Raw genomic sequence first — 137515 nt, forward strand, 5'->3', positions numbered from 1 at the left:
TAACTAAGTTAACGTGAACTCTAACGTGGAAGAAAGGAAATGGAGCCAACGTTAGTGACACTTAACATTATTACTAACGTTGGACCAAGCTCATAAGTGGCCACGTTAACTTAGTTAACGTGGCCTCTAACGTTAAGAAGTAAAGGAGAAGCCAACGTTAGTGACATTCAACTTTATCACTAACGTTGGCCAAGTCACAAAAAGCCACGTTAACTCCCACGTTAACCTAGTTAACGTGGAAGCTAACCTGAAGAAACAAGGTGGTCGACAACGTTAGTGACACCAAACATTGTCACTAACGTTGGAAGGAACCCACACAAGCCCCAATAAGCCACGTTAATTCCCACGTTAACCTAGTTAACGTGAAGAAGGGAGGTGATCGCCAACGTTAGTGACACCCAACATTGTCGCTAACGTTGGAATAAGCCCACACAAGCCACTATGAGCCACGTTAACTCCCACGTTAACTTAGTTAACATGGAAGCTAACGTGGATAAGGGAATGATGAGCCAACATTAGTGACACTCAACTTTGTCACTAACGTTGGAGATGGCTAGCATGGCCACGTTAGAAGCCACGTTAACCTAGTTAACGTGGACTCTAACGTGAGAAATAGGGGTACATTGGAACGTTAGTGACAATGGTAAGTGTCACTAACGTTCTCGAAGGTTGGCAAGCCTACGTTAAAAGAGCCACGTTAACTAAGTTAACGTGGACTCTAACGTAGGGAAGGGGGAGACTTCTCAACGTTATTGGGAAAGGCAAGTCCCAATAACGTGTGCGAAGGACAAAGAGGCAACGTTAGTGGCAACGTTTGTGCCACTAACGTTGAAGTTAACGTGGCTCTTACTTTGGTAAGGAACGTTAGTGAAAAAGGTGATTGTCACTAACGTTCTCGAACCCATATTTTCACTGTACGTTAACACCACTAACGTCCTGAGCTAAAGTCTCTGCCCACTTCAAACTTTCTCTCTGCAAGTAAAGCCAAGCCCAATGAAGAAGAGAACTGCTTCAAACTCAAGATCCAAAGGCCCATACCCAAGACTTGAAGAACCAACTAGAAGAACAGAAGATTAGTATATATAGGAGGAGCTTTGAATTAAATTGGGAGTTGGAAATTATAGGGAGCCTCTGGGCATAGAATTACTCTCTGTATTTACTTTCTCTGCACTTCTAGTTTCATCATTTATTCTCCATCTTTGTTTTCATTTTCCAGAGCTATGAACAACTAAACCCCTTTCATTGGGTTAGGGAGCTCTGTTGTAATTTGTTGGATCAATACTAGTTTTCATTATTCTTCTTCTATCTTTTCTCTTGATTTTACTTGAAAGCTTTCGATCTTCATCCAATTGGGTAGTTATCTTGGAAAAGAAGCTATTCATACTTGGATCTCTTCTGAACCTTGAAAGAGGAATGAAGAGATCATGCTAGAAATACTTTCTCATGCTGGACCAAATTGGGTTTGGATGGATATGTGACTATAATCCTCTCAACACTTGATTTGGGAAATGCATGTGGTATAATCAGTGACCATACTTCATCTCTTCTCATGAGCAATTGACCAAGGAATTGGCTATTGATCAAGATTTGAGAGATTGAATTACAAGAAATTGTGATTCGATCACTTAAGATTGCCAAGGAGATCAATGAGTGCATTGATTGAGGAAGAGATGAAAATGAAATTGATCCAGAGAATGCAACATCTCCTGAGCCCAATGAACTCCCCATTTCTGATCTTACCCATTCTCTTTAATTTCTGCCATTTACATTTATGAGCAATACCCCATTCCCATTTACAATTCAGCAATTTACTTTCAGTCATTTATTTTCAGTTCTTTAATTCTATCATTTTACTTTTTCTGTCATTTACCTTCCCGCCATTTTATTTTCTGCAATTCTCAACTCAAATTTTGGATTCGCTCAACTAGAACATTCCTCTAATTAAAGTTGCTTGATCAATCAATCCCTGTGGGATTCGACCTCACTCTATTGTGAGTTTTTACTTGACGACAAATTCGGTACACTTGTCGAAGGGAGATTTGTTATGAGACAAGTTTTCCGTGCATCACCTTGTTAGACCTGATTTTTGGTTCTTTGCCTGTTTGATCGTATTGTGCACGACTGTTATTGTTCTGCCGTTCATTTCCATTTTTTTTAAATTACAACACAGTTAGTAATATCACATGGTGCATGGATGCTTGGATTAGAGTGAATAGTATGAAATTTGTTGGAGTTTGGTGATTGATATTTTAAAATTCTTTTCTTTATCTATATTAGGTTCATGTGATTGACTTCAAAATTCTATGCATTAGGAATGTTCAATTTTGTAAGAAACCATCTAACCAAAAGGAGAAGGCTTTTTGCGCTGGCTTAACTAGATATGAATTAATTTGGGTGTAAATACTACGGTAGCATAATTGTTGATGGCAATATATTTATGACTATATTATTCTGGATCATGAATGTTTTAAAGACACATTTTAAAATTTTAAAAATTATACATATTTAAATAGAAATAATATTTTTTAAATGTGTGATATTTTTAATACATGCGAAGGGACAATTATACTAGATGAATGTTAAAAATTTAGGGTTGTGAAATGATCTAAATCATTTATGAAGAAATTTTTATTTTTACTAATTTCTAGTGGCTATTAAGTAATTTTTATTATGACTTGTTTTGGTTCCTTTTATTATGCAATCGTGTTCTTCCGTGTGGGTGCTTTGACATGAGACTCGCGGAAACCCTCCCAATTGAAATTAATAGACTGGTTGATCGGTTGCTTTGTCATCTTGTCAAAATTTGTGGCCCGTATCTTACATATGAAGCCAACTTTCTTTGCCTAGCTCGCATAAAAATTCTGGGCCAGCTTCAAATGCTCAAACCGCATCCCAACTCTTAGTATTTCGTCTTGAGCAAGGCAACTATGATCCGGTAACTGCGAATTAGTACCAAATAGACATCATTCGATGAACACGACGATTAATGGTCAATTTAAACATGCGGTTAACGAAAAACAACAACAAACTAGAGTCCAAACCTCATCAACAATATTCGTGTCATGACATTCCAACTTAGTAATATCTGTACATTCTATGACCTACAATCAAACATACACAAAGTAAATAGATACTATAATAAAATATCAACTAAATAGATTTTATTAATTCTCTAACTAAAAATATGATAATAAAATTTATTCCTATACATGAATTAAAAGAAATCATAACAATGAGACGTATACTCATACAAGGTGCCACCTAACTAGTTAGTTTTATATTAATTATTTATATGGGGAATGCATAAGTCCATGGTGCACGAATTCCCACACTCCGTACAGCTGTACCAGCAAGTCCATTAGGTCGTCCAAGTAATACCTGAGCGAGTCAGAGTCGACCCCACGAGGATTGTTGGTTTGAAGCAAGCTATGGTTATCTTGCAGGTCTTAGTCAGGCGAAATCAGAAGGTTGTTGGATAAGGAATTGTATTAGAATTATTGGAATCAGTAATAGGAATATAGTTGAGGATTGGAGTTACTTTGTCTTTCTGAATTAACTCTGGCATTACTGTCTTCTTTGCTTGTGAGTGATCTCTTCAATGGCAGGCTGTATGTGATTGACACTGGTTTGAGCAGCCGCTAATACTCCTCCGGATCTGAATCCCAGTGTTAGTGCGGATCCATCTCTGCTTGAGGGTGAAGCTCATACAGTCCATTCTCCTTAATGATCCTACTCAAAGCGCTACAGACAAGGTCGAATCTTCCGGATCGGAGGAATGCTGCACCTTTGGTTCTAGTCTCTACCACAGAGACTTTAATCTCCCCGTAAATCGGCTGAACTGGTGTCTCGAGAAGTCTCCAACGAAGTCATGGATTAGCCGTCTGAGAGATGTATAATCAAGCTGGTGGTTCATCATTGTCCGATGAAAGACGCACCCTGAACCCATGTAGAATGTGATAACCTTATGCCAGTTCAACGTATTCATATTGATGAAGAACGAATATACATCTTAGAATTAATCAAATACAGATCGAAGAAAAAACAGTAATACTTTTATTAATTCATAGGACTCACAGGGCTCCTCCCCTCATCCTAGGAGGTTTAGAAACTCATACTAAAAGAAAAATACAATGTAAAACTTGAAATAATGGTAAATGATAGGCTTCTCCCTTTAGAGATATGTAAAATAAGTCTTAAATACTAAACAGATGACTAGTAAGGGTAAAACAGTCTATCTAGTGCTAAAATTCACTTCTCGGGCCCACTTGGTGAGTGTTTGGGATGAGCTTTGATGAGATCCACGTGCTAGGAGGTTCCTAGGGCATTGAACGCTGGCTAGGGGGTCCTCTTTGGGCATTTGGACAATGGGCTCTGCTCTTTGGGCGCTGGACGCCTAGAAGAACGCAGGAAGGTGGCGTTGGACGCCAGTTTTGGACCTTCTAATCTGAAGCAAAGTATAAACTATTATAGATTGCTGGAAAGCTATGGAAGTCAGATTTCCATAGCCATTGAGAACGCTCCATTTGGACTTCTGTATCTTCAGAAAAACTCTTCCGAGTGCAAGGAAGTCAGATCCGGATAGCATCTGCAGTGCTTTCTCTATCTCTGAAATAGACTTTTGCTCTAGCTCCTCAATTTCAGCCAGAAATTACCTGAAATTGTACAAAAACAAAAAAAATTATAGTAGAATCCAAAAATGTGTATTTAATACTAAAATCTATAAAAACTTAATAAAAACTAAACAAAACACACTAAAAACTATATGAAAATGATGGCAAAAAGCGTATAAAATATCCGCTCATCACAACACCAAACTTAAACTGTTGCTTATCCCCAAGCAACTAAAAACATAGTAGGATAAAAAGAAAATTAAGATACAATAAATTTCTAAGTTTTCAATGAAGCTCAGTTACAATCAGATGAGCGGGGCTTAGTAGCTTTTTGCTTCTGAATAGTTTTGGCATCTCACTATCCATTGAAACTTAGAATGGTGGGCATCTTTAGGAACTTAGAATCCAGATGATATTATTGACTCTCCTAGTTCTGTTCTTTTTAATTCTTGAACACTTCTTTTAGAGTCTTGGCCGTGACCCTAAGCACCTTATTTTCCAGTATTACCACCGGATACAATAATACCACAGACACTTTAACTGGGTGAACCCTTTCGGATTGTGATTCAGCTTTGCTAGAATCCTCAGATAGAGGTGTCCAGAGTTCTTAAGCACACTCTTTTTGCTTTGGACCACGACTTTAACCGCTTAGTCTCAAGCTTTTCACTTGACACCTTCACGCCACAAGCACATGGTTAGGGACAGCTTGGTTGAGCCGCTTAGGCCAGGATTTTATTCCTTTAGGCCCTCCTATCCACTGATACTCAAAACCTTGGATCCTTTTACCCTTGCCTTTTGGTTTAAAGGGTTATTGGCTTTTTGCTCTTGCCTTTTGGTTTAAAGAGCTATTGGCTTTTTCTATTTTTTTTCTATTTATTTATTTTCGCTACTTTTTTTTTCACATGCAAGCTTTTTCTTTTTATTTTTGCTGCTTTTTCTTGCTTCAAGAATCAATTTATTTAGATTTTTCAGATTACCAATAATACTTTTCCTTTTTTCTTATTCTTTCAAGAGCCAACATTCTAAAATTTCAATTTTAAATATGCACTGTTTATTCATACATTCAGAAAACAAAAGCAATGCCACCACATCAACATAATTAAACTATTCTTATTTTAAACTTGAAATTCATGTATCTCTTAATTCTTTTCAAATAAAATTTTTTCTTTTAAGCAAGGTGAGAGATATATGGAACATTTTACAACTTTAAGACATCAATGCAAATGATCATACAACAAGAACAAGAGAACAGACAACATAACATAATAGAAAATAGACAAATGATAAAAGGAAAGGAAGTAAAAGAGAACGAATCCACCTTTAATGGTGGCGGCTAGTTCTCCTCCTTGAGGATCTAATGTGATACTTGATCTCTTCAATATCACACCTTTGCCTTTGTTGTTCTTCCCTCATAGCCCTTTGTTCTTCCCTTATGGCTCTTTGATCTTCTCTTATTTCATTGAGGGTGATGGAGTGCTCTTGATGCTCCACCCTCAATTGCTCCATGTTAGTGCTTAGTTCTCCAAGAGAAGTTTGTCATTGATTCCAATAGCTTTGAGGAGGAAAATACATCCCTTGAGGCATCTCAGGGATCTCATACTGAGGTGGCTGCACATGCTCTTGTGCATGCTCTCTAGTTTGCTTCATCCTCTTCTTGGTGATGGGCTTGTCCTCCCCAATGGAGATATCTCTTTCTATGACAATTCCTGCTGAATTGCATAGATGACAGATGAGGTATGGGAATGCCAACCTTGCATTGGTAGAAGGCTTCTCAACTATTGACGAATGGATTTTTGATGGTTTAGAATTTCACTAATAAAATCTCGTTGTAAAGTATAGTTTCTAAACCAAGCAATAATCCTTTCATACAAAAAGTTGTTTGTCACTAGTACAAACCCCTAAAATTTATAAACCGAAGTATTGGACCTCGGGTCGTTCTCCCTAGGAATTACAATAAAGTGTCTTGTTATCGGTTGTGAGTTATATTTGGGGTTTTGATATGAAGCATGAAAGATAAATGGTAAGAAAGTAAACTAAGGCCTAAAAAGGTCTTGGCAAGGTTGGTGGTCAAGGATCTCTATCCTAATCACTAACCACAATATGAGAATTGGCAAGGATTAATCTCATTAAATCATCCTCTAACTAGTGGTAAAGGAAAGTCAAATGAGCTATATCAATCCTAGTCCATAAGTCCTAACTCTCCACTAATTGAATCTCCTAGTCCATAAGTCCTAACTCTCCATTCTATGATGCATACCAACCCAATGGCTATGGTGAATCTCCTTGTGACTTTCAAGAACCACCACCATATGCCTATGATCCATACCCTCAACATAACTCCCAACCATACTCACAAGCCCCTTCTTACCAACCATCTTCATATGACCCTAAACCATATCCATCCTACCAACAACCATATGAGCAATATGAACCACACATAGAGCCACCACCATTCCAACATCAATATTTTCAAGAGCCACCTCCTCCACATTATTACCAAGATGAACCACCTCCAATATATGAAAATTTCCAACCACAAGATGAATACTACTTTCCACCACAACCTCCCATGGAAGAATACTCATATCCATTGATCCAAGAGCCACATGATCCTAATCTTACTATCCAAGAGAAACAAGAGTCAAGGAATCATCTCAAGGAAGCATTGGATCAATTTCAAGCAACCATGGAGTGTGTTGTGCAACAAGTGGAAAGAATGGAAAACATAGAACCACCACAACTCTACCAAGAAGAACCACCTTCCTACTATGAACCTTCCCCCCAATTTAATGAACCCTTCCACCCACCCCAATCTCTAATGGATAACACCCTTGGTGTTCTTGTTCAAGGGCAAGAAGAGATGAAAAGGAATGTGCAAAATTTCATGGCCACCTTGGATGCGGTAACAAATCAATTAGCCTCCCAATGCTTGAACACTCAAGGAACTCCCATGGCTACATGTGGAGAATCAAATGAAGAACATAGCATGAAGGAGAGATTGGAAACTCCGGTGGGAAATGAAGGAAGTTACTTTGTATTGGAACAATTGGAGGAAGCTATGATTATTGAAGAAAAGGAAGAATTGGTTGAAGACTTAGGAGATGCGGAGCCTCCATGGGAATCTAGAATTGAAGAAAACCCCTCCAAGATGATTGAAATTGATGCTAGGGAGGAAAGTGCACACCTTCCAAGACATATTCCATATGAAGATTTGGATGGGATAGAGCAAGAAGCGAGTTCCCTTGGTGATGAAGATCAAGCATCAAACCTTAGTGGTGAAGAATCCTTTGAGTATGAAGAACCTTCTCCCAACAAGATGGAAAGCAATGTGGAGGTAAATTTTTCTTACCCTCCCATTTATGACTTGAGTAGGAGAAAAGGTTTATATAAAATTGTTGAACAAAGGAGTATAATTGAGAAGTCTTGTGAAGAGGTGGAAATCCTTAGAAAAAGGAGGATGGGAATTGAATACGCTTTATCAAAACTCTTGGAGTTGTCTTTGCCTAGGTTGCCATCTACTCCTTCATTTGAGTGGGTGAAATTTATTTCTATTAGCTTTATTATCCCACTTGAATATGGTTTGCTTGAAACGGATGGCCAACTTAGAGAGCTTTGTGGGATGAAGCGTAAACGAAAAAGGTTTTGTGGTTGGCGTTGCAAATCAAGGCTCATTATGGTTGATGCATCAAACATGAGATATAAAGGTTGGAGTAGTGCTCAAATAGATGGGTCCAGGAGGATTGTTGGCCACTATATAGAGAATTCACCTCACTCACCACCCGGTTGGACTAATAATGATGATCAACCTCAAGACGGGTGTGAAAACAAAGTGTGGGATCCTGGATTACAAGAAGAGGATCAACTTTGGGAGCCCCAAGCTTGTGAAGAACTCCATCAAGACTTGGCTCAATCCATGAAGAATCTTGGGGCACAATGGAGAACCAAGCATTGGTGGGAGTTCCAAGATGAATACAAGCACAAGCCACCTTGATGAGGAGCTCCCCATAAGTCCAACTTAAGGACAATAAACAAAAGTGCTAGGTGGGAGACAACCCACCATGGTAAAATCATTTCATTTTCTCTTTTGTATATATTGGTAGAATTAGCTTAATTTCATATTTTGTTTAGTTAGTTGAGTATGTTTGGTAGTTTAAGTATGTTAAATAAGGTTTTATGGTGTTTTGGTAGCTGTTTGGAGGTTTGGAATGCTTGGATTGGTGCAAAAACATAGAAAAAAAAATTTTGAAAAACAGAGCACCATCCACGCGTACGCGTACATGGCGCGTATGCGCACTTACAGCATTTTCGACCATCCACGCGCGCGCGCCATGCGTGCGTACGCGTGGATTGAGAAGTTCCAACCTCCATACATTTCCCAGAGAATTGTGCCTGCACCGCGCCAACGTTGTGCCTTTGGCACAAACCTATTTGCGCGCTCGCGCACATGACGCGTACGCGCCACTCTCGAAATAAGCCAACAACGCGCGCGCGCCATGTGTGCGTACGCGCGGGTTTCTTTCTCCCAACCACATTTCTTTTCTTCTCCTCTTTCTATTTCTTTCCTTCTCCTTTCTCCTACCCCTCATCCAACACTTCCAAACACCATTGACAACCATTTATTTTAGTTAACAAATTAGTTAGTTAGTTAGTTGATTAGTTAGTTTTAGTTTAGTTTTCATTTTATTTTCTCTCTTTTCATCATAAGTGTTGGAGTATTGACTTTGTTTACTATACATTGCTATATCCCTTATTGCCTAAATGCTATTTTAGCATGAATGTTTTTAGATAATCTTTGTTGGATTCTATGATTGAGGTTATATTTTGTTACTTGGTTTTGAGTTCTTCATGCTTACCTTTTCAAAAATACCAAGTGATGAGAATTGTCTTCGAGCTTATAACTCTTTTGAATTGCATGTTGTAGCTAGCCACCATGTGATTTGGATCCTTTTCCCTCGATTAGGCAACCTCTTGATGGATGATGTTGTGCATTTACCTTAATGCATTGTGTTCATGATTATATCCATCCATATGTTTGACTTGAATGCTTTCATGCTTCTCTAATGCTTGTCTTACCTTACAAGCTTACTTAAAGCATCTCAAGCACACTAGGATAAGTGAAGTGCATGCTTCTTTTGTGACATAGCTTTTATGCTAATGTGTATTCTAAACCGCGCAATTTAGAATTCACACACCTAATATTTCTTAATGTCACACTAATTCACTCACCTCATTCTAGTGATTTACCTCATTCCAACAATGTATGCTTCCTTGCTTTTATATCTTCTCATCTTATGGTGTTATATTTTTGTTTTTCATAATGAATGCACCACAAGCAACCATGGAAGCGGAAGAAAGAACACATAGCAATCCGGAGAGTCGCCGTACCCCCTTGCTCATCTTTGAGTGCACCGAGGACGGTGCAAACTTTTAAGTGTGGGGAGGTCGTCCGACCGATCGGCAATCTTGGGTGACAAATTTCTAACTCCAATACTTTTGCATTTCATTCTAGGATTTTAGGATTTTTACTTGCATTTTCTTATTTTTGCATATGCATACACAATAAGCTTAGTCAAAATAATGAGAATTTTTCAAGGATTTCTATCTATAGGGTACCTCAATTGATTTGAGTGAAAATTTTTCATAGAACTTGCTTGAATTATATATATTGTGGATCACGTTTTTGAGCTAAGAACATAAGCAAGTGAGATTTGTGCCTAATTGCGTGGTTACATCTTATAACCACTTATTTTTCCTTCTTGTGTGCATTATTCTCTTTCTATGATTGTAATCTTTGATTTGTTTGATTCTTTATGTCCATTATTTTGTGTATTTATGCATTTATGTGATTGAGGCCATCATTTCATTTAGCTCACTTACCCAAATAGCCTACCTTTTATCTTCCATTGTTAGCCAAATTTGAGCCTACGATTAACCCACTTGTTCTTAATTTAGCACATTACAAGCCTTAAAGCGAAAAACAATAAATGTCCTTATTTGGATCTTTGATTAGCTTAGGCTAGAGTGTGTATATCATTCAAGTGTGGGAACCTTGGGACATTGGGTGAATAAAAGGGTAGTTTTGTATTATTATTGTAAATATTGGGAATTGGGTACATGCTCATGTATTGATTAAATGTATAGACCTTATGCATTGGTACTCTTGTATATAGTTTGAAGGAAAGAAAAAAATGAGAAAAACAAAAAAAAATATATATGAAAAGTATAGAAAAAAAATGGAAAAAGAAAGAAAACGAAAAAGAAAGAAATAAAAAGGGGACAAAATGCCCCAAGGTGAAGCTCAATAAGATCAATGCATATGAGTTGTGAAATGAAAAGAAAATGCATGAGTATGTGAAAAGGTGAAAAATGGGTAGCTAGATTAGAACTTAATTGTATAGGATGTCATAGGTTAGGTGGGAAGTTTAAGCTTATCAAAGATTCAAATTTCAAGCTCACTTGACCAAATATGCATCCTACCTTGACCCTAGCCCCATTACAACCAATGAAAAGACCTCATGATACTTGTATGCATGCATGAAATAAATGTTGATTGTTAGAAGAAAAACAAATCTTGGAAAGCATGAATAGAGGAGAATTGAGTGAATCAACCCTAAACACTTGAGCGAATAGAGTGCAAACACATCCGGTGAGGGTTTGATGCTCAATTACATGCTTTCACCTATGATCATCATTCTTCATGCAAGTTTGTAAAAAATATTTAATAACTCAATTCAATTGTGGATTAGACTTGCTAGTCCTTAGCCCTTGTGCATATATGTTTCTTGGGAATTGATTTATTTTGACCAAGCACTTGCATTCATTTAGATAGCTGCATATAGGTAGATTGCATTTAGTTAGTTACCATTAGTCATAGTTTAGCTTAGTTTAGTAGTGAGAGTTAGTTTCTAGAGAGAGAAGCTCTCACTTCTCTCTAGAATTAGGATTAGGTTTAGTTCTTAGATCTAGGTTTTAATCTTTGCTTTCTTCTACTTCTACCTTTCAATTCCTTGTTGTTACATTCATTCTTCTTCTATTCTTTTGTTGTAATTTCCTTTATGTTGTTCTTGCATTTTGTTGTAGATCTACTTTTGTTCCTTCCTTTCTCTTTCAATTCAATTCAAGGTAAATAATAATAATTGTGTTCACTTGATTTGTTGTTGTTTAATTCCTTGCAAATTGAGTAGTGTAGATTTACTTTTCTTGCAATTTTACTATGCTTTCCTTTTATGCCTTCCAAGTGTTTGATGAAATGCTTGGTTGGATTTTAGAGTAGAATTTTATGTTCTTGGCTTGGAAAGGTAACTTAGGAACTCTTGAGTTACTAATGTCCAAGTAATTGATGATTGGGATCCATTGACTCTAGTTCTCACTAATTGAATTAGTGGAGAGTTAGGACTTATGGACTAGGATTGATATAGCTCATTTGACTTTCCTTTACCACTAGTTAGAGGATGATTTAATGAGATTAATCCTTGCCAATTCTCATATTGTGGTTAGTGATTAGGATAGAGATCCTTGACCACCAACCCTTGCCAAGACCTTTTTAGGCCTTAGTTTACTTTCTTACCATTTATCTTTCATGCTTCATATCAAAACCCCAAATATAACTCACAACCGATAACAAGACACTTTATTGTAATTCCTAGGGAGAACGACCCGAGGTCCAATACTTCGGTTTATAAATTTTAGGGGTTTGTACTAGTGACAAACAACTTTTTGTATGAAAGGATTATTGCTTGGTTTAGAAACTATACTTTACAACGAGATTTTATTAGTGAAATTCTAAACCATCAAAAATCCATTCGTCAACTATCTTGTACAATTCTTGAAGAATCACCTCATGTATTCTCACCTCACTTCTAATCATGATGCAATGAATCATGATGGCTCTACCAATGGTCACTTCTGACCAATTGCTAGTAGGGATGATGGAACGTTGGATAAATTCCAACCATCCTCTAGCTATGGGCTTTAGGTCAAGCCTTCTTAGTTGAATGAGCTTGCCTTGGGAATCCCTTTTTCACTTTGTTCCTTCCACACAGATGTCTGAGAGCACTTGATCCAATCTCTGATCAAAGTTGACTCTCCTAGTGTAAGGATGTGGGTTGGTGCACGAATTGTGAATCACACTTCTCACAACTCGTACCACTGACCAGCAAGTGCACTGGGTCGTCCAAGTAATACCTCACGTGAGTAAGGGTCGAATCCCACGGAGATTGTTGGTTTGAAGCAATCTATGGTTATCTTGTAAATCTTAGTCAGGAAGTCAATTATGTTTATCAGTTGAATTGCAAATAAACAATAGAGCATGGATTGAAGGTTACTTGTTATGCAGTAATGGAGAATATGTTGGAGTTTTGGAGATGCTTTGTCTTCTGAATCTCTGCTTTCCTCTGTCTTCTTGTTCACGCACGCACGTCCTCCTATGGCAAGCTGTGTGTTGGTGGATCACCGTTGTCAATGGCTACCTTCCATCCTTCCAGTGAAGACTACGCTCACGCGCTCTGTCACAGCACGGCTAATCACCGGTTGGTTCTCGATCCGGTTGGAATAGGATTTACTATCCTTTTGCGTCTGTCACTAACGCCCAGCCTTCAGGAGTTTGAAGCTCGTCACAGTCATTCAATCCTTGAATCCTACTCGGAATACCACAGACAAGGTTTAGACTTTCCGGATTCTCATGAATGCCGCCATCAGTTCTAGCCTATACCACGGAGATTCTGATTAAGGAATCTGAGAGATACTCATTCAATCGTGTATAGAACGGAGGTGGTTGTCAGGCACACATTCATGATTTGAGGAAGGTGATGAGTGTCACAGATCATCACCTCCATCACAGTTAAGCGCGAATGAACATCTTAGATAGGAACAAGCGTGTTTGAATGGAAAACAGAAATACTTGCATTAATTCATCGAGACACAGCAGAGCTCCTCACCCCCAACAATGGGGTTTAGAGACTCATGCCGTCAGAGAATACAAAGTTTAGATCTAAAATGTCATGAGGTACAAAATAAGTCTCTAAAAGTTGTTTAAATATTAAACTAGTAGCCTAGGTTTACAAAAATTGGATAAAGTATGATGGATGATGCAGAGATCCACTTCTGGGGCCCACTTGGTGTGTGCTGGGGCCCACTTGGTGTGTGCTGGGGCTGAGACTTAAGCAATTCACGTGCAGAGGCCATTTGTGGAGTTGAACGCCAGTTTTTATGCCAGTTTGGGCGTTGAACTCCAGCTTTTGATCCTTTTCTGGTGCTGGACGCCAGAATTGGGCAGAGGACTGGCGTTGAACGCCAGTTTACGTCGTCTATCCTTGTGCAAAGTATGGACTATTATATATTGCTGGAAAGCCCTGGATGTCTACTTTCCAACGCAATTAGAAGCACGCTATTTCAAGTTCTGTAGCTCCAAAAAATCCACTTTGAGTGCAGGGAGGTCAGAATCCAACAGCATCAGCAGTCCTTTTTCAGCCTGAATCAGATTTTTGCTCAGCTCCTTCAATTTCAGCCAGAAAAATACCTGAAATTATAGAAAAACACACAACTCATAGTAAAGTCCAGAAATATGAATTTTTCCTAAAAACTAACTAACACATACTCAAAACTATATGAAATTAACCCCAAAAAGCGTATAAAATATCCGCTCATCATGGGTCTCCTTGCATTAATGGCAAGTTGAGCGCCAATCTCATACTTTCCGGGCTAAAATCTAAGATTCTCCCTCGGACTATGGTGCTCCAATTCGTTGGATTTGGGTTCACACTGGTATCATGGTTTTTAGTAACCCATGCATTAGCATAAAACTCTTGCACCATTAGAATCCCAACATCTTGAATGGGATTAGTTAGGACTTCCCAACCTCTTCTCCGGATCTCTCTTTGGATTTCCGGATACTCATTCTTCTTGAGCTTGAAAGGGACCTCAGGGATCAGTTTTTTCTCTATCACTACTTCATAGAAGTGGACTTGATGAGCTTTGGTGATGAATCTTTCCATCTCCCAAGATTTAGAGGTGGTGGCTACTGCCTTTTCTTTCCTCTTTCTAGAAGGTTCTCCAACCTTGGGTGCCATGAATGGTAATGGAAAGAAAAAAGCTATGCTTTTTCAACACCAAACTTAAAACGTTGCTCATCCTCGAGAAAAATAAAGAAAAGAGAAGAATGGAGTAGAAGAAGAAGAAAATAGAGGAAGATAGAGGGCTCGACCTTGTGGGTCTTATGAGTGTATGAGAGGTATGTGTATGAAGGATAGGAAGAGGAGTATATATAGGAGCGGGGAGTTGGTAGGTTCAGCCATGGGTGGGGTTTCGGGTGAAAATTTTTATTTTGAAGTGGGTGGGGGTTGGTGGGAGTTATGATGGTTTTGAGAAACTGAAATGGATGTGATTGGGTTAGGGTTTATAGGGAAGTGTATATGGAGAAATGTGAAAGTAAGTGGGGTAGATGAAAGATTCTGTGGGACCCACGGATCCTGAGAGGCAAGGGAATCCAAATTCTCTGCTTCTCTGCACTGGCGTTTGAACGTCCAGAGGCTGCTCCCTGGCTGGCGTTCAACGCCAGCAGTGCTACCCATTAGGGGCGTTGGACGCCCATCCAGAGTGTTCTGTTTTTATTGCTGTGAAATTCTGTCTCTATTTTGACTGTTGCATATGATCATGACTCTAAAAATAACTGAAAGAAAAATAAAATGAAAGAAAATAAAAAAATAATTAATTAAGGTTGGGTTGCCTCCCAACAAGCGCTTCTTTAACGTCATTAGCTTGACGGTTAGCTCCTTACGGAAGTGAGTATGTGCTCAGATTTTCGCCCCTTACAGTGAACTTTCTTCCTGTCCTCTCATGGATGAGCTCCACATGCTCTAAAGACAGGACACGACTCACTGTATGTGGTAACATTGGCTTCTTAGTGAAGACAACTCTCATGCCAAATGAGAGGCCTTCAGTTGGGACTTTCTTGTCCCTCCAGCCTTTATGTACTTTCTTCTTAGTACGTTTGTGATTAGAGCTTGTTGGTGGCTGCCCAACATCAAACTTAGAATTGATGTCAATGGGTTCTGCAAAGCTCTGCACAGAAAGAAAGGGTTGAAACACTAGGTGTTGCACAGTTATCTTTCTTTTAAAGGGAGAATTGGGATGAGGCATCTTGAATAAGATATGATCCTCCCCTAATTATAGGGTCAATTCTCCCTTAGCCACATCAATGATAGCATTGGCAGTGGCTAGGAAAGGTCTTCCAAGGATGACAGAGTCATCCTCATTCTCTCCAATGTCCAAGACTATGAAGTTTGCAGGGATGTAGTGGTTTTCAACTTTTACCAAGACATCCTCTACTAAGCCATATGGCTTCTTAATTGTCTTGTCTACTATCTCTAATGAGATGTTTGCAACTTGTACCTCAAGGATTCCCAGCTTCTCTATTACAGCGAGTGGCATGAGGTTTATACTTGACCCTAGGTCACACAGAGCCTTGTCAACGGTCATAGTGCCTATGGTGCAAGGGATCAGAAAGCATCCAGGATCTGGAAGATTCTCAAGTAGCCTCTGCTAAACCAAAGCATGAAGTTCTTTAGTAAGCAGTGGAGGTTCTTCCTCCAAAGGCTTTGAACCAAATAACCTGGCATTCAGTTTCATTAGAGCTCCTAGGTACTGAACAACTTGCTCTTTCCTAGTGTCTTCATCCTCATCAGAGGATGAGTAGTCATCAGAACTCATGCACTGCAGAAGTGCGTGCAAAGGAACCTCAATGGTCTTTTTGGTTTTCTTTGGTTCTGGGATAGAGGGTTCTTGAGTGGGACTTAAGCACTTAGAGGGTGTACTTTCATTGGCGTTCAACACCAGCTCTGATAGCTCTTTGGGCGTTGAACGCCCTTGCTGTCCACCCTTAATTACTGGTGTTAAACGCCAGTCCCTCTAGCATTTTGGGCGTTGAACGCTGAAGGTTGTGGTAGGCTTAGAGAAGGGAGGTTGAATCTATGCCTTCCTTTTAAGTTGCTGTTATTTTCCTTTTAAAACAAACTTTCAATTCTGATTCTGTTTGTACTCAGCAGCGGAAATTTATGAGACAATTTATTTTTGTCTCATGAATATCAGAAAACAGAACACAGCAGAGAAGAGAAAAGCTAACACCAGCATGTATCCTGGTTCGGTTGCCTTGTGCTATGCAACCTACGTCCAGTCTCCTCCACAACTATGGAAGAATTTTCACTATAGTTAATAGTATTACATACACTAATTTCACAGGATTGACCCAATCCTTTCACACTCAAGTTCTAACCTAACTTGACATTGGCTATGCTAATACCTAACTATTCACTCTTAGTGCTAACCCAACTAAGAAAGGGATACCTCACAGGTACAAGATACAAGACATAGACATACCTAAAGAAATCTGAAATAAACTCTAGGCTTTTCTCTCAAGTGTTTTACTCAGCCTTTTTCTACTCATGGCTTTTACTTGAGCTCTCTCAATATGCTTTTTCTCACAAGAAATTACAGAAAGATAAACATAGAAAAGTACATTACAATCTGTAAAACATGAAGGAGATTGACTTCATCAACAGCCTCTTTGCTATGTGCAAAACCAGATTTGCAAACCTCAGATACAGTTCTTCAGTATTGGCCGAATGCTTCTTTGAAAGAAAGAATTATCCAAGTAGAGGAACTTCTTTTCAGAACACAACTCTCAAACTCTGGTTTTCTCTCCTTGCTTCTGAATGAGCAAAAGGTCTTCTTTTATCTCCTTGCATGTTGATGGGTTCTTCTTCCAAGGTCAACACCTTGAGCCTTGAGCTTCACCAACCCACAGATTCACTTTTTCTCATTAAACCTTAGAGTAGAAACTTTGCTTCTGACTTCTTCATCTTGACCGAAAGCCATAAAGCAACAATCACAAGAGTCTTCCAATGGTCAACTTGATATGAGCCCTTGAAAACCAATTTGGTTCCCAAGACATGTTTGAGACCGTGGATTTACAGCAGAGAGGAACAGAAATCCTCTTTTCCATATAGCTCAAAACAGAGATACAGGGAGTTGAAGATGAAGAAAAGAAAGTGTGTTGCATGCAAGAGGAAATGGATTACCTTGAGCTTTCTGATCTTTTCTTGATATGGGTGATTAGACCTTACCTTTCTTTGCTTAACCTTCTCTTTCCTTCTTCTTTCATGACTAGCTTAGTGACTAAGCTCCCTTTCTTACTTTTTCTAAGTTCAGTGATTTGACTAAGACAGAGAGGAAAGGAATGTTGCTTTGGAAGCAATAAGAAAGAGTGAAGACTTCAATCTTGTATGAGAAGCTTGGTGCGATCCACTTGAATTGATGGACACGGGCTTGGATCGGGTTTTGATTTGCGTGGCCCGTTGGTTCCTTTCTTTGTTTCTTTTGGGCTCCACTTGATTAACCAGCCCATTAGCCTTGATGTTCTTATTTTCATTCCAATTTGGGCTGTTTGATTTAATTTTGGCCTGCAACAATTTATAAATAATTAGCAACATATAATTATTAATCACTCAACACTAATTATTTATTTTATCCAAAAATAATGTTTGTCATCACTAATTAATTTAGTTAATTTCTTAACTCAACAATCTCCCCCTTGATGACAAACATGATTTAAGCAATAATCAAAAGGAAATGAATTTGAGTAAGGTTTAGAAACTCCCTTTGATTTTTGTCATTTGCTTTTATGTTGCTCCCCCTTTCCTTTTCAAGATTAGCTCCCCCGAGATTTATGCTTTCCTCTTTGTTCCTGTTTTACATTGTTCTTAAAGAGAGCACAATAAAGAGCTACACACATTTATCTTGTCTAAGGGATATTAAACAAACAACATCACATAATCAGCGCAACATCAAGCTAATATCAGCAGCACAAGGATTCAACATGTGAAAGCAATTTTTAATGCAGCAAACAGACAAAATCCCAAAAGAAATACTAGTAGCTGCAGCAATGCCAAAAAATTCCTAGGACACATTTACCATCCTATTATCCTATTGCCATTACTCCCCTTTTTGTCATCAAGGGCAGATAATCAACATTTAATTTTAAAATAAAATGGGAAATTAATTTTAAATTTTGAGAAAAAATCAAACTGAAAATCCTTTTTGGATTAAAAACATTAAATGAAAATCCTTTCAAAAAATTTAAACACACAGCCCATCAAAAAAATAACAACAAACAAAAATTGTAACATTCATATATGGGCCCAGAGATGGTTGGATTTAAGGAAACACATTGGACCACTCTAGATCTTATTTTTGAGGTTGGCCCAAATCATTTTGCACTTGAAATAAGCCCAGATTACACTGATTAAGGGGGAACGCTATTCTTCTGCCTAGAATTGTCTCATACCTGTTTATATGACAAAAAGCTCCAACAAATACATCAGTAATTTTCAAACATAGAATCATAACTCAAAATTTCTAGACTAGTCCTAAGCATACAGAATCTGTCCTCAGCAAGTGGTTTTGTGAAAATATCTGCTAATTACTCTTCCGATTTAACAAATTGAATGCTAATATCCCTTTTTTGGACATGCTCTCTTATTGAGTGAAACTTCACTTCAATATGTTTAGTCCTAGATTGCAAAACTGGATTTTTAGAAATATTAATGGCACTCATATTATCACACATCAAGGGAATATTTTCAGCATTTAATTTGTAATCGACAAGCTGTGTTTTTAACCATAAAAGCTGAGAACAACATGAAGAAGCAGCTATATACTCAGCCTCAGCAGTGGATAGAGCCACTGTTGGCTGTTTCTTACTTGACCAAACATTTAGGGACTTCCCAAGGAAGCAACATAAGCCTGAAGTGCTCCTTCTATCAACTCTATCACTAGCAAAATCTGCATCACAATAACCAACTGCAGAAAAATCATCAATCTTGGGATACCAAAGACCAAAATTGGATGTGCCATGAACATATCTAATGATCCTCTTAACTGCAGAAAGATGTGACTCTTTTGGTTTGGATTGGAACCTAGAACACAATCCAACACTTTGCACAATATCGGGTCTAGAGGAAGTTAAGTACATGAGAGAACCAATCATTCCTCTATACCTAGTCTCATCAACATCTTTCTTAGTTTCTCCCTTATCTAATTTTGAATTAGGATGCATGGGAGTTCCCATAGGTTTGGCATTTTCCATACCAAAATTCTTAACTAATTTCTTGGCATACTTCTCTTGATGAATGAAAATACCATTTTCAGTTTGTTTAATTTGTAGCCCAAGGAAAAAATTAAGTTCACCCATCATACTCATGTCAAATTCACTTGTCATAAGTTTTTCAAATTCAAAACAAAGGGATTCATTGGCTGATCTAAAAATAATGTCATCAACATATATTTGGACTAGAATGAAAGAATCATTAAAGTTCTTGATAAATAGAGTTGTGTCAGTGGTGCCTCTTTGAAAACTATTTTTCAAAAGAAAAGAGCTAAGTCTCTCATACCAAGCTCTAAGAGCTTGTCTTAAACCATAGAGAGCTTTAGATAATTTGAAAACATGATTAAAATGCTCTTTATTTTCAAAACCAGGAGGCTGCTTCCACATACACTTCTCTATCTATCACTCCATTCAAAAATGCACATTTCACATCCATTTGATATAATTTAAAACCACAAAATGCAGCATAAGCTAAGAGAATTCTTATGGCTTCATTTAGGCAACAGGGGCAAAGGATTCATCAAAGTCTATTCTTTCTTCTTGGTCATATCCTTGTGCCACTAGCCTTGCCTTGTTTCTTGTAATGCTACCATCTTCTCCCAACTTGTTCCGAAATATCCACTTGGTGCCGGTCACTTTCTTTCCACTTGGCCTTGGAACCAAAGTCCACACTTAGTTCTTTTCAAACTCAAGAAGCTCATCCTCCATAGCTTTAACCCAAGAGGGGTCACTAAGGGCTTCCTTGATGTTTTGAGGCTCCATTTGTGAAAGGAGGGCAATGTTTGATCCTTCATTTGCCTTTCTAGTGGAAGACCGCGTTTGCACTCTATGAGAGACGTCCTCAATGACAAATTCCTCAGGATAATTCTTCAAGAATCTTCATTCATGAGGTCTGGTGAATTTGGAGGCAGATTCAGATACCAAGGGATTCTGGGTGCTGCTGGCTTTAGGATTTCCTTCAGATTCATGAGACAAAATGGAATTGTCTCTTGAATTTTCAGCAGTTCCAGTTTCTGGTTCAGCTTGACCAGAATTTTCTTTGTCATGATTCTGAGTAGTTTCATCTTCCTTTTGAGCTTGATTTCCAGCCTCACAATCTTCCAAAATGCTTTGTACCAAGTTAGTATCACAAAATGTAATATGTATGGACTCCTCAATAATCCTAGCATCTTGATGATAAACCCTATATGCTTTACTAGTTGTGGAATATCCTACAAACACACACTCATACGTCTTTGGATCAAATTTTTCCAAATTATCCTTATTATTTAAAACAAAATATTTGCATCCAACGATGTACAAGTAGTCTAAGTTTGGTGGATAACCTTTCCAAAGTTCATAAGGGGTTTTCTTCAGAAATTTCCTTATGATTGTTTTATTCAAAATATGGCAAGCCGTGTTAACCGCTTCAGCCCAAAGGAATTTTGGAACATTACTCTCACATAGTATAGCTCTTGTCATCTCTTGTATTCTTCTATTTCTTCTTTTCACAACACCATTTTGTTGTGGTGTTCTAGGACAAGAGAAGTTGTGAGATATTCCAAATTCCTCACAAAAGGATTCAAATAAATTATTTTCAAATTCAGTTCCATGATCACTTCTTATAGAAGAGATTTTTAAATCCTTTTCATTTTGAATTTTCTTGCAAAAAGGTTCAAAGGCCGAAAAGGCTTCATTTTTGTGTGCAAGAAATAAAACCCAACCAAACCTAGTATAGTCATCCATAATTACTAAACCATAATGTTTACCACCCAGGCTTTGAGTTCTTGTTAGACCAAATAAATCAATGTGTAGCAACTCAAGTGGTCTTTTAGTAGAGATGTCTTCCTTTGGTTTAAAAGAACTTTTTATTTGTTTTACCATTTGGCAAGCATCACAAGTGATGTCTTTGTAAAACTTTATCAAAGGAAGGCCTCTTACTAATTCTTTCTTTACAAGTTTGTTTATTTGAAACATACTTGCATGGCCCAATCTCTTGTGCCATAACCACTTTTTAGATTCTTTAGAGTGAAGACAAGCTACATTTTGATCCTTTAGTTCATCAAGAGTAAGTCCATACATATTATTAAAACGCTTGGCAACAAACATCACTTCATTTGTCTTTTCATTAACAACACAGCATTCAAGTCTTTTGAAAATTACTAAATATCCTAAATTACACAGCTGACTTATGCTCAAAAGATTGTGCTTCAAACCACATACTAAAAGTACATCATCAATGAAAGTAGATTGCTCATTACCTACTTTTTCAACAGCAATGATTTTACCTTTACCATCATCTCCAAAAGTCACAAATCCTCCATCATACTTATTTAGTTTGATGAAGTAAGTTGACCTTCCAGTCATGTGCCTTGAACATCCACTATCCATGTACCACATGTCCTTTTTGTTCTTGGATGCTAGGCAAATCTGCATGAAGAGTTTCAAGTAGCCTTAGGTATCCAAATTAATTTGGATCCTTTGAAGTTAATCCATCTTGATTGCCCAAGTGCATTGAAATCACAAACAACATTGTAAACTTTGTTTCCTACAACTCTCTTTTCAATGAAACATTGTGCATATGAGTGACCAAATTTCTTGCAATTGACACAATGATTTTCTGATGTGTGTCGCTGAAATTGAGGTGAGTTGTATTGCTTGAAATGATTCAAGGGTTGAAATTTTCTGGTTTTTGGAGGAGATGCATTTCTTTTGACAAACTGATTTTTATTAAAATTATTCCTCTTTGCAAAAGCATTTTCACCAGAATTTCTTTGAACATTTGAACTTTTCAAATATGAGGTTTTGTTGTGAAATGGTGGTTTCTTGAAAACAACCTCATTTTTCGAAAGGTATCCCAAACCTAGCCTGTTTGGGCTTGGTTCGGTTCTTGGTGAAGGCTCAGTTTCACTAGTGTATACTTCATCAAATTTTTCTTCAAAGGTTGGAACATATCCAATGCCAGATTTGTTTGGTATGGATTTTGTATTTGATGAAGAAGTTACAAACTTTATAGAGGAAACATTTGAAACTGCATCTTCCTTGGCTATGTAACCTAAACCAGATTTTTCAAACAAAGGTCTTTGACTTGCAAGAAATTTGTCCAAGTTACTAGAACCTTGAGCAAATTTTGCTAAGTCACCATTCAGCCTTTTAATCATATCATTTAATCTTTCATTTTCAGCAATTAACTCATGAGAAGGATCCACAATGTGCTTTCCTTTTAATTTTTCAAGTTTAGATTTTAGAAATCTGTTTTCTTTAATAATGTCCAAAGCACATTCAGTTTCCTTCACTTTTTCTTTTAAAAAATTATTTTCAGCTCTTAACACATCTCTTTAAGATTTGTATTCATTGTACTTATTAAGCAGTTTTGATGTGTTTAAAGTAAGATCATCAATAATAGCATGTAAGTCCTCAATGGTTAAATCATAATAATTTACCTCATCAAGGTTGTTGTTTCCAGCCATGAAGCAGTCTTTATCATCTCCTTCAGATTCTTCTTCTTCATTTGAGTCATTCTCAAGATCCTCCCAAGCTGCCATGAGCACTCTCTTTCTTTCCTTCTTTCCTTTGTCCTCCTTTTTGAGCTTTGGACAGTTTAGCTTGAAATGTCCAGCCTCCTTGCAGTGATGGCACGTCACCTTGCTCAAGTCGATCTTGTGCTCCTTTGAACTTGAACCCTTGTATTTGCCCTTGTTCTTCATCATTCTTCTAAATCTCCTAGCAAAAAATAAAAGCTCATCATCTGAAATACCATCACTAGACTCACTCTCTTTTGGTTCTATTTGTGACTTGAGGGCTATTCCCTTTTTTTTGAGTCTGTATTTGTGTGTATAGTTTCATAGGCAAGGAGTTTTTCTCTCAGCTCATCATAGGTTATGGGATTTAGGTTGTTGCCCTCGATTAGGACAGTGGCAATGGTTTTCCATTCTTTTGTGAGGCTTCTAAAGAGTTTTCTCACCAAGGTTTGTTCTGCATAGTTTGTACCCATAGCATCAAGGTTGTTGATTATGATTGAGAATCTCTCAAACGCTTCATCAATGCTTTCTCCATCCTTCATGCTAAACATCTCGTACTCTTTTCGCAGCATATCAATCCTCGTTTCTTTGACTTGTTTAGTGCCTTCGTGTGTAACTTGGAGTTTTTCCCAGATTTCTTTGGCTGTCTTGCATCTAGACACCTTCCGGTACTCTTCAAAGCTGATAGCACAATGAAGAAGGTTGATTGCTTTAGCGTTCAGCTCCATCTTCTTCTTATCATCTTCATTCCATTCAGCTTCTTCTTTTGGAGTCACCACTCCATCAGCACTTGTTTTTGTTGGGATCTTGGGACCGCTCACAACAGTCTTTCATATGTTGTAGTCAATAGATTGGATGAAGATTCTTATCCTTTATTTCCAGTAGGCATAGCTCTTCCCGTTGAAGAAAGGTGGCCGGTTGTTTGATTGGCCTTCAGTGAGGGTGTAGGCAACTGTGGTTGTGCCCAAGTTGTTCACCATTGGATCTTTGCTTCAAGCGGTTAAGCTTGATTCTTGAGACCTTAGCTCCTTATACCAATTGAAGGTTGTGGTAGGCTTAGAGAAGGGGGATTGAATCTATGACTTCCTTTTAAGTTGCTGTTATTACCCTTTTAAAACAAACTTTCAATTCTGATTCTGTTTGTACTTAATAGGGGAAATTTATGAGACAATTTCTTTTCGTCTCATGAATATCAGAAAACAGAACACAGCAGAGAAGAGAAAATCTAACACCAGCATGTATCCTGGTTCGGTTGCCTTGTGCTATGCAACCTACGTCCAGTCTCCTCCACAACTATGGAAGAATTTTCACTATAGTTAACAGTATTACATACACCAATTTTACTGGAATGACCCAATCCTTTCACACTCAAGTTCTAACCTAACTTGACATTGGCTATGCTAATACCTAACTATTCACTCTTAGTGCTAACCCAACTAAGAAAGGGATACCTCACAGGTACAAGATACAAGACATAGACATACCTAAAGAAATCTGAAATAAACTCTAGGTTTTTTCTCTCAAGTGTTTCACTCAGCCTTTTTCCACTCATGGATTTTACTTGAGCTCTCTCAATATGTCTTTTCTCACAAGAAATTACAGAAAGATAAACATAGAAAAGTACATTACAATCTGTAAAACATGAAGGAGATTGACTTCATCAACAGCCTCTGTTATGTGCAAAACCAGATTTGCAAACCTCAGATACAGTTCTTTAGTATTGGCCGAATGCTTCTTTGAAAGAAAGCATTATCCAAGTAGAGGAACTTCTTTTCAGAACACAACTCTCAAACTCTGGTTTTCTCTCCTTGCTTCTGAATGAGCAGAAGGTCTTCTTTTATCTCCTTGCATGTTGCTGGGTTCTTCTTCCAAGGTCAACACCTTGAGCCTTGAGCTTCACCAACCCACAAATTCACTTTTTCTCATTAAACCTTAGAGTAGAAACTTTGCTTCTGACTTCTTCATCTTGACCGAAAGCCATAAAGCAACAACCATAAGAGCCTTCTAATGGTCAACTTGATCTGAGCCCTTGAAAACCAACTTGGTCCCTAAGACATGTTTAAGACCGTGGATTTATAGCAGAGGGGAACAGAAATCCTCTTTTCCATATAGCTCAAAACGGAGATACAAGGAGTTGAAGATGAAGAAAAGAAAGTGTGTTGCATGCAAGAGGAAATGGATTACCTTAAGATTTCTGATCTTTTCTTGATATGGGTGATTAGACCTTACCCTTCTTTGCTTAACCTTCTCTTTCCTTCTTCTTTCATGACTAGCTTAGTGACTAAGCTCTCTTTCTTACTTTTTCTAAGTTCAGTGATTTGACTAAGATAGAGAGAAAAGGAACGTTGCTTTGGAAGCAATAAGAAAGAGTGAAGACTTCAATCTTGTATGAGAAGCTTGGTGCGATCCACTTGAATTGATGGACATGGGCTTGGATCGGGTTTTGATTTGCTTGGCCCGTTGGTTCCTTTCTTTGTTTCTTTTGGGCTCCACTTGATTAACCAGCCCATTAGCCTTGATGTTCTTATTTTCATTCTAATTTGGGCTGTTTGATTTAATTTTGGCCTGCAACAATTTATAAATAATTAGCAACATATAATTATTAATCACTCAACACTAATTATTTATTTTATCCAAAAATAATGTTTGTCATTACTAATTAATTTAGTTAATTTATTAACTCAACAAACGCCCAACAGGGATATCCTTGCTGGTGTTCAACGCAAGCTTCCCTGGGTGTGTGGGCGTTGAATGCCCAGTGAGGGATTCCTCACTGGCATTCAGCGCCAGAATTACTGCATGTTTCGGCGTTGAATGCCCAGTGAGGGGTTCGTCACTGATGTTCAGCGCCAGAAAGCCTGGCTGGTTGGGTGTTGAACGCCCAGTGAGGGGCTCCTCACTAGCATTCAGCGCCAGAAAGCCTGTGTGTTTGGGCGTTGAACAGCCAGCCAGTGCTCCCTGGTTGGCATTCAACGCCAGCTCTGCTGCCAGGATGGGCGTTGAACGCCCAGTGAGGGGCTCTTCAATGGCGTTTAGCATTAGGCTTGCTGCCATTGTGGGCGTTGAACGCCCAATGAAGGCTTTTTTACTGGCGTTCAATGCCTTCCCATTCTCCTCAGATTCGGCCTCTACCTCCATGGTTATGGCCTTGCACTCTTCTCTAGGGTTCACTTCAGTGTTACTGGGAAGAGTGTCAGGAGGAGTCTCAGGGATCCTCTTGCTCAATTGACCAACTTGTACCTCTAAGTTTCTAATGGAGGACCTTGTTTCATTTATGAAACTATGAGTGGTCTTAGAGAGGTTGGAAACCAGAGTAACTAAGTCAGAGAGGCTCTGCTTAGAGGTTTCCATGTTCCCTTGAGAAGATGGGAATGGTGGTCTGTTGTTGAACCTATTCTGGTTCCTTCCACCTTGATTGTTATTGAAACCTTGCTGAGGTTTCTGTTGATCCTTCCATGAGAGGTTAGGATGATTCCTCCATGAAGGGTTGTAGGTGTTTCTATAGGGTTCTCCCATGTAATTCACCTCCTCCATGGTGGGTTGATCAGGATCATAAGCTTCTACTTCAGATGAAGCTTCCTAAGTACTGCCAGCTGCAGTTTGTATTCCAGTCAGATGCTGGGAGATCATATTGACCTATTGGGTTAAGATCTTGTTTTGAGCCAATATGGAATTTGGAGTATCAATTTTATGAACTCCTTTCTTCTGAGAGATCACATGGTTTACAGGATTTCTTTCAGAAGTGTACATAAATTGGTTGTTTGCAACCATTTCAATGAGTTCTCTAGCTTCTGCAGGTGTTTTCTTCAAGTGGAGTGATCCACCTGTAGAGCTGTCTAATGAAATTTTGTACATCTCAGACAGACCATCATAGAACATGCCTATGATGGACCGTTCTGAAAGCATGTCAGGAGGACATCTCCTGATTAGTTGCTTGTATCTTTCCCAAGCTTTATAGAGGGATTCACCTTCTCTTTGTCTGAAGGTTTGAACTTCTACTCTAATCTTGCTCATCTTTTGAGGAGGAAAGAATTTAGCAAGAAAAGCATTAACCAGCTTTTTCCAAGAGTCTAAGCTCTCTTTTGGTTAGGAATCTAACCATATCTTAGCTCTGTCTCTTATAGCAAAGGGAAAGAGCATAAGCTTGTAGACTTCAGGATTAACTCCATTAGTCTTTACAGTATCACAGATCTATAAGAATTCAGCTAAGAACTGATGTAGATCTTCCAACGAAAGTCTATAGAATTTGTAGTTCTGTTGCAGAAGAGAGACTAATTGAGGCTTAAGCTCAAAATTGTTAGCTCCAATGGCAGGTACAGAGATGCTTCTGCCATAAAAGTCAGAGGTAGGTATGGTGAAGTCACCAAGAACCTTTTTGGCATCCTCTTGAGGTTCGGCCATGTCTCCCAATTCTTGTTCAAAACTTTCTGAAAGATCTCTTCCGGAGTGTTGTGCTTTAGCTAGTTGCAAATGCCTCCTTAGAGTTTTCTCAAGTTCATGATCAGGAGTCAAGAGGGGTTCTTTATCCTTATTACTGGTCATAAACAAGAAGAGAAGAAAAGAAAGAAACGAAGAAAGATTTTTGTGCCACTTGGACCAAGAGCTTCCAGTGAGATGTGAAGAAAGAAGAAGAAGATAGAAAAGTGAAGATGGAGGATCGGAGATGAGTAGAATTCGAATAATAGAAGTGAATAGGAGAAGTATAAATAGAAAAGATAAATAAGAATTAAAATATTTTTGTTTTAATTTTATTTATTAATTATGTTAATAATTTAAAAAGAATTGAAAATTAGTTAGTGATTTTCGAAAATAGAAGAGAGAGAAGAAGAAATAGTCTTCGAAAATTAAGAGAGAGAAGAGTTAGTTAGGAAGTTTTGAAAAAGAAGAGAGAGAAGATAAGATATTAATTGAGAAAAGATTTAAAATAAGATAGGAGATATGATAAGAAAAGATTTGAAATTGAAATTTGAAATTCGAAAAAGATAAGATAAGAAATTTAAAAAGTTTTAAAAAAGATTTTAAAAAGGTAAGATTTTGAAATTTAATTTTGAAAAAGATTTGATTTTTAAAATTTTGAAATTTGAAAAAGATAAGATTTTTTTGAAAAAGATATGACTTTTGAAAAAGATATGATTTTTAATTTTAAAAAGATTTGATTTTTGAAATTTGAAAGCTAAGATAAGATAAGATAAAAATTTGAAATTGAAATCTGAATTTTTATTTTAAAATTTTCGAAAATTAAGTTGAAATAAAAATAGAAAAGATATTTTTTATTTTTGAATTTAATGATGAAAGAGAAAAACAAGTAAAAGATACAAAATTTAAAATTTTTAGATCTAATGCCTCATGTTTTCGAAAATTTTTGGAAGGAAACATAAAGGGACACCAAATTTAAAAATTTTAAAATCAAAACACAAGAGAAACACAAGAACACTTTGAAGACTAACAAGAACACAAAGAACAAAACTCAAAGACTCGAAGAATACAAGAACATAAAGAGGACACCAAACTTAAAATTTTTAGAAAATTAAACACAAATTTTCAAAAGTTAAAGAAAATAAACAAGAAGACACCAAACTTAAAGATTTGACACAAGATTTGACCAAAGAAAAACTATTTTTGAAAAATTTTGAAAGGAAGATTCCAAAAAAATTGAAAATTACAATAAGAACAAAAACAAAGACTCAAAGAAACGAAATTTACCAAGAACATAAACAAAAGGACTCAAACCAAAAACAAAGATTAAACAAAAAAAAGAAAAATATTTTTGAAAAGCTTTTAAATTTTTTCGAAAAATAGAGAAGAAGAAAATAAAAAGAAAAGAGTCGAATAAAATAAAAATTACCTGATCTAGGGAGCAAGATAATCCATCAGTTTGTCCAAACTCGAACAATCACTGACAACGGCGCCAAAAACTTGGTGCACGAATTTCCACACACCGTACAACTGTACTAGCAAGTGCACCGAGTCGTCCAAGTAATACCTGAGCGAGTCAGGGTCGATCCCATAAGGATTGTTGGTTTGAAGCAAGCTATGGTTATCTTGCAGGTCTTAGTCAGGCGAAATCAGAAAGTTGTTGGATATGGAATTGTATTAGGATTATTGGAATCAGTAATAGGAATATAGTTGAGGATTGGAGTTGCTTTGTCTTTCTGAATTAACTCTGCCATTACTGTCTTCTTTGCTTGTGAGTGATCTCTTCAATGACAGGCTGTATGTGATTGACGCTGGTTTGAGCAGCCGCCAATACTCCTCCGGATTCTGAACCCCAAGGTTAGTGCGGATCCATCTCTGCTCGAGGGTGAAGCTCGTACAGTCCATTCTTCTTAATGATCCTACTCAAAGCGCCACAGACAAGGTCGAATCTTCCGGATTGGAGGAATGCTGCACCTTTGGTTCTAACCTATACCACAAAGACCCTAATCTCCCTGTAAATTGGCTGAATTGGTGTCTCGAGAAGTCCCCAACGAAGTCGTGGATTAGCCGTCTGAGAGATGTATAATCAAGCTGGTGGTTCATCATTGTCTGATGAAAGACGCACTCTGAACCCATGTAGAATGTGATAACCTTATGGCAGTTCAACGCATTCATATTGATGAAGAACGAATATACATCTTAGAATTAATCAAACACAGATCGAAGAAGAAACAGTAATACTTTTATTAATTCATAGGACTCAGCAGGGCTCCTCCCCTCAACTTAGGAGGTTTAGAAACTCATACTGAAAGGAAAATACAATGTAAAACTCGAAATAATGGTAAATGATAGGCGTCTCCCTTTAGAGAGATGTAAAATAAGTTTTAAATACTAAACAGATGACTAATACGGGTAAAACAGTCTATCTAGTGCTAAAATTCACTTCTAGAACGTACTTGGTGAGTGTTTCGGCTGAGCTTTGATAAGATCCATATGCTAGGAGGTTCTTAGGGTATTGAACGCTTGCTAGGGGGTCCTCTCTGGGCATTTGGACGATGGGCTCTGCTCTTTGGCCACTGGACGCCTGGAAGGGGGCAGGAAGCTGGCGTTGGACACCAGTGTTGGGCCTTCTAATATGAAGAAAAGTATAGAGTATTATACATTGCTGAAAAGCTCTGGAAGTCAGCTTTTCATAGCCATTGATAACGCTCCATTTGAACTTTCGTAACTCCAGAAAAGCTCTTTCGAGTGCAAGCAGGTCAGATCCGGATAGCATCTGCAACGCTTTCTCTGTCTCTGAATCAGACTTTTGCTCCAACTCCTTAATTTCAGCCAAAAAATACCTAAAATTTTACAAAAACACAAAAACTCATAGTAGAATCCAAAAATGTGAATTTAACACTAAAACCTTTAAAAACTTAATATAAACTAAACAAAACACACTAAAAACTATATGAAAATGATGCCAAAAAGCATATAAAATATCCGCTCATCAGTCCACCACATATAAAATATAACTACACAAACTAAAAGAGAGTCTTTCTACTATACTGTGAAAAGTCTTGTTATTAGCTCCTATAATTTCCTTACATATTTAGCCACATTTGTTGGTGCATGCATAGAATGGGAGCATACGGATGGGGATTCTTAACATTCTAATCGCAACCATGGGCAAAATTTTCTCATTTAACACTAAACATATATTGAAAACATTTTAGGGTAACATATTAAAAAGGTAATGTAACAATTTATCAGCTCCAGTAAATAAATTTCCATCTTCATCTTTTTTTGAACTTGAACTATGGTTCATTGTAACAAGTTATAAAAACCTAACAAGCAAGCAAGCTATAACTATTAAGTAGTAACCACTAACCAGTACATAGAATTATGACATCCTACCATTCTAAACATGTATTCTTTTTAAATAGAAAAAATTAAAACTAATTTTTTTAGTGGATCATCCAATTATATATTACACTTTCACTAATTACTACATGGACGGATAAGAACACCATCCAAAATTTACCTTTTGTAAAAGAATATCATAATGGGTTAAGAATGTTGATCTTATAATAACCATCTAATTTATATGAAAATAAACATACGTCCGAAAGAAACAACATACATTGGTTACCTTGTCCGACTATTCACTTTTCCCGTCGAATGAATTGCGAAGGTTGTCGATCGAATGCATGGTAATATCGTCGGTGAAAGCATCTGGCGCGAGACAAATCGGTTCGATGGAATTGTCCTCCATTAAAATGGCTGTGAGAGTTCACGTACGTATGAAAAGGGAGCCGCAACTCTCCCGTGTATTACACCAGATCAGTCGGTGACGACGAGGCGACAATGGTGGACGTGGTAGGCTGCACGGTGTGCGGGTTGTGGGCTGTGGGGAAAAAAATTTCGTCGCTTGGGGGTTGGTCGGACGTTGGCGCAAAAGGAAGCGGCGTCGCTTATGGGTGCGCGGCGATGGCTGGCTTATTTGTGGGAAAGGTCCACCGAGAAAGAGAGGAGATATGGTGCGAGAAGAGAGAAAACATGTAACTATTTAGTATTGCAAAACCTGATTTTTTAAAATTTGAAAAATGGTTATTATTATAATTAAATTAATCAAATCATTAATTAAATTTATGATTAATTTAATTTTTTAACCCCATTGTTCATATTGTTCACCAGTATTATTATTCACTTATACTTTTTCTTACCAAAAATATACTTAAACCCAATAAACACAGTTGGACAAAGTAAAGTAAGTCCAAAAAATTTACAACTCAGCTTAAAGCTAACACCATGGCTTGACTTAACATCACCTTCACACAAAATTCCAAAAAAAAAAAAATTCACCTAAACACAAAAAAAAAAAAAAAAAAAAAAAAACATTAGCTTCACGCAACCACCTTTTACTGTATATGATTAGAGGAGAAATTGAATGGACATTAATATTTTTAACTGTGCAACGGGTCTCAATCCCACCTTGAAGCCATCATCTTGATGATCAGTCAAACACAACTCTCAACATCTTGATCGTTAATATTATTTATGTAAATCTTAATGGTAGATGTGAACGGAACATCATATTCATATCAAGTACAACGGAATATGTGAACCCCTTCCTAAGAGTCATTTTTAGATAAACATAAAAGCATTGTTTTTGGACTTCCATTTTCATAGGCATGTCAAAGACAAAGCCCATGTACGTTGTTTAGTATATAAATTGGGTCATGACCCTACCAAAAATATTGAAAGGGTTTAAGGCCCATAGAAACCAGATTTGCAATATTGAACCAATCATAGTCGTCATCCTCCGAAGCGGACGAGCAAAGCAGCGGCCAGCGGGCTTGAAGGCGAGGTATCAATGCAACCTTCGGTGGAGGCCGGAGGTGGCAACGGATGCCAGGCCGATGGAGGGGTCGACGTGTCTGCTGAAGCAGACGGCGCGAAGTCAATTGGAACAGAGGACAACCATTTGAAGCTAGGCAGATGGCGGGGTGGACGGCGACGCGAACGGCGGTGTGGAAGTGGTCACGGAAGCTGCAATGCAACCAGAGAAGCGAAGCAAAGGAAAGACCGACAATTCCGGAGCCAAGGACGGTCGCGACAGCCATGCGAGCACGAGAAGCAACCGGCCTAGCGGGTTAAGCGGGCGACGGTGGCATGTTCGCGGCGGATGAAGGTCTGCTTGGAGTTCGGAGGTGTTAGAGCGACGCGACGCACACACGCAGCGGCCTAGAGAAGGAGGACGAAGTTTGAAATCCGGGTCCGGACCCGGATTGGACCCGCGTTTCCTTGGTTCTGGGCCTGGATCTGACCAAAAAAAGAACGAACGTAGTCGTCAATGTACTCAATTTAAGAGAAGGTTCACGTCCAAAAAAAAAAAAAAAAGAGAAGGTTTGATTGGAAACCCTAGGGTTTTCTCTTTGCTGCAAACTCAGAGCAGGTGACTCTTACTCCTTCCACATATCCCCGGCGCCTGCGTCTTGCTCAGGTCCCTCTTCTATTCAACAAAGCTTCTACTTTTCCCTCATTCTTAAACCGATTACAGAAATCAGTCAAAAATTCAAGAAACATTCTTTAATGCTATATTGCTGATTCAAAATTGTTAAGATGATTTCTTGTATGGGCAATTTGATGTTTGTCCTATTATTTCTTTTTTTCTGATTTTTTATTCTATGGTTAGGCTTCGTAGACTTTTCACCATTATCTGCAAACGATGATTAAGCATTTTTTTTTGTTTATAAAGCTATAACTTAATTGTACCATTTTATGATTCCTTTTGTTTGTGTAGAGTTGTGAAGATGTTCACATCAAGGAAGAAAATCCACAAAGACAAGGATGCTGAGCCAACTGAGTTTGAAGAGTCAGTTGGGCAGGTTTGATTTTGAGACTGCCATTGAAATATTGCTAATTGGTATTAATTACAGTCACTGAGTGCATTCAACCTTTGTTGTTGCAGGCATTGTTTGATCTTGAAAACACCAACCAGGATCTTAAGAGTGACCTCAAGGATTTATATATCAATTCCGCAGTGTAAGGATCTCTCTTACATGCTTCTCTGAGCATGAAGGTTTATTTGATTTAAGTATGTCTTACTAGATGACATTTTTCTTGATCTGCAGTCAAGTTGATGTTTCTGGGAAGAACCGCAAGGCTGTTGTTATCCATGTCCCTTACAGATTGAGGAAAGGCTTCAGGAAGATTCATGTTAAGCTTGTTAGGGAGCTTGAGAAGAAGTTTAGCGGCAAGGTTAGCAAACCCTTAACCTTTTTTCATGTGTAGAGTGTAGACTTGACGACATAGATTCTACTTGATTTTACTTGATTCTCCTAAATCAAAATCGAAAATGTGAATTCCCTAAACCTACTAATATATAAATCGTGCTAAGATAGTCTGTATTAGATATTATATGAAACAGCACAGTCCAGGACGAGTTGTGCATAAAACTCTTTCAAGAGATGCTCATAAACCACTATAGGGTAGCATGGTTTATCTTTTTTTTTTTTTTTCCACCTAAACCACTGTAGGGGAGCAACAACCTACCCCACACTACCCTAGCACAATTAAAAGAATATATGCGTAGGTTTATTTAAATACATTTAAATTATTTTTAAATTGAAAGAATATATTTATTTAAAATAATAAGAGTGCGTTTATTTAAATTTAAAAAATTTTAAAATAATAAGAGTATGTTTATTTAAAATATTAAAATTTTAAATTTTAAATAAACCTACTTGTATTAATTTTAAAATTATTTAAAATAATACGAATATGTTTATTTAAATTAAAAAAATTAAAAAAAATTAAAATAATAAGATTACATTTATTTAAAAAAATTTAATTTAAAAATAATACAAGTGTATTTATTTTTTAGTTAAAAATTAACGGTTTTTTTTAAATCGAATAAATATAATTAATCATATGAGTACAATAATACGAATACATATAATTTTATAAAACTAAATTGAATCATTAATTTAAAATATATCTATTTAAATTTAAATTACAAATTAATTCAAATTTTATAATTTAAAATTTTAATTATTTAAATAAATTAAATTAACTGAAAAATAAAAATATACCAATACAAGTTAAATCGTATCAAAATGTAAGCAAGTTTGTTTGAGTCCATAAACAAACTTTACGTAAATAAGCAAACTTTATGAAAACATAATAAAAAATTAAATCCTAAAAAATAATGTGATTTTAATTTGTTTTGAAAATTAAAATTTTTTTATATTTTGTAATAGAAAAAAAAAACCTAATTAACATTGAGCTGGTCCAATATATTAGATAATTTTGTTTCTTTCTAATGATTTTTTATTATAATTTTGGTTTAAGAATAATTTATAATTGACAATTAACTACAATTTTTCAATTTACATTAATCAATTTGTTTTTATAATAATACATATAACGGTGAAAAATCTAACATCATGGCTAATTGGCTATATCATATGTCCTATATATTTAAATCATCGACGCCAATTAAGTTTTTTAATTAATCTAGATGCTCCTTCGTCAAGTTTATATTAAAAAAATAACTACAATTTTCCAATTTAAATTAATCAATTATGCCCTATACATAGATTCCAAGTGCTTTCTCCCCCTAATTTCAAAATGTTACTCATCACATTTAACCTAATCTAATATGCCACTTTTATTTTAAGAAAACACATTTTGTACGTTTAAAAATTACAATTTTAACAAAATATATTTTAAAATACTCAAATAACAAAACGAATTCCTAAGATATGTTTTATTTGACAAAATAAACTAAACATATATAATAAATTGAGGTTTAGGGTTTTGCATGTTAATCGTGTTAAGAGTGTGAATTAGGTTGTTGCAGTGCTAGGGGGTGTGGAGTAGCTAATTGCACGTAAATCGTGCTATCCCATAGTGGTTTAATCATCATCATCATCACATCCTTTGAGTGTGGCCCTTCCCGAACCCTGTAGTAAGGCAGGATGCTTACCTACCGGGCTGTCCTTTGTTAATCCCTGCACCAATCTACTACCTTACTACTTTTATCTCGATTTACTAATATACCATGCATTTTGGTGCAACTTACTGCTCTACTACCTTACTACTTTTATCTCGATTTACTAATATACCATGCATTTTGGTGCAACTTACTGCTCATTGAATGGTAATCCTGGGTCGTTTAATACTTCATTGGATAAACGTTATGAGGAAGATGTCTTATCAACTTCATATGTTATGGTTGGTAATTAATTTTGTTTGGTGTCAACATGATATGGCTAAGTACTCCCTCTTCCTGAGAAAGTGTCAATTCGTTCATTAACTCCTTAAAAGTAGACAAATAGTTGCCCATTTAATACACTTTTTACCTGGTTAATCCTATTGATGTCTTCTCTGATCTAACTTCTTAAAGTTGCTATATCTTGATAATGGACTCCTCATAATCTTTTAGGATGTAGTCTTGCTTGCCACCCGGAGGATAGTGAGACCTCCAAAGAAGGGTTCTGCCGTTCAACGCCCCCGAACCCGCACCTTGACTGCTGTTCACGAGGCAATGCTGGAGGACATTGTATTGCCTGCTGAGATTGTTGGAAAGCGTGTGAGGTATAGACTCGATGGATCCAAAGTTATGAAGGTAAAGCCTTGGCTTTCAACGAAACTTTTATTCATCTCTTGAATCATTCTTATATTCTAAATTCTAATAAAATGTTTCATTGGTGCTTTTTATGGGGATAGGTTTTCTTGGATCCAAAGGAGCGAAACAACACGGAGTACAAGTTGGAGACCTTTTCTGCTGTGTACAGGAAGCTGTCTGGCAAAGATGTCGTGTTCGAGTATCCCATAGCAGAGAATTAGATTCAGTGTTAGCTTGGAATTTGTTTTGAGAATTGCATATGATTAATGCTTGTTAAAATTTTGCCTAGTTTTTTGCTTGAGCATGTTTCTTCTCGAATTACTGGTTTTTGACAATGTAGTATCTAATTTTTATGCTCCGATAAAAGGTTTAATTTATTCGCAGGTGTTCAATTTTTAGAAAAAGCTTCTTGTTGAGAAACAACTCCATTTGATGTCACTAATCAGATCATACAAGCAGAAAAAGAATAGTAATAAAATCTTGATGAATAAAAGAATGTGAAAACCGTTCCACTTGATGTTATGAATGAAAGATGTGCCCTTGTGTTCGTTTTAGGGACGAATTACTTTGATGACAAAATAAGGTAGTTCAATATTCACATACACTCCTAATGCCTTTTGCGGTTTTGCCCGAACTATAGTTTTTAGAAGATACCCAACAAACACATAGCATTTTTCTTTATGAGTAGATAGATGGGTGAAAAATGGACATGGGTAATTTGAAATGACCCGAGAATCTTGATATCATGATATGTATATTAGAATCTGGCTTATTGCGACAAGATAACGGTAGCCACATACATTGCTCCACAGAGAAATACGATTGATATGAAACCCCTGCAATGACATGAAGAGTAAAAAGTGATCGTTTTTTCCTCCAAAATCTGATCAAACATAACAAGATATACTCACCAAACGATACCCCATCCAACACCATTACAGCAACAAGGGCACACTTCCGCAAATTTTTCTGCATCACTTGTATTTACTCTTCGCGATATGAGGTCATCATAAATATCTGCATTATCCTTTCATTAGTTTTTCATCATACAATCAAGAATGTGATTTAATTCACTAATTCGATATCTCTAAATACGTACCATAAATGGAAAACAAGCTGTTCATTACACCTGCATTTTGATTATATACAAGACAAATGAAAACTGAAAACTGCATCAAGGGTTCCATTAAATAAAATAAACCGTGCTTCAAAGAAAATGTGACCTATGAACAAGATAATGAATTGTAGTATTTTAACTGGGGTTGTCTCTTGCAGATACCATGTTCCCCCGATGAATATTATAAATCCTGAGAGCAAGCAACACAAGGAAATAATACTAAGAATATATATATGATCATGATGGTGAATTGATGATGCACTATATGGAAAGTACATGCATACCAACACATAATCCTCCAAGACTCCACTGCATGAACATCAACAATAAAGGTTACATTCATCAATCTATTAAAATGAGAGATGAGAACTGAATAAGATGAGATCCCATACATACATTTCTTGCAATGAAGAGGACAAGAAAAAGAGCAGCAATGAAAAAAGCAGCAGCAACTCTGGTAGAAACAAGGTTGGTGGATGCAAGGATGAAGAGCATGCCCCAAAATGATGAACCAAGATATCCAGCTGGCAAGATGCACAGGTACAAGCCTCCACGGGTCTTGGTGGCTCCGCCTTCGTCGGAATGAACCTCCATTCCTTCCACACTGCCACATGTTAGAACACAAGCCAAGGCATGGCTTAACTCATGCAGAAATACCGTTATAAGCTTAAACGGTTTCAGCAAGAAGGTTCTCCATAGCACCAAAATCACGATGCTGTAAACAGAGACAGTGATCATGAACGCCACCTGCTCCTTATTGCAGCACTTTTTGAGCTGCCACGTGGATGCTTGGGATAACTCGTCCCAATTGAGTATCCGCGACATCTCTTTCTTGATATCAATTCAACAATGTGAATGCCTTCTTTTTCTTCTTCTTCTTCTTCTTCTTCATTATATTAAAGCTATTTGTGTGTTGAAGAGAGCCTCGCACTGCAACATACTAACCGTATTTCGTTGATGCACAATCTATGTTATCTTGTAATGCTGTTGGAACTTGCTATTCTATCTATAATTAGTAGTAATTTAAGGATGAGAAACGAATATTCTAACATTTATGGACTTGAAAAACTTATTTTGAAAAACTAATATTCTAAAAATATTTAGCATTATATTTTCAAAAATTCATATTTTTGAAAAACAATTCTTTTTTTTTTTTAATTTTAAAATAAAGAGTCAATATATTATTTTAATTTATGCAGATAATAATCAGCGATAGTAAAGGCTATAATACAGAGTAGATTGTGAAGGAAATAATCATCGGTAACATTGTCCTTAATGAATTGTACATATTTCTTGTCTTTTCTTCTGAAGTGAAAGCAGAGTCTTGTTTCCACTTTACAAATGGAGCTTTTGGGTTTGGTGAAAATGAGATTGAGTCTGCGTTAGGACAAGATGACAGCACCCAGGTACACAGCTCCGCATAGAAACACAAATGATATCAAACCCCTGAAATGAAATGCAACCCAACAAGTAGATTATGAATTAATAAAATCATTAGAAGAAGCTAAGCTAAGCTAAGCAAATCAAATAAATACACTGACCAAATAACACCCCATCCAACACCAGAACAAGGGCAAGGGCACTCCTGTGCGAATTTCTCTGCATCACTCGAATGCACTCGACGCGATATCAAATCATCATAGATATCTGCAGTTTATTTTTCATATAAGGAAGAATAATGTATCACCAGATTATCAATAAATTGGATCATTTAGTCCTCAAACACATACCATAAACAGAAAACAAGCTGTTCATCACACCTGCATTTTTATTTTACAAGTTGTTAGTAATATAAAATTTAAATGAAAATTGTCACATTGCTAACTGACTGAAGCTAATTATGAATCTCCGTATTTGGTATTTACCTATGAACAGGATAACATATCGTAGTATTCGAACTTTGGTTGTCTCTTGCAGAATCCATATTATTCCAAGGAAAATGATAAATCCTGATCGAGGCCTCAACAAAGAATATATATTTAAGTATACAAGAACGATTTTTTTTCATCATGTATAATTATAGAAGCAGTAAGCACATATGACATACCAATGCAAAGTCCTCGGAGAGTCCACTGCATGAAACATGAAGAACAAGGGAAGGTTCAGTTTAATTTGTCATAGCATATCAAGAATAATAATAATAATAAAATGAATTGCATTGACATACATTTTTGGCTACAAAGAGGACAATAAGTAGAGCAGCAATAAAACAAGCAGCAGCTATTCTAGCGGTAAGAAGCTTTGTTGACGCAAGTATCAAGATCATCCCCCAAAATGATGAACCAAGATCTGGATGGATTCCATTCTCACCAAATCAAAATGCAATAATTAACAAGAAAAAGAAAAGAGAGTGAGTAAGAGAAAGATACATCCAGCTGGCAAGATGAAGCAGTAAATGCCTCCACGGGTTTGGGTTGTTCCACCTTCATCAGCATGAACCTGGATTCCTTCTACCTGGCACACAATGAGGAATGCAATGAGCTTATTGAATGATTGGAATCTTGATTACTAATAATAAGGAGGAGTGTGACAGGCATACATGGCCGCATGTAAGTTTACAAGCAACGGCGTGGCTTGCCTCATGAAGAAAGACAGTAACAAGCTTAAAGGGTGTGAGTAGCAAGGTTCTCCAGAGTGCAAGTATAAGCACAGTGCAGACAGCAACAGTGACAAGAAACACCACTTGCTCGTGGTTGCAGCAATTCTTGAGCTCCCAGTTCGGTTTCATCTTCTAAATCTATCTCATCACACTCACTCGATTCAGCACAAGACGACACAGTCAACCCGCTCCGCTCCTTTCTATTTCCATTTTTTAAAGGGGATACATCTGTTCTATCACTTCTATGTTCATTATTTATTTGAAAAAGCATTTATTGTTATATTATTTTTTTTTGAAGACAGGAATTTTTATTGATTTCTAAAAAATCCAACTTGGACAACAATAATAAGAAATGATAAATACCAAAGGAATACATCAAAGAAAGAAACATTAAAATAAGAAATCTACTCTTAATATATAAAAGTAGATACATAAGCATGCACCACATTACTTTTAAGACATTTCTTTTCTCCTACTAATGCCATGTCAGCAATATTGCTTACTTGGCACAACTTTAGAATTAACCACTCAATTCTTGCCAAATCAACTATTATTTCTAAATCAGCAAAAAAATAAAATATACAAATAAAAAAACTAAAAAATAGAATCCAATAAATTTGTAACCTCCAAATATATTGAATTTATATTCCTATATTTATTATATCTTATCGTTATAAACAATACAATAAATTTATAACTGCAACAATTAATTTATAAATTAAAAGTTTAAAAAATGAAAATTATATTTTATTATTATAATTATGTTTATTATAATTATTTTAATTTTTGCCAATGAATTATATCTCAAATGGCATAGTCTCTCATATTGGTCGCGAGTTCGAGTCTCTGTATCTTTGATAAAAAAAATTATTTTAATTTTTAGAAGTAACACTAGGTACAAAGAACTATTATTGTAGTTTTTACTTATTATTAAAAACAAATTCTATTTTATTTTACCAATATAAAATTTGAAAAGAATATTTGAAAATTAAAAAAAAAAAACAAATTTATTAAAAGAGTATCAAAACGAAACCAAAAAATATATGATATTATACATACATTTTCATATATTAGATACATTGGTAGTATATAAGATGCATCATGCATGCATGTTTACCTCAAAACACTAATTAACTATTTTCTTTTTTTTTACTAAAAATGTTTAACTTTTAGCTTTTGTTGCGTATATTTGTACATATAAGATGCATCATGCATGGATACAAATCTAAATATATAATTATTACAATAATTATGTTAACGGCAACTCCATAAGTTTAGGCCATTGGCTACGTCAATTGCATTGCCAACTTTAGAATAATTATTATTTGGCACAACTTTAAAATCAACCACTCAATTCTTGGCAGATCAACTATTATTTCCAAATCAACGAAAAAAAAATATACAAATAGAAAACTAAAAAATAGAATCCAATACATTTGTAACCTCTAAATACATTGAATTCATATTCCTATATTTATTATATCTTACCGTTATAAACAATACAATAAATTTATAACCGCAACAATTAATTTATTAATTTTTATAAATAACTCACTAAAAGTAATAAACATCCATATTACAAATGTCATAATAATATTATTAATCATAATAAATTTTACGTTATAAGTATTCAAATTCCATACCATTTAAATTACATATATAAGTCTCTTATCACTATTCCTTTACATAACATCAAATTTAGCACAAAAAATTTATTTTCGAACTGCACATCTCAACCTTACTCAATAGAGCATCATTCTTTCAGAGCAGAATGGTTAGAAATCGAATAACTATCCAAGATCTAATGGCCATGCAATGAGAATCTGATGATCAGGTATGACAAAAAAAATCACAACATACATCACACATTCATACTTACTCAAATACCATATACCTAATGATAACATAAATTGAATATTGGAATAGGAAAAGATTTTCACAATTTTAGCAACTATAAAAGAAATTGATGACAAATTAGGATGAAACTATGTTAAATGTAAAAAGTGTCAGAAAAAAGCATATAAAAAAAAAGAAACAACTACATTTGTGGCACATGTAATCAAACACCACAATATCCAACAATAAAGTAACTCTATATACTTTTCATAATCTCATCTATCAAATTATTAGTTGCTAGCCCAATACTTATTTTAGGTTCAGAATTCAATTAAAGGTTTTAGATAAAAGTGTTACAACAACTTTTGTACTATTTGATGGCGACGCAAAAAACTTATTGGGCACAACTGCTTCAAATCTAATGATATTTTAGAAAAATAATGACATTGAAGCACCACCCCATCAAGAGATTAAGGAGAAAGAAAACCATACAAATTCAAGACACATCTTCGGAAGAAGAGCATACATACAAAGATGAAACCAAATAACACAATAGAAAGTGCATCAAACTCAACAATTCATAAAGAACATGTCTTTGCAAGAACCTACGACAAAAAGAAAAAAGCACCAACTCTAACAACCAACAAAAAAAAGAGGACGAGCGCCACATAAGATGACTAAGTCCATCAACTAAAATAAATGCAAAAATCAAACCACCAAATAAAAATATCACTTTGTACAACTCCAACTTCCAAATCTTTTGTACTACAAATTATTTAAAATAAAACACATTTTAAATTTAACTTCAATTTACACATATTTAATTTATTTCTATAAAACATAAAAATTTTTAATATTTATTATATCCTATCATTAATTTACCAGTCCCGCGCCATGAGCTCGGCAACGAGGTTTTTTACTGCTGCAACGATTTCTTGTGGCTGTATATCCTTATTCTCAAAGACCAATTGATTGCAACTTAGCCAGATTTTCCACATGGCTGCTGTAATTGTGGATTTCTTTCGGGGGTTCAAACTTTCAATACCAAGGCATAACACTGTGTTTCTCCACCATGGCTAGAGGTCTGATTCTACAGTAGGTACGTTCATTACTCCTAGTCTTGTCAAATCTTTGATGCCTGTGAAAAATTAATTAAGCAGTCCATGACTAATTCTGGAGCATTCTTATATTTAGGACATATGGTTGAGAAATTGAGGATTCTAGTTCAGTGCGCTGATTCACCGAAATGTCTCCATGGATAGCTCTCCAAACGAAGAGTTTAACTTTTGCTAGGGCTTTGATGGACCAAATTGACTTCCAAATCATCTTCTAGGTGAAAACTACCAAGAGAAATTCTATTGGGACGTGGAAAAATCTGAATGCAACTGAATAACCAGAATTCACAGAGTAAGAACCACTCTTTTCTTTACTCCATATTAATTTGTCTAGGCCTGAATTTTTTCTAGTGCTAAATATATTTTGAGCCACAGAAGGAAAAAAATAGGCGTTAATAAGTGATGGATTCCAGTGACCACCAGTCTGAAGTAATTATGAAACCTACTGAAGGTTTTGGTTAAGAGACTGATAAAAAATAGCATATTTAAGTTCTCCTTCAGTTACTGGTCTCGTAAGAATGCAGTTCTCCCTACTTGTCACCTTAGTTGTCAAACCCTCCAAAACTTCAATAAGATCATCTGGATTAGAACTTAGAAGTAGTGAACAATTCATCATAGAAAGATTGAACAATTCTGCCAATACCAGTTGTTTCTAAATAACACTCACCATTCATATCTTTCAACCTTTCACTTTGGTTGTGTCTAGAATGCATTCTAAACTTGGAGTAGAAGAATCTAATATTCTGATCTCCCCATTGTAATTACTTCATTGTAGACTTCTTCCAATACCATTCCTCCTTCTCTATAGAATCTTGTAGGGTGGATTCCAAAAAGAGGATAGTAGCTCTGTTTGTTAGGCCATTCTTTGCTTTTTCAGCTTCTAGCTTTACCTTTATCTCTTGAATCAGCTTCTCCAAATTGCTTTGATTTCTAATATGCTACTGAACAATGTTGTGACGACACTGTTTGATTTTACTAAAAAATATGAACCTTGGAGAAAGAATTTGGGTTACCTTTTCAAATTGCTGATTTCTGAGGTTTTTCTTACTATGAAAATGAACAGCCACCATATTCCATAATTTGCTATTGCTAGAATTCAACTAGCTATAATGTATAAAGAAATCCGTAGACTTAATCACCAAAATTTCATCCTTCCAAGCAAGTTCCAAACCCCCAGTTGTATCTTGAGGGTCAATACAGTAAGAGTTTTTGAAGCCCAATCTGTCACACTAACTGAACAAATGAAGCATTATTTTTAGTTTCATAGAGAAATAGTGCTTCGGGATAATGGAATTGACAAATTCCTTTAATATTGTGAACTGCTAGGGTCTTCTCCAAACTCCGGCAGTTACAGAAGAGCATCTTCATTGAGTTAGGTTGCGAATTGTAGGTTGGCACCGTTCCCCATTTTAGCCATGATCATATCCTCCATATTATCTCCCTGCTACCTATTCTCTCTTTTGAGTTCAGAGTATATTCGTTTAGTTCCTGCTACTGAATTTTTTCCTACCACAATACTCCTTGCCAAATGCTTGAGTTTTGGTCTATTAGTTGAAACCCCAGCTTAAGTACCTCTTATATCTCGGTTCTGATTAGAATGTAAAGTTTTCACTGCAAGGCTAATTGTTTATTGAGAAAAAAAAAACTAAATGGCCTTGAGTGACTGATTGAGATTCTGCTCGCTATCTTCTGTGATTGTATTCTCTATTGGCCCTTGTTGTTGAACCACCATTGTAACCTCGTTGTGCATATTATTATTGCCTCTCCTAGTCTGCAATATCAGAGGTTGTCCATCCTGGTTACCTCTCCCTTTTTCCTCCATTGATAAGGCTTCTAAACTCCGAAGCAAACACACTGAAGTAGGCTTCTTCGATCTCTCTCCCTGTTGTCAGCCAAATCTCGGGTTACTAGAATTAGTGTACTTGAAAAGAAGATTTTTGAATATTATTTCTGAATTGTTTCACTTACAGTGTGATTACATACAGAATATAAAGATTATTTACAACATAATTAAGGAAAGAAAATAACAGGTAATAAAAGCTATTCAAAACAAATCTGCACCAAATCTGTCCTAATAAACAAATCTGTACTAATTATAGAATAATTACAACACTCCCCCTCAAGCTGGTGAATGTATATCTATCATTCCCAGCTTGCAAGTAAGGTCTTTTAAATGCTCTGTGGGAAGTCTCTTAGTGAACATATCTGCCAATTGGAGTCTTGAAGGAATGTACTTGGTGGCTATAAGACCATTGTCCAATTTCTCCTTAATGAAATGTCGGTCTATTTCTACATGCTTTGTTCGGTCATGTTGAACTGGATTGTGTGCAATACTAATGGCAGACTTATTATCACAAACCAGTTCCATAGGAGCTTCATACTTTACTTTGAGGTCATCAAGTATGATCTTCATCCATAATAATTCGCAAATCCCTTGGGCCATGGCTCTAAATTCCACCTCTGCACTTGATCTTGCAACTACATTTTGCTTCTTGCTCCTCCATGTCACCAAGTTTCCACCCAAGAACATGCAATATCCTGAGGTGGATCTCCTAGCAATAATTAATCCAGCGTAGTCAGCATCAGTATATACTTTCATGGATAAAATCCCTTCCTTTTTGAATAGCAATCCTTTCTTTGGAGAGGCTTTCAAGTACTGAATAATTCTGTTTACAGCCTGCAAATGTCTCTCTCTTGGATCATGCATGAATTGACTAACCACACTAACTGCATAGGCTATGTCAGGCCTGGTGTGTGATAAGTAGATGAGTTTTCCCACAAGCCTCTGGTACTGTGCCTTCTCCACCTTTGGGCTTTTCTCATCATTTCCAATTCTATGATTTTTCTCTATGGGCACTCCAGTTATCTTACAATCCAACTTACCAATCTCTTTGAGGAGATCTAGGATATATTTTTTTTGGGAAATAAAGATGCCTTGTCTAGAGTAAGCAACCTCTATCCCAACTTGAAAAGAAGATTTTTGAATATTATTTCTGAATTGTTTCACTTAGAGTGTGATTACATACAGAATATTAAGATTATTTACAACCTAATTAAGGAAAGAAAATAATAGGTAATAAAAGCTATTCAAAACAAATCTGCACCAAATCTATCCTAATATAAACAAATCTGTACTAATTATAGAATAATTACAACAAGTGTTTTCTTTCATAGCCTCAATTCTTTTTTTCGTCTGGTCTGTCTTCAACCACTCCTCCCATTCACCTTCTAGGCTATCATCTTTATTACCACCTTCTTGAGTATTAGAACAACTCTGAGTCTCGTGACCTAAATGGCCACATAAGGAACAAAAGCATCCTATTCTTTTATACTGCAGTTGAATTGTTATTACTCTACCATTAGGACCTGCAATTTTTACCGATTGCTCCAATTTCTGAGTTACATCTGAGGAGATTCTCACCTTCACTATCCTCACTTCCTTTCCTTTGACAAGAAAGACATCCAAATCAAGAATAACACCGAGAAATTATCCAATTTTCCTTTTCAATTCCTTTGTTTTATAATACTCTAGCAGCTTTTATAATTGGATCCAAATTGGAACAAAACAAAAAGTATCCTTCACCACTTTCATGTCTATTGACCATCTTTTAATATTCAGGATATCATTTTTGAACAACTATGGTATCTCCTTCTCCACCCAGATTAAATCGTTTTCCTTTTCAAAAGAGAATTGGAAAGTATTATCACCATGATTAATTAAAATATATGATTATGATTAGTCTTTACTGCAATAGTATATATGATAAGAGAAAAGCTCTGCATACAAGCCATTAAGGCTTGTATGCTTTACAAGTTCATTAAGTAATAAACCCAAAAAACGCGCTGCTACACATACGTTGAACACACGCGCTATATAAATATCATGCGTATATATAACTACCAAATTTAAAAGATCTGTTTCCTTTTTCGTTCTCCTTATTTTCAGATTTGGTTGTTCTTCTTCTCGCGCGTCTTCCTCCTTCTTCTCGATCATTTTTTCCCCTCCTTTCTCACTGGTATGTTCTTTATCATTTACGTTTGTTTCTCACTCTGCAACTCCATCTTCGTTTTCTATTCGATTTCTGAAATCAAAGTTTGAATTCGTTTTTGAAGATAATGGATGATTCAACCTCAGATTGTCAGCTGAATCCAGGCGAAGTGGACTATGAATTTGAATCTAACGAAGTTCCTGAGGTTTGATTTACATAAAATTACTATGAATTTTGTTGCAGTAATTTGTATAGCAATGTGTAGGGGAATAATTCGTGAACATTGACTGTCAAAATAATGCATGAAGATAAATCTGTGGATTGAATGTAATGTATTAGTTTTGATTAATTATCTGGAATTTATAGCAGACGCTCGGGTGTAGATCAGACCTTTTTTGGGTATATTTCTGCTAGAAGTGTGGGTGTATTTATACACTTTACTGCTTTTTTGTTATTTTAATTGAGTTGTTGTTGTTCAGGTGTATTATATCAGACATGATTGGGTGTGTTTTTAGTTTTTGATATGGTGTATTCTGCAACCTGTGTATTTACAGTTTATGGCTTTTATTGTCATTTTAGTTGAGTTGTTGCGGTTCTGGTGTATCATATCAGACATGATTGTGTGTATTTGAATTATATCTATGGGTGTATTTGAATCATATCTATGGGTGTATTCTGCAGCCTCTCTCGGTTGTTGATGACCAGTTTGTTCCGAAGGTTGGAATGACTTTTACCACCCTTGAAAATGCTGGAAAATTTTACAGGAACTACGCCAAGGCTGCAGGTTTCTCTACAAGAGTTCGGAGCACAAATAGGAAGGGAAACGAGATTAAGAATCAACTGATTACATGTAGCAGAGAGGAAAAATGGAAATCTAAAATATCTCCGACCGAGAAGACCAATCCGACAGCCGGTTTAAACTGTCCTGCAAGAATTTATATACACACATTGAAGGATGTCGGTGCTTGAATCATTTCAAAGGTTGTGCTGGATCATTCACACCCCTGCTGTCCAAGTAAAGCAGAGATGCTCAAACAGCACAGGGAACTAAGCATGTCCATTCGTCGTACAATAGAGAATAACGAGGAGGCCGGTATCAGACCAAGCAAAACCTACCAATCATTTGTTGCGGCTGCCGGGGGTCACCGCGAGTTAAATTTTATCGAAAAAGACGTGAGGAATTACATTACCAGGGAAGTGCGGAATGTTTCCGAACAAGAAGATGCAAAGGAATTCGGGAAATATTTGTTAAGAATGAAAGAGAAGAATTAGAATTTCTTTTTTGAGCTCGAACTCGAGGAGGATCAATCGATTAAGCTGGCTTTTTGGGCCGATGCAAGAAGCAGAGCTGCCTTTGAGTATTTCGGAGACGTCATTTCATTCGACACCACCTACAATACAAACAGGTAACAAACTGTCCCTATTTATGATGCTAAATTAATGTATTTTTATGAATCCGTAGCAGAGGTGTATATTGGCTATTTTTTGGGTGTATACGAAGCATTTGTTGGGGTGTACCTAATGATTTTGCATTCTGCACTATGGTAATTTATTTCAGGTATAATTTGGTATGTGGTTCTTTTGTCGAGGTGAATCATCATGGTCAGTCAACATTTTTCGGATGCTCTTTGATGAAAAACGAAGAAATTGAATCATTCAAATGATTATTTCAATGTTGGCTTCGTTGCATGGGAGGAAATGCTCCGAAAGGGTTTCTCACCGATCAATGCGCATCAATGTAAAGGGCTTTAGAGGCCTGTATGCCAACAACAATTCACTGTTGGTGTATTTGGCACATCATGAAGAAGATTCCAAGCAAATTAAATGGGTACAAGGGACATGCAAATATTGTACAAGAAATGAGCCAAGTTGTTTGGAACTCTCACAGCAAAGACTCATTCGATAGGAATTTGAATGATTTTCTGCTCAATTTTGGTCTTGCGGACAACAAGTGGCTTTCAGGTAATGTCTTTTTAAAATCTGTAGCAGAGGTGTAAATTGCATGTTTTATCGGGTGTATTTATAGTCTGTGTTTGGGTGTATTCTGCAGATCTGTATGAAGACCGTCATATATGGGTTCCTATCTATCTGGATCACCACTTCTGGACAGGGATGAGAAGCACACAAAGGAGCGAGAGCATGCATTCATTTTTTAACAAGTTTATCACCCGGAACAGCTCGCTTATTCAGTTCGTCAAACAATACGATAATTGCCTCGGAAGCAGGGAGCAAGCAGAGAGAGAATCAGATGCTGCAGATTTTCATACGGTCATACCGTGTGTAAACAAATCCTCCATTGAAGCTCAGTTTCAAGATGCGTACACTCATCAAAAGTTTAGGAAAGTCTAAGCGCAATTCAGAGGAAAGGCGAATTGCATCACCAAATTAACGAATTTCGCTCTAGGCTATTTAGTATACGAAGTCGGAGAACAAGTTTCCAGCTCAATATTCAACAAGTTTGTGGTTACTTACGACTCAGTTGCAGCCGAGGTAAAATGCCAATGCTTATTATTCGAGTCGAGAGGGATACTGTGTCGTCACGCACTAAGCGTGTTAAGATTCGAACAAGTAAGCCAAGTGTCACCTAGATATATACTGGAACGATGGAGCAAGAAGGTAAAGAGGCGACACACACACATCAAGAGCAGCCACGACGAGCCACTAATGGAGCCAAAAAGCAAGAGGTTCGACCAATTGGTTTTTTGTTCGCAAAATATTTGCGAATTTGCATCCGAATCAGAGGAGCTGACTGCAATTCTGCACCGTGCGTACGATAACGTCATGGCTGAGATGGAATCATTAAAAGCCAAAAGGAAGAGGACATCTTCTTTATCCCACGAAGACGCCAACTTGGAATCTGTTAACGAGCTTCAAAGCCCGCCAAGGATTCGAACAAGAGGACGTCCAAAAAATAGGCTAGGTTCAAAGTTGGACAAACAGATCACAAATGCCACAAAGAAGAAGAAGATGAAAGTTTTAAGCGAGGTAAAAGTAATGTTCTTTAAATTTGTGGCGATTGAGTTTATTTTTCTCGTTAATAGTTTAGCTAATATGTGAGTGTTATATTCAGATAAACCTGTTTGATGCTGCATCAGTGGTGCATTCAAATTCCAGCCAATATCAAGGACAAGTTATGAATTATCAGTTCAGGGTACCAGCAGCAGGGGATAACTCTTTCGGTGTATAGTTTTACAGAATATGGGTGTAAAAGCACCGTTATTTTGGGTGTATTTTTGTTAATTCACATTTTACATATAGATACATATATATAATATTTGTGTTTTAGGGTTTACAGGTAAGGGGTAAGGGTTTAGGTTTTAAGTGTTTAGGGTTCAGGGTTTTAGTCTCAAAGCATCAGGGGGGATAGGTTTCAGGGTGTATATTCAACTTTATTTGGGTGTAAAAATTCGCAAGGTTATGGGTGTATATTTGATTTGATGATTTTCTTCATATTTTAGTACCTGTAATTCATACATTTTGAATACAGCACAAACAGTTTAACAACACAGAAAGTTTGGGTGTATATTTTAAGCAATCTTGGGTGTATATTAAACTTGCGTTGGGTGTAAAAGTTTATATTTTGTGTTTATATCTGCCTTTGATGTTTTCCTTCATATTTTACCACCTGTAATACAGCTTTTGAATACATCACAGACAGTTTAACATCACAGACAGTTTGGGTGTATATTTTAAGCAATTTTGGGTGTATATTAAGCATTTCGTTGGGTGTAAAAGTTTATAATTTGTGTTTATATCTGTCTTGATGTTTTCATTCATATTTTACCACCTGTAATACAGCTTTTGAATACATCACAGATAGTTTAACAGCACAAATAGTTTAACTATGGAAAAAAAATATACATTGAATAGAAGTTGTTGATAAATGGCAAATTTTTATAGCATTTGTTCAATTTACAAACTAGCTAGCAGTGGATTACGCAGTTTCTATATCAGTAGAATTTATTTGACAAAACGGACTCAATAATACGGAGGATGGCTTCGATAGCCTTATTGCATTACTCTCTCTAATTGCTTGATCTCTCTCTTTATTCATTTCACTGAATAGTATCTGCGAAGCATACTCCACTCTATAGTGGTCCACCTCCTCCTACAATTAAAAAGTATATTCTGTTTAAACAGCAATATTAATTCAGTAAAGTAATACAGAGTTATATAGTTCTAAAGACAGTTACCTGTTTCCAATTATCCCATTCATACTTTCCCTTTTTAATGTTTTCCGGCTCAATTAACTCAAGCCACTTCATAACGTAGATAGCGCAGTCATAGCTGAAAAAGAAGAAAATAAATTACAAATCTCATTTAGGAAAGTTTAATGTTCAGTGTCCCAAATTTATACCTTGATTTTTGGCCTGATATTTTAACATATGATGCTTTAATTTCCTTCTCCTTCTCGTCTTTCTTCAGAGGTTCCCCACCGGCATATGCTCTCAATCTTGAAAATACATATCCCTTAAATACCAAAACAAATCAGTAATACACCCGAATGAATGCACAAGATACAACCAACTAAATGGACAATATACACCCAACACAACTAACGAAATACACCCAACTTGATAAATAACATACACCCAACTTGATCAACAAAATACACCCAAATGGTTCAACAAAATACACCCAACTCGACAAAGAAATTACACCCAAAGGAGATCATAATTACACCCAAAGCAAAACATACATACACCTTATATTGAACTGAAATAGACCTATCTATTAAAGTAAAGAACACAGAGGCAACTTACAGTAAATTTATTAAGCTGCTTTCTCTCTTCGCTTGGAGCTTTCTTGTGTAGCGGGTCAAGTATATGACATCTCCGCTTTGTTGTATCAATCACCCATAACCACCAATGGCCCGAGTAGCAAACAGGTGCAAAAATCTGAATGATTGCCACATTTCAACAGTGTGTTATTTTATTTGGCATATAAGTAAAGAACGGTACTAACAAATTTAGCAAATGAAAACTTACATATCGATGAGAAGTTAATTTTTTTGCATCTATGAAGGGAATAAAACTCGGGTAGTCTTCCACCTTGAATTCTTTATTGGTTTTAGGTGATATGAATTCCCCCTTTGGGTGCTTCGAAAGGGCCATGTTCTGCAACAATTGCGAAACAACAAATGAAATAATGAAAATACACCCAAGTGAATACTTTAAATACACCCAAATGACTACACAACTTACCACAATATCGGGGGGGGGGGGGAGACAGTATACTTGTTCTTGAAACCTTTTATCATTTTTCTGGTTGAGGATGATGCACATGGCAGATACAATCTATAAATATATGCCGAAATCAATTTACATTAATAAACATAGCAGTAAACTTTGGTGTAAAAACATTAATGTTATTCTAATATTACCTCAGATTCTATATAACTTTCTGCCTGGAGGGATGCAAGGTGCATTCTATTTAAAATGTAATTATCTTGGGCAATCAGAGTACACATGTGGTCATACTCGTTAGTACCGCCATCTGCGTATGTCTTCAGTCGCGTCCCCCAGATGTAGCACTTTTCTTTCATATCATCCGTAATCTGATTTATTCCCTCAGAAGTTTCAAACTTCCCAGAACTTTCTCTCCCAATCTCCCTTTGAATTTGTGGACTTTTACTTTTTTCTTTCGCCGCACTGCTTGCTATTTTTTGTACCAAATCGTCTAATTGTTCTAGAAAATTTGCAGTTTCTGGAGATTTTGCCCTTTCTGTCTCCTGCGTTGACGCTCCCTCCTGGCTTGAATCAGTCAAGCCAAGGCTGAATGATGGCACTGGATCTGTTTTAGGAACATAGGATGCTATCCGTGCCATCATCATCAGGGCAGCAACGTCTTCTGCGGCTGGATGACTGCGTCATCATGTATAACGTATTATAAGAGTAAGAATATACGGATCATAAGCAAAGATTGATTTTAGTCTGATGAACTTACATTTTAGATGGAGCTGGGGGAAGCGTGGGTGTGGTTTCTTGAAGTTGTTGGGGAGGGGGGTTTAGGAGTGCTGCACAGTTACACAAAATTAATCATGGCGTAAAAAAAACTACTCAGGAACAATATACACCCAAACTGTTACCAAATATACACCCGAACTGTAACCAAATATACACCCAAACTCTAAACAAATATTCACCCAATACTATTTCTTACGTTTCTGTAGTTCCTTCAATCTGTAGCAGAGAGGTTGGTTCAAAATCTGTCTCAGGTGTTTCTTGAAGTTCCGGCACAGTGGTTGTTTGGGACGCCGGCACAAAAACTTAAATTGGGACTCTAAACAAGAAGAAAAATGAAATGTTAACAACGCCTTTGAAAATAATAAGGTTATAAGGTTGAAATATTCTTGGAAAACTCACATTGCAAGCGCATCCGACGGTGTCTGTTCCCTCACAACCATCATATTCGAATCAGCCGGCTCACTGGCTGACTGTTGAACCGGACTCAACCTAAAATACACCCGAACAATTCAAAAAGAAGACAGGCTTTGTTTTTTGAGAACTTACATACTTGCAGTTTTTGCTTTTTTTTCTTGCCTTTTTTTTTCTTGAATAAAATAATAAAGGGCTTTTTTTCTAAAAAAAATATATACAGAATTAGAAGTAGAAGGTAATAGAAGAACAAAAGTAACGGTTATTTGAAAGAGAAATTACATGCTCTCTGCCGGCTGGTTTACACTACTCTATTCTGTGCGTCCTTGAGAGGAAGGATCATCACTTCCCAAGTTCACAGCCGGTATTCTAAACAGATTTCATGTTATTCAGACAAAATATGATACAGGTATAAAATACACCGAAATGGTTCCACAAAATACACCCAAATCATGATAACAAGATTTTATTAAATAAAGCTTCTTACATTTCAGAGGAGACATAGCGACCTTTTGTCGATCGCAGGTCAGCTTCGTTCTCCCTGCGAAACAAGAAACAATTATTAGCAAAGAAAACACACTAAAATCTGAAATAGACACCACAACAAGACATACCCCTCTGCAGCAGTTTTTTCAACGTTTCCCCTTAGCCATTCATCTAGATCTTCACTTGATATTTCATATCTCTCACTACATTCATAAAAGAAGATGTTAACAAAAATAATTACAATGATAGATGGTAATATAGCTTACAAGGTACTGTACCCATCAAAGTATTGATCTTCTTCAGGAGATGAATGCTCAACAACAACTTTTTTCTTTTTGGGTTGTGTTCTGGGTGGAAAAAAAAGTATGAATCAGAAATAAAAAATTAATTTTATCACAGAATATTTATCCAAAAAAGTGCTTACTTTTTTGGTGTTGTTTTTGTCTTTTTCTTTTTCTTTTCCTTCTCCACCGGTGATGATTCTTCGCTTCTATAAGTTAATAAGAGACACTTCAGTTAATACATGAAATCTTTATAATGAAGCCAAAAGAAAGGAGTAATAATTTCAGAACATTACTCATCACTTGATTCAGATTCAGATTCTGAATCAGAATCTGACTCCTCTTGACTCTTCTTTCTTTTTCTGGAGTCCATTCTGGAAGGCAAACAATCATTATTTAGAACATACTAAAGATATAAAATACACCCAAATGAATGCACAAGATACACCCAACTGAATGGACAATATACACCCAACTCAGCAAACGAAATACACCTAACTTAATGAACTACATACACCCAACTTGATCAACAAAATACACCCAAATGGTTCCACAAAATACACCCAACTCGACAAAGGAATTACACCCAAGTATGGTACTTACTTTTTCCCCTTTTTGCTGGGGTGTTTTCTTGGTGAATCCTCTGAGTCTTCTTGAGTCTCAGACTCAGAGGTAGAACTGCCATTGTCAGTAGTTGTTTCTGTCTCCGAAGACGATGTTGAACTCGCCTTCCTTTTTTTATTTTTTTTATTTCTTGTTTTTTTTTCTTTTTTTTCTATTTTTTTCATTTTTTCTCTTGTCTCCACCATCTTTACAATTCCCTGAAACATTAGATATTTTAGTTAGCAACATTCAGGTAAATAAAATACACCCAACATATTATCTTCACTTACCAAAATTTTCTCTGTTTCTGCACTCATTCTTTCCACCAACTGCTCCTTACTCCAGTTGGCAATCCAGGGTTTTGGCGGTCTTTCAGCCCTCTTCTTGCCTTTGTTTTTTGAAAGATGAAAGTAAATTATCATCAGGACAAAGAGGCAGCCATCAATTGCCTTCTTCTTTTTCTCCTTGTAGTCGGTGATGCCCTTGATGATAAAGGTCAAAACATGCCCCCCCCAGTTTCGCTCCGTTATGCTGTCCATCTCAAAAATTGGGGCCAGGTGCACAGGCGAGATTTTGTTTATTGTCGTTGGCAAAAGGAACGCCATCTGTATATAGAGGATGAAAATCCTCTTGAACATTAGGCGTTCCTCTTCGTTACCAACGCCAATATCCATCATCTCATCTATAAGACTTTTGAGGGTCTTACCCTAGAATCTTTTAAAAATTACTTTGTCATCCTCAGAAAGTTTCTTATAATCCACTTTCTGAGGAAACAGATTTCCTACAAAAAGGAAAACAACAAAGTATCAAAGTCGGTTCAAATATACACCCAAGCATCAGTTAATATACACCTATAATTTTTAGCTAGTTACCTGTTGCATTGATGCCAAGCGCATGACCTATCTTTCTTGGTGTTATTTTAAAAGAACCATATCCTGTTTCCAGTCTGTTCTCCCCAAGTTTGAAGTTGTTTGCCAGCTCCCTTAACAGTTGGTGATGCACCCTTAGTGGTGGGATGTGCATCAACCCACCGAATCCAAGATCCCTCACAATCGCCTTCTTCTCCTCACTCATGTTTCTGAATTTATCACTTAGGAGATGTGTGGCACACTTAAGGTCTTTTGTTTGGTTTCTTGCTGCCATTTTCTCTGAAATAAAAAATACACCCAAAGATATCAGTAAGATACACCTATATATATGAGTCAGATACACCCATATATATGAGTCAGATACACCCATTGATAACAGTAAGATACACCCATAGATATGATTCAGATACACCCATTGATAACAGTGAGATACACCCATAGATATGATTCAGATACATCCATATATATCAGTCAGGTATCACTCAAACATGCTTCAATATCAAGCAACATTACAAGGTCAAGCAATATACACCCCCCAATCTACGAAATATACCCCCAAAAATCAGTTACCAGAAGATCTAGAACAACAAGAATAACAGTAAAACATAGAACAACAACGTAGAAGAACAGTGTAACAAAGAAGCAAGAATAACAGTAAAACCTAGAACAACAACGTAGAAGAAAAGTAAAACCTAGTTCGTAATCTGGAAAATATACAGGAATTGTAATGTAACGTACCTTGAGTATTGTAGCTTTGTTTTCTCTAGAGATTCTTGATCGAGAGTTTGATGGTGTGTTGATGGAGGTTTCGAAGGTTAGCGACGGCATGTATATCTTGATTTTCGAATTTTGCTGGAAAATGGAAGGGTTTCGTTTTCTTTGAATTGCTTTGAGAAGTGGAAGAAGTGGAAGAGTCTGCCATTACTCGAAGCGAACGTAACCGTTTGAGTGGGTAGCGCGTGAATGTTACGCTCCATTCAATCCCTCTTCATGCGCGTGTATTGTTTATGGGCTGGGCCAACTTGTAAAACTTGTAACTCGTTTTTGCTTGTATGTGTAGCAGGCCCGATATGATAATCAAATAATAAAAGGTATCATTAATATATGCTACTTCAGTTATGGCTTTCAGTGATTTCTGCTGAGCAGCTATCCAATGACTACAGTACACAAATAGCTAATCAATGAGTGTATGTTCATGAGGAAAGGGCAAGGTGCTATAAATAAAGCTAGGTTTAAATAAAATCAGAGAATCATGCTCACTTATACAGACCTTGTCATCAGATTCTGCACAAGGTATGCCTTTCTCCTTGGATCAAGAGTTGAATCACGATAAACATTTCGGATCTCTGACTCAAGTTCATTCTGGTTCATCCGAAATGTCTTTCCAACCAGGCTTGAACATTTGATCATTATGGTCCAAGCTTTCTTGATATTCAGCACCTAAGAATGAACAATACCAATCTATGATATTAATATCTATCATACAATTTCCATAAAACATGGAAGAAACTAAAGCTCAATATAAACCTCTTCGAGAAGTGTTATGATCTGAAGTTTCTATCTGTGTTATAGGTGCTGGACTATCTTTCCAGCATTCAGTGAGCCATTCATTGAACATAGTGTTTTTAGTTGCCTGCTTCCATGTGTCCATCATTTTGTTCTGTTCATCTTGAGTAAGCGCGGAAGTTACCCATGGCAACATTGATTGGAGAACTTCGGCTCCAGTTGTTCCAATTATCCGTCCCACTATCTTGTCCTGTTCTTCTACAGTGAAATGTTTCCCAAATAATGGCCACAGTTCACACTCCTCCCTGAAAAGATGATGATCCAGAGTAACCCTTATGGATTTGCACATTCCTTGAAGCTTAGTTGCGAGTTCATTATACTTTTTAATATTCTCACTACCCTTGGAATCAGAAGTTCTAAAATTACTTTCACTTAAGTTCTCTAGCATATGGTTCATCTGCAAGGCTTCGTGAAGCATAGAAAGCTCAGAAAGAACACAGGAAATATCCTCAAATAATTGTTCTTCCTGCTTATGGTCCAACATGTATGAATGACTCACATTATGAAGTGCCTCTTTTGACTCCAATGCTGGAAATACTATATCATCTTCTGAATTACTATGAGCTCTATATAAACCCCATAAAAGACGAAATCTTCCACTAAATTGCCGAAGAACTATCTCATCACCATTACTCAGCTTTCCAGATTCAACATCTAGATACTCCAAATCTTTTCGTATAGCTTTGTGGAAACTAAATATGGTATCAATTGGTCTTTGTGCAGATCCAACATCAGATGAGCTGCTTTCTGTTTCCCATACAAAAAAGACTGGAATTAAGAGATGGGGCAGAAGAGTTGAAAGACAAGGACCGCAAGGACTTGGCTGTAGAAATAGAACTCAGCCCCAAATTGTTACTGTTTACTCCTAAACCTGGCACACAACAAGACCGAGTAGCAAAACATTGTTTATGGACATTTTAAGTCTCTGGATTTTCAGTGATATCACCATTGTTGTGGGTAGGGGTGTGCAAAAAAACTGGTTTCACTGAACTGAATTGAAACTGAACTGAAACCATAGTTTTTATGAAAACCAGTTTATTAAAAACCAGTTTTTATGGTTCAGTTTAGTTTAAAACCAAATTAAAACTGGTTTTATTTAAACTCTAAATTAGTTTTTACATACTCTTTCTCTCTCTCCCTTCACTTTCTCTCTCCCCTTCCTCTCTCGCTCCTCTTTCTCCCCCCTTTCTCCCTTCTCTCTCCTCTTTCTCTCCCCTCTCTCCCTTCTCTCTCTTTCTCCTTTCTTCTTTCTCTCCCCTCTCTCTCTCTCTCCTCTTTGTCTCCCTCCTTCTCTCTTTCTCTCTCTCTCTCTCTCTCTCTCTCTCTCTCCCTTCTCTCTCTCTTTTCCCTCTCTCTCTCCCTCTCTCTTCCCGTCTCTCTTCCTCTCCCTCTCCTCTCTCTCTCTCCCTCTCCCTCTCTCTTCCCCTTTCTTTCTCTCTCTCTCTCTCTCTCTCTCTTTCTCTCTCTCCTATCCCTCCCCTCCCATCTCTCTTCGTCTCTCTCTCTCTCTCTCTCTCTCTCTCTCTCTCTCTCTCTCGCTCCCGATTCCTTCCTCTCTCTCTCTCTCTCTCCCTCTTTTTTCTCGCTCTCCCCTTTTCTTTCTCTCTCTCTCTCCTCTCCATCCCCTCTCTCTCCTCCTCTTTCTCTCTCTCTTCTCTCTCTCCCTCTCTCTTCCCCTTTCTTTCTCTCTCTCTCCTCTTCCTCCCCTCCCATATATATATATCTCTCTCTCTTTCTCTCTCTCCCTCATTTCCCTCCTCTCCCTCTCTCTCCCGATTCCTTCCTCTCTCTCTCTCTCTCTTTCCTTCCTCTTCCTCTCTCGAGCTCTCCCCCTCTTCTTCCTCTCTCTCTCCTTCTCCTCTTTCTTCCCCTCCTCTCTCTCTCTCTTTCTTTTTCCTCTCGCTCTCTCTCCCTCTCTTTTCCCTCTCTCTCCTCTCCCTCCTCTCTCTCTCCCTCCCTTCTCCCTTCCTCTTTCTCTCTCTCTTCTTTTTCCTTTTTCTCTCTTTTTCTCTCCTATTTCTCTCTCTCCCCCTTTTCTTTCTTTTTCTCTCCTCTTCTCTCTCTTTCTTCGCACTCCTCTCTTTCTTTCTCCTCTTTCTTCACTTCCTTTCTCTCTTTTCTCTTTCTCTCTCAACCTTTTCTCACTCTATATCCTTCTTCTCTCTCTTTTTCTCCCCCTTATTTATCCAAAATAAGAGAGAGAAAGAGGGAGAGAGAAAAGAAGAAAAAATAGGGGAGAAAGAAAGATAGGAAAAAGAGAGAGAGGAGGAAGAAAATGAGGAGACAGAGAGAGAAAGAGAGAGAAGGGTGGGGGAGAAAGAGTGCAAGAGAGAGAGAGAGAGGAAGAGAGAGAGAGAGAAAGTGAGAGAGACAGAGAGAGAGAGGAGGGGAAGAGGGAAGGAGAGAAAGTGAGATAGGGAGAGAGAGAGAGAGAAGAGGGAAGGAGAGAGAGGGAGAGAGAGATAGAGAGGAAGAGGGATAGGGGAGAGAGAATGAGAGAAAGGGATAGAGGGAGAAAAGGGAGAGAGAAAGAAAAGGGAGGGGGAGAAAAAGGGCAGGGGAGAGAGAGAAAGAGAGAGAGGAGGGGAAGAGAGAGGAAGATAAGAAGAGAGTGGGAGAGAGAGAGAAAAGGAAAAGGGGGAGAGAGAGGAAGACAAAGATAGGGGAAGGGGAGAAAGAGGGGAGAGAGAGAGAGAAGAGGAAGAGTGAGAGGGGAAGGAGAGAGAGAAAAGGAGAGAAGGAGAGAGAGAGAGAGAAAGGAGGGAGAGAGAGGGAAAGAAGAGGAGAAAGAGAGAAAGAAGGAAAGAAAAGAGAAAAAGGGAGAGAAGGGAGAAAAGGAGAGAGAGAGAGAGGGAGGGAGAGAGAGAGGGAAAGAAAAAAAATGTAAAATCTAATTTTATATATGTTAAGAGAGAGGAGGGGGAGAAGAATGGTGAATAGGGAGAGAGAGAGAGAGAGAGAGAGAGAGAGAGAGAGGAAGAGGGATAGGGGAGAGAGAGAATGAGAGAAAGGGATAGAGAGGGAGAAAAGGGGGAGAGAGAGAAAAAGAGAGGGAGAGAGGAGGGGGAGAGAGAGAGAAAGACAAAGAGAGGGGAGGGGAGAAAGAGGGGAAAGGGGAGAGAGAGAGAGAGAGAGAGAGAGAGAGAGAGAGAAGGAAAAGAGAGAGGAGGGAGAGAGAGAAATGAGGGGGAGAGAGGGAGAGAAGAAGAGAGAGGAAGAGGGGAAGGAGAGAAAGGGAAAAAAGGAGAGAGAGAGTGGGAGAGAGAGAAAGGAGGGGAGAGAGGGAGAGAAGAAGAAGAGAGAGAGGGAGAGAGGGAGAACGAAAGGAGAAAGAAAGAGAGAGGGAGAGGGAGAGAGAGAGAGAGAGAGAGAGAGAGAGGGGGGGGAGAGAGGGAGAGAAGAAGAGAGAGAGAATGGGAGAGAGAGGGGGAGAGAGAAAATGTAAAAACTAATTTTATATATGTTAAAAGTTAAAACTAGTTTTAGCCTATAAACCAGTTTAAACTGGTTTTTTCAATTAAAACTGGTTTTATTTTTATGAACTGGTTTAAACTGGTGCACTGTATTGTAAACTGGTTTAAAACCAGTTTCTTATTTGACAAAGTAGTTTGGTTCAGTTTCTAAACCATTTAAAATGGTTTAGTGCAGTTTCAGTTCAGTTTATGAAAAAACTGAACCATGAACACCCCTAGTTGTGGGACTCTAATAAGTTTCGCTTGGCTGACTTTATGTTCCCATCTGATTTGTCTAATACTAAACAATCTCTTACAGATGATGCGGAAGCACAAGCACAGAATGGCCAAGCAATGTTTTCTTCTGTATCAGAAAGTCTTTGAACAGGACAGCAGCCTGAAGCACCAGAAGACAAACATAGACCTTCAATACGAGCCTTGCAAGCCCACCCAGAGAAGAGTGTAACTATAGCAGAATCCATTTCTGGAACTGAAACAGATTGGGATATTGTCAGATATAGACTTTTGTTTTTGGATGAAAAATTGTCGGATGAAATTGTGAAATTTCATTTCTTTAAGCAGGCAAATATATTAAAATAGACATATAACTTGCCAACTGCATGTTTCTCAGAAACATCTTTGTTTCTTCTGCTGTTAATGATCCTATCAACCATGGAAGGACACGCTCAATCAATTTCAGAGGCATCATGCACAAGCTTTGATACAGAAGTTCGCATTGCCTTTTAAAGCTAAAGTGCTTTCTTGCAAGTGGAAGGACCTATGGAATAGATCAATTAAGCGCATTTAACATTCCTTGAAAGGTAACTTGTGTTGCAACTATCTTGTCAAAATCACAGAATAAAATTTAATTACGCACTATGAAACAAAAACTTTCAGTGTCATACTTATGATAAAATTCGGTTAATTAACTAATATATATGAGAATTGGTCATATTTATCAACTTTGAACATATGATGCATATCCCACAAACCAAATATATCAATCTTTATGTTGCAGAATAAAATCAAATTTGCTAACTAATTCCGAATTTCCAACAAACACCTCCAAACATTATCACATAAACATTTATGACTCACCTGAACTTCTTCATTACGGAAATGTCTCTATGGTTTCCATTATATGATCAGCATGTGAGCATAACTTTGAAAAGAATTCAACTTCTGAATTAGATGTTGCTCCTTCACTTTGAATACCTTCAACCAAACACCGAAAGTCATTAAATTGGCTTTCTTCTTCAGCATGCTCCTGAAAAAATGACAATTCTCCATCTACTGCTGGAAAAATAACTTTGTCCTCAGCAATACTACATTGCCAGTAATAAATAATCAATACCTCAGACATGGAAGGTTGTCTTTGCTATTCAAATAACATCAGATTTACAATACTATAAGTTTGCAGAAAAATACATACAGTACCATGAATCAAGTATGGAAATTTTTAAAAGAAACATAATTGGGTAAGCTAAACTAAGGTGGTACCTATGAAATATACAAACTTCAGCAATGAACTGCAATCTTTGATTAAAAGAGGATAGATTTGTAAAATCCCCTGAACTTTGTATCTTTCTGGTCTCCACTGCTATCTCACTTAGCTATTTTCTAATTGCATTATGCCAGAGCAATATTTCATCTATAGGATGTGTTCCAATGGCATCAGAGTCATCCAGGGTAGATCCAGAATATTTCCTTTTTCCAGTTGATGGGCTACTACTAGATTGAACTTGAGAATGTTTTACGCAACTGTCAACTGTGTTAACACTGCTTCTCCCTTCCATCCACTTGAAAATACCTTCAATAAGTAAGAATTGTATATATTATAATCACATATCAGCTTCAACCCATAAAGCAACATCAACAAGAAAAGGAATCAGCAATGCCTTATACAGAATTTAAAATTTAAAACCACACCTTTTGAAGAAGCTTTTCCTCTGGCACTATCTTGATTAAGCAATTCTGCAAATCCAGTCGTTCATCAGGTGATATGGATCTTGAAAGCCATGGAAGAAATTCTGTCATCATGTTCACAGGAATACTGCAAAGAAACTGCCAAACTAAAGATGCCTGCTCCTCGAGAGAGAACTTCTCAATAAGCAAAGGAAATACCTGATATCACCCAAGAAAAGGGGGAAAATTAAATTCAGACACATCCAAAAGGATTTCTACTTACTCAGTTTTACAAATTCCACTTGCATTGGAATATACGTGAATTCTTAATTCAATTTCTTCCTGAAATCAACTTTAGCTGTAAGTTTTATATAAAATACTTCTTATCAGACCAAATGTTAACAGCTTAAAGATTTATGGATACAAGTAATGTACAAAGTTGATAAGTAAATTTGGCTTTAGTTATATTTATTAATATCACATTAAAGGTTCAATAATTTGAATGTGTTGATGTTAGTCGATGGCACCATATCACTCTGAGCCCCAAACTTAAGGGTACTATCATCCCATTTGGCCAGCTATTTAATACAACAACCCCTAAACCCCACGTTATGCCCAGAACCAATGCGAGTCCAAACAAGGGATGGGCATAAAAAATTTCCTGTTTCTCGGTCATTCACAACGACTGATGAAGGATTCCTCAAAAAGTTAAGGATTAATATAGTAATCCTTTTGAAAATTTTAAATCGAATGGATTCGGTCTTATACATACGCGAGGAAGGTAATCAAAAAAGAAAGAAAATGAGTTCTTCTTTCTTTTATCACTTAGGAGCCGTGCAAGATGAAAGTCTCATGCACGGTTTTGAATGAAAATATGGAATGGAATAGTTTTTTTTCTATTTAATCTTATTATTTTAAAAATTTATATTATTCTATTTCATATATATATATATATATATATGATATATGAAACAGAATAATGTGAAATCTAATATGATTTATATTTATATATTAATATTAAATTCTTATAAATAAATAAAACGATTTTATTATATCCTATTATTTTTTACTTAGAATAGTTCGAATTGTATAGATACATATGGATACATATAGAATTATGTAGAAAGTCGTATTTGATGAAAGTCGTATGTACGACTTGGGGGGAGATCTTTCATATTTTTCGAGATCCACCCTACAATATGGGGCAATCCTATTAATGAAGCAAATTCAATGAAGCAACAACTGCGGATTCTCTAGCTATATTACAATATCTTGTTCCGTATACGGGAGCAGCTCTGGCTGAATTTTTGGCATTCCAACCTTCCTTTTCCTTTCAGGGCTATCCGAAAAGAAAGAGAATTCAGTACTTCTTGGTCGTGAATATCTGAATAGGACAAACCGCCTATTGGGTCATTTCTACTGGACAAGTGAAGTAAATAATTTTTAAAACCCAAAAATAGAAACACATATATGGCTTTAGTGTCCTAGAATTTATTAAACCTCTCATCATAAGATTAATTTGGATCTAAGTTCCACCACATTGGACAATCTGGCATTCTCCCACATTCCAAGATTTAAGAATAGTATTTAAATTCCTTTTAGAATAAGGAGGATCCCTTATTCTTTAATCTCTTTGTAGCCTGTTGTAACACCCTAATATTCAAATCCTTATGCTCGAGCCATAAGTCAATGATATTACGGTGGTACGACTCTCAGGTGGATTTTTCATATATAAATATAGGTAATTTTCGAAAGGAGTATTAATCGAGAAGCCTGAAAAGAGTAGAAATAAAATCGCGAAGACGTATCACTCACGTTTCGACAACGAAAAGTTAAACTGCTAAGCCAAACGCGATATACGGACAATGCATAAAGGAGATTAAGAGATAGATAACAGATAGATATATATAGCATAAGTAAATAGCCACTAGTCGCGACCCGCGAAGTTTAGGCCGGCTAGGGTACAGTATGAAAGTAGATGACAACAGTATATCCTAATCTCTCCCAAAGGAAACATAAGAGCCTCTATAGGCAAGTTCCAAAAGAGTTCAATACATAATATAATCTTTTCAAAACAAAGGTGGAGAGATTCTAAGCAAAACACAAAGTAGAGAAAATAAATATCTTCGCCGTCTCTTAGACGAACCACAGCTCACTTCTGAGCACCTGGACCTGTATCTGAAAAACAAGAGATATATACGGAATGAGAACCCCGGGCCCATGGGTACGGTAAAAGTGCCAAATAAATACAATGCACTGCAATAAAAACTCACTAAGCATCCTAAGCTTCTTCACCAAATATCCAGCCTAAATTCTCACTAATCCATGAATAGGCAACTGTCATAAGGGGATACTAAATCTAATTCTTGTTACACATGTTTCCAAACTCGCTGACTCTTCCACGAGTCAAACTCAGAATCATAAGCAAAACTATCACCAGTTGTTCTGCCTCAGCAATTCTATATCAATACATCATACCCTCGCCTGGAGCTAGTGAAACCACATCACTGCGTCTACCCAGGGAGTTCCAATTATCTCATTTAATAATCATCATCATCATACAATCGCATCATCAATTCATCCCATCAAAAACAGCCCTCACACCCACCGACACCAGCATGAGGGGCCTCTGAGTTGTACAAACACAAGCAATACAGGCAAGTAATACACAAATATGGTACAAGTAGAACAAGTAGCATATAGTCAGGTAACATGGCATATATGATGTAGAAATCCAAAACAAATGGCAAACCCAAACAATTCAAACATATGCAAATGATGAATGCCTGCCCTATGGCTGATGATATCATCTGTCGGTTATCAAGCCAACCCGACATGTCCGGTACCTAACCCGGGCACAGTCTCTCTGTTGCGTATTAATATCATTAGAGGGAATATGCGTCCTGTCATCATTAGAGGGTATCTGCGCCCTGTCACCATTAGAGGGTATCTGCGCCCTGTCACTATTAGAGGGTATCTGCGCCCTGTCACCATTAGAAGGTATATGCGCCCTGTCGCCATTAGAGGGTATATGCGCCCTGTCGCCCTTACAACCAGAGAGAAAATACAAACATGCTTACATTCAACATTTTCCATCATTATTCATTTATCATATGCCTTTATACTCAGCCATAATCCATAATGGCTTTGCCGTAACTCGGTAATAACTCAGCCATCCGGCTCACAGTTCAATCCAGAACTAGCCAATTTATCAACATGGCTCCGCCGTATCCGGCAATAACTCAGCCATCCGGCTCATGGTCCAATCAAGAACCAACCATTTATCAATAAATATAGCCCTTCGGCTCATGGCATACACGGTACTTCCACCGCCATCCTCCATATCTCATATAATCATCTTTGATCATCATTGATCTTACCCTTTCCCCTTGCTTCACTCGCAAGTTACCACATCCCCTAGCTCCTTTCTCATTGCTAGGCATATCATAATGATTTAATACATAAGGGGTGAGATCGGAGGCTTAGAAGTATGAGATTTGGCTTTTAAAACTCAAAAATCAACTTTGGCATGAAAGCAGGGCCACGCGTACGCGCACTCCACGCGCACGCGTGGATGGCCAAAAACTCATCGACGCGCAAGCGCCATATGCGCGAACGCGCGGGTTGAAAATATCCAAACGGCGCGCAAGCGTCAGCCACGCGTACACGTGGGTGCTCTTGCGCCCAGGCACAAAACTGGCACAACCCTAGCACAACTCTCTGGAAAATAGTTGGGCATTTGGTGCAGCGCATCGACACGCCCGCGCACACCACGCGCACGCGTGGATGGTGCTTTCTGGAAGAACGGCGCGTACGCGCCAAGTGCGCCTACGCGCGGAGGGTCGTTCTGCTAAAAATTTTCTAAGTTAAAAGCTGCAGATTTTACAGATTCAACCCCCAATCTTCCGACGGACATAACTCTCTCATTTTAAAGCGTTTTTCACCTGTTCTTCGAACGACATGGACATCCCGGATCCAATTTCATTTTTAAACAAATTTGGCACGAAACAGGGATCCGTAGTCCAAGTTATGTCCCATCAAAATATGCCCAAAAACCATGTTTTCATACAAAATCACAAGGTGCCATTTTCAAAACAAGCCATTTTCAACTATTTTCAAAATCAACCAAAACATGCCAATTTCAACCCTTTTTGAAATCAATCCAAATGTACCAAAATCAACATCAAGCCATCCTCAACTCATACATTGACGCTTTACCAAAATTTCCAAAACCACATCCAACCATTTCAACACTTCTCAATCAAATGCCTAAAGGATAAACACAATATCATGTCATACATCCTTCTTCATCCCAATTTCCAATAATACCATTTCCAAATTAACCATCATTATACCTAATCAACATCATACTCACTATCACGTGGTTTCACCCATAAATCAACCTTAATCATTCCTCAAGCATATATCACAACATACATATCTCTAATGCATCATCATACCATCAAGGCATCAATAATCATAATCATATATATGATCACATAATATATCTCAACCAAACCAAACATACCTCATCTACATAATTTCACCCAAAATTACCAAATTCCGTACTTCAACTCCTCATACCTTATTATTCAATAACCAACCTAATCATTCATATATTCATTATCTGAAATTCATCCAATCACTTGTGCCATCATACAATGCACACATCGACTTACCTTTCTTACCTCTTTCTGGCCTCCGGCTCAATTTTCACAATTTAAATGCACGAACCACAAATCAATACTCATTACCCAGTACATCAAATTCTCAATACACCAAGCATACATGGCCACACAATTTTCAACCCAATCATTAATTCACATTGCATACCAACTATGCATATTAGCACCAACCATTTACACAATCCAAACTTAATCCTAGGGGCATCTAGCCTAGGAATTCTCGTCACAACACACGGTACTTAAATGAAACTTAAACCGTACCTCTTGTAGCCAAACCAATTGAGCCTCTTCTTTGGAAGTCTTCACCAACCTTAGCTCCAAGCCTTGTACCAAAGCTCCTCAAGCAATACCAATCTCCCAATTGTGCACCAACATCACCAAATACACTAACATAACCAATATCACATACATACATCAACCTAGGGCTCATAAAAATGACAAATCACAAGGGTTTGAGTACATCTTACCTCAGCCCATATGAAGTAGGGATAGAACTCACTTAGAATCCATGTTGGAGTATCCCTAAACACCCAAAATCACAAGATTTCAACACCAACTACCCAAAAAACGTGTAATAGTAGAGAATTTCGAAAACTGGGCAGAGATGAATGGAATACTCACCACAAAACTTAGATAAAATTGTAGAGGATGAGAAGAGCGACGCGTGGCCGCAAACGACTCGTCAATCGGAGCTCCGTAGCTCAAGTTATGGTGGTTTGAAGATCAAAGAGAGTTAGGTTTTCTCTCTTCTCTTTTCTCTTCCCAATTTCAGCGCCCAACACCCCTTCTTTAGGGTAAAATGAGCTGAAATGCTCATAACTAATGTTCATATATGTTGGGCATTGGGTCCACTTATGCCCGGATTACTTATTTTTGTCCATTGGCCCAATTTTAGACCAAAACCTTTAAGATTAGCGCTCTAAGTCGCACTTCAAATATTTCTACCTCCCCTAATTATAATTCCTCATTTCTTAATCTTATTTACTCATAATCAATTTTCTCAGCTGCAGTACCAGACAGATCTCAGCCGGTACTTCCGGTCAAAATTTCACTGCGCGCTTTTACGCTGAAAACTATGTTTTCCGACTCGGAAAAATTTACTGAATCCAAATATCATATTTAAATCATCAAATTCCAATTGCCAAATCTTTCAACCATATTTGCTCCTATTTAACTTATTATTTAATTAATTTCGGTTAGACCGGGTATTACATTCTACCCCCTAACAGAAATTTTCGCCCTCGAAAATTTCATCAATCACTACGAGTACGCGAGCATAGTCTGCCTTTATATCAAACGCATAACAGTTTCAAGGTCCTTTTACTCTGCGTGCTTCCGTTGCCGCGCTCTAATTTCTCTATCCTTGAGGGTCTCGGTCGTTCGTTCAACGCCGACCAACAGCCTCATTCCTTACTTTTATCGTCTTATCAACTCACACCTTATTAAATCTCAAATCATGTCGTCAATAAGGTTGCCATCATCGTTAATCATAGTCATTATCCCACATCACTATAATCAATTAAAGATCATCACCACACCTTAATCATACTCCATCACTATCCTCTCTCTCTCTCTCTACCAAGCCAATTCCTCTAATCACAGTTCAACTCCAAGCATAATCTCCAAACTTACTTTCTTATTCTCAAACCCTCAAATCTTTGCATGACTTGCTGATATAAAGTCTCTGGCTTATCAATCAAAAAACCCCTTTCATTTCTAGAAATCAAATGAGTTTGGAATAGCAAGTTAACAAAATCATAAGAATCCGCATTTCCTTTAATAATCTATAAAAGCATTTGAAACACATCTCTTTTGTTAAAATTACACATATCAAAAATCATCTTCAAAACCAAAACCAACACTCTTTCAAATGCTTGGGGAAGAATTTTCAACAGTACCTCCCCAAAAATTGGAGTTTACCACCTGTCACGAGTTTCCTCAAACCAATCTCAGTACCGCATCAACATTTCAATTTAATGGTTTTCACATTCGTCTTTCAAAACCAATCATTATAAATCCCAATCTAAATCCAAGGTCACTATGACCCAACATCATGGTACTCATCTCTCAAACACGACAACTTGCACTCTCTCATCATCTAAATCCAATTGTGCATTAATGATAGATTCCTCATCCACTTTAGAACCATCAAAGCTTGCAGCCGCAAACATTTCCAACTATTTGGGGATCATTACTTGCAGTGACCCGCTTAACCCTTCAAGTATTCAAACATAAGATACTATAGTAAACTTTTACAGCTCTTATTCGTAGCTATCCTGCGTTACTGCTTCCACAAGTTTCCGCTGCTTTATTCTGATCTCTCGTCTAGTACGAGTTCTATCACTTACTTCCTCAAGTACTCAACCACAACTTAGCATGACTGGCATTCACTAGATTTCTATCTATGATAGCCAAAACCACATACCAACTTAATCGTACTTTTAACACGTTGTTACTGATCTTTCGCTTACCAATTCCCAAACCGTCGGATCTAACGGTATCACCCGTTGTTGTAGTGAACACACGACCTTGTTGTTGGCCCTTGGTAGTATTCCGGTTGACCTTCTTAGGACGTTTCCAGGACATGTGTCCAACTCCTCTACAACCATGGCAAAGTCCCAATCCACCTCGACACGGAGTTCCCGGATGATGGCTTTGACATCCCCCACCAGTCATTCCACTCTGAGGTTGCTTTCCGCTAAAGGCCTACCTAATCACTTATGCTCACCAAACCTTCTATTAAGATAACTTAGGGTTATCTAGAACAGATCATAATTTTTCATTCGACCATGTATTATGAGTGAATACCAGCCTTCAACATTATCTAAAGTGGTAAAGAATTAAGTTATCAGTTTTCTTATTACCTCAGGTATGAAAATCAGACCTGGCAGTCTCCCGGTCCTTCCGATGTGGGCAATCTCTGACCAAATGTCCTAGCTTTACGCAATTGTAACACAAACCCGAACCATAACGACACGGTCTATTTGGGTGATGACCTCCACATCTCTGACAGCTCAAAACATCCGAAGCAGCCACTATTTGCTTTTCCCTACCTTTTCCTTGGGAATTCTTATTCGTCGCAAGGTCATTTCGCCTTTGGGGAAAACGTTGTGGGTATCCTCTTCTCTTAAACTCTTGAACCCTTGTTGGGTATTCTTGATTGTGCTCCCTGCGGTGGGACTCCTGACGGTCATTCTTCGCCTCAACAGCCTTCCTCACACATTCTTCAGCAATACGGCTCTTGTTCACAAGTTCGGAGAAGACCCTAATCTCCATCGGTCCAACGGAGCTCAGGATTTCACTTCGAAGTCCTCCCTCATACTTAATACACTTCCATTCCTTGAAGTCTCCCGGGGTTCCTTGACACATACGAGAAAACCTGAATAACTCCTCAAATTTATCCGTATACTCAGATACGGATATTGTACCCTGCTTCAGCTGCAGTAATTCAAGTTCCTTGACTGTTCTAGCAGAATTCGGGAAGTACTTCTTATAAAATTCCACTTGGAAGGCACCCCAGGTGATAGGATCATTCCCCTGCTGCAGGAGACGTCGAGCCCCTTGCCACCAATGCGATGCTTCCCCCGTGAGCAGATAGGTAGCAAATTCAACACACTGCTCTTCAGGCACCAACTGCGCTTGCAGTGCTCGCTCCATGGCCTGAAACCAGGTGTCAGCTTCAGTCGGATTAGTGGTTCCCTTGAACTTAGGTGGATTAACCTTTAAGAAGGTTGCCAGTGTCATCGGGCCCTGAGCTTCCCTTCCGCCATTGCCATTATTGTTTATCTGTTGCCCAAGAGCCTCCGCAGTGGCCTGCATAGCCGCAGCCATATTCTCCAACGCCGCCATAAGGTTTACCGGGTTATTCGGGTTAATTTCCGGTTCCTGCGTGTTAGTACGGTCTCTCTTACGTCCCCGACCGGATCCACGAGGCGCCATCTGGTTCCTATACACACCAAACAATCGATATCAAGTTGATCAGTCTCAATATCGGAAGTATAGTGCTTCAAAGTACCAAAGGTACACTCATGGACTTCATGCTAGAGGTATCGGTTAGATACCCTAACTAGCACAGGCACATACTCAGAGTATGCATTGGAGCATAAGCAGTTCCATCCCTCAGGCTCACGAGGACGAACTGCTCTGATACCATAATGTAACACCTTAATATTCAAATCCTTATGCTCGAGTCATAAGTCAATGATATTACGGTGGTACGACTCTCAGGTGGATTTTTCATATATAAATATAGGTAATTTTCGAAAGGAGTATTAATCGAGAAGCCTGAAAAGAGTAGAAATAAAATCGTGAAGACGTATCACTCACGTTTCGACAACGAAAAGTTAAACTGCTAAGCCAAACGCGATATACGGACAAGGCATAAAGGAGATTAAGAGATAGATAACAGATAGATATATATAGCATAAGTAAATAGCCACTAGTCGTGACCCGCGAAGTTTAGGCCGGCTAGGGTACAGTATGAAAGTAGATGACAACAGTATATCCTAATCTCTCCCAAAGGAAACATAAGAGCCTCTATAGGCAAGTTCCAAAAGAGTTCAATACATAATATAATCTTTTCAAAACAAAGGTGGAGAGATTCTAAGCAAAACACAAAGTAGAGAAAATAAATATCTTTGCCGTCTCTCAGACGAACCACAGCTCACTTCTGAGCACCTGGACCTGTATCTGAAAAACAAGAGATATATACGGAATGAGAACCCCGGGCCCATGGGTACGGTAAAAGTGCCAAATAAATACAATGCACTGCAATAAAAACTCACTAAGCATCCTAAGCTTCTTCACCAAATATCCAGCCTAAATTCTCACTAATCCATGAATAGGCAACTGTCGTAAGGGGATACTAAATCTAGTTCCTGTTACACATGTTTCCAAACTCGCTGACTCTTCCACGAGTCAGACTCAGAATCATAAGCAAAACTATCACCAGTTGTTCTGCCTCAGCAATTCTATATCAATACATCATACCCTCGCCTGGAGCTAGTGAAACCACATCACTGCGTCTACCCAGGGAGTTCCAATTATCTCATTCAATAATCATCATCATCATACAATCGCATCATCAATTCATCCCATCAAAAACAGCCCTCACACCCACCGACACCAGCATGAGGGGCCTTTGAGTTGTACAAACACAAGCAATACAGGCAAGTAATACACAAATATGGTGCAAGTAGAACAAGTAGCATATAGTCAGGTAACATGGCATATATGATGTAGAAATCCAAAACAAATGGCAAACCCAAACAATTCAAACATATGCAAATGATGAATGCCTGCCCTATGGCTGATGATATCATCTGTCGGTTATCAAGCCAACCCGACATGTCCGGTAGCTAACCCGGGCACAGTCTCTCTGCTGCGTATTAATATCATTAGAGGGAATATGCGCCCTGTCACCATTAGAGGGTATCTGCGCCCTGTCGCCATTAGAGGGTATATGCGCCCTGTCGCCCTTACAACCAGAGAGAAAACACAAACATGCTTACATTCAACATTTTCCATCATTATTCATTTATCATATGCCTTTATACTCAGCCATAATCCATAATGGCTTTGCCGTAACTCGGTAATAACTCAGCCATCCGGCTCACAGTTCAATCCAGAACTAGCCAATTTATCAACATGGCTCCGCCGTATCCGGCAATAACTCAGCCATCCGGCTCATGGTCCAATCAAGAACCAACCATTTATCAATAAATATAGCCCTTCGGCTCATGGCATACACGGTACTTCCACCGCCATCCTCCATATCTCATATAATCATCTTTGATCATCATTGATCTTACCCTTTCCCCTTGCTTCACTCGCAAGTTACTACATCCCCTAGCTCCTTTCTCATTGCTAGGCATATCATAATGATTTAATACATAAGGGGTGAGATCGGAGGCTTAGAAGTATGAGATTTGGCTTTTAAAACTCAAAAATCAACTTTGGCATGAAAGCAGGGCCACGCGTACGCGCACTCCACGCGCACGCGTGGATGGCCAAAAACTCATCGACGCGCAAGCGCCATATGCGCGAACGCGCGGGTTGAAAATATCCAAACGGCGTGCAAGCGTCAGCCACGCGTACGCGTGGGTGCTCTTGCGCCCAGGCACAAAACTGGCACAACCCTGGCACAACTCTCTGGAAAATAGCTGGGCATTTGGTGCAGCGCATCGACGCGCCCGCGCACACCACGCGCACGCGTGGATGGTGCTTTCTGGAAGAACGGCGCGTACGCGCCAAGTGTGCCTACGCGCGGAGGGTCGTTCTGCTAAAAATTTTCTAAGTTAAAAGCTGCAGAATTTACAAATTCAACCCCCAATCTTTCGACGGACATAACTCTCTCATTTTAAAGCGTTTTTCACCCATTCTTCGAACGTCATGGACATCCCGGATCCAATTTCATTTCTAAACAAATTTGGCACAAAACAGGGATCCGTAGTCCAAGTTATGTCCCATCAAAATATGCCCAAAAACCATGTTTTCATACAAAACCACAAGGTGCCATTTTCAAAACAAGCCATTTTCAACTATTTTCAAAATCAACCAAAACATGCCAATTTCAACCCTTTTTGAAATCAATCCAAATGTACCAAAATCAACATCAAGCCATCCTCAACTCATACATTGACACTTTACCAAAATTTCCAAAACCACATCCAACCATTTCAACACTTCTCAATCAAATGCCTAAAGGATAAACACAATATCATGTCATACATCATTCTTCATCCCAATTTCCAATAATACCATTTCCAAATTAACCATCATTATACCTAATCAACATCATACTCACTATCACGTGGTTTCACCCACAAATCAACCTTAATCATTCCTCAAGCATATATCACAACATACATATCTCTAATGCATCATCATACCATCAAGGCATCAATAATCATAATCACATATATGATCACATAATATATCTCAACCAAACCAAACATACCTCATCTACATAATTTCACCCAAAATTACCAAATTCCGTACTTCAACTCCTCATACCTTATTATTCAATAACCAACCTAATCATTCATATATTCATTATCTGAAATTCATCCAATCACTTGTGCCATCATACAATGCACACATCGACTTACCTTTCTTACCTCTTTCCGGCCTCCTGCCCAAAATTCACGGCCTCCGGCCCAATTTTCACAATTTAAATGCACGAACCACAAATCAATACTCATTACCCGGTACATCAAATTCTCAATACACCAAGCATACATGGCCACACAATTTTCAACCCAATCATTAATTCACATTGCATACCAACTATGCATATTAGCACCAACCATTTACACAATCCAAACTTAATCCTAGGGGCATCTAGCCTAGGAATTCTCGTCACAACACACGGTACTTAAATGAAACTTAAACCGTACCTCTTGTAGCCAAACCAATTGAGCCTCTTCTTTGGAAGTCTTCACCAACCTTAGCTCCAAGCCTCACCAAAGCTCCTCAAGCAATACCAATCTCCCAATTGTGCACCAACATCACCAAATACACTAACATAACCAATATCACATACATACATCAACCTAGGGCTCATAAAAATGACAAATCACAAGGGTTTGAGCACATCTTACCTCAGCCCATATGAAGTAGGGATAGAACTCACTTAGAATCCATGTTGGAGTATCCCTAAACACCCAAAACCACAAGATTTCAACACCAACTACCCAAAAACGTGTAACAGTAGAGAATTTCGAAAACTGGGTAGAGATGAATGAAATACTCACCACAAAACTTAGATAGAATTGTAGAGGATGAGAAGAGCGACGCGTGGCCGCAAACGGCTCGTCAATCAGAGCTCCGTAACTCAAGTTATTGTGGTTTGAAGATCAAAGAGAGTTAGGTTTTCTCTCTTCTCTTTTCTCTTCCCAATTTCAGCGCCCAACACCCCTTGTTTAGGGTAAAATGAGCTGAAATGCTCATAACTAATGTTCATATATGTTGGGCCTTGGGTCCACTTATGCCCGGTTTACTTATTTTTGTCCATTGGCCCAATTTTAGACCAAAACCTTTAAGATTAGCGCTCTAAGTTGCACTTTAAATATTTCTACCTCCCCTAATTATAATTCCTCATTTCTTAATCTTATTTACTCATAATCAATTTTCTCAGCTGCAGTACCAGACAGATCTCAGCCGGTACTTCCGGTCAAAATTCCACTGCGCGCTTTTACGCAGAAAACTATGTTTTCCGACTCGGAAAAATTCACTGAATCCAAATATCATATTTAAATCATCAAATTCCAATTGCCAAATCTTCCAACCATATTCACTCTTATTTAACTTATTATTTAATTAATTTCGGTTAGACCAGTATTACACCTGTCATTTTCTCATCATTTTAATGAATGTCTTGTTTAATCAAGAAGTAACATTAGTACCTTTAGGATGAAGAATGTCAAAAAGTAAGTCCATTTTGCTATTGCCTTAATCTGGATTTATCTTATAAGGTCCAATTGGAAATTCAAGGTAAGGACTAGTAAACAAACTTATACCTGCTCCTCTTCCTTTGCCATGTGTTGACTAACTGACGTCTGCAAAGCTCCTGTGCAGGATGCTAACTCTCTAGCAAAACTTTCATCGTTGTGGGTGGAAGAATTTAGCAGCTCAAATAGATGATCAAAAAGATTGTTTTCACCAAGAGAATATGTCTTTGCAACATTCTTCACACGTATATCAAGGGCTGGAAAAATCACCTATATTCCAGAATAATATATTTCACTCAGAATGTTCGAAAGCTGAAACCATAGCTGAACAGGATTGATGCAGACAAATTAACAGAATAATCTTTGCCAAAAGTATGAAGGTTTCAAGTAAAGCAATAACAGAAGATTAAGAAATTACTAAACAACACCGGTTTCTTTTTCCTCCTACTAACTCTTTCCAAGAGCAATAATAGAAGATTAAGGAAAAACACAGCAATAAATCAAGCGATTTCGGACATGAAAAACTAGAAAAGCATAATCGCTGGCGGCAGCATAATTAAAATGTCGAGGGAATGGTTCCCATTGCTTAATTTACGCGCTGATTCTCGGTCGGGCATAATTAAAATTTAACAAAACAAAAATTAAAACCTAAAATAACACTTTTCTTTTTCATTAACTAAAAGCCCGGATTTGGGTCGGGTATATGTATCCATTTTATAGGGAACAGAACAAAAAGGATAAGAAACTTATCGCCTATGCTTCCATAACCCAACTGAGTTTCAACTGAGGGTCCTCTCGTAAAGCGAAGTTCAGTTCAGATGTCAATAATGTCGATATGTACAGCGATATCAGGGTGTTACTGGCGGAGCCCAGATTTGTTGAGCAATCGGGAGTCGAAGTCGTTTCTGAAACTGAAAGCGGGGAGCAGCAGGAGGCCGAGAAGAGCGGTGGTGACGATGAGCATGGAGGCTGGAGTTGGAGTGATGGGCACGAAGCTGGGCATGATGAGCTACTTCCAGGCCAACGGAGAGGTGGTGCCCGTGACGGTGGTGGGCTTCAAGGAAGGCAATATCGTGACGCAGGTGAAGACGGAAGCAACTGACGGATACAGTGCAGTCCAGGTCGGGTACCAAAGGGTGAGGGAGAGAAAATTGACTAAACCCGAAATGGGTCATCTCCAGAAGGCTGGTGCCATCTCCATGCGCCATCTTCAGGAGTTTCGCCTTCTCTCCGTCGACGCTTTTCAGCCCAACCAGCGTCTCGTCTTCGATCAAATCTTCCAGGAGGGCGATCTTGTTGACGTCTCCGGCACCACCATCGGCAAGGGTTTCCAAGGTTCTTTTCTTTTCTTGCTATTTGCTTTAGAGAATCATGCTTTCAAATTCTCATACTTAATCCGAATCACAGGCAAAACACTGAATGAAATTGCAAGTAAACGTGAATGTATATTCTTTTATCCAACGTCTTTAGAATACTCATAAAATTAATGCAAATTCATATTATCACTCGAGCAGATCATCATTATTCAAATTACAAATAATGTGAGTCTGCAATTTGAGCCCAATTAGTTTTGATATTATGTCAATTTTGAACTTGAAATCTAGAAAATCCAAACCATATTATATCTCATAAGACAATGGCTCTCTGCATAAGAATTAATCGCAAGTAAGATTAGTTCTTTAATAATTTACATGTAGTTTTCCATTGAATTTTGCATTATATTTGCTTGGATTTGACTTGAATTTGGAACTCTTATTTTTCCTTATTAAGATGTTGTCCCTTAGCATTCTCCTCTTGAAAAACTTTATGCACAAGAGAAATTCAATATTTCTCAAATTATTACTTTATTCCCACCAAATCCTCAAATTTAAAGTATATCTTTTGCACTCATCTATTCTGTCTCTATCAATATCTTTGGTGAGTCCTCTCTTTTTTTAATATCGACATTAAGCTGAGAAGAATGGACAGTGAAAAAGGAAAGGCTACTTTGACCTAAATGGTTTCTCCAGAATTAGGCCATATAGCAGCATCATTCACATGAACATTCAGTTATTGTTGATGTGAGTGCTTATTGTCGTCTGTGGATAGTGAGAGGTGCGACGGGAGAGTTCTGGGGTGGCAGGGGTCCAGGAGGGGTGGGGGGTTGGCACTTGGCACTGAGTTTGAGGAGCAAATTCGTCTAAAAGTTAATTATTTTTAACATGTGAACCATTTGAAAATTTTAATGGATGTTATGAATTTTTTAAAAATGTTGGAGATGATTTTGATTTTTGGCAAAAACTTTAAGAACCAAAACAATACTTTACTCATTTGAAAACTTTCAGCGTCAAGTGTTTATTTAAAACCATTAGAACAAAATCCTTTTTATTTTATTGGGTGTTAGATAGTAGAGAATTCTTCCCTTGATTTTAGCAACTTTTGCCATGACCATTCACATTTCACTCTTTTCTTTCAACCATCCATGAGAATTCGATGGGTATTGTGCGAGTTTCATAAAGGAAATATCATTTTTGTATTGCTTTGTTATTTTAAATTCTCGTCAACAAAACAGTGAAAATTAGAAAATAGGAAGCCTTGAGAATAAAAAATCCAGTGACAACAATGCGACATCTTTTAATATCATGCACATTAAGATATTTTCTCTATTAAACTCTAATCAATAACCACTTAGACTTCCTGCTCATAACATATTTAGTTGATAGCCTGATAGATGGGTATGCATGATAGTAGCATTCAACCCTCAGCCAGACGTGAACATTACTTAATTATCTTAAAGTATTGTGCAGGTGGAATCAAGCGTCACAACTTCAAGAGGGGTCTAATGACCCATGGTTCTAAGAGTCACAGACAACTAGGATCAATCGGTGCTGGAACTACACCTGGCCGTGTATACAAGGGAAAGAAGATGCCTGGTAGGATGGGAGGAACCAAGAGGAAGATTAGAAAGCTTAAAATTGTCAAAATTGATAAGGATCTTAATGTGGTTATGATCAAAGGTGCTGTCCCTGGTAAGCCAGGGAATCTTCTGCGAATAACTCCAGCCAAGATTGTTGGGAAGAACATTCCAAAAAGTTGATGTGTGTCATGGTTTTTTGTTTTTATCGTTTTTCTTAATTCTTAAATTCCTGTTTATTATCTTCTTAGCGTTAGTGTTGGCCTTGATTAATTGTCTGTAACTCTGTGCCCTTATTGTTTATTACTCCTCCATCATAAAGTTGATACTCGCTAGGGGTGTGCATAGGTCGGGTGAAACCGGATTTGATGTGACCCAGACCCGACCCGAAATATATACCGGGCCTATTTATTAGATTCGAACCCGGCCCTATATCCAATGAAACCTATACATTTTCGGGCCACGATTATACCGAATAAAAACCGGGTGAAAACCGGGCCGTTAACATTTTATTACCTTGATACCTTTTTATAAGATAGCATGTGAAAATATCTAAATTTTCAATACTCCAACCATTATTTGACATGATAAAATTCACTTAGAAAAATAAACAATAACTAACTCTTTTCTAAAATTAAAGTATAACCATAATTAATACTAATATTGTCTAATAACACCAAATATTTAATTCAATAAATATAACACAATATTATATATTAGTCTAAAATCTTATGCATTTTAAACATAAAACATTAACTTATAGTCTTATAATAACTAATAACACAATATTAAGGTTTACAATACTTAAATTTCACATAACAATAGTCATCATCCATCACTAATAACACAAAATATTAATTCATTACTCGCCCTTATCATCCCATTATATTGATCCAACTACTCCGGATCACCCTAAGAGTATAAAATATCTTGATGAGAAATTCTTGCCATCTTTAGAGTTGAAAATGTTCCCGGAGCACTATCAGCATGCTTTCATACGCTTCATTGTAAGAGTTTGTTTTATATTTCTTGGTGAGCTAGCAGTTTTCTGTTTTTTCCATCCTTTTTTCTCTTATACCTTAGCAATAGCATTTTTTTTTCTCTTATGGAATTGGTGAAATTGATTCATTATGTAATTTGTTTGCACATTTGATTAGTATAGATATATTATCAGCTGCTTCAGTTTGAACCAAAATTTATACATGTCTTAGAGATGTCTAAAACATATCTTTTGCAAGTGTAAAAGATGAAGGAAATTGCTAAGCTTAAAGCACTAGAAGATAAGAGGAAATTAGAGGCTGAGGTAAACTTTCTTTCTGTACAAGTGACTGGTAAATCATTGTTAAATTGTGGTTTATTTTAACTTTTAAATTCTCTCTCTCTCTCTCTCTCTTCAATGTAGTAGACTTGTGACTTGCACATTTTTCTACTTCTGGTTTTTCCTTGTTAGATAAAGAAGACTAGTGACCTCCACGAGGAGAATACCTTCTGGTGGAACCTTCTATTGAGAGAACTACATACTATTTGTTAATATTAACAATTCTGATTTTCCGAGAAAAAATCTGAAAGGCTATTAAGTTTGATTTTGAAGTGTAGGTGTGCACATTAATTGCATGTCTATTTACAGCTGATTTTAAATGATTCGTAACATTGACTTGTTTGCTGTTACTGGTATTATTGTTTGCGCTACCATTTAAGATGTGTATTGTGTTAGAACAGTGATTGTTATTAAACATTATTTTTGGTAGGTTTATCATTTGGATACTTGCATAAATATTAAATAATATAATTTTCTATTGTTTGTTAGGTTTTAGAAGTTTTCTTGGCTTTTGGTTCAGAACTCAAGATGTTCAATGAAGTTCTTGAAAAAGGAAGAGAATAAGCTCATCGATGAAGGACTTGATGTTTCTGCACTGGTGAACACAAAGCTAGTCCACAAGGAAGGAAATGCTGTCATTAGGCTGCACCGCACTACTAAAACCAGCATATTAGCTGTGAATAATTTTGTTTTCTGCAACTTTTGCTGTACATTTAAATCCATAGCATATGAGCTCCTGGAGAACTGTTGCTGCGAATTTAAATTCGCAGATAACTTACATGCGACTTTTGTCGCGAAAAACTTGTGAAATTCGCAAGTAATTTTGTGAAAAAAAAAAAATCAAAGTTTTATCCAATTTTAGCTGCGAATTTTTTTACATGAACAAAATTGTAGTTGCGATTTTTGTTGCAAATTTCGCAGAGAATTATTTTGCAGCAAAATTCACAGGTAATCGTTGCAGCAAACTCCGCACGTAATAAAATCTGCAAAAAAAAAATTGCAGTAAATTTCGGAGATAATTAACCTGCACCAAAATGCACCAAAATTCACAGGTAATCGTTGCAGCAAACTCAGCAATAAAATCCACAACAAAAATCGCAGCTAATTTGCATAGCAAATTTCACAAATAATTTGTAGCAACATTCGCAATAAATATAAATAATATGTGACAAATACAAATTGTAAAAATTTGAAAGTATCAATGATTAATAGTCAACTAAATAAATGACAAACAATGTAAGAATCATTTTGTCAATAAACTCAAACTAACCTCCAAATTTCTAATGCGAAGTATCAAAGTCTCAATTATCATCTAATTAGATGGACATTAGACTAAATAGACAATATACTATTCAAAAAAAACATTATATAGTTCAATTTACTCTGTCTCATCCAATTCTTCATTTCTTCTTTCTCCTTTCACTTCTTCGAATTGAGCTTGTAAAGAACTCGTTATTACGTGAGGCATCTTCAATCTGTTTGGAGCTACTGCCACCTTGACTTTTGCGGGGAGATTTCCTTGATAAATCTTTCCATTTTGATTCAACCCACAAGCTACAATGATGAAAGAACACAGTACAAAATACATTAACTGGAAAGTCATGAGAAAAACTAATGCTGCAAATCTTTAGCAGCTTAAACATAACAAGATGAGACAATTACAGATGCTGGATGATAACAATCTGCATGGAATGTTTAAGGAAAAGAGAAACACTAGTCACAGAATAACACTAAAGTGCAAATGAGAAATGCAAAATATAACATTTGCATCTTATTTGCCAGCACTAAGTTAGAACAAATTACTTCAACAACAATGAAAACAACAAAGCACGATCCTACTAGGTAGGGTATGTTGGCTACATGTCTTGGATCATGTTTGTGCTCATCCCATTTATACTCAAATCTCCTTTTAAATTTCTTTATAATCTAGGACAGATTACTACATCTGGGAAAACGTTCCCTTTAGCAATAAAAACACATTATTTGTATTTGCCAAAATCAATTCATCAAACCACCATATCAAATCGAATCACATTACACCATTGTAACTTGTAAGAACAGATGAGCAAAAATAGACCGATTTGCTCCCTCTTTAAAGTTTCTACTCTCTAGAATTCCTACCGGAAGTAATATTGAATAGTGGCAGAAACTTGTAACATCTTTATTAATTGGCTTAGGCTGGATTTAGTAAAGCTTTTTCAAGAGGTGCTTAAGTTTTTACAAGCTCCTCATTTTGTATTTGGTAAATTAAAAAGTCAAGTGTTTGTGCTTGCGGTTTTTAAAAGTTAGGGATGCTTTTGAAAGCACCTCAGCAAGAACTTTTCAAAGCTGGCTTATTCTTATCAAATTTTATTTATTTTCCCGCACATATTTCTCGCTATTATATTACCATTGAAATTCTCATATATTTCTAACTCCTCATCCTAACCTTCACAAATTCTAACACAGCCTTCATATATTTTTTATTTTTCAACCTAATCTTCACAAATTTCAACACAAATACATCTCTGTCACATATTAGGTATGAACTTCTATCTATTTATATTATTTTTTGTGCGTTGTTTTTGTATTTTTTTAGTAGATCCATTATGTTTGTTTGTTTTTTATCTGTTCTTTGAAATATGAAGAGGTTGACTTGGTTTATGAAAACTAATCATAAAATTTTTCTTGCAGGAACATACCCAATACTAACATTAGATTACATACAAATTTTATTATTAACTAATAATAACTCTATTTATATTAGTACAATCAAATAAATATTTAAACTATTAATCTCTAAAATTTGAATTAGGTAATTTAGTATTTTTAATGATGATATTTAGGATAAATAAATTTTTATGATACTTATATAAAATTTTAAATTTAAAAAATAATAGAGTTTATTTATTATATTTATGTTTATTATGAATTTTTTATTTTAAAATTATCTTATTTTAAAATATTATATAAAATTTTAAAGAATTTAAAAAAATAAATTACTCTTCGTTATAAATATATTTATTATAACTTTTTTAAGTTTTAAAAGCTGTTTTATCAAACACAAATTATGGTGCTTGTGTTTACTATAAGTCATTTTTAATTTGATTTTACCAACGCAAGTACTACAGCTTTTAAATTTCAAAAGCTACTTTCAAAAAGTAAGTTTTATCAAACCAAGTCAAATATGTTGAGCTTAAAGTTACGACCATTAAAAAACAATCATGCAGTGTTTTGGCAACTGGTATAAACTGATACGAGCCCTATGGGACAAACTGAGAATTGTCATATGCCAATTGGTCTAATTACAAGAGCAACAACTAAGAGAATAAAAGAAGGTTTTGCAAACATGGCTAAATCATTTGTTCAGGAGATGTATCAAGAATTGGGCAAGACAATGATTAACGATTATCAAAAGCCACACGTGTTACTATTTTACAAGATACATTGAAGACTCTCATCAGTCAAGATGAATTAAAAGAGACATCACTTTCTTAAAATTTATTCCATGTTTATTTTATTTTTATTATTTGTTTGTTTTAGGCCCAATTATAATTTAGCCTATATTTTATTCTAGTGAACTTACGAGTTAGGGATTTAAATTTAAGAGGTATAAAAATCCTCTAAAACCTGGTAGCCTTTTTTTTTCTTAATTTTTGAATAAAATTTTCTTTGAGTTTCTTTGAGAAACTTAGGTGTGAACAGTGATTCTCTTAACTGTTGCATCAGGAAATCAAATTGAGGTAGAGGAGTCCCTTTCTTTGATCTTCCATCTTATCGTGGGTTACGTTCCGTATCATTTGGTATCAGATTTCAGGTATTAGATTAATTTTCATTAGTCTACGTTTACCCTTTCTGTGTTCTACATAAATTTTAATAAAAAAAATTTTTCAGCCACGCATAGTCACTCTATCCTTGTGTCTTATTATTTTCTTGTTGATTGGCTTTTAATTCCTTTCCCTAGGATTATTTTCTTTCCTTGCTGCCTTTGTGTTCATCATTATTCTTTTCGTCTTTTTTTTTATTATTTTATTATTATTCTTCTCATTATTAGAAAAAAAAAGAGTACGCACTTTGAAATTTCTTCTTATTATTAGTAAATTTTCTTTTGCCAACACACCTTGAGTACCCAAAAAAAAAAGAGTACATACTTGAGAGTACATACTTTAAAATTTACACAGTAGCACTAAAGCAAACAAAAAAAAAAGAAAAGAAAGAAAAAAGCGTTGTGTTCTTTAAAAAAAAAACAAAGCAACAATCTCAAAAAAAAAAAATCATTACGTACGTTATTATTATTATTATTATTATTTTTATTCTTATTTTTTTATTTTTTTAATTATTATTATTCTTATCTTTTGTCTTTTGTGTCTTTGTCCCTTTTATTATTCTATCCATCTTTTCCTCTCATCGTTGCGTCGGATTTTCTCTATCTTTTATTTTTATTTGATTTCTAAAGTGCAACAGTCAAAGAGATTCAAGAGTGGTAAAAGGCAAGAGTGGTAAGTTCAATAGAGGGTAAAAGCCAATTTTGAGAATAAACACGAGTGTCCATCTTTGAGTGAAACACGTGAGCGAGTGCTTGTGAGGTCCTTTTATAATATTTTTGTTACAGGTTCATTGTTATGGCAGCTCATTCTAAAGATACTGTAGTTGACATGGAGTTGATGCAAAGGGTCATTCAACACTTAACTAATCGCTTGACTGAATTGGAAGCATGGAAGCAAGAGATGACACAGACACTATCCAAGATTGCTAAACAAGGACCTTTTTCCGGAATCGGCGTCAGAATCATGTACCTTCTGATGATGACTCTGATGGGGTTATAACACCTCGACATAAAAGTCAAGATAGCAATCAACGCCATCAAGATGCAAATACCACCATTTAAAGGGAGAAATGATCCTGAAGTTTATTTGAAGTGGGAACGTAAGGTGGAAAGAATTTTTGCTTGTCATAATTACTCTGAAGCAAAGAAGGTTCGTTTGGCAGCAGTTGCATTCTCTGACTATGCCTTGCTTTGGTGGGATGAACTAGTGAAGACACGACGGCGGAATGATGATCACCCTATAGAGTCTTGGGATCTTATGAAGCGCCTCATGAAGAAACGATTTGTGCCTTCGTACTACTACAGGAAAGTGCATCAGAAGTTACATCGACTGACTCAAGACTCCAAGTCTGTTGAAGACTACCATAAGGAAATGGAAATGCTTATGATTACTGCCAACATAGAAGAGGACACTGAGGTTACTATGGCACGATTTGTGGGTGGTTTGAATAGAGAAATTGCTGATGTGGTGGAGTTACATCATTATGTGGAGATAGAGGATTTGGTCAGTATGGCAATGAAGGTGGAGAGGCAACAACAAAGAAGAGCACCAAGAGGATTATCGCATGCTAATCCAAAGTGGGAGTCTCGTAATGCTGACACAACAAAGACTAAGGGTGTTGAATCCAATGCATTGCTTGATGCTACGAAGAAGAAATGTAATTCTAACTCTTCTTCTGCTACTTCTAGACATCGAGATATTAAATGCTTCAAGTGTCATGGTATGGGTCATTATGCTAGTGATTGCCCAAATAGGAGATTGATGGTTATTAGAGGAGATGATATTGTGTCTGATTCTGATCATGGTGATGACTCTGATCATAATAGCATGCCATCTTTGGAGGATTGTTCTCATGGTGATGTTGAGTATGCAGTCCATGGTGAATCTCTTGTTGTTAGACGTGCTTTGAATTTACAGGTGAAAGAAGAAAATCTAGAGCAACGCCACAATCTTTTTCACACTAGATGCTTGGTGGGTGGAAAAGTGTGTAGTCTAATTATTGATGGCGGGAGTTGGACTAACGTGGCTAGTACACTTATGGTGGAGAAATTGGGTTTGACATGTGTTCGACATCCTAAACCATATACGTTGCAGTGGTTGAATGACAGTGGAGAGATCAAGGTTGACAAACAGGTGACAATTGCATTCTCTGTTGGCAAGTATGTTGATGAGGCATTGTGTGATGTGGTGCCAATGCAAGCTTGTCATTTATTATTGGGGCGATCTTGGCAGTTCGACCGTCGAGCATTTCATGATGGTTATACAAATCGATTCTCCTTTGATTTTAATGGTCGCAAGATCACTCTTGCTCCTTTACCACCTAAGGAGGTTTACCTTGACCAGTTGAAGCTTCAACAGGATACCAAGGGGAACATGGGATGTGAGATCACAGAAAAATCTGAGAGAAAAGAATATAGCAAAAGGCCCAAAGGTGAGTGAAAAGAAAGAAAAGAGTCCATGTCATGAGAGTAGTACAAATACAAAAAAATTGAGAAAGTTGAGAGCAAATTGTGTTTCTTTGCAAAAGAGAGAGATTTAAAGAGTGCTTTAATAGGCAAGAAAGCTTTGTTTATGGTTCGGTTTAGGGATACTTTATTCTCTGACACTGACCTTAACCCAAATTTGCCAAATAGCTTTGTCTCTTTGTTGCAGGCATTTGCCGATGTCTTCCCTATTGACGTACCACGTGGTTTGCCTCCATTACGTGGGATTGAGCACCAAATTGATTTTATTCCTGGTGCTAGCATTCCTAATAGACCAGCCTATATGAGTAATCTTGAAGAGACAAAGGAACTTTAAAGGCAAGTGGAGGAGTTATTAGCCAAAGGTCATATCCGGGAGAGTATGAGTCCATGTGCTGTACCAGTTTTGTTGGTTCCAAAGAAGGATGATACTTAGCGAATGTGTGTGGATTGTCGTGCAGTCAATAAAATTACGGTAAAGTATTGTTATCCTATCCCTAGGTTAGATGACATGCTTGATGAGTTATATGGTGCATGCATATGCACTAAAATTGATTTAAAAAGTAGGTATCATCAAATTAGAATGAACCCAGGGGATGAATGGAAAACTGCATTTAAAACAAAACATGGGTTATATGAGTGGTTAGTAATGCCTTTTGGGTTAACTAATGCCCCTAGTACTTTTATGCGTCTGATGAACCATGTTTTGCGAGACTTTTTGGGTAAATTTGTTGTTGTTTATTTTGATGATATCTCATTTATATCACTTGTTTGGATGACCACTTGTCACATGTTTCAACTGTTTTGGAAGTGCTTTGACAAGAGAAATTATATGCTAATCTTAAAAAGTGCACTTTTTGTATTGATCGAGTTATATTTCTTGGTTTTGTTGTGAGTGCGAGTGGAGTTGAAGTTGATGAGGAAAAGGTAAAGGCTATTCGTGAATGGCCAACGCCTAAGAATGCTTCTGAGGTACGAAGTTTTCATGGGTTAGTTGGGTTTTATAGAAGATTTGTAAAAAAATTTTCTACCATTGCTGCGCCTCTCACAGAGGTCATAAAAAAGGATGTTGGATTTAAATGGGAAAGGGAACAAGACATTGCATTTCATACCCTAAAAGACTATTTGTGTTCTGCTCCTATTCTTGTTTTACCTAACTTTGATAAAACCTTTGAGATTGAATGTGATGCTTCTGGGATTGGTATAGGTGCTGTTTTAATGCAGGAAAAATGAGCCATTGCCTTCTTCTGTGAAAAGTTGAATTTAGCTTAGCGTAAATATTCAACATATGACAAAGAATTATATGCTTTGGTTCGGGCTTTAAAGGTTAAAGCAATGCACTTGAAAGCACGTGAATCGCTTGAACAGAAAAATAAGTTGATAGCCCAACGGGTGAATAAAGGTCGAAGACAACTTATTTTTGAACCTGGTGATTGGGTATGGGTTCATTTGAGAAAAGAGAGATTTCCTACTCAACGAAAATCCAAGTTAGACCCTAGGGGTGATGGTCCATTTCAAGTGCTCGAAAGGGTCAATGACAATGCTTACAAGATTGACCTTCTAGGTGATTATAATGTATCAGCTACTTTTAATGTCTCTGACCTATCTCCTTTTACTTGTGATGCAGATTCGAGGACGAATCTTTTTCAGGAGGGAGAGAATGATACGAGCCCTATGGGACAAATTGAGAACTGTCATATGCCAATTGGTCCAATTACAAGAGCAACAACTAAGAGAATAAAAGCAGGTTTTGCAAACATGGCTAAATCATGTGTTCAGGAGATGAATCAAGAATTGGGCAAGACAATGATTAACGATTATCAAAAGCCACACGTCTTACTATTTTACAAGATGCATTGAAGACTCTCATTAGTCAAGATGAATTAAAAGAGACATCACTTTCTTAGAATTTATTCTATGTTTATTTTATTTTTATTATTTGTTTGTTTTAGGCCCAATTATGATTTGGCCCATATTTTATTCTAGTGAACTTATGAGTTAGGGATTTAAATTTAAGAGGTATAAAAACTCTCTAAAACCTGGTAGCCATTTTTTTCCTTAATTTTTGAATGAAATTTTTTTTGAGTTTCTTTGAGAAACTTGGGTGTGAACAGGTGAGGTAGAGTAATTCCCTTGACTGTTGCATCAGGAAATCAAATTGAGGTAGAGGAGTCCCTTTCTTTGATCTTCCATCTTATCCTAGTTTACGTTCCGTATCATAAACAAAAGCACACGAAAAGTCATATGTATACCTTCACCCCGGTCTGCAAAACCACAAATGAGACATGTACAAATCCATGGCCTTCCAGCACGGGATGCTTTTGCACCAGCCTTAAGGTCACCGTTATGCTGCTTCAAACTACACCAATTAAGATAAGTACAAATTAAATATCTACTCCCTCAACTCCATGGCAAGTTGCAGACAAAAGCATTACAAATTAAGGGCCATAACAGAAACAACTTTATGGAAAGAACAAAATTTGAAAAAGGAGCACAAAGTCCCTTTGAATTTTAGGTCCTTTGATGTCATCAACATTAAGATAGAATATTTCAAAGAAGAATGATGCTATTGAATTTTCTGTTTACAGTCAGATAGATTATGTCATCGTCACAGTTAATCAGACTATCAGAATTTCAAGCACATTAAAACATCGTTTTAAATGCAAGTTACCTATCCAGATCAAACAGGAACCAGTGCAGAACCAACACGGCTAATTTGCATACCAACATTACAATACATTGAAACAGAAATCAGTCAAAACTCAAAGTAGTACCAAAAAACTAAATAAATGGATCTTCATAACAACATAGTATGTTTTTTAAATATCTAGAAGATCATCATAAAAATCTTGAACCATAAAATATAAAATGAAGAATAGTTGCTCATTCTATTATTTAATCACTTGTGTCTTGACTCACACTCTCTTTCTCTCTACTTTCTCTGATGCTTCTCTTAGAACCAAAAGTAAGATGCTGGTGAACAGCAATGACCCTTCGAAGCTGGTGTTTTTCTATTGGTGCTAGGGGATGAGCCTTCTAGGATAATTAAAAGATTGGTTATGAGCTTCTTGGGTTCTGCCTTCGAGTTGAGTTAAGGTCTTTCTTTGAAAGTCTGTATTCTATTTCTTAACCTTTTGTATCGATGGTTATTAATTTTGTGTTCCCTCTTCGATGCTTGTTTGGTTATTCATACTTAGAAAGCCCTCTCGTCTATTGTATTATGCTTTTAAGAACTGAATCAGTAAATAGACATTTTTGAAGTAAGTTATTCAATAGTGTGTGCTTAATCTTACATCAATACCAACATTTTTCACTGACACAAAAAATAAAATGATAATTGCAACTTCAGTTTCAGGAAGACACAATGCAAAAAACATGGTAACTTGAGACAATATGAACATCTAATTGGAAGTTAGTATATATACTAGGGCTAGTTGTATTAGTGATTACTAATTCTGTTACAATGGGTGTATAAATACTCTACCTCTCTCTACAAATATTTTTCAAGCTTCGTGAATAGAATTCAGTAGTAGTATTTCACCTTATTGATTCTCTTGTTACTTTTAGTTTTAAATAATTTATAATTAAGTTTTTACATCAAGTTTGTATTTTTTTTGTCTTTGCATTATTTTGCATTCTTCTTGGCTGTCCTGTGGTGCAAATTAGTCAGAATTCCTTCATGGTTTTTTTTTTTTTTTTTTTTTTTTTTTTTTTTTTATGTAAGGACAACTATATCTCATTTTTTTTATGTATGTATATATATATATATAATATAATTTTAATCATGGTAATTAATAATCTTGTAACTAATTTTTTAAGCTGAAAATGCATGATATCATGTCTTAGCAAATAGAATACAAAAATTAAAATTTTTTATCCATCTATTTTCTTACTTTAATTACATATAGTGAATTTTTTTGTTTCAATATAATATTTAAAACTTTAGGCATATCTTCATAATCAACCATAAAAAATGTCTTTTTTTTTTCGACTTTACTTTAAATAAGTAAAAGCGATGAGAAAGGACTCAAAAGGAAAGAAACAGGCCTAAAAATAAAAGGCGATTTACCAAAATAATTTTTTTTTTTGAAACAAAGAAAGGTCAACACATTGGAGTGGAGCAAGAAAGTAATATAGCAGAAATAAAGTAAAATAAAATATATAAAGATGAACATTGGTCATCTCCGGCAGAGCCATCAACAACCAAGAGGATCAATACCATACCACTCCTTGTAGATCAAAAACGTCCTTTCTTGAATGTGCTCAACACCTGCTTCTCTGTTATTGAAGATTCTATCATTTCTCTCTATCCAAATATTCCAAATCACTGCAAAGAAACTAACTAATAACAGCCACTCCTCCTTCTTTCTGTTCTGTATGCCAAGCCAACTCTCAAAAAGTCCTTTCATGGTTCCTGGTACCGCCCACGGTCTATCAAAGTGTCTGAGCCAAGCATCCCATACCTGTCACGTAAACTCACACCCAAGAAACAAATGATGCACAGATTCCACTTCCTTCTTACACAGGGAGCATAAATTATCATTTTGATGAAGCACGCCTAGTCTGCTCAACCTTTCTTTAGTGTTTACCTTGCCAATCAGAACGAACCAGCCAAAAAGCTCAATCCTCGAAGGTACCACTCCTCCCCAAATTGATCTAGTGAAACTGTAGCTCGTAATCTCTTCCGAGAAAGTCTCCGCTTGCAACACCTGCAGAAAAGAGTTAGTAGAAAAAATTCCTTTATTATCAAATTTTCATACAATATTATCCTCTCTGCCAGCTGATAGTGCCACTGGCCTTAACCTCTCATGAAGCTGATGAACTAACTCCATCTCGCATTGGAACAACTCTCTCCTCCAAGAGAAGTTCCAAATCCACTCTACTCCATCCCAGAACCCATAGTCCCCTATCATTGATCCTTGTTGGTTTGAAATAGAGAAGAGCCTTGGAAAACTTGCTTTAAGAGGACCACCTTGCACCCAATTATCTTCCCAAAACCGCATCCGTCTTCTGTTCCCTACTTCCATCGCCAGACCACTAATAAGTTTTTCTTTTACCTGTTGTTCTGCTATATTTAACTGACATATGTCTTTCCATGGGCCTCCCTTCACTGGAAGAGTCTGAGTAAATAGCATAGCATTAGGGGTTAAATTATTGCAAGAACACACTACCTTCTTCCACAACGGGCAATCCTCCTTTGAGAAACGCTACCACCATTTGAACAACAGCGTTGTGTTCCTGATTACTGCATCTCCCACCCCCAATCCTCCAATCTTTTTTGGGGCCTGGACCACCTCCCACTTCACTAGGGGTATACCATGAGTACCATCATCCTTACACCACAAAAAGCTTCTCTGAAGCGCAATGAGCTTGTTAGCAACCGCCTTTGGTATCTTGTACAGACTGAGGTAATAAACCGGCAGGCTATTCAAGACCGATTTAATAAGAACTAGTTTACCTGCTTTTGTTTAATACCTTTGCTTTCCACAGGCTGAGCTTCTCTTCCACCTTGTCTATGATCGGCTTCCAAGTTTTCACTAATCGAGGGTTTGCTCCCAACAAAATACCGAGGTATCGAATCGGTAGCGCCGCTTGATTACACCCCAGAATACCACAGACATGCTCTACCCACTCCTGATCACAATTAACTGGGATCAAGTTCGACTTATCAAAATTGATGCTTAAACCAGACATCAACTCAAAACAGCGCAGTAGCCTCTTATAATTCACAATTGTTTCTGTCTCCGGAGGACAAAACAAGATAGTATCATCTGCGAACTAGAGATGGGACAGTTCAATATGATCGTGTCCGACCAGCAATGGAGCTATGTGCCCATTCCTAACAGCTTCCCCCAACATTCTATGCAATACATCAACCACGAGCACAAACAACAAAGGAGAAAGTGGATCCCCTTGTCTTAAACCCCTCTCCATTTTAAAAGCCTTGGAAGGTGAACCATTCACCAGTATAGACATAGAGGCCGTACTGACACACTCTTTCACCCAATTCCTCCACCTTTGCCCGAACCCCATCTTCTGAAGTACCAGATCCACAAAGCTCCATCTCACTCTATCATAGGCTTTCTAAAAGTCTAGTTTTATGATTGTCGCCTGCTTTCTTCTCATCTTGATCCATTGAACTGTCTCACAAGCAATGAGGGCGCCGTCATGTATCTTCTTACCCTTAACAAAAGTACTTTGTGTCTCCCCTACCAAATCCGGCATTACCGTTCTCATTCGCCGCACTAAGACCTTGGAAATCACCTTATACATACACCCCACCATGCTAATAGGTCTGAAGTCCTTGATCTCTTTAGCACCCACAAACTTCGGAGCTAGCGTCACCCACGTGACATTTGCATCATTTGGTAACTTAGCACTTTGGAAGAAATCCATCACTGCTGCAGTAAACTCCTGGCCAATATCCTCCCAGCATCGTTTGATGAAGTTCAAATTGTATCCATCACTACCCGGGGCTTTAGAAGATTCACAGTCCCAAACCGCCTCCCTAATTTCCTCCACAGATGGCATCACCTCCAAAGCAATGGCCTCCGCTCCATCAATCTGTCTTACCAGCCCATCCCGAAAGCCAATCCTCGGAGCAAACTCTTGCCGATACAGGTCTTTGTAAAACTCCCTAATTGCAACCTTTATGCGTGCCTGATTCCGCACTACCCGTCCATGAATCATCAGAGCATCAATCCTGTTATTCCGTCTTCTAGCCGATGCAATGTTGTGGAAATACCTAGTATTTTTATCCATGTACTTCACATGCTGAGACCTCGACATCTTCTTCCAGTGTACCTCCTTCCTAACATACCACTTCTCGCAAAAGCTCACCAACGCCTTCCTCCTAGCCTCCGTCGTGCTATTATAAACACCATCACTAACCATAGTATCCAGTTTCGTAATCTCCTCCTCAATCGTCTTCAGCCTCTTATCCATGCCCCCAAAATTGTTCTTGTGCCATAAACGTAGAAGACCCGTTAAAGCCTTCAACTTACTAGTGAACTGAGCCTCTCCCAAACTTTTCCACTCATTCTTAACCATACTCAGGAAACCCTCATGCGTAAACCAGGAATCCAGACTTCTGAACGGACGTGGCCCATCACCAACTCTCTTATCCTCCACAATCAACGGACAGTGGTCTGACAGCCCTCTAGGCCCACCTTTTAGTCGAACATCCGGAAATGCCTGACCCACTCTATATTGACCAAAACCCTATCAATCTGACTGCAAGATCGTCCCCTGAACCACGTGAACTTTCTATCATTCAAAGGCAGATCCACCAACTGCATATCCTGTACCCAATTTTTAAACTCTTCCGCTGACACCGGTACACTACTAGCTCCTTTGCGCTCTTCGATATGTAGTACCTCATTAAAATCTCCGAAGAAGCAGACAAGCACCTGACACAAACCCGCAACATAACTCAACTCCTCCTAAACAACCCGCTTCTCCTCCCTCTTATGCGCCCCATACACCAAACAAAGAGCACATTTAAAATTATTTTTCAACATCACTCCTTCAACACACAACCACCTCTCCCCCTTATAACAGTTGACAGCTTTGAAAAAGTCACTATCCCAAATGAGCAATAAACCCCCAGAGGCCCCTGCCGACTCCACGTACTCCCATCCCACAGAACTATAGCCCCAAACTCTTACAACATCAAATTTAGTAAAAGCCTGCCTCTTAGTTTCAATCAACCCTAACATGTTTAGCTTATAATAGTTCTTCAAAGATTTTATCATACTCAATTTACCGTTCCCCCTCAACCCCCAAATATTCCAACAGCTAAAAATCATTTAACAAGATTTTTACACACTTTATTTTGATTCTTCGGCCGACTTCTTCGTGCCTTTTCCTTTTGTTTCACCATCTTTCTCTTTACCGCTAATTCTTCATTCTGCGCTTGCAAGATCGCCATGATATCCACTTCTTCATCATATAGCACAGCACCCGACTCTACTGCTAAAGCCCAAGTTTTCTCGTTTTCTTTTAACTGATCAAGCATCGTATTTCTGTCTTCAGCCGTCCCGTCCCGTCCCCTGCCCTGCCTCTGCCCTTGTCTTGGATTCCACGTTACCCATAACTTGCCCCTCTGCGTTCTGTGCAACTAATCCTGAAACCCTCGAATCCTCATACTCCTGAGCCAGGTTCGAAACATTGTTGCCACAAGATAGGCCGGTCGGTCCCTCTTCGTCTGGTTCCATCAGCGTCCGTGTCTTCTCCACCAAGGGCGCCGCCACCCGACCTCCTTCCCCGGTACCAGCGTCCCTGTCCTCCCTAGCCATGGCGCATCGTGCATCAGCCATCGAAGGCTCCAATTTGAGTATCTCAGTCCTCCTCGCAACCGCCTCATCCATCGCAAGTGATCCTGGTCGGCGTCGCACTGCGTGTGAACAAGGCGCCCATGCCTGCACCGTGCCCTTCCCATCATGCTTGCTGATACCCGCACATTCAGCCCGACCCGGTGCTCTATCCAGTCCAGCCCACCTTACCTCTTTTGAATCTCCAACACACCCTACGTCCATGCAGCCATCCGCATTAGCCTCTTCCCCTTTCTCCCAACTCCTTTTTTGGTTCAGCCTACCTACCTCGCCTTGTGTATTTGGGCCACTTATCACCAAGCCCAGACCGCCCCCCCAGCATTACCGTCCTTTGTATACTCCCTATATGAGAAGCCAAAATCCTTCACTCCACCTAGCCTTATATCCCCATGCACCCTACCTTCACACACGTCCAAAGGCTGCGTAACTGTTCTCTCCGAACTCTCCTCCTCAACCAAACCAGCTTCCCCAAAATCCTCCTTCCCATTACTTTTAGTACAGCTATCCGTATCAATAACGTTAAAACCTTCATTCGAATTATGATTTTAAAATTTAAATCATTAAGGAGCACCTCATCAATTACCTTTATACCCTCCTCACCGTCAATCATGTTATCCTTGAAAATCTTCCGGTCTGCCACCGGATCCCACAGCACCACCTCATTCAATCGACTATTACCCCTATCGACAGAGTTCAATACCCCAGCCCATTCAACTTGTTCCCGTATCGGACTTTCTGCACCACCGGCCTCATACTCCACTTCTTTAACATAAACATCAAATTCACTATCACCGATTGAGATGTGGATCCAATCCCAAATGACGTCAAGAGTGCCTGTGTCAACTTGAATCCGTCTAGTTCTAAAAAATGATCCTAATCCTGAACCTATATCACATCTAATCACATCACCCCACAATCCACCCATGGTTTTAAACGTTCCTACTGACCATACGTGTAGAGGCATCCCGTAGCATTCCAACCAATCCCTTCTGGTCTCACAACGTTCTGACTCCTCCCATCTCCAAACTTTATGGAAGAACTGTAACAGCATATCCAACTTGAAGGTGAACACCTCTTCTGCATGGTTCACAGACTCAAACGTGATTAACACTTTACAGGCACCTAACTCGCTTACGTCCACAACATGAGACACACTTTTGCAAATTGCCCTTCTCAACGATTGATGGTCAAAAGGTTTCAAAGTACTTCCTACCAGACTCTGCACTAACCAATCCATATTTTCTGCCGCTATCGACACTTCAGCCCTCTTTATCCGCCCATTCGCAGGTTGGTCAGTGACGCTCTTACCATCCGTCTTCATTTCCACATGTTGTGCCATAGTCACCTCTTTTCCACCTGCTCTTGCCGAGGCCTCTCCTGTTGTTGTCTGCGAAACCTAGCTTCACCTACAGATACGATCTTCCCACGTAATCTCATATTATTCATCTCCGTAATCGCCTTCAGCGGACCGCCCTTCGTGTTGTACCGGACAAAAGCAAAGAGATCCACCACTCCTAATTTATGTTTACGAGCAAGATATATGTCGTTAATCCGTCCTGTCCAGCAGAACAAATGATATAACTCCTTCTTTGAAATATCCTCCGGTAAGTTATCCACAAACACAGAAAAAGACTCATTTTCCAGGCGATGGTAGTCTTCTCAATTCCAAACCCTAGGATCCTTTGCGCGTGACTGGAGAACCCGAATCCCACCCCTCCCAGTGTCCCCCCTCTCCCCCCTCTCATTCACTCGCTCTCCCCCTCTCATATGGTGTGTACAAGCACTATTTTGTTTATAAGGATAAACTTGATTTCCTGAGCGTTTGCTGAATTCATTTGCAAAATGGATACTAAAATGCATCTTTTTTATAAACTATATAAACTGTGACAAGTGATCCATGGTTTACAAATGAACATAAACTACTGCAGGGGTCTCGCAGATTACGTTTGAAATCAAACTGCACATAATCTACGATAGGGGTGTCGCAGTTTGTGTGTGAATTGCAAACATCTACCGCTACACCCCTGGTGTGGTTTATGTTGATATGCAAAATGGCTAGAAACTACATCAGGGGTCTCGCGGCAGGAGTCTGGTAAAATTGGAAGCCAAATTATTTATTTTGGTAAATTGCCCGAAAATAAATGTAAACTCATTTTTATATTTAAAATTATTTTTCTTTTTTTTTTTGTAGTTTGGTATTTGCTTTGATACGATAGTAAATTCATACATACCGATACGTTTAAAATATAGATAAATAAGCAACCTCTTAATTGAGTATGGAGAGACTATGTCATTTGAGTTATAACTCATTGACTTTACTAAAATACTCTTATAATTTAATAAAAATAAAAAAATATTTTTTTATTTAATTTTTTAAAAGACTTAAATACCTTTTTTAATATATTAGACAAAAATTACTCTTTTATATTAATCAAAATATTTAATTTTATCATTTTAAAATTTAAATAATTTAAAAAACAAAAACAAAAACAAAAACACGTCTACCAAAATTATTTATCTCTCCACAAATTCTAATCAATCATTCATACCAAAAAAAATAAACAAATCTAAAAAATACTAAAAAAATTACTTTATTCTTTGTTTTGCTAGATTTCTCACCCAATCTTCATATCTCTTCTATATTTGTATCTCCCTCTCTTTTCTTCAATCTCGTCTCTTTTTCCTGTTAAAAAAGACAAAAAAGCTTCCTCCACAACTGTAACTTCAGAACTCTTAAGTGAAGCTGAATCCTCCTCTGCCACAACTGAATTGAATTCATTTCCACACAAGTATGATCTAACAGAACCCCATCTTCGATTTTCTGTTGAATTTCGCCTACCCTGAGAAAAAGTAACAAAATTTGTGATATGATCAATATATATATATATATAGCATTTTTGAGAGACTCACTTTGCTTTCGTATGATGCAGCAGAACCATTTCTGGAGAAGACACCTCTTACCAATTCTCCAGTAAAACCCATATCTTAACTAGCTTTATGAATTTGAGAAGAGATCAGAAGAAATAAGAATTCTGAATGAGTTTTATATTAATATGAACAATGCAAAGATATAGCATATAGAGGATGATGCTACTAACTTTAGCATTTCTACATTATTATAGAAAGTGATAAAGGCCAAGCTACATTCTCACTTGTCCTCTGTGATAATAATGTAATCTTAGTCTTAATATTTTCTTAATATGTGCACCAAAACTTTAAAGACACTTATCATTGTTACTTACTTTATCTTATAATATGGTGAAATCACATGTTAGCTAGAATTGAATATGATCGTGATCTAATGCAGGGATTTGCAGAGCTGGAATGCTGGCTCTAAATCAAGAAAAAAATAATAGAAGCTGGAAAGTTAAAAAGAAAAAAAAAAAGAAGGATATATGAATTTAAGTGCAATATTTTTATTGTTGTCATGTACATCATCCTGTCATTTCTATTTCCGTATTCGATTCCATATTGTTCTAAGTTAAGCTAATATCTCTTGTTTTTACTTAATGACCAGATGGGGTCAATTTTTTTATCTTGGATGTTCTCTCTAGATACAAGGCAACCAATGCTCGTGAGGCTGAAAACATAGTAGAAAGAGTTACTCCAAGGTTATAGCATGCTAATTGTGCAGTTGTACTATCAGTTGTTAAGGTAAATTTTGTTTATTTATTTTTTTCCTTTACTTATTATCTTGCATTACACATTAGAGATCACATTTTATGTGGTTTGCTCTCATCACCAGCATTGATGTGGTTCGAAATCTCTGTAAAAAGATGGCTCCTCCTCTTGTGATATTACTCTATGCAGAACCCGAAATACAATATGTAGCCCTGCGGAATATCAATCTTATGGTACAAAGAAGACCACCAATTCTTGCCCATGAAATTAAGGTGGTGATCTAAAACCGATTTTGTTGAATTCTTCATTAAGAAATAGCACATTTGGGCACTAGTGAAGAACATCTCTTCTCTAGTTTGGAGATTGGGCTTATTATATATCTGCAGGTGTTTTTCTGCAAGGACAATGATCCTATCTATGTGAAAATGGAAAAGTTGAGATTCATTTCAAGCTATTTTTACTTATTTCTTGTTTTATGTAGTTCGTATTTGGACCTTCTGTCCTTTCATTAATGAAATATGTTCTTTTCTGTATCTTTTTTTATAAATAGCAAGTTATCTTGTTACACTGATGAGACTTGTATATCTTTCATTCGCTTAGTGCTGAATTGCAGCTTAACAGTTGCATATTAATTATCAGTGGCTGCATTCTCATGTATTATATTAACTTGTTAAGCAAGGGGCTAGTTTTGATTTCTTTAGTCCTTTGATGTCGATTTTTTTAGAAAGGCTGTTCGCGCAATTGGTCGTTGTGCAATCAAATTAGAGATGATTCAGGTACTGAGGGCCCACAACAGATGATTCAGCTACTGCCTTATATTCCATACAACATACTTGTCAAGAACTGAACCCCTTATTTATGGACCAATTGAAGTTCTCGAAAAGATTCTAAAATTAAAAGTTTTATGGAGAGCATAGTGAAATTTCTTGATATATTATTATCTAGACACTACTTTCACACCCCATTTTCAGTGTGTCCTCAAAATGCCATCTCTGAATTATATAGGAAGGGTGTCAAACAAACTGATCTTTCTCTACCAAAATTGAGTTGTAGAACCTCTGTTTTACGTAGTATGCAAACCTTTATCTGTGAGATCTTTTTCTTCAAAATTATAATTTAAATTGATATATCTTAGATAATTGTGTGTATTCCTTTGTCTGTATGTTATGGACCATGATACTTTCTTCTTCCTCAAAAAATCTAAGAAATCTCTCTCTCTCTCTCTCTCGCTCAACTTTATTGACTAGTGTATTCCTAGAAAGGTTCCTAAAATTGTTCGAAGCAAAACAAAAAGTTTACCATTTTGTTATTAGTTGTATAAGTTGGTTATGGGAATCTACTATTAAGCACAAACTCCTATGATCAACCTTTTGTTCAAACTAGAATGAGACCCGCAATACGCGGAGAGGTGGATTATTTATACTATATAGTATATTTTAATAAATGTTATATTAAAAATATTTTAGAAAACATATTATAAATAGATTTTGAATTTATTTATTTTTAAAAAAGACATAGGTTATTTATATTAGAGTTATACAAAACTGCATTTTTTTTTCATTTTTTGATTTGCATTAATGGCTACACTTTATCTTTTCTTGCGGTTTTTTTGTTTGTAAATAATGAAAAAAATAAATGAATGAGAATGAAAAACATATAAAAATGTTATATTAAATTTGAGGAATTTTTGACAATTAGTATAAGAGATTAAAAAATGAAGAGTAGTAAGAGTCTTAATATGTATAAGTTGTAGAATTTAAATATTTGTAACTGAAATTTTTATAATTATTATTATGACACTTTTAATGTATGTTTATTGCATTTAATTAGTACTTGATGTTTCAATTGAATAATATTAGATAAGAGTATTTTGTTTTAATTTTTTTAAAATATTTTACTAAATAATGATTGGTTAATTTTCATCTAACAATTTTGGGTATTAACTCTTCCGGTCTGTCATTACCACTGCAAATTCTTTTACAACAAAGAGAATAAGACATGGTCAAAGAATGATAATACATTCTAAGTAAATTGTAGAAGCAATATTGCACATGTGGTACGTAAATGTAAATTGTGGAAGAAGTACTCCACATGTAAAATAACAATTTATAATTTGATGATGAAATATTGCAATCGATAGTATATAGGGAGCAATAGTTTTAAATGCACATTAATTTTGGTTGTGAGTGTTGGACAGAACCATTTACAAAAGAGGAATACATAAACTTGTACTACTTGCAATGAGTTCACAATTAAAATGTTATTATTTATAACAAATAAATAGGGTTATTGAAAATGATATTGAACAATGAGAAGAGTAAACGGCAAAGTTAAAAATCTTTAGGAAGATACCTGAGACAAATTTTCTACGTTGGCTGCGCCGAATGGTGACGTTGGTCTGAGACCCAGAATCGAGCTCTAGAGAACCGATTACAAAAGAGGAATACATAAACTTGTGCTACTTGCAATGAGTTCACAATTAAAATGTTATTATTTATAACAAATAAATAGGGTTATTGAAAATGATATTGAATAATGAGAAAAGTAAACGGCAAAGTTGAAAATCTTTAGGAAGATACCTTAGACAAATTTCTACGTTAGCGGCGCCGAATGGTGACATTGGTCTGAGACCCAGAATTGAGCTCTGGAGAACCGTTTACAAAAGAGGAATACATAAACTTGTGTTACTTGCAATGAGTTCACAATTAAAATGTTATTATTTATAACAAATAAATATGGCTATTGAAAATGATATTAAACAATGAGAAGAGTAAAGGCAAAGTTGAAAATCTTTAGAAAGATACCTGAGACAAATTTCCTACGTTGACGGCGCCGAATGGTGACGTTGGTCTGAGACCCAGAATCGAGCTCTGGAGAACCGTTTACAAAAGAGGAATACATAAACTTGTGCTACTTGCAATGAGTTCACAATTAAAATGTTATTATTTATAACATATAAATAGGGCTATTGAAAATGATATTGAACAATGAGAAGAGTAAAGGCAAAGTTGAAAATCTTTAGGAAGATACCTGAGACAAATTTTTTACGTTGGCGGCGCCGAATGGTGACGTTGGTCTGAGACCCAGAATCGAGCTCTGGCAGGAAAACCACAAGATGAGGAATGGAGTTTGCCCTGGTTTCTGCAATTTATGCAATGCGGCTCCGCCGGAGATGGACATCGCGATGTACAATTTGTTTTGAGAAAAAAACAATGACTCATGGGATCGGAAGAGGATGGAGGAAATAGAATGGGACCGGAAGAGGATGGAGGAAATAGAATCTTGGTACGGAGAGGTACTAAGAGGGTGAGGGTTTGAGAAAGGTAATAAGCTCTTTGATTTTGAGAGCTTTTTGTTGGGGTAAATGTTAATTTGTGTTTTTGTTGTTTTAAAAATAAGGATTGATTTGGAAAAAGTTAATTTGTTGGTTTTTATTGTGTTTTTTAGTTGTTTTTTGTGTTTTTTTTATGTGAAAATAAAAGTTGATTTGGCAAGATTTGAGTGGTGAATTCTAAAATTTTGCCAAGTAAGCGTTGGTGCTAACATGGTGTTAGTAGAAGAAGAGAAATAACTTAGAAACAATGTGAGTAAACCTATGTATCTACTTTTATATATTAAGAATAACTTCTCCTTTGAATATCAATTTTGAGCTGTAACATTTAATGGTCCTAACTTGTCTTTCTCAGGCAGCTAAGGATGTTGTGTTAGCTGAGAAACCTGTGATAACTGATGACTCAAACCAACTTGATTCGTCTCTACTTGATGAGCTCCTTGTCAACATTATTACATTATCTTCAGTTTATCACAAGCCTCCAGATGCATTTGTAACCCGTGCACACACCTCAGCCCAGAAAGCTGAAGATGAAGAGTATCCTGCGGGAAGTGAAACAGCATATTCTGAGTCATCTTCTGCAAATCCTGCCAATGGTGCTATTTCAACCTCGGCATCCGTTGCACCGCCATCACCTCCACCTGCCGTGCCTATGCCGGATTTACTTGGTGATTTGATGAGTCTTGTTCCTACTGATGAACCAGCTACTCCTGCTGGGTGAGTTAAACATGGATAATTTTGATATTTCCTATAAGATGATTGGTTATATTCTGTTCTAATATTTTGCTTGTTTAGAACATTATTACTTTTGTATTGAAATGGTGACCGACAATGATTTACATGAAGCTGTGTTGTATTATAACATGTTAAAATAGGGTTATGTGCATTCTGGATAAATAAACATATGTAATAGACAGTAATAAAAGCAACAGTCCTTTTCTACCGTTGATTGCTTTCTAAATCAAATGTATGGATTGTATATGAAAACTTTTTTTCTTCTTTCAACTCTCTCTCGCCTCTCTCTGTAAATTTATTTTATTTAATTAGAAAAGGGAAAATTAAATGTTTAAAATTGACCGGGGGATAAGTGTATACTATACTTGAGAACAGGAGGGTCTTTGACATGTAAAGCTATCGTTTGTTTATTCACGATGCCTAGAAGATATAAATTATTGAATGAAGACATTGGGTAACACGTTCTCGCCTACAGAAGCAACATTAATGTATGTGTAATTTGAGCAACTCAAGGACAAAAATATGTTTCACACTAAAACGCCTTTGGAGGTAGAGTGAAATATTTCACACTATAAAACTGAACGTAATTACAAACCAAGTTTTGAAAGCAAGACATGTCTAGCAGTATCCGGTAAGGCAGTAATCTAACATTGGGCAATCTCATATCTACATGATACATTGATGCTGAAAGCTTTTATTTTTAACACTACAGCAAATTTATATCCATTGGGAGTACCCAGCAACAGAGAATTCAAGGCTTCTGAACTATCGGAGTTATATACTTGCAGTGTTCTCATCATCATGCAAATCTAGCCATAGTTTGTTCCGTGTAGATACAACAAAGTAGGGACTTCTGTACTCTTTAAAATTAAAACAAAAATAATGTAGACTTTACATCTGGCATAAAATGTAAACAACACTCGGGAGCAAGACTTCCAGAGTCAAATGAGTGGTTGAATGACAATTCCCTGTCACAAATCATGAGTGTAACGGTTACTATCTGAATGATGATTCTGTTATCCTACATTTGAGCTTTGCTGGGAAAATAAGTTGGGGTATGAAAAATATGGATCATCATCTAATGAAGGCAATCTATTAGGCTGGTGAGTGTATCGAATGAAGGAAAACTTGGTGAAGCAGATAGAAGCAAAGTGATCCTGGTTAAGTTCAAGAGTATTTCCGCCACTGCCATCGGAGGTACCTCTAGAAATGAGGAAAGCAGTGTAGAAATTATAGAAAAAGATAAAGGCAAACAAGTCATGATAGAAGAAAGTGACAACTATGGCCCTTGGATGGTGGTCCAAAGACCGACACGTGGAAGAAAGGCAGGCAAAGGTGAGGCTAGTGGAAGTGGAGAAGGCAGTAATGGGATGAATGGAAGAGCTACTGTGACAGGTTCTAGGTATGATGTACTGCAGGAAAAGGACAATGAGGAAAACCAAGATAAGAATAACGGCGAACAGAATCATCCAGAAAAGAACTTGGTCGTATCAGCCACCCAAGCTGTAAACAAGACTACAACAACCAGAAACACTAATGATAAGAGCCAAAGACCTATAGATCAGCACAAACAAAATGCAAACACCCTTCAGAACCAAAAACAACCCACCTCTAAAATAACCCAGACCAAGACCCCTAGAATCCCTCTTGGAACCAAAACCTGTGAAGGCATTCTAGCTCCACAAAGCCTAATAAATCATGATTCAAACCAGACTTTAAACCTGACAAAAATAATAGAGATCCCAAAAGTACCAGAACCAGTAAAGAACCAAGATCCCTCACAAGACACAAACAATGACCACAACCAGCCCATTACCATGCAAGACACAAACAATGACCATAACCAGCCTAATACCATGCACTATCAACACAATTGGACCATATCTCAGTCCCAGTCAAAGGATACCCCCATGGAGGAATCCTTCATACCTGAAACAGGACAGATGGATGAAGACATGAGTGACCCTCCAAACTATAGCTCCCCAAATCTCCATTCTATTGAATCAGAAATTATGGTGGATGCACTAGAAGCATATGAAAAGGAGCAAGGCCTCGAAGGAGAGGACAGAAGGAATAACCCAAACAGAGTGATAGGCATGGATGCGGAGGATAAAGAAGATATGGGAACACCCCAAATGATTGAAGAAAACCCAGTAGGGGGGAGTATATAAGGATTTTTCCTTGTTGAGGTACTAGCTCTCTTGTTACCATGATTATATTATCTTGGAACTGTAGAGGGGCGGCTAGTAGAGCTTTCTGTCGTACCCTTAAGGAGATTATTAGGCAAAATAATCATGATATAGTTATTCTTATGGAGACTAGATGTAGTGATAGGAAAGCTCTAAGTGTAGTAAATAGTATCGGTATGCCTTATCAGCATGTGGAGGAGGCAAATGGTTTTAGCGGAGGCATATGGATTCTGTGGAGAGACCCAGTGAAGAGAGAACTTTTGCGTGGTCTAGAAATTTGCAGATGAATCCTCGTTGCAAGTATAGTTTCTAAACCTTCAAAAGTCCTTTCATACAAACGTTTTGGTTGTCACAAGTAACAAACCCCTAAATAAATTGATAACCGAAGTATTCAAACTTCGGGTCATCTTCTCAAGGAATTGCAGGGAGGTGTTTTTATTATTGGTTATGGAGATTGTAAATTGGGGTTTTGAGAATGATGAGTGAATAGTTTAATTAGCAAATAAAGTAAATGAAGAACAAGCAATTTAAATGGCAAGTAAAATAAATAAATGACTGTAAATAAACTTTTGGCAAGGTATGAGAAACTAGAGGTCCTATCCTGGCTATCCTTATCAATGATGATAAGAATTGAATCTTAATTCCGCTTTGTTAACCTTTACTAAGATAAAGGAAGGTCAAGGGATTAATTGGATTGATCTTCGGATCCTATTTTATTTTCTAAGAAAAGATTGGGATTCTTGAAGCTCAATTCAATTAACAAAGATAACAATTATCAAGCATGTTTGAGTTTGATAACTCCTGAGTTACTGATTTCTTAACCAAAACCAAAAGGAAAAAAGTAAATCTACTGGAATAAGAATGTCTTCAGATTGGGAATAATTGTAACTAATAAATAAAAGAAAGCAATATTAACTGAAATACCTCAAATAACATTAATCCAAAATAATAATCTGTAACATGGAAGAATTCATAAATTAAATTGCAAAAGTAAATAATCTACTAAAGTAGTGAATAAAAGTAAAAGAAAAGCTTGAAGTAAAGGAACATTAAACCTGGGATCGAGAGTTACTTCCGAATTAAGAGAAATCATAAATCCTAATCCTAAGAGAGAGGAGAGAACCTCTCTCCAAACTAAATCTAACTCATGAAAACTAAACTAAAGTCGTCTCTCTATGAATGAATGCATTCCCTCACTTCATAACCTCTGGTCTATGCCTTCTGGACTTGGATTTGGGCCAAAAAGGGCTTCAGAAATTGCTAGGAGTGTTTTCTGCAATTTCTGGTGCGTGGCCTCTGTCACGCGTCCGCGTGGGTCACGCGGCCGCGTCATTCGGAGCTTTTCTTGTCACGCGGTCGCGTCAGTCATGCGGCCGCGTCATATGTGTTTTGCTTAAGGCACGCGGTCGCGTCAGTCATGCGGCCGCGTCGCTGTTGATTCGCGCTTGGCATGCGTCCGCGTCGCCCATGCGATCGCGTGGATGCCAGTTTCTTTAGAAACTCCGTTTTGTGCTTTCCTTCCATTTTTGTATGTTTCCTTTCCATCCTTTAAGTCATTCCTGCCTTAGAAGATCTGAAACTACTCAACACACTAGTCACGGCATCGAATGGAGTTAAAGGTAATTAAAATAATTAGTTTTAAAGCATAGGAAACATGTTTTTCACATACATCACATAATGAGGAAGGGAAAGTAAAACTATGCAATTAATATGAATAAGTGGGTGAAGGATTGAATAAATCACTCAAACTAAGCACAAAATATATCATAAAATATGGGTTTATCAATCTCCCCACACTTAAACAATAGCATGTCCTCATGCTAAATCCAAGGTGAAAAGTAAGGTTAAAGTGATGGAATGTCATGTAATGCAATCTAATCTAAATGCAACTACCTAAATAAATGATGCATCATGCAATTCTAATTTTTATTCACTTGTATATAAAGTTTGCATGTAGTTAAATTAATTTACATTCTCAAGGAGTCATGTATATATATAGCCAAACCTTAGATAGTGATAAAGTGCCTTTACAATTGAAATGGGAGAGAAAAGCATTTTATAAACTTTGCAAGACAATTAATAATTTAAATAGAGATAAATGTTAATGAGCTATTGAACCATCACTGGATTTTGTGTTTACTCTCTAATCACTCAGTGTTTATTGGGTTAATCACTCTATTCTTCTTTTTTTATTCTTACTTTCTATAACTTTGTTCTTCATCTAACCAATCAACAATCATAGAATATAGCCTTACCAAAAATCATGAGGTCTTTAAGTAAGGTTGTAATGGGGCCAATATGTATAAGGCTGAGTGAGCTAATAAGTGAATCCTTAATTAGACTAAGATCTCACCTAACATACATACTTTCTAAATCAAAGCTTCTTTACCTATTTTCCATATTTTCTCACTTTTGATGTTATATGCTCATATCTCAATGTTTATTTTTATCCCATGTGCATTGCTTTATTTCACAATTGGGGAATTCTTTTTGTGTCCCCTTTATTCAAATACTGAAAAATAAAATCTTCTCTTTTTTTCTTTTTTTTTATTGCACATGGTAATTCAATTATTTTGATTTCACATGAGCATGCTTCCCAAAAATTCTTATTTTGAATTATTTTAATTCTTTTCTACCCTTTTGTTTTTACCATCCATGTTCCCAATAGGTTTTCCCACATTTAAACTATACATAATTTTCTATCTTAAGCTAACCAAGGATTCAACTTGGGATTTTATTTTGTTTTTCTGCTTAAGGCTAGTAATGTGGCTAATAGAATAAAAGGGATTTAAAGGCTCAAGGGGGCTAACAAGGGTGATGTAAAGGGTAGGCTATTTTGGGATAAGTGAGCTAAAATCAAATAATGGCCTCAATCACTCTCTTGGTATGTATTTCTAATCTATAATCGGACATATAGATTAAAACAAAGTAAGGAATACCAGAATATAAAAGAAGGGCGGAACACACAGGAATAAAAATTATGGTTTGAATGTAACCATACAATTAAGCTCAAAACTCACAGGCTATGTGTTCTCTAGCTCAAAAATCATTTATCAATTTATGTATGTCATGCAGGTTTAGTTAAAAATTCCCATTATTCTCAATGTAAAACTTAAGGTGGCTTTAAAGTTCTAGTGTTTCTCCTTGATGAAATGTTGTTAACTAACTAACATGTAATGCTATATGTACAAAGTGTGTGGATTATTTTGATTCTATTAAAGTCTCTAGTTTACTTCCTTTTTCTTTTCAATCTATTCCAAGTTATCTTATGCTAAAAAAAGGGTAAACTATACTAATCAATCCACAATTTCTATAACTAATAAGTTAGAATTGTAACTAAACTAAGTGGCTAAAATATGAACTAAAAATGCAAAATACAGAAATAGAGTATAAATACATGAAAATAGTAATGTATAAGTACTGCAAAATAGAAATAAAAAGAAAAATACAGAAAAATAGCAAAATAAATAAAAAGAGTATGTAGTGGTTCACCAAAAAAAAAAAAGAACGCCAGAGATGGCGACCTCCCCACACTTAAAATGTAGCATCGTCCCTGATGCTCAGTCAAGCAGGGTGTGAAGGGGTGTTATCACTGGAAGGACGGGTAGCTGGGGTCTCTGAGGTGGTGATCTGAGGGTCTGACTGCTGTGGAGGAGGTGCTGACTGAAGAGGGATCTCAGGGTCTACAGCCTGAATCTGAGGCGGAGCCTCCTGATGGTGTGCTGCCTGCTGGGTGCCTGCCTGCTCTGCCTCGCTCTGTGGATGGGTCTCTGCCTCGGGATCATCCGCCTCCTCCTCAGATGCCTCGGATGGTGTGTCAGGCTTGGAGGGGATGTCGCCAGATCGTATCATCAGCTTCAGGTGCTCATAGCGTCGCTTGTTGCGACGCTCCATCTGGTCAAGCCGTCGAAACAGGCGGTGCACTAGATGATAGATGGGCTCTGGGGCAGGTGGAGGTACAGTGGTGGTGGCAGGTGTTCTCCTCTTTTCTATTTGCCAGTTGTTGCCTTTCCTTTCCCTTTTCTGTGGGAGTCCAACATCCTGAAAAACAGAATTCAAGAATATAATAAAAACAGGAAAACAAGGAGGCAATTAACAAGAGAAGCACATAGTGGTAAAGGAGCAGGAGAGTAATGAATATGAGCTAAGTAAAAGTACATTAAGGATTGAATAGGAGTTAAAAGTTTGAAAAGAAGAATTTACAATCCAAAATGGAATAGAATTCATGTGAAATAGAAAAATAAACATCATGCCTTGGTTAGAATGTTAAGAGAAAGTGAAAGAAAATCAGAAAAGAAGTTTTTGAAAGGTTAGGTTGGTTAGAATTGAAAAAGAGTTTAGGAGGTGAAAATTAGTGAGTTAGTAGAAGTGGGTTAAAGTAAGTGGCATAATGAAAATATTCCAAGTAACAAGTATTCACAGTTAGAAGTGATAAGTAACTCATATCCAAACAAGTAAAACAGTTTGATGATGATTCAAATAGATACAGAGAAAGCAGAAATTTGGAATCAAACATCAAAAATGCAGTGTAGGAACCAGGAAATCAAAAAGGATAAGAAAACTTGCCCGGGCATTCATGAATGGTTTGGTTAAAGTAGAGTAAAATAGATTTCAAAATGGCAAAACCAAAACATGAATGGAAACATTTTACAGAAATTTGGGCAGTATTCCGGCTAAAATTGGATTGTCCCGGAAAATAAACTGCAGTCAAATAGTTCATATGAATCAAAATTAAAGTTGTACTTACATATAAGGAATATAAACATGAAAATTCAGAGTAAAGAGCAGCATGAAACAAGAAATTATATCATATGAAGGAAACTAACAACACAGCATCAGCAAAATTGCGAAAATAAAGAAACAAGAAATAAGAACAGTGCAATTAAACAGACCTAAATCCACTAACCACATCCTAGGCTACCTAACATCCTAAAATCCACTACAACATGCATATCTAACTGGCCTAAAGATGAACAATAACAGAAAAGAAAAATAGGAACCAACGACGAAAGGATAAAAGGGTGGCGTTCGGCGGAACCTGGTAGGCGAACTAGGGAGAATGGGCAGAAAGGTGGCTGGGGGTGGTGGTGACGGCGTCTGGCGCGGCGGCGGTGATGCTGTTCGGAGGGGCAGGGAAGGAAAGGAGGGGTAATGGGGTAGGGGGAGAGGGGAAGGGGTGGGTGGCGGATGGGGGGCGCGGCTGGGTTGGGCCGGCGGCGGTGGGTGGTGGTCGTCGAAGAGGGGGCAGTGGCGTTGGAGGGATGGAGGAGAAGGAAGAAGAAGAAAGAAGGGGGAAGGAAGAAGGGGGTGGGTGGCGGCGGGTTTTGGGTGGTCGGCGGTGGTCGGCGGTGGCATGGTGGTGGCTGGGTGGTGATGGTTGGATTAGAGGAGAAGAGAGGGAGAAAAAAGGTTTGGGGGGAGGGGGGCGACTGGTAGGGTTCGCGTGGCTGTGGGGTTATAAATTTGAATCCACGCGGCCGCGTGGGGGACGCGGTCGCGTGGCTGGAGCGAAAAATGGTGTGACGCGATTGCGTAAATGACGCGATCACGTGGAGGGCAAAAAGAGTAAATGACGCGATCGCTCGGGGCATGCGATCGCGTCGCTGGAATTTGTGCTAAACGCACAAATCCAGCGTCGTTTCAGCGCAACTCTCTGTCTCCTTTTGGGGTGTGGTGCAATCCATGCGACGCGATCGCGTCGCTCACGCGATCATGTGGGATTGGTATTGTGCAAGTGACGCGATCGTATGAGTGACGCGATCGCATGGGTCAATTGTGCGAAACGCACAATGGCCGCACGATTCCAGCTTAACCTTCTGGACGTTGGATCTTTACGCCGATCTCCAGGTCACGCGGTCGCGTGGGTAATGTTTTACGCCATTTGACGCGATCGCATGGATGATGCGGTCGCGTGGAGCACCTTCTCTCTCTTTTTTTTGTATGCAGAATGCAATGATTAATATGAAAGCGATGCAAAATTCTAGGTTCAATATTATAAAATAAAATAACACTTGAAAACAAACAAAACGAAATAAAAATTGAAAAATGAATGATCATACCATGGTGGGTTGTCTCCCACCTAGCACTTTTAGTTAAAGTCCTTAAGTTGGACATTGGAGGGGCTTCCTGTTATGGCGGCTTATGCTTAAATTTATCCAGAAATCTCCACCAATGCTTAGAATGCCAATAGCCTCCGGGGTCCCAAACTAGGCACGTGAAGCTTCTGGGCAGCTTCAAACAGATTCTCAGACTCCCGGGTGACGAATGTTAGCATAGATTCCAAGATCCCAAACTTTGCTTTTAAATCCGCCTTCATCTTGATCTATACTTTTCCATCTGGGCGGTTTAGAGATTAGATTCTCACCAGGATAACCAAACGTTTTCCGAGATCCATCTGGTTGATCATGATGCCAATCCGTGTACTTCAAGTTGAAGCGTGGAACCTTATCGAACCTTGTGCACCAGCTCTGAGTACGAGCCATTTCTCTTTTACTCTTAAAGCCACAGAGAGCTCTAAGCTGGTCATCTGTTTCAAGCAAACCATATTCAAGTGGAAAAATACAGTTAAAAGTTAAGGATTGTACCCACTTGAAGCTTGTATTGGGTGGTAATGGCCTTGGGGTAGGTGGTTCCAGTGGTTCTGTGAGTTCTACTCCCTTGTGCTCTTCTGTGAAATTCTCCACTTCTTTGCAGAATTCTTCAAATGTAACATCGTCCTGATCAAAGCCATCTATGTCTTCCTCATCACTTGAGTCATAAATGGGCGGTTTAGAGAAATCTACCTCCGCGTCATCTTCGTATTCATCTGGGGAAGAGTCTTCGATCTCAGAGAATTCACTTGCGGATGCAAGTTCATTATCATCATCAAGGAAACTTGCTTCTGGAATTATCCTGTCTAGTTCTTCATAAAAGCTTAGCTTTGGAGGTTGTGCACTATCCTCCTTAGCATCAATTGTAACATCCTTGACAGAATTCTCCACAACTCTAGATTCCCATGGGGGTTCAGTGTCTCCTAAGTCTTCAACCAACTCTTCTTCTTGTACAGTGACAGCTTCCCCTACTTGTTCTAGTATGAAGTCAGACTCTGTCATGTCCACTGGAGTCTCTAGTATCTCCTTCATGCTACGCTCTTCATTAGATTGTCCACATGGTGTTGTGGGAGGTCCTTGAATGTTCGAACGTCTGGCAAGTAATTGATTTATTGCTTGCTCCAGTTGATGAATAGTTGTTTGAAGTTGATCTACTGTTTTCTTGAGGCGAATCTCTGATTCCTGGGGTGATAGGTTTGGACGTGGTACAGGGGGAAGTGGTGGTGTTTGGTAGTGATTGGATTGGAGCTGGGGTAAATGAGGATCATGTGGTGGTGAATGGTGAAAAGAAGCTTGTGAGCGTGGTGGTTCGAGGTTATGTTGAGAGGATGGTCTATAGGCACGTGGTGGGGCTTGTTGGTAGTTACAAGGTTGTCCACCATATCTTTCAGCTGGGTATGCATTGTAGAATGGTCTTTGTCCATGATATCTTGGAGGGTGTTGTTGCCTAAAGGGTTGATTAGGTCCTCTCGGCTCCATCCATCCTTGATTGGTTTGACCTTGATGCATATTCCTGTTATAACTTTTATTCCTTTCAATAACATTAGAACCAAACTTAAAGCGAAAGGGGTGAGAATTCATAGTAGCTGATGAAAATAAAAAGGAAAAATAAAAACAAACAAACAAGTAAAAGAAGAATATTTACAATAACCAATAATAAGGCACACGAATCAAATTCCCCAGCAACAGCGCCATTTTGAAGAGAGAATTTTTGTGTGGTCTAGAAATTTGCAGATAAATCATCGTTGCAAGTATAGTTTCTAAACCTTCAAAAGTCCTTTCATACAAATGTTTTGGTTGTCACAAGTAACAAACCCCTAAATAAATTGATAACCGAAGTATTCAAACATCGGGTCGTCTTCTCAAGGAATTGCAGGGAGGTGTTTTTATTATTGGTTATGGAGATTGTAAATTGGGGTTTTGAGAATGAGGAGTGAATAGTTTAATTAGCAAATAAAGTAAATGAAGAACAAGCAATTTAAATGGCAAGTAAAATAAATAAATGACTGTAAATAAACTTTTGGCAAGGTATAAGAAACTAGAGGTCATATCCTGGCTATCCTTATCAATGATGATGAGAATTGAATCTTAATTCCGCTTTGTTAACCTTTACTAAGATAAAGGAAGGTCAAAGGATTAATTGGATTGATCTTCGGATCCTATTTTATTTTCTAAGAAAAGATTGGGATTCTTGAAGCTCAATTCAATTAACAAAGATAACAATTATCAAGCATGTTTGAGTTTGATAACTCCTGAGTTACTGATTTCTTAACCAAAACCAAAAGGAAAAAAGTAAATCTACTGGAATAAGAATGTCTTCAGATTGGGAATAATTGTAACTAATAAATAAAAGAAAGCAATATTAACTGAAATACCTCAAATAACATTAATCCAAAATAATAATCTATAACATGGAAGAATTCATAAATTAAATTGCAAAAGTAAATAATCTACTAAAGTAGTGAATAAAAGTAAAAGAGAAGCTTGAAGTAAAGGAACATTAAACCTGGGATCGAGAATTACTTCCGAATTAAGAGAAATCATAAATCCTAATCCTAAGAGAGAGGAGAGAACCTCTCTCCAAACTAAATCTAACTCATGAAAACTAAACTAAAGTCGTCTCTCTATGAATGGATGCATTCCCTCACTTCATAACCTCTGGTCTATGCCTTCTGGACTTGGATTTGGGCCAAAAAGGGCTTCAGAAATCGCTGGGAGCGTTTTTTGCAATTTTTGGAGCGTGGCCTCTGTCACGCATCCGCGTGGGTCACGCGGTCGCGTCATTCGAAGCTTTTCTTGTCACGCGGTCACGTCAGTCATGCGGCCGCGTCATATGTATTTTGCTTAAGGCACGCGGTCGCGTCAGTCATGCGGTCGCGTCGCTGTTGATTCGCGCTTGGCATGCGTCCGCGTCGCCCATGCGATCGCATGGATGCCAGTTTCTTTAGAAACTCCATTTTGTGCTTTTCTTCCATTTTTGTATGTTTCCTTTCCATCCTTTAAGTCATTCATGCCTTAGAAGATCTGAAACTACTCAACACACTAGTCACGGCATCGAATGGAGTTAAAGGTAATTAAAATAATTAGTTTTAAAGCATAGGAAACATGTTTTTCACATACATCACATAATGAGGAAGGGAAAGTAAAACTATGCAATTAATATGAATAAGTGGGTGAAGGATTGAATAAATCACTCAAACTTAGCACAAAATATATCATAAAATATGGGTTTATCACCCAGGGATGAATGTATCCTTTTTAAAGTCTAGAAAGCAATTTGTACATATGGAGATCAGACCTAATAATGATAGAAGCTGGTTTCTTACTGCTGTTTATGCAAGTCCCCAAGAGCAAAATAGGAGAAGCTTATGGAAGGAGCTAAATGAAATAGGCATAAACCTGAAGGGGGAGTTGCTTCTGGTAGGTGACTTCAATGAAATAGCTAACCCTAATAAGAAGAAAGGAGGAGCTAGGACTGATATAAATGCTTGTAGAAGTTTTGCTAGTTAGATCCAGAATACTGGGCTGATAGATATAGGCTTTGTTGGTGCTAAATTCACATGGAGAGGCCCTCAATGGAATGGTTTAAAAAGGGTCTTTAAGAGACTAGATAGGGTGCTATGTAATACAGATTGGAGGGTAAGGTTCGATGAGGCTAAGCTTGAAGCTCTAACCAGAACGCATTCGGATCACCACCCAATTCTTATGACATTAAATCCTCTCCAGAACCAGCGCATGGATCGACCATTCAGATATGAAGCTATGTGGAGCCTTCATCCTGATTTTGGTAATTGTATTGCTCAGAATTGGAAGGATCAGATGGACTTAAAGCAATCTCTTGAAGATCTAACCATTGTTTTGAAAGGGTGGAACAAGAAAACTTTTGGGAACATTAATAAGAGGAAAAAGGAGATTATGAGAAGACTGGGCAGAATACAATGAGCAACAGACTATGGAAAAAATTTGTTTCTAGAGAGACTAGAAAAACACCTGAATAAGGAATTAGAAGAGATTTTAGATAGGGAAGAGATGATGTGGCTTCAGAAATCTAGAGAAAACTGGCTCATCGAAGGTGACAGGAATACAAGATATTTTCACACAAGAACTATTATAAGACGAAGGAAAAATAAAATCCTTAAATTAAGGAATCAGAATAGGGACTGGGAGGAAGATTAGGAGGAATTGATGAACCTAGCCATGAACTTCTATGAGAACCTATATAAAGAAGAAGGGATTGGCATAAAGAGCTACTATCCCCAAATTGATGAAGAGTTGAGTAGAAGAATGTATGCTTATCCTTCTAGAGAAGAGGTAAAAAAATCCATTCACTCTATAGGATCCTTAAAAGCCCCTGGGCCAGATGGTTATCTAAGTTTATTCTACAAACAAAACTGGGAGGTCGTCCAAAATAGCACATACCAATTTGTTCAACAAATATGGAGGAACCCAAGTCTTCTGGAGTTCTACAACCAGACTCTCCTCACTCTGATTCCGAAGATCCAAAATCCTGAGTTCATCTCTCAATATCGCCCTATCGCTCTCTGTAATGTTAATTATAAAGGTATCAGTAAAATTATTGTGGAAAGAATAAAACCTTTGTTGGAGGACAGAATCTCCTCGTGCCAATCAAGCTTTGTTCCAGGGTGAAGAATACAAGACAATATTCTTATTGCAAAGGACATAATGCACATTATGAAAAGAGTTAAGGGGAAAAAAGGGTTTATGGCTATAAAGTTTGATTTCGAAAAGGCTTATGATAGGCTGAGATGGAGTTACATAGAAGGGTGTCTGAGAGATTTTGGCTTACTAGAAGAGATGATCAGCCTCATTATGGCTTGCATTTCTACTGTGACCTATAACTTACTTTGGAATGGAGGGAAGACCAGCACGATTTTACCCTCCCGAGGTATAAGACAGGGGGATCCCATATCCCCCTACCTTTTCGTAATAGCCATGGACAAATTATCCCAGCTTATAGAGGAGAAAGTGGCTGGTCAAAAGTGGAAGCCGATAAGAGTTGGAAAACAGGGGCCTGCTATATCGCACTTGCTGTTCGCTGATGACTTACTAGTTTTTACTGAAGCTTCAATAGATCAAATAGAGGAAGTTTGTGAAGTGATAGAAAGATTTTGTCAGGCCTCCGGCCTTAAAATTAATGCAACCAAAACTGTAATATGTTTTTCAAAGAATGTGAAACAGGATAATAGAAGAGAGATAGTTAATAAGTGTCAATTCCAAGAACAGCAACATCTTGGCAAATATCTAGGAGCGACCTTCACAAACCAAAGAAAAGGAACAGAAAGATTTAAAGATATTCTTCAGAGGGTACAGAAAAAACTGAATGATTGGAAGGCCCAGTGCCTAACTCTAGCAGGAAGAATAACCCTGGCAAGTACTGCCATCACCCCTATTGCTTACTATGAAATGCAGCACACAAGAATCCCAAAAAGAATCTGCAATAAAATTGAAAAAATGCAAAGAAAATTTATATGGGGCGAAGTAGAAAACCAGAGGAGAGTTCATCACATTAGTTGGAGTACTCTGTGTCGCCCGAAAGGACAGGGAGGTCTAGGACTCAAAAGCCTCAACCTGATGAATGAGGCTTTTCTATTAAAGTTAATATGGAGGCTCATAACAGAGAAGAATACCCTTTGGGCCAAAGTATACCAGCACCGATATGAAGGAGAATCTAGTTTCAGAACAGTACCCTATAGTAAGAAAATGGATTCCCCCCTTTGGAAGGAGCTGACTAAACTCTGGAGTGTCATGCAGGAAAACTTACACTGGATAGTTGGTGATGGAAAATAGGTTATGTTTTGGAAGCAAAAGTGGCTCAAAGAGGAAGGAATTTTGGCCAATCAGACAATTAATCAAGTGCCTAGGAATGAGGAGGGGAGAACAATATCATCTTATAGACTTGAGGATGGTAGCTGGGATGTGGTATCCTTAAGAAAATATCTCCCAACCAGAATATTGGACAGGATTAACAAGTTGATTATTTCTAAAAATCAAGGACAAGATAATCTTTGCTGGAATCATAGTGTTGATGGAGAATTTACGGTAGCTAGTGCCTATAAGATTCTAGCTGGGATAACAAACGAGAAGCATGTCCTGTGGTAGAATCTTTGGAAATGGAAAGGACAAGAAAAAATAAAGGTGTTTGCTTGGCAAATGGCACACAACAGACTTTTCACGGCAAGTAGAAGGGCTAGAATGATGAATACGGGTGATTCGTGTCATAACTGCCCAGAGCAAGCTGAGACAACAATACATGCATTAAGAGACTGTCCTAAGGCAGCAAGAGTGTGGATACAAATACTAAATCCTGGAGCTGTCCCCCACTTTTTTGAATCAGATTTAGAGGAATGGATAGTGAATAATCTGAGAAATAGATATGGGAAGGACTCTCAATATGAATGGACAGATGTCTTTCTAACTACTTGCTGGTGGATCTGGAAATGGAGATTTCAGGAAATTTTCAACCCTCCGTACTCCAGACCTAACAATCCTAAATTCCAAATTCTAGAATACATTACAAACTATAAGCAAGCACTCATAAATAAAAAGCAGTCACAGATAGTAAGAACAATAACAAAACAGATACAGATAAATTGAAATCCACCACCGCAGAGGTGGATCAAACTTAATACAGACGGAGCATCTAACAACCGAACACAAAGAGCAGGATGTAGAGGTGTGTTGCGCACTTACTTGGGAGAGTGGATTGGTGGATTTGAAGCTAACACAGGTTATTGCAGTGCAGAGCAAGCAGAAATGCTTGGGATCCTCCATGGGTTGCAGATGGCTTGGGATATGGGTATGCACCCAGTCATTGTGGAAAATGATGCAGAAAAAGTTCTCAGGTCTATCATCAAAGAAAGAGGAATTAATCATATCCATCATGAGACCATAAGAGAAATTGTTAAAATGAAACAAAGACCATGGGAGTTAAAGTTCTGCCATATTTACAGAGAAGCCAATCGAAGTGCTAATTGGTTGGCAAGGAAAAGCTTGGATGGGGATTTAGGATTTAGGTTCCTGGACATAGCTCCAAAAAATTTAGAAACGCTATTACAAGAAGATGTTCAGGAGATTGTACTCCCTCGTACTCTTGATGTAATTCAAGACTGTAGCTAATGTTTTTCCTTCTTCGGGCCTAGGCCCCCTTTTATTACCAAAAAAAAATTCAAAACTTCCATTTCAATGTTGGGGATAGAACTCAAAAAATAATAGATTGATCTAATTAGGTAATTGTTTTGAGAAAATTGATTCTTTTTCAATGATGGAAAAAATGTTATCGTATGTAGTTTCTCATGATAACAAATAATACGAAAAACAGGCAACATGAAAATGTCACATGAAATATATTTCAAAAACATGCCTATGAAAATATTAAATTTTACTTTTTAAAAATATTACAACACCTTGATAATTATTTTTGAAAATAAGAAAACAATATTCGAAGATTGAATTTTAAAAAATTAATATAGCTTTTAGTTCATTCCTAAAACACTAACATATTCTGTTAAGCATTAATTTAAAAAATACTAAATTATTACTGAGGTTCATTGATTGTGTTAGTAATTATGAATTCAAATTTAATATTAACAATACTGAAATAACCTTTTATTTAATTCTAAAAGAATAAAATAGTAATATTTTATGATTAATAGTTTTACATGTGCATCTAATTATATAGAGAAACATTAGGAAAAAATAATTACGTTTTACATTAATAGTATGAATAGTCATGTAAATGTAAGAATGCAATTGAACAACTATACACAATATTTTATATTGTCAGTATATTAAAATTAAACTTTGATGATTATCAGTGCTTAAGAGAAGCGGTGGCTGTATGTTAGCCTCCCTTTCTTTTAAATCTTACTTGTTGCCTTTTCAAAAGAAGTTAGGAGATATTTTCTACTTTTGTCTCGTGTTGCGTTGAGAGACACTTTCTTTGTGTTTCTTGAACGACAGACACAGAAATAGAGTAGAGTAGTATAAGTAACACCCAGATATATCCTGGTTCACCTACTAAATGCAATGTAGCCTACATCTAGTCTCCATCACAAACTTGATGGAATTTGACCAACTTTTTCGCTGAATTACATACACCAATGTTTTGAATAGGATCTACCCAATTCTATTTGGGACAAATCCAGATTCTAACCAAATCTGAATTTGACTAGAACTCATCGTAGCTTTCAACAGCCAAGTGCTAACCTAACTTGCAAGGGAATCCCCACAGGATCATGAAACAAAATAGAAAGATGTACAAAGAAAATCTGAAATGTCTTACGGCTTTTTCTCCAAGTGTAACTCATTGCCCTTTACCTCTCATTGGCAGTTTCTCACAAACTTGACCATGTTTGCCTTTTCCGATGAGACTCAGACAGACCAAAATGAGAAAAAGAAATACTTAATGAAAACCATCAAAGAGAAGAACTCAAATAGCTGAGGCAACGATGAGAACTGAATGTGTTTTGTTCTTACTCTCTTGCCTTCAACCGTTGGTCGTTCACCCTTATTATAGAAGAGTAGAGCTTTCAAGGTTGAAGCAAGTTCAAAACCTATACTGTATTCTTCTCCTGCATCAGAGCTGCAACGGCTTCGTTAATGAGGAGAGAGAGATCTGAATCTGTTGCATGCATCTTACCCATTCTCTCTCATCATTTTTCTTCAAGTTTCGACAATCTAGCCCGTAGAGTTTTGCTTTCGCCCGAAGTTTGGATTTGGACCGTGGATCTTCTACTGTCCGGATTTGACTTTGATTTCTCCATCATTGCTTGATTTGTGCTTGAGACTTGGTAAATTTCTTCTTAGATCCTTGGTGCAGCACAAATGAAGGAAAATAGTTTTTGATATGCTCTGACCGCAGTGTGACTAGGCTCTTGGTATTAGTCCTTTCTTCTTGCATGGACGCGGGAACACGCCTTTTATTCTGCAATCCACCAGAGCTTCTGCACCTTCCGTTTCCTTCTTTTTTCATTGTTGAATGACGTGACCGAAGAGAAGGAGAGCCGGGAGAAAAGAGACAATTTGGCTTTTGGTGGAAGGCAAGAAAGGTTAAATGATGTGGCATAGTTGTAAGAATCAGTCCGGACCGGCCTGTTCGACTGCAGAAGCCGGTGGACCGGACTCCCAACTGGTCCGGTCCAGTCCAGTTTTGGAACAGCTTAAGGAACAGAATCGGTCAAAGTCGGTTAGAACTGGTCAAAACAGGTGAAAACTTTCTAGAATCGGTAAAAATTGGTTCAACCGATACGTTTAGGAGAAAATTCCGAAATTAATGAAGATGTCATTCGAACCTGGGTCTTCTTTATTCTGCATGCTCTCCTTAGTGCTAAGTTATGTTGTTCCTTCTTATTGTAAATGCTAATTATTAATTATATGATAAAAACATGCATTAAGTTTTTTAGATATTATTTTAATTTTATACTCAGATATATTTAAATTATTTTTATTTTTTGTTATTCATAATTATTAATATAAATATAAGTAAATATATATAAATAAAACATATCAAATATTTGTATCAATTATAGTATGATTTTTTTATGATTCTATGATATTTATTAATATTATTTGTCAATAAATACATATAGTATATAACGATATTATAAATATAAACTAATTAATTAGTTTTTAAAATAAAAAATATTGAGGTCAATATTAAAATAAAAGTAAAAATTCTTTATTATGGAAATATAAACGTAATTGATCACTGACGTTAGGATTTTTGCTAGTAAAGAATTTTATAAAAATAGTCGCGTCGTAGATATAGTTTCTAAACCAACAGAAATCTCTTCGTACAAACATTTTGGTTGTCACAAGTAACAAACCCCTTAAAAATTGATAACCGAAGTATTTAAACCTCGGGTCGTCTTCTCAAGGAACTGCAGGGAAGTATGTTCTTATTATTGGTTGTGAAGATTGTAATTGGGGTTTTGAAAATGAGGAATAAGTAATTTAAATGGCAAGTAAAATAAATAAATAACTGTAAAATAAACTTTTGGCAAGGTATGAGAAATTGGAAGTCCTATCCTAGTTATCCTTATCAATGATGATGAAGATTGAATCTTAATTCCACTTAGTTAGCCTTTACTTAAAGCAAAGAAAGGTCAAGTGACTAATTAGTTTGATCTTCAAATCCTAGTTAATCCCTAAGGAAAGATTGGGATTATTGAAGTTCAATTCAATTAGCAAAGATAACAATTCTCAATCATGTTGAGTTTGATAACTCCTGAGTTACTGATTTCTTAACCAAGACCAAAAGGGAAAAAGTAAATCTACTTGAATAAAAATGTCTTCAGATTGGAAGCAACAGTAACATAAATAAAAGAAAGCAATCATAAAATGAAATACCTCAAATAACATTAATTCAAAGACTAATCTATAACATAGAAGAATTCATAAATTAAATTGAGAAAATAAGTAATTAAAAAGGAATATTGAACCTGATAAAAAGAGATAATCCTGAAAGCAAAAGAAATCCTAAATCTAAATCCTAAAAGAGAGAGGAGAGAACATCTCCGTCAAACTACATCTAAATCATGAAAAGTAACTAATTGGAGACTCTCCTCTGAATGGATGCATTCCCCCACTTCATAACCTCTGATCTGTGCCTTCTGGACTTGGATTTGGGCCAAAAAGGGCTTCAGAAATCGCTAGGAGCGTTTTCTGTAATTTTTGGTGCGTGGCCTCTGTCACGCGTCCGCGTGGGTCACGCGGTCGCGTCATCTGGATTTTTCCTTATCACGCGGTCGCTTCAGTCATGCGTCTGCGTCATATGCGTTTCGCTTAAGGCGCGCGATCACGTCAATCACGCGGTCGCGTCACTGCCAGTTTCTCCAAAAACTCCGTTTTGTGCTTTCCTTCCATTTTTGTATGTTTTCTTTCCATCCTTTAAGTCATTCCTGCCTTAGAAGATCTGAAACTACTCAACACAAGAATCACGGCATCGAATGGAAATAAAGGGTAATAAAAATAATTATTTTTACATACATCACATAATAAGGAAGGGAAAGTAAAACCATGCAATTTTCATGAATAAGGGAGTGAAGGATTGAATAAATCACTTAATTTGAGCACAAAATATATCATAAAATATGGGTTTATCAACCTCCCCACACTTAAACAATAGCATGTCCTCATGCTAAATCCAAGATAAAGAGTAAGGTAAGGTTAAAGTGGTGGAATCTCATGCAATGCAATCTATTCTAAATGCAACTACCTAAATGAATCATGCAATTCTAATTTTTTTTATTCACTTGTATATAAAACTTACATGTAGTTAAATTAATTCACATTCTCAAGGAATCATATATGCATAGCCAAACCTTAGATAATGATAAAGCACTTTTACAATTGAGATGGGAAAGAAAAATATTTTACAAGCTTGCAAGACAACTAATAATTTAAGCAGAGATATATGTTGATGAGCTATTGAACCCTCACTAGATTTTGTGTTTACTCTCTAGTCACTCAGTGTTTAATGGGTTAATCACTCTATTCTTCTTTTTATCCTTATTTTCTATAACTTTGTTCTTCATCTAACCAATCAACAATTACAGAATATAGGCATACAAAAATCATGAGGTCTTTAATTAAGATTGTAATGGGGCCAAGGTAAAGGTAAGGGTATATGTATAAGGTTAAGTGAGCTAATAAGTGAATCATTGATTAGTCTAAGATTTCACCTAACATACATACTTTGTAAAGCAAGAATTTCTTTACCTATTCACCCAAATTTTTCCACTTTTGATGTTACATGCTCACGCATTAGTTTTAATTTTGTCCCATGTGCATTGCTTTATTTTGCATTTGGGGATTTTGTATCCCCTTTGTTCAAATACTGAAAAATAAATTTTTTTTAATGCACATGGTAATTCAATTATTTTGATTTCACATGAGCATGCTTTTCAAAATTTTTATTTTGAATTATTTTATTCTTTTTAACTTTCTACCCTTTGTTTTTATCATCCATGTTCCCAATAGGTTTCCCACACTTAAACAATACACATTTTCTATCTTAAGCTAACCAAGGATTCAACTTGGGATTTTTATTTTGTTTTTCTGCTTAAGGCTAGTATTGTGGTTTATAGAATAAGAGGGGATTTAAAGGCTCAAGGGGGCTAACAAGGGTGATGTAAAAGGTAGGCTAATTTGGGATAAGTGAGCTAGAATCAAACAATGGCCTCAATCACTTTCTTGGTATGTATCTATATTCTATAATCGGACATATAGATTAAAACAAAGTAAAGAACACCAGAATAAAAAAGAAGGGCGAAAACACACAGGAATAAAAATTATGGTTTGAATGTAACCATACAATTAAGCTCAAAACTCACAGGCTGTGTGTTCTCTAACTCAAAAATAATATATCAGTTATATATGTCATGCAAGTAAAAATTAAGAGTTCTCATTATTCTCAATGTAAATCTTAAGGTGGCTTTAAAGTTTTAGTGTTTCTCCTTGATGAAATGTTGTTAACTACCTGACATGTAATGTTATATACAAGGTGTGTGGATTGTTTTTATTATGTTAAAGTCTCTAGTTTACTTCCTTTTTATATTTTTAATTTAAACTAAGTTATCTTATGCTAAAAAGGGTAAACTATACTAATTAATCCACAATTTCTATAACTAATAAGTTAGAATTGCAACTAAACTAAATGGCTAAAATATGAACTAAAGTGCAACATGCAGAAATATAGTAAAAATACATGAAAATAGCAATGTATACGTACTGAGAAAATAAAAAATAAAAAGAAAAATACAGAAAAGTAGCAAAATAGAGTAAAAGAGTCTGTAGTGGTTCACCAAAAGAATACGCCAGAGATGGTGACCTCCCCACACTTAAAATGAAGCATCGTCCCTGATGCTCACTCAAGCAGGGTGTGAAGGGGTGTCATCACTGGAAGGATGGGTAGCCGGAGTCTCTGTGGTGGTGGTCGGAGGATCTGCCTGCTGCAGAGGAGGTGCTGACTGAATAGGGATCTCTGGGTTGGCAGCCTGAATCTGAGGCGGGGCCTCCTGCTGTGATGTAGCCTGCTCCGTGCCTGCCTGCGCAGCCTCTCTCTGTGGATGGGTCTCCGCCTCGTGATCATCCGCCTCTTCCTCAGATGGCTCTGATGGTGTGTCAGGCTCGGAGGGGATGTCGCTACCAGAACGGATCATCAGCTTTAGGTGCTCATAGTGTTGCTTGCTGCGACGCTCAGATCTCTCATATCGGCACCGGTTGCGGCGCTCCATTTGGTCTAGCTGCTGAAACAGGCGGTGTACTAGGTGATAGACTGGCTCTGAGGCAGGTGGAGGTGCAATGGTGGTAGCAGGGGTAGCTGGGGTAGCGGTAGAGGAAGAGGGGTGGTGTACGAAATTGTGATCATCAATGGCGCCAACAACTTGGTACGCACAATTGTAATCTCAACTCTTTATCACAACTTCGCACAACTAACCAGCAAGTGCACTGGGTCGTCCAAGTAATAAACCTTACGTGAGTAAGGGTCGATCCCACGGAGATTGTCGGCCTGAAGCAAGCTATGGTCACCTTGTAAATCTCAGTCAGGTGGATTCAAATAGTTATGGTGAATTGATAATAAAAAGATAAATAAAACGTAAAATAAAGATAGAGGTACTTATGTAATTCATTGGTGAGAATTTCAGATAAGCGTATAGAGATGCTTTCGTTCCTCTGAACCTCTGCTTTCCTGCTGTCTTCATCCAATCATTCCTACTCCATTCTATGGCAAGCTTTATGTAGGGCATCACCGTTATCAATGGCTACATCCCATCCTCTCTGTGAAAATGGTCCAATGCGCTGTCACTGCATGGCTAATCATCTGTCGGTTCTCGATCATACTGGAATAGGATTTACTATCCTTTTGCGTCTGTCACTATGCCCAGCACTCGCGAGTTTGAAGCTCGTCACAGCCATCCCTTCCCAGATCCTACTCGAAATACCACAGACAAGGTTTAGACTTTTCGGATCTCAGGAATGGCCATCCATGGGTTCTAACTTATACCACGAAGATTCTAATATCTCGGACTCGGTCTTCTGTATTAGATATCTAAGAGATATTCATTCTAGCTTGTTTGCATGTAGAACGGAAGTGTTTATCAGGCACGCGTTTATAAGTGAGAATGATGATGAGCGTCACATAATCATCACATTCATCATGTTCTTGGGTGCGAATGGATATCTTAGAATAGGAATAAGCTTGAATTGAATAGAAAAACAATAGTACTTTGCATTAATTCATGAGGAACAGCAGAGCTCCACACCTTAATCTATGGTGTGTAGAAACTCTACCGTTGAAAATACATAAGTGATGAAGGTCCATGCATGGCCGAGAGGTCAGCCCCCAAACGTGATCTAAAGATGAAACTAAAGATGTAAATATAATAGTAAAAAGTCCTATTTATGCTAAACTAGTTACTAGGGTTTACAGAATTGAGTAAATGATGCAGAAATCCACTTCTAGGGCCCACTTGGTGTGTGCTTGGGCTGAGCATTGAGCTTTCCACGTGTAGAGGCTTCTCTTGGAGTTGAACGCCAGTTTGTAACCTGTTTCTAGCGTTTAACTCCACTTTGCAACCTGTTTCTGGCGTTTAACTCTAGAATGCAGCATGAAACTGGCGTTGAACGCCAGTTTGCGTCATCTAAACTTAAGAAAAGTATAGACTATTATATATTGCTGGAAAGCCCTAAATGTCTACTTTCCAACGCAATTGAGAGCGCGCCATTTGGAGTTCTGTAGCTCCAGAAAATCCACGTTGAGTGCAGAGAGGTCAGAATCCAACAGCATCTGTAGTCCTTCTTCAACCTCTGAATTTGATTTTTGCTCAAGTCCCTCAATTTCAGCCAGAAAATACCTGAAATCACAGAAAAATATACAAACTCATAGTAAAGTCCAGAAATGTGATTTTTATTTAAAAACTAATAAAAATATACTAAAACCTAACTAAATTATACTGAAAATTATGTAAAAATAATGCCAAAAAGCGTATAAATTATCCGCTCATCACAACACCAAACTTAAATTGTTGCTTGTCCCCAAGCAACTAAAAATCAAATAGGATAAAAAGAAGAGAATATACTATAAATTCCAAAATATCAATGAAACTTAGCTCCAATCAGATGAGCGGGACTTGTAGCTTTTTGCCTCTTGAATAGTTTTGGCATCTCGCTTTATCCATTGAGGTTCAGAATGATTGGCATCTATAGGAACTCAGAGTTCAGATAGTGTTATTGATTCTCCTAGTTCAGTATGTTGATTCTTGAACACAACTACTTTATGAGTCTTGGCCGTGGCCCTAAGCACTTTGTTTTCCAGTATTACCACCGGATACATAAATGCCACAGACACATAATTGGGTGAACCTTTTCAGATTGTGACTCAGATTTGCTAAAGTCCCCAATTAGAGGTGTCCAGAGTTCTTAAGTACACTCTATTTTTGCTTTAGACCTCAACTTTAACCGCTCAGTCTCAAGTTTTCACTTGACACCTTCACGCCACAAGCACATGGTTAGGGACAGCTTGGTTTAGCCGCTTAAGCCATGATTTTATTCCTTTAGGCCCTCCTATCCACTGATGCTCAAAGCCTTGGATCCGTTTTATTACCCTTGACTTTTGGTTTTAAGGGCTATTGGCTTTTTGCTCTTGCCTTTTGGTTTTAAGAGCTTTTGGCTTTTTCTGCTTGCTTTTTCTTTTTCTCTTTTTTTTTCGCTATTTCTCTTTTTCTTTTTTTTTCGCAAGCTTTTGTATTCACTGCTTTTTCTTGCTTCAAGAATCATTTTTATGATTTTTCATATTATCAAATAACATGTCTCCTTTTTCCTTATTCTTCAAGAGCCAACATATTTAACATTCATAAACATCAACTTCAAAAGACATATGCACTGTTCAAGCATTCATTCAGAAAACAAAAAGTATTGTCACCACATTAAAATAATTAAACTAGTTTCAAGGATGAATTTGAAACCCTGTACTTCTTGTTCTTTTGTAATTAAAACATTTTTCATTCAAGAGAGGTGATGGATTCATATTCATAACTTTAAGGCATAGACACTTAGACACTCATGATCATGTAGTAAGACATAAATATAAATAAACATAAAGCTCAGAAATCGAAAAACAAGAAAATAAATAAACAAGGAGATTAAGGAATGAGTCCACCTTAGTGAGGGTGGTGTCTTCCTCTTATTGAAGAACCAATGGTGCTCTTGAGCTCCTCTATGTCTCTTCCTTGTCTTTCTTGCTCCTCCCTCATAGCTCTTTGATCTTCTCTAATTTCATGGAGGATGATGGAGTGCTCTTGATGCTCCACCCTTAGTTGTCCCATGTTGGAACTTAATTCTCCTAGGGAAGTGTTGATTTGTTCCCAATAATTCTGTGGAGGAAAGTGCACCCCTTGAGGTATCTCAGGGATTTCATGGTGAGGAATTTCCTCATGCTCATGTTGAGGTCCATGATCTCTTATTTGCTCCATCCTTTTCTTAGTGATGGGTTTGTCCTCTTCAATGAGAATGTCTCTGGCCTTAGGTGCCCTAGATGGTTATGGAAAAATAAAAAGCAATGCTTTTACCACACCAAACTTAGAAGGTTTGCTCGTCCCCGAGCAAAAGAAGAAAGAAGTGAGTAGAAGAAGAAGAAAATGGAGGAGATGGAGGTGTGTGAATGGTTCGGTCAAGGGGGTTTAGGTGGTTATGATGTGTGAAAAGAAAGGAGTGATAGTTTGAATTTAAGTGGGTGGGTGTAGGTGGGTTGTATGATGGTTTTGGAGGAGTAATGGAGGTGATTGGTGGAGGTTAATTGAGGAAGAATGTTATGAAAAGGTGTGAAGATGAGAGAAGAAGTGGTAGGGATCCTGTGAAGTCCACAGATCTAGTGGGGCCAAGGACTTAACATCCCTGCTCCAATTAGGCATGTAAAACGCCCTTGCTATGCAATCCTGGCATTTAACGCCAGATTGCTGCCTGTTTCTGGCGTTAAACGCCCAAATGTAGCTTGTTTCTGGCGTTTAACGCCAGGTAGATGCTTGTTTCTAGCGTTAAACGCCAGCTTTGTGCCTGTTTCTGGCGTTATGGCGTTTAACGCCAGGTAGATGCTTGTTTCTAGCATTAAACGCTAGCTTGGTGCCTGTTTTTGGCATTAAACGCCAGACTGCTCTCCTCCAGGGTGTGCTATTTTTAATGCTGTTTTTTCATTTTGTTTTTTATTTTTCAGTAGTTTTTGTGACTCCACATGATCATCAACCTAATAAAACATGAAATAACAAAGAGAAAATAAAATAGATATGATTAAATAACATTAGGTTGCCTCCCAACAAGCGCTTCTTTAATGTCAATAGCTTGACAGTGAGCTCCCATGGAGCCTCACAGATAATCAGAGCAAGGTTGGAACCTCCCAGCACCAAACTTAGAGTTTGAATGTGGGGGCTTTGGTTGACTCTGCAGTGAGAGAAGCTTTTCATGCTTCCTCTCCATGGTTACAGAAGGAGATCCTTGAGTTTTAAACACAAGGTTGTCCTCATTCAGTTGAAGGACTAACTCTCCTCTGTCCACATCAATCACAGCTTTTGCTGTTGCTAGGAAGGGTCTTCCAAGGATGATGGATTCATCCTCATCCTTCCCAGTGTCTAGGATTATGAAATCAGCAGGGATGTAAAGGCCTTCAACCTTTATTAACATGTCCTCTACTTGTCCATAAGCCTGTTTTCTTGAGTTGCCTGCCATGTCTAATGAGATTCTGGTAGCTTGCACCTCAAAGATCCCAAGTTTCTCCATTACAGAGAGTGGCATTAAGTTTATCCCTGACCCAAGGTCACATAGAGCCTTCTCAAAGGTCATGGTGCCTATGGTACAAGGAATTAAGAACTTTTCAGGATCCTGTTTCTTCTGAGGCAATGTCAGTTGATCCAGATCACTCAGTTCATTGATGAGCAAGGGAGGTTCATCTTCCCAAGTCTCATTACCAAATAATTTGGTATTCAACTTCATGATTGCACCAAGGTACTTGGCAACTTGCTCTTCAGTAACATCCTCATTTTCTTCAGAAGAAGAATACTCATCAGAGCTCATGAAGGGCATAAGGAGGTTCAATGGAATCTCTATGGTCTCTAGATGAGCCTCAGATTCCTTTGGTTCCTCAAAGGAAAACTCCTTGTTGATCACTGGATGTCCCAGGAGGTCTTCCTCACTGGGATTCACGTCCTCTCCCTCCCTTGTAGGTTCGGCCATGATGGTTAAATCAATGGCCTTACACTCTCTTTTTGGATTCTCTTCTGTATTGCTTAGGAGAGTACTAGGAGGAGTCTCAGTGACTCTTTTACTCATCTGGCCCACTTGTGCCTCCAAATTTCTAATGGAGGACCTGGTTTCATTCATGAAACTTAAAGTGGCCTTAGATAGATCAGAGACTATGTTTGCTAAGCTAGATGGATTCTACTCAGAACTCTCTGTCTTTTACTGAGTGGATGATGGAAAAGGCTTGCTATTGCTAAACCTGTTTCTTCCACCATTATTAAAGCCTTGTTGAAGCTTTTGTTGATCCTTCCATGAGAAATTTGGATGATTTCTCCATGAGGGATTATAGGTGTTTTCATAGGGTTCCCCCATGTAATTCACCTCTGCTATTGCAGGGTTCTCAGGATCATAAGCTTCTTCTTCAGAAGATGCCTCTTTAGTACTGTTGGATGATTCCTTCAATCCATTCAGACTCTGAGAGATCATATTGACTTGCTGAGTTAATATTTTGTTCTGAGCTAATATGGCATTCAGAGTATCAATTTCAAGAACTCCCTTCCTCATAGGCGTTCCATTATTCACAGGATTCCTTTCAGAAGTGTACATGAACTGGTTATTTGCAACCATGTCAATGAGTTCTTGAGCTTTTGCAGGCGTTTTCTTTAGGTGGATGGATCCACCTGCAGAATGGTTCAGTGACATCTTTGATAACTCAGACAGACCATCATAGAATATATCCAGGATGGTCCATTCTGAAAGCATGTCAGAAGGACACTTTTTGGTCAGTTCCTTGTATCTCTCCCAAGCTTCATAGAGGGATTCTCCTTCTTTCTGTCTGAAGGTTTGAACATCCACTCTAAGCTTACTAAGCTTTTGAGGAGGAAAGAACTTGGCTAAGAAAGCCGTGACCAGCTTATCCCAAGAGTTCAGGCTATCTTTAGGTTGAGAGTCCAATCATACTCTAGCTCTATCTCTTACAGCAAATGGGAAAAGCATAAGCCTGTAGACCTCGGAATCAACCCCATTGGTCTTAACAGTATCACAGATCTGTAAGAATTCAGTTAAGAACTGAAAAGGATCTTCTGATGGAAGTCCATGAAACTTGCAGTTCTGTTGCATTAGAGAAACTAGTTGAGGTTTAAGCTCAAAATTGTTTGCTCCAATGGTAGGGATTAAGATGCTTCTTCCATGTAAATTGGAATTTGGTACAGTAAAGTCACCAAGCATCTTCCTTACATTGTTATTATTTTCGGTCATGTTCTCTTCTTTTTCGAAAATTTCTGTCAGATTTTCTCCAGAGAGTTATGCTTTGGCTTCCCTTAGCTTCCTCTTCAGAGTCCTTTCAGGTTCAGGATCAGCTTCAACAAGAATGTTCTTATCCTTGTTCCTGATCATATGAAAAAGAAGAGAACAGAAAATATGGAATCCTCTATGTCACAGTACAGAGATTCCTTTATGTGAGTAGAAGAAGAAAAGAAATTCGAACACAAAAAGAGAGAGAGGGTTCAAATTTTTAAGAAAAAGAGAAGTGTTAGTAGATAAATAAATAATTAGAAGGAGGTGAGGAAAAGAAGAATTCGAAAATTTAAATAAAATAAAATAAAAATATTTTAAAATTAAAGTTAAAATTCGAAAATTAAAATTGAAATCAAATTAAATTGAAATCAAAACAATTAGTTAATTAAAAAGGAAATTTGAAAAAGAGGGAAGGGATTTTCGAAAATTAGAGAGGGAGTTAGTTAGGTAGTTTTGAAAAAAATAAGAATCAAATAAAAAGTAAAGTGGTTAATTGAAAAAGATTTGGAAATCAAATTTGAAAAGATAAAAAGTTAGAAAAGATTTTGAAATTAAATTTTGAAAAAGATGTGATTGAAATTTAATTTGAAAAAGAATTTTAAAAATATTTGATTTTGAAAATTAAAGTTGATTACTTGACTAACAAGAAACAAAAAGATTTGATTTTAAAATTTAAAGATTGAACCTTTCTTATTAGGCAAGTAACAAACTTAATATTTTTGAATCAATCCCATTAATTGTTAGCATTGAATTCGAAAATATGGAATAAAAATAAGAAAAAAATTTTGAAAATTAATTTGAAATTTTTGAAAATATGAAAGACAAATGAAAAAAGTTTGACTTTTGAAAAAGATTTGAAAAAGATAGGATTTTTAAATTGAAATTTTGACTTGACTCATAAGAAACAACTAAATTTTAAAAAGTTTTGAAAAAGTCAACTCAAATTTTCGAAATTTATGAGTGAAATAAGAGAAAGATATCTTTTTTATTTTTGAATTTTAATAAGGAAAGAGAAAAACATCAAAAAGACTCAAGACATAAAAATTTTGGATCAAAACAAAGAAAACATGCAAGAGCACTTTGAATGCAAAGATGAACACCAAGAACACTTTGAAGATCATGATGAACATCAAGTATGTATTTTTGAAAAAAATTTCAATAAAAGAAAACATGCAAGACACCAAACTTAGAAATTTTTAATATTTAGACACTAAGAAATTGAAAATGCATATGAAAAACAAGAAAAGACATCAAACAAGAAATTTTAGAGATCAAACAAGAAGACTTACCAAGAACAACTTGAAGATCATGAAGAATGCATGATGAACTTTCGAAAAATGCAAGAGAGTTTGAAAAATATGTAATTGAAACCAAACTTACAATTTGACACAAGACTCAAACAAGAAACACAATATTTTTGGTTTTTATGATTTTATTAATTTTTTGTTTTTTTTTTTGTATTATTTTCGAAAATAAGAAATAAAAAGCTTAAAATTAAAATAAAATTACCTAATCTGAGCAACAAGATGAACCATCAGTTGTCCAAACTCGAACAATCCCCAGCAACGGCGCCAAAAACTTGGTGCACGAAATTGTGATCATCAATGGCAAAAATAACTTGGTACGCACAATTGTAATCTCAACTCTTTATCACAACTTCGCACAACTAACCAGCAAGTGCACTGGGTCGTCCAAGTAATAAACCTTACGTGAGTAAGGGTCGATCCCACGGAGATTGTCGGCCTGAAGCAAGCTATGGTCACCTTGTAAATCTCAATTAGGAGGATTCAAATGGTTATGGGGAATTGATAATAAAAAGATAAATAAAACGTAAAATAAAGATAGAGGTACTTATGTAATTCATTGGTGAGAATTTCAGATAAGCGTATAGAGATGCTTTCGTTCCTCTGAACCTCTGCTTTCCTGTTGTCTTCATCCAATCATTCCTACTCCGTTCTATGGCAAGCTTTATGTAGGGCATCACCGTTGTCAATGGCTACATCCCATCCTCTCTGTGAAAATGGTCCAATGCGTTGTCACTGCATGGTTAATCATCTGTCGGTTCTCGATCATACTGGAATAGGATTTACTATCCTTTTGCGTCTGTCACTACGCCCAGCACTCACGAGTTTGAAGCTCGTCACAGCCATCCCTTCCCAGATCCTACTCGGAATACCACAGACAAGGTTTAGACTTTTCGGATCTCAGGAATGGCCGTCCATGGGTTCTAACTTATACCACAAAGATTCTAATATCTCGAACTTGGTCTTCTGTATTAGATATCTAAGAGATATTCATTCTAGCTTGTTTGCATGTAGAACGGAAGTGTTTGTCAGGTACACGTTCATAAGTGAGAATGATGATGAGCGTCACATAATCATCACATTCATCATGTTCTTGGGTGCGAATGGATATCTTAGAATAGGAATAAGCTTGAATTGAATAGAAAAACAATAGTACTTTGCATTAATTCATGAGGAACAGCAGAGCTCCACATCTTAATCTATGGTGTGTAGAAACTCTACCGTTGAAAATACATAAGTGATGTAGGTCCAGGCATGGCCGAGAGGCCAGCCCCCAAACGTGATCTAAACATGAAACTAAAGATTTAAATATAATAGTAAAAAGTCCTATTTATGCTAAACTAGTTACTAGGGTTTACAGAATTGAGTAAATGATGCAGAAATCCACTTCTGGGGCTCACTTGGTGTGTGCTTGGGCTGAGCATTGAGCTTTCCACGTGTAGAGGCTTCTCTTGGAGTTGAACGTCAGTTTGTAACCTGTTTCTGGCGTTTAACTCCACTTTGCAACCTGTTTCTGGCGTTTAACTCCAGAATGCAGCATGGAACTGATGTTGAACGCCAGTTTGCGTCATCTAAACTTGGGCAAAGTATGGACTATTATATATTGCTGGAAAGCCCTAGATATCTACTTTCTAACACAATTGAGAGCGCGCCATTTGGAGTTCTGTAGCTCCAGAAAATCCACGTTGAGTGCAGGGAGGTCAGAATCCAACAACATCTGCAGTCCTTCTTCAACCTCTGAATCTGATTTTTGCTCAAGTCCCTCAATTTCAGCCAGAAAATACCTGAAATCATAGAAAAACACACAAACTCATAGTAAAAATCCAGAAATATGATTTTTATTTAAAAACTAATAAAAATATACTAAAAATAACTAAATTATACTGAAAACTATGTAAAATAATGCCAAAAAGCGTATAAATTATCCGCTCATCAAGGGGCCAGCTGACGGTGTGGCTGTCTCACCAGGAGCTGTGAGGAATGGAGGTCTATAGCCCAAAGCCAGAAAATTCCTGCTATGAGGGATAATCTTCTTGCATTCTGCAGCAGGTGGCTTCTCATCAGCATCCTCCCAAGGCACGTCAGCTCGACGGCCTAGCTGTGTAATCAGATATGGAAAGGGGAGAGTGCCTCAGACGTGGACCCTGGCCATGTAGTACCGGATGAAGCGTGGTAGGTACAGGTCCTTACCCTCCATCAAACACCATTTGAGGGTGATCATAGCGGCAGGTAGCTCCGTCTCATGGGTACTCGGCATAACAAAGTTGCTCAGGATCTGATGCCATAGCCGAGCCTCATCATTTAAGTAAATCCGCTTGATTCCCTTAGGCATGGTGGTGTTCTGACCCATGACCCATGGAACAGTCAGGTCAAGGGCTATCCATGCCTTGACGGCATCCCAGTCAAATTTCATGAAGCGCATGTCCTCCTCAGCCTTTTGATAACCATCTGCAGATTTAGACAGAAGCTTCAGAATATCCTCAATGGCCTCTTCAGTGACCAGTATCTGCTTCCCTTTTAGGTTCACTGTATCTAGGGAAATTTTGAAGTAATTGCAGTAAAACTCTCTTACCCAAGAAGCATTGACCTCAGTCAGGTTTCTCTCAAGGAAGAACCAGCCTATTTGTTTGATTTGATCAGAGGTGTATTTCTGGAGTTCTTCCGGAATTTTTAGAGTCCACTCCAGGTACAGGTTCCTGGAGGTTGCAAACACCGGATACTTTAACTCGCAGTATTTGTTTGCAAACTTGATGGGATTAGTAGCAGGGAGTAGCTGGTCAGCCTTCTCCTGCGGGGTAAAGTGTTTCTCCTGCCAGGAGTCATCATGCATGATGTCCAGGATGGACATAGAGGATTCTCCTCTTTTACGTTTGCCAGTTGTTGCCTTTTCTTTTCCTTTTCTTTGGGTGTCAGACATCCTGAAAAACAGAAATCAAGGATATAATAAAAACAGGAAAACAAGGAGGCAAATAACAAAAGAAGCACATAATGGCAAAGGAGCAGTAGAATGATAAAAATGAGTTAAGTAAATGTGCATTAAGGATTGTATAGGAGTTAGAAAACTGAGAAGAAAAATTCACAATCCAAAATGTAAGATCCATAGAATTCTTGTTAATTAGGAAAAATTATCATCATGCCTTGGTTAGAAGGTTAAAGAGAATAGTGAAAAAAAAAACAGAAGAGATGTTTTGAAAGGTAATTAGGTTAGTAAAAAGAAAGTCAGAGTAAGTGGCATGATTAGCATTTTCTAAGTAACAAGCATTCACAATTAGAAGCTACAATTAACTCATATCCAAACAAGGAAATCAGGTTGATGATGATTCAGATAGATATAGAAATAGCAAAAATTAGAATCTAAACATCAAAAATGCAGATTATGAACCAGGAAATAAAAAAGAATAAGATAGCTAGCCCTGGTATGCATGAATTGGTTTGGTAAAAGCAGAGTAAAGTAGAGTTCAAAGTGCCAAAACCAAGACATGAATGGAAACAAAACAGTTTACAGAAAATTGGGCAGCATTCCTGCTAAAATTGGATGTTTCCGGAAAATAAACAGCAACAGAATAGTTCATATAAAATAAAACAAACTGTAATTAGGTATGAACAAGAAAGAACATTCGCAATAGCAGCATGAACAGTAAGAACAGTATATGAACAATACTAACATCACAGCAACAGCAGAATTATGAAAATTATAAAGCAAGTAGCATGAACAGCGCAATTAATCAGGCCTAAATCCACTAACCACATCCTAGGCTACCTAACCACCTAGAATCCACTACAACATGCATATCTAACTAGCCTAATAATGAACATAAACAAAAAATTATGGTATTAACGATGAATTGAAAGAAGGGTGGCGTTCGGCGGAACCTGGTAGGTGTATGAATGAAAGTGGGGCAGAGAGATGGCTAGGGGATGGTGGTGGTGGCAGCTGACGTGGCTGTTGAGGGTGGTTGGCGCGGCGGTGGTGGCTGTTCGGAGGCAGGGGTCTTCGGGTAGGGTAATGTGGGTAGGGTTTAAGGGGGAAGGAAGGGAAGGGGGGCGTGGATGGTGGGTAGAGTCGCGGCGGTGATGGCGTCGCGGTGGGGGTGGTGGTCGTAGAGGGGGCAGCGGTGGTGGAGGGAAGAAGAGGAAAGAAGAAGAAGAAAGAGAGGGAAGGAAGAAGGGGGTGGCGTTGCGGTGGGGTCTGGATGGTTGACGGTGGGGCGGTGGTCGATGGTGGTGGCTGGAAGTTGGTGGTGGTTGGTTGCAGAGAAGAGAGGAAGGAGAAGGGGGTTGGGGGGGCGCGAATGGGTAGGGTTTCGCGTGGCTGGGTGTTATCAAATTTGAATCCAAGCGATCGCGTGGGGCACGCGGTCACGTGGCTAGGGTGGAATGGGGGTTGACGCGATCGCGTGAGTGATGCGATCGCATGGAATTGGTAAAAGAATGAATGATGCGGTCGCGTGAGGCATGCGACCGCGTCGCTAGAAATTGTGCTAAACGCGCAATTCCAACATCATTTCAGCCCAACTCTCTATCTCCTTTGGGGTGTTGTGCAATCCACGCGACGCGATCGCGTTGCTCACGCTTTCGCGTGGGATGGGTGTTGTGCAAGTGACGCGATCACGTCAGGGACGCGACCGCGTGGGTCGTTTTGTGCGAAACGCGCAACACCCGCACGATTCCAGCCCAACTTTCTGGGTGTTGGATCCTTACGCCGATTTCCAGATCACGCGGCTGCGTGAGTGACGCGGACGCGTGGGAAGTGTTTTTCGCAACTGACGCGATCGCATGAGTGATGCAGTCGCGTCGCGCGCCCTTTCTTCTTTTTTTTTATGCAGGTATGCAATCATGCAGTATGCAATGCGAGTGAATAATATTCGGGTTCAATTGAAAAGGAAATAAAAATAAATAACACGAAATAAAACTGAAAAAGAAACGACCATACCATGGTGGGTTGTCTCCCACCTAGCACTTTTAGTTAAAGTCCTTAAGTTGGACATTGGATGAGCTTCCTGTTATGGCGGCTTATGTTTAAATTCATTCAGAAATCTCCACCAATGTTTGGAATGCCAATGGCCTCCGGGGTCCCAAACTAGGCATGTAAAGCTTCTGAGCAGCTTCAAACAGATTCTCAGGTTCCCGGGGTGGCGAATGTCAGAATAGATTCCATGATCCCAAACCTTGCTTTTAAATCCGCCTCCGTCTTGATCTATATTTTTCCTTCCGTGCAGTTTAGAAAGTAGATTCTCACCATGGTGACCAAACGTTTTCCGAGATCCATTCGATTGATCATGATGCCAATCCGTGCACTTCGAGTTGAAGCGTGGAACCTTATTGAACCTTGTGCACCAGCTTTGAGTACGAGCCATTTCCCTCTTACTCTTAAAGCCGCAGAGAGCTCTAAGCTGGCCATCTGTTTCAAGCAACCCATATTCAAGTGGAAAAATAAAGCTAAAGGTTAAGGATTGTACCCACTTGAAGCTTGTATTGGGTGGTAATGGCCTTGGGATAGGTGTTTCCAGTGGTTCTGTAAGTTCTACTCCCTTGTGCTCTTCTGTGAATTTCTTCACTTCCTTGCAGACTTCTTCAAATGCATCCATGTCCTGATCAAAGCCTTCTATGTCTTCCTCGTCACTTAAGTCATAAACGGGAGGTTGAGAGAAATCTACCTCTGCATCATCTTCGTATTCACTTGGGGAAGATTCTTCGATCTCAGAGAATTCACTTGCGGATGCAAGTTCATTACTAGGAGAACTTGACTTGAGATTATCATTATCAAGGAAACTTGCTTCTTGGATTATTCCGTCTAGTTCTTCATAAAAGACTTGCTTTGGGAGTTGTGCACTATCCTCCTTAGCATCAATTGTAACGTCCTTGACAGAATTTTCCACAATTCTAGATTCCCATGGAAGTTCAGCTTCTCCTAAGTCTTCAACCAACTCTTCTTCTTTTACAATGATAGCTTCTTCTACTTGTTCCAGTACGAAGTCATGCCCTGTTCTGTCCACTGGAGTATCTAGTATCTCCTTCATACTACGCTCTTCATTAGATTGTCCACATGGGGTTGTGGAAGGTCCTTGAATGTTCGAACGTCTAGAAGATAATTAACTTACTGCTTGCTCTAGTTGATGAAGGGTTGTTTAAAGTTGATCTACTGTTTCCTTGAGGCGAACCTCTGATTCTCGGGGTGATGGATTTGGATGTGGTACATGGGGAAGTGGTGGTGTTTGGGAGTAATTGGATTGGAATTGGGGTAAATGAGGATCATATG

At 37.5% G+C, this 137515-nt stretch overlaps 8 protein-coding genes, 1 non-coding gene and 1 pseudogene across 9 annotated transcripts; 6 read left to right on the plus strand and 4 right to left on the minus strand.

The window, feature by feature from the left end:
• Positions 1 to 32310: 32310 nt before the first annotated feature.
• On the plus strand, positions 32311 to 36677 carry LOC107630333 (small ribosomal subunit protein eS7). The gene is made up of 7 exons (XM_016333433.3): positions 32311 to 32553; positions 33094 to 33171; positions 33472 to 33556; positions 33640 to 33713; positions 33803 to 33929; positions 36118 to 36300; positions 36402 to 36677. Exons 3-7 carry the CDS (start codon positions 33482 to 33484, stop codon positions 36519 to 36521), a joined length of 579 nt encoding a protein of 192 aa, XP_016188919.1. The 5' UTR covers positions 32311 to 32553; positions 33094 to 33171; positions 33472 to 33481; the 3' UTR covers positions 36522 to 36677.
• Positions 36678 to 36767: 90 nt separating this feature from the next.
• Positions 36768 to 38483, minus strand: LOC107632980 (uncharacterized). The gene is made up of 6 exons (XM_021118778.2): positions 37814 to 38483; positions 37702 to 37726; positions 37524 to 37607; positions 37400 to 37429; positions 37212 to 37317; positions 36768 to 37136 (listed from the first exon to the last, which is right to left on the minus strand). Exons 1-6 carry the CDS (start codon positions 38240 to 38242, stop codon positions 37070 to 37072), a joined length of 741 nt encoding a protein of 246 aa, XP_020974437.1. The 5' UTR covers positions 38243 to 38483; the 3' UTR covers positions 36768 to 37069.
• Positions 38484 to 38610: 127 nt separating this feature from the next.
• On the minus strand, positions 38611 to 40224 carry LOC107634395 (uncharacterized). The gene is made up of 8 exons (XM_016337909.3): positions 39957 to 40224; positions 39787 to 39871; positions 39585 to 39706; positions 39465 to 39489; positions 39283 to 39366; positions 39148 to 39177; positions 38959 to 39064; positions 38611 to 38863 (listed from the first exon to the last, which is right to left on the minus strand). Exons 1-8 carry the CDS (start codon positions 40143 to 40145, stop codon positions 38800 to 38802), a joined length of 705 nt encoding a protein of 234 aa, XP_016193395.1. The 5' UTR covers positions 40146 to 40224; the 3' UTR covers positions 38611 to 38799.
• A 13420-nt stretch (positions 40225 to 53644) lies between these two features.
• On the minus strand, positions 53645 to 55242 carry LOC110269660 (uncharacterized). The gene is made up of 8 exons (XM_088507005.1): positions 54994 to 55242; positions 54704 to 54921; positions 54397 to 54474; positions 54244 to 54309; positions 54098 to 54166; positions 53948 to 54022; positions 53821 to 53874; positions 53645 to 53702 (listed from the first exon to the last, which is right to left on the minus strand). The coding sequence occupies exons 1-8, from the start codon at positions 55240 to 55242 to the stop codon at positions 53645 to 53647; spliced, it is 867 nt and encodes a 288-aa protein (XP_088363131.1).
• An 896-nt stretch (positions 55243 to 56138) lies between these two features.
• LOC107632983 (zinc finger protein BRUTUS-like) lies at positions 56139 to 76343 on the minus strand (annotated as a pseudogene).
• A 4-nt stretch (positions 76344 to 76347) lies between these two features.
• LOC107630335 (large ribosomal subunit protein uL3c) lies at positions 76348 to 79035 on the plus strand. Its single transcript, XM_016333435.3, has 2 exons — positions 76348 to 76965; positions 78417 to 79035. The coding sequence occupies exons 1-2, from the start codon at positions 76449 to 76451 to the stop codon at positions 78704 to 78706; spliced, it is 807 nt and encodes a 268-aa protein (XP_016188921.2). The 5' UTR covers positions 76348 to 76448; the 3' UTR covers positions 78707 to 79035.
• Positions 79036 to 84688: 5653 nt separating this feature from the next.
• LOC107632984 (uncharacterized) lies at positions 84689 to 86086 on the plus strand. Its single transcript, XM_088507007.1, has one exon. The coding sequence runs from the start codon at positions 84689 to 84691 to the stop codon at positions 86084 to 86086; it is 1398 nt and encodes a 465-aa protein (XP_088363133.1).
• Positions 86087 to 98061: 11975 nt separating this feature from the next.
• LOC148570372 (beta-adaptin-like protein C) lies at positions 98062 to 102115 on the plus strand. Its single transcript, XM_088507899.1, has 4 exons — positions 98062 to 98096; positions 98188 to 98335; positions 98788 to 98864; positions 101746 to 102115. Exons 1-4 carry the CDS (start codon positions 98062 to 98064, stop codon positions 102113 to 102115), a joined length of 630 nt encoding a protein of 209 aa, XP_088364025.1.
• An 11577-nt stretch (positions 102116 to 113692) lies between these two features.
• Positions 113693 to 114349, plus strand: LOC107632986 (uncharacterized). The gene is made up of 2 exons (XM_016336621.1): positions 113693 to 113912; positions 114039 to 114349. The coding sequence occupies exons 1-2, from the start codon at positions 113693 to 113695 to the stop codon at positions 114347 to 114349; spliced, it is 531 nt and encodes a 176-aa protein (XP_016192107.1).
• Positions 114350 to 129412: 15063 nt separating this feature from the next.
• Positions 129413 to 129520, plus strand: LOC148570373 (small nucleolar RNA R71). Its single transcript, XR_015880409.1, has one exon. It is a non-coding gene; the product is annotated as a small nucleolar RNA R71 (small nucleolar RNA).
• The last annotated feature ends 7995 nt before the right edge of the window (positions 129521 to 137515 follow it).

This window comes from Arachis ipaensis, chromosome B3 (genome assembly GCF_059453495.1).
Source record: "Arachis ipaensis isolate K30076 ecotype BB chromosome B3, ASM5945349v1, whole genome shotgun sequence".
In the NCBI taxonomy this organism is placed as follows: domain Eukaryota; kingdom Viridiplantae; phylum Streptophyta; class Magnoliopsida; order Fabales; family Fabaceae; genus Arachis; species Arachis ipaensis.

Excerpts from the sequence above, each read along its gene's own strand:
- LOC107632984 (XM_088507007.1), top strand. The coding sequence starts at position 84,689 with ATGCAAATACCACCATTTAAAGGGAGAAATGATCCTGAAGTTTATTTG.
- LOC107632980 (XM_021118778.2), bottom strand. The coding sequence starts at position 38,242 with ATGTCGCGGATACTCAATTGGGACGAGTTATCCCAAGCATCCACGTGG. Across the intron at positions 37,727-37,813 it reads TCCTCTTCATTGCAAGAAAT|TGGAGTCTTGGAGGATTATG; the intron begins GTATGTATGGGA and ends ATGTTCATGCAG. Across the intron at positions 37,318-37,399 it reads CAGCTTGTTTTCCATTTATG|ATATTTATGATGACCTCATA; the intron begins GTACGTATTTAG and ends AGGATAATGCAG.
- LOC107630333 (XM_016333433.3), top strand. The coding sequence starts at position 33,482 with ATGTTCACATCAAGGAAGAAAATCCACAAAGACAAGGATGCTGAGCCA. Across the intron at positions 33,557-33,639 it reads TTGAAGAGTCAGTTGGGCAG|GCATTGTTTGATCTTGAAAA; the intron begins GTTTGATTTTGA and ends TTGTTGTTGCAG. Across the intron at positions 33,930-36,117 it reads AGAAGAAGTTTAGCGGCAAG|GATGTAGTCTTGCTTGCCAC; the intron begins GTTAGCAAACCC and ends ATAATCTTTTAG.
- LOC107632986 (XM_016336621.1), top strand. The coding sequence starts at position 113,693 with ATGGAGATCAGACCTAATAATGATAGAAGCTGGTTTCTTACTGCTGTT. Across the intron at positions 113,913-114,038 it reads TGCTTGTAGAAGTTTTGCTA|ATTGGAGGGTAAGGTTCGAT; the intron begins GTTAGATCCAGA and ends TATGTAATACAG.
- LOC110269660 (XM_088507005.1), bottom strand. The coding sequence starts at position 55,242 with ATGGACAGCATAACGGAGCGAAACTGGGGGGGGCATGTTTTGACCTTT. Across the intron at positions 54,922-54,993 it reads CAGAAACAGAGAAAATTTTG|GGAATTGTAAAGATGGTGGA; the intron begins GTAAGTGAAGAT and ends CTAATGTTTCAG. Across the intron at positions 53,875-53,947 it reads GAAAAAACTGCTGCAGAGGG|GGAGAACGAAGCTGACCTGC; the intron begins GTATGTCTTGTT and ends CTTGTTTCGCAG.
- LOC107634395 (XM_016337909.3), bottom strand. The coding sequence starts at position 40,145 with ATGAAACCGAACTGGGAGCTCAAGAATTGCTGCAACCACGAGCAAGTG. Across the intron at positions 39,490-39,584 it reads TCCTCTTTGTAGCCAAAAAT|TGGACTCTCCGAGGACTTTG; the intron begins GTATGTCAATGC and ends TGTTTCATGCAG. Across the intron at positions 38,864-38,958 it reads GTTGGATGGGGTGTTATTTG|GGGTTTGATATCATTTGTGT; the intron begins GTCAGTGTATTT and ends ATTTCATTTCAG.
- LOC107630335 (XM_016333435.3), top strand. The coding sequence starts at position 76,449 with ATGTCAATAATGTCGATATGTACAGCGATATCAGGGTGTTACTGGCGG. Across the intron at positions 76,966-78,416 it reads CATCGGCAAGGGTTTCCAAG|GTGGAATCAAGCGTCACAAC; the intron begins GTTCTTTTCTTT and ends AGTATTGTGCAG.
- LOC148570372 (XM_088507899.1), top strand. The coding sequence starts at position 98,062 with ATGCTAATTGTGCAGTTGTACTATCAGTTGTTAAG. Across the intron at positions 98,336-98,787 it reads TTCTTGCCCATGAAATTAAG|AAAGGCTGTTCGCGCAATTG; the intron begins GTGGTGATCTAA and ends CGATTTTTTTAG. Across the intron at positions 98,865-101,745 it reads GAGGGCCCACAACAGATGAT|TCAGGCAGCTAAGGATGTTG; the intron begins TCAGCTACTGCC and ends AACTTGTCTTTC.